The sequence below is a fragment of the Micromys minutus genome, assembly GCF_963924665.1.
Source record: "Micromys minutus genome assembly, chromosome: 2".
NCBI lineage: Eukaryota > Metazoa > Chordata > Mammalia > Rodentia > Muridae > Micromys > Micromys minutus.
The window spans coordinates 58,999,491-59,143,669 of record NC_137971.1 but is presented as its reverse complement, the minus strand read 5'-3'; the positions used below and the strand labels follow the sequence as shown (position 1 = coordinate 59,143,669).

Sequence of the window (144,179 nt, the reverse complement as noted above, 5' to 3'; positions counted from 1 at the left end):
GTATTTTATCTAATAATATATGTGCGTTTATAACATGTGATGTGTATATCATAGAGCGACAGATGGGTTGATTAATACATTAGTCATTATCTCTGCTAAATTTAGTCCACAGTCCTCAGCCTGTGAGTGTGCCACTCACCATACAGGTGAGCTGCAAACAGCCTGTTAAATGGAACAGGAAGGGCACTGTGTCAGTCTCTTTGTACATGAAGAGGAAGATGGAGGAGGGAGCAAGACAGAGCTCATGCGTAGAGGGAACTGGGTGCCCAGCTAGAGGAAGCTGTAAGATCAAGGGCAATCCTGATTTGACTACAGTGCTGACGCTGTTTTACAGTGGTCAGAGTTCACCACATCACACACCCCACAGAGTGACTCTTATCACATGCCAATAATATATTAATAAGAAATGGAATGGCGTAAAGATGCCATTGCAATAACAGAAGATAAAATCCTGTTTCCCCTAAAGGCCATAGGCTACTTGGCCACATCCTGGTAGCTCTGGTCTCACTGGTGGTAGAGTTGGCTGCTATCCACAATAGTCTTTCTCTTTCTTGCTCTTCAGGTTATTTGTGTCGCTGGATCTACCCAGCCTGCCTGTCTCTTCTCATGGTGTGGTTGGGGTCTACACAAACGGCAAGAGGACAACTTTGCAAGTGACAAATGGAAACATTCTCAGCTCTGAGCCTCTCCTTGAGGCTCATCTGTGGACTTCCTGTTGGTCAGGAACATGTTATCCCTGTACACAGAATCTGGTGGGAGGCGACTCAAAGTTTAGAGACCCAAGAAAGCAGGTCTTGGGTCATGTGACGGATCATAGTGGAGGCTGATGAGGACACTTAGAAGCAGAGGCTGAACTGTGACCCCTGCAGTGCCACTTCAAGGACTGGTGAGCTGGAACCATTGCTGCTGTGGCCTTTCAGAAATGTTCAGTCTTCAGCTAAGAATTATGAGCGGTGTCAGACTCACAGCCAAGAGGCCCCTTAGGTGGCAGGATGTGAGCCCCATTATAGACCGGCAGATCCAAACACCCCGTGTGGCCACCTCACTCCTGGATCACTCATTTTCTTGTAAGAAATACGTGTTCTTTCGAAACCTAGCATGCTTTCGAATAACAGGAAAAGACAAGTTGTACGCCAGCATCTCAACCCTTCTGCAGACTGATTTCACACAGATCGTACTTGGACGGTGGACTTTCTGGTGGCTTGATCTGTGGGATTTGCCTCTTACATGCCCGTGGTTCCTCTGAATTGATGCTGGTATCATCCTTCCTTTACACGTGGGGCGTGGAAGCCAGACACAGGAAGTGCTGTCTGAGCTGTACAACCACGATTAAGTTGTCAGAGTTGAATGACAACAGTCCAGGCAGGCCATCTTCCACATGGCCCTTACCAGATGTTGGGAACACCATGACTGCTCGGCACTCCGTCGTAACTTTCATGTGCATGACATTCACCTTAAGGTCACCGAGGTCACTGTTATTCTATAGATCAGGAAGAGGCTCCATGCAACTATGGAGGGAATGGTAGCATAAGAACATGAAGTGAAAACAGCTTTTGTCAAGTGTCTCTTGCACATCAGTCACCCCAGTATTATTTAACCCTCACAGTGCCCATACCTGCCCTTAGCCCTGGCATCAACACAGTGGGCAGGAGTTGTTGCTGTTGTTGGTGCCAAGACAGCAGAGGCTTCTCCCACGTGAGGCACGGGATGGAGTCAGTTATTGCTGTTTCCAGGGCAGGGATGGTTTGGTTACTGTCTCTGTGCAGTTGAACATGGTGCTCTACCTCGGGGTGTCTCTTCAGTAGTTGAAAGTGCATCTTCAAACAAAGCATTTAGAGTTCACCAGTAGGTACACTGGGGGCCCTTTTATAATAATATGATTGATTCTCCCATGTGGAGGGATCTGGAAGATCCAATGGCAGCCACAAAAGCCCATCTTCCTGAAGGCCTGGAAAGTTTCCAGTTAGTGTACAAGAGAGAGAAGTCCCAACAGGGAAGCCTAAAACCTGGGGCAGCTTTTCCCCTGGAGGTGACTGCCGAGTGCCAGAGACAAGTGAGAAGGGTGGAAACTTGGCTTTAGAGCCCGAGATTACCCAGGAGTTGGTCTTGACAATAAGGGATTATGCATCTAGAGAGAGAGGAAGCTGGGATTAGATCAGCCCTTTGGGAGGGCTGGCACTGGGCTGCCTCAGCTGCTGAAAGTCCTTGGGGATTTGGGCTTTGTTAGTGATCGTCATAGTCACTGTCCAGGGACCAGAGCCTCAAACGATCTAAAAAATGCATATTGTCTGTGATATTAGAGGGAACGTGCCAGCTGGAGAGAGACCACTGTAAGACTCCCTCAGTTTTAAATTATATGTCGACCCGTAGGCAAGCCAGTCATTGCGTTGTTGCTCACAAAAGGTTTGTTGGAGACCAAGAAACATTTTCTGATTTTTTTTTTTTTTTTTTTTTTTTTTTGGTTAAGACTGGCAAGCATTTATGGAGACATTGCTAGCTAAATCCACGATGTGTCAGTTTAATCAAGAATATTCTGAAATAAATGCATCACGCAATTGAAATGTGATACCTTATATTTGAAAAATTTCTGCCTCTTTAAATAAACATGTTATAAGGTGAGTCATGTCATGGTTTAAAGACTGCATATAATTTTCTGTATGCCCTTTCAGAAACTAAGCATTTTGATTATGATTGATTTTTAGAAGATTTTTAAGCTGGGGTTTGTCTATGTTATCAAGAACAAAGCATATGTATATGTGTATTCCTATGTAAATTTATTTGCATATTTATGTATTTATGTATATATATCTGTATATGCGAGTATATGTATATATAAAATATATATATACTGTATTTTCAATTTTCAAACAGAAATTTCCCATACATTTATCAAATAATATTTGTTTTGCTATGTGGTCTATTAAAAGTATGTAAGTCATGCCCAACACTGTCAGAATAAAAAAAAGTAAAGAAGACACACCTGAAACTAAGAAAATTAAAACCCACCATGAGCTGTGGAGGGTTCAGAGGGGAATTGGAAAGCTTGGCAGAGCACTGGAAACAAACCCAAAAATCAAAAAAGAAAGACTTCACACCTTTGGAAATCATAGAACTGAAAACCTCAGAAGCTGAAATAAAGAGTGAAATGGATACATTTGATAGAGACCGAAACTGAGCATTGGATCGGGGAAGAGGACCATGGACGAAAGGAAGGTAGGAGCACAGAGAGATGCAATGACAGGTATCACCAAGAGGGTCCCTGAGATGGCTTGGCAGGTAAAGCGGCATGCCATCAAGTCTAATGGCCTGAGTTTGATTCCTGGAACAAGGGAAGAACCTATCTCTGCAGGTTGTCTTCCAACTTCAGTGTGTATACTGACCCAGTCTTCCCCAATCCCCGGAGTGAGAATTTTAGTTTCTTTTTTTTAAAAAGGATTTATTTATTTAATGTATGTGTGTACACTGTCACTGACTTCAGACACACCTGAAGGGGGCATCAGATCCCATGTGGTGGCTGGGAATTGAACTCTGGAAGAACAGTCAGTGTTCTTAACCACTGAGCCATCTCTCCAGCCCTTTAGTTTCTTTATAGAACACAAAAAATATTATGGGAATATTTATCCCAGGAGTAGGAATATGGGGCGGGTTCAGATTGTCCATGGCAACCGACTATGATTTATTTGCCTTGTGCTCTAGCAGAGGTGGGATTTTCCCACCTGCAGATAGTTTCTGTGATTCTATGGCATTTGGAATTCTGGGGACTTTTCAGAGGGTATATAAATGCTAGAGCCCCAAGAGGTGGATGGGTTGTTTGTTGATGGTCAGTATCAAGCACAAAGAAGCAACAAGAAGACATTAGGTATACTAATGGCAAAGATCAAACTGAACTTGATGCCCTTTATCAACAGGACGTAGTCTAATGATAACCTCGTCCTTTCCCCTCTATCCTTTTCTCTCTCTTCCTATTGTTAGAGAGTTAAAGGGTGGAGAATGGTGGGGGAAAAAATCTACAGAGTAGCCAAAAACAAGCTCTAGTCTCCAAATAAAATGTAGTAAACAGAAAAGTAAATGGGAAAGGAAACAGTGTAGCCATCACTGGCCAGCTCCAAACACATTCCTTTCCTCTTTTATATTTATCCATCTACCTGTCTTCTCCTGTAATCTCTGCCTGGTTTTATGTTTTACACATCTGTATTCTTTCTTTCTGCCTGGCAAACCGCCTCCAAGTGTATATAGACTCACAGCAAGAACATCTGATTATTTCTCTGGATTCTGTAGGATGTTTCCTAGGTTACCCTCCCCTGGCTTCCTCTCTAATGTGGCCTCTGGGCATAGGCTGGGGTAGAGGCAGCTGAGCTTCCCACAGAGCCTTTCACTTGGACACTTTTGTGTTCTCAAAGTCTTCCTGGAGCAACAGCTCCTAACTAGAGCCACCCAGTGCCATGTCATAGCATGTCCAAGTCCAGCCCAGAATCCAGTGTGTAGAATCAGATTTCAGCTCTGGGTGTATGAGAATGTTTCTTCACAGAGGAGTTATGTGTGGTGGACCATATCTGGAACTGCAAAGCACTTCCATTTAGGCAGCAGTAGCCACTGTGGTCAGAGCTGCTTGTTCCCAGGCTCTTGTGGGTCAAAGCGTATCTGTGCTATGTAGTGTCCTTCCCCCAGGGCTAGGCCTGTGGGGTTGAGCTCCCAGGTGTCACTGTTCTTGAGTCAGTTTCCCAGCCCCTCATTGATACAATGTATATATTTACTGACACTTGGACTGTTTCAGGTTTGGCTGCTCAGGTGCTGGGACTGAGTTCCGTGTGCTTGGTGCCTGAGGCTGCAGAGATAGATGGCCTCTTGCTGTGGAGCCCTTCAGGACAAGGGCTATGCTTGCCCATGTTTACAGAACACAACCACTTCCTGAAGATCACTGGCTACACCTCTGTGTCTGAGAGGAACTGTCCTTGTCACTCTATATCCCCCCCCCACTTTGCATTTTTGGTCTTTTAACCTTTGCTGGTCACAGTATCTTTTCATAGTTTCATTCCTAATTCCTTGACTGTCAATGTCCCCAAGGACCTTGTGAGGTAGTTGACATCTGGCCATTACCTGTGAATTGCCATTTTCTAACGGATCCCCTCTGTTGATTTGCAGAGGTAGTTGTATCTTCCTAAGCCCTAGATTTTTGTCAGTTACACGTTGTCTCCAGCTTTGTACCTTGCTTTTAGTCTTTGATGATATTTGTGGAAATAGAGATGCTTGTAACTCTATTTTTGATTATCTAATTTCCTTTAAGGTGAGTGTAGTTTCTTTTTAAAATCCCAATACCAACTTTTAAAAAATATTTATTAATTTGTTTTATGTGTATGAGTACAGTACACTGTTGGCTGTCTTCAGACATAACAGAAGAGGGCATAGGATCCCATTATAGGTGGTTGTGAGCCACCATGTGGTTGCTGGGAATTGGATTCAGGACCTCTGATAGAGCAGTCAGTGCTCTTAACCTCTGCCTGAGTGCAGCAGCCCCCACCAAAGATCTTTTTCTATCTTTTTTATTCAACAAGATTCACTGTGCCCATGGCTAAGCTCTGGCGTTGGAAAGAGTTAATTTCCCCTCTGCTCTCAAATGCAATCCCCTTCAAACATGAGGCTTACAGCATCAGGTTTCTGCATCCTGGCAGCTCCGCATTCTAAATGAGATTCTGTTCTTTCTGTGGAGGACCCAATGCCTCTAGGAATCTATAAACTTGTCTTGCATCTGCCTTTTCATCCACTGTGAAACATTTCTACATTTCAGGACAAAGCTTTCCTGGAGAAGGTCTGTCAGATACTATCTATTTTCAGCTTTGGATGTCTCTGCAGGGTGTTCCTTTCTACCACAGGATGGACACTCAAAGGGTTTTACCATCTGCCTTTTCATCTGGCTGCTTCTTTGTGGTTATTTGAGTTTTTAAATAAAAATGGAACTGTAAATGACAGTGCAAACTACATATAATGTAAGTCCCACCAGTGACACTGTCATCAAAATTATGATGATGAGACGCGTATGCCCTGGCTGGAGTGATGGGTCCTCAGCCTTCCTGAGTGCTCCACCCATTCAAGGCTCCACAAAGGGCTCAGGGTGCAGACTTTGCTTATGCAGCCCCTTTATGGGGGACGTCTGAGTTTTCTCCAGTCTTTGGTTACTCTAAGTGAAGCTGCTATGGACAGACACCCATCTTTACAAGGTCATACGTTTTCATGTTTCTTATGAGAAAAATGGCTGTACAATATCATAGATGTATGTTAAAGACTTAGAAACTCCTGCTCATTTTCCAAAGGGTTGTTCTGTTTGTATTCTTACAGACATCCTGTGAGACCCGGGTCTTCCAGATCCTCACTCATCCTTGAGTGGCCAGGCTGAAATCTAAGCCATTGTGCCAGGTGTGTAGTGGTTTCTCATTGTGGTTTTAACTTGTGGTTCCTTAACGACCAGAGATGTTCATCATATTGTCTTGTGCTCATATCTCTATGTTCTTTGTAAAATGCTCATTCAAACTGTACATTTAAAAATGCCTGGATTATTTGTGTTATGATTTGGCTTTGCTTAACTGGAGGTAGAATCTTTGTTCGTACATATTTTCTGTTGGAAGTTTAGACTTTACATCTAGGTATATGATTATATTTAAAAAAATTAAAAGGATTTAAAAACATATGTGTATGTATATGTGTCCACAGGGCTAGAAGGTAGAGTTATAGGTGATTGTGAGTCACCTGACATCGGTGCTTGGAATTGAACTTGGGTCCTGCTGAGCTATTTCTTCAATTTCCTTCTCCTACCCTTCCCTGCTTGGAAACAAGGTCTTATGATGTAATTCAGACTGGCCTATACAGCCCAAGCTGGCCTTAAACTAACAGTATTCCTCCTGCCTCAGCTTCCCAAAGTGCTGAGGTTAAAGGCACTAGACATCAGGAGCTATCATAACTTTAATGCCTGCTGACTCTTTGGGGATACTTTATGACAAAGCTGCACTCCCAATCTTGTGATCTATTTTGAATTTACCTCTGTAGATAATGTGAAATGCCAAAGCCCATTAAAAAAGATTTATTTATTTTATATGTCTGAGTACACTGTTACAGTCAGATCCCATTACAGATGGTTGTGAGCCACCATGTGGCTGCTGGGAATTGAACTCAGGACCTCTGGAAGAACAGTCAGTGCTCTTAACTGCTGAGCCATCTCTCCAGCCCAAATATACTTATTTTATTGTCTATTTTACCTGAATGTATAAAACCCACTTGCTGCCTATGTGCCCAGGGGATATGAAGTTATAGGTGGCTATAAACTGCCATGTGGGTGCTGGGAATTGAACTCAGGACTTCTGGAAGAGCAATCAGTGCTCTTAACCACTAAGCAATCTCTCTAGCCCTTCAAAGCCTCCTTTTTTTTTTAAAAATCTGGGTATTTGTTGATTTTTTTCTCCAGCATAATTTGTTGGAAAAAGAAGCTCCCTTGTATACTGAATGCCTCTGAGGCTCTGTCTAAGCTTTTGACTTTGTTGGTGGGATCTGTGTACGGTCTTTGCATGGCTGAGATTCATTTGTTTTCCATTAGCCAGCCTCCCTACCTTGGTCATCGGCTTCCTAATAAATCTCAGAATACTTATAAAGGTCGTTGGACTTTGTAGCTGCTTTTTAGGTGTTTGCAACAGCACACGTTCTCTGCTTTCCATGAGAACATTTTTTTTGAGAGAAGTTTGGTAGGATTTTAATTGATGTTGTGGTTATGCCAGAAATAATATGATAATCAGGTTATGAGAATTTTGATGAATGCAGCTCATTCCCCATCCCTGCAGCTCTTTTCTGTCTTTCTCAGCAAATTAAATAAACACGTGAAGTTAAATTTCACAAATCAACCAGAAATTACAAACAAATTGATATATGAAATAGGTTTTATTATAGTTTTCAAATGTCTTTGGTAAGATTTAAACTTAGCTATTTTGTGATTTTGATTCTACCCCCCAATAGTTAAAAATTTCCTATTGCATGTTGGTAGCTTGTAGTCACATTTGAATTTTGAGCATCTGCCTTGTATTCTGCAAACTTGCTCAACAGTCTGTTACCTCTTGTAGCTTATTTTAGATTCTGTTAGAGTTTCTGCATCACACCAGCCATGAGCAGTCCTTTTCCTGCCTCATTGGACTGTCAGCTGTCAGCGCAGTGCTGAGGTTCATGGGGCGCACAACACTGAACTGCTCTTGACTATGATGAACATGTTCTGACTCTCTTCTCAAGTGTGGAGTCAGCCAGGTTTCCTGTAAGAAGAGCACCTTGTGCACAAGGACCCCGATGAAAAAGCCAGAGACAGGACTGAAGGAGCTGAAAGGGTCTGCAACCCCATGTGAAGAACAAAATGATCAGCTAACCAAACCCACCACAGCTCCCAGGGACTAAAACACCAACCAATGAGCTCTCATGGAAAGACCCATGGCCCAGGTGCATATGCAGCAGAGGATAGCACTGTCTGGCATCAATGGGAGGAGAGGTCTTTAGTCCAGTGAAGGCTTGTTTTCCCAGTGTAGGGGAAAGCCAAGGGGCTGAGGTGAGAGAGGGTGGTGGGAGAGGGAGAACCTTCATGGAGGCAATGGGAGGGCGAGGGGAATGGAATTGGGGGAAGGGATAACATCTGAAATGTAAATGCAGAGAATATCCAATAAAAATAAAATAAAATAAAAAGAAGAGCACCCTGTGATCTTACTTTGCACAGTTATTTTATTTAGGCACGGATGTTATATTTTTCTCTGTTTTTATGCACCTAATGAGACAATCAAAGCATTCATCTTTTGAAATATATTACACTGGTGAATTGTATTGATTAGTTCTCAGATTTAAACAGTTTTAAACTATGTGTCCGTGTGCAGGCATGTGTGAGTACAGATACCCATGGAAGCCAAACGAGGAAGCTCACTCTGGAATCCCTGAAGCTGGAGCACCTATTGTGGGTGCTGGGAGCTGAACTACAGTACTTTGCAAGAACAGTGTAAGTGCTCTTAACCAATGAGTCTTCTCTCTAGTTCCCAAGGCCTAACTGTGGTGTTTGACACAGGAAACCAGTCCTGGCCGGCCTGGAACTAACTATGTAGAACTTGAACTTACAGAGATCTGCCTGCCTCTTCTTCCCAAGTGCTGAATGATTTTTAAGTGTTCATCCAACCTTGCATGCCTAGTACAAATTTTACCTGGTCAGAGCGTGTTATGTTTTGTTTCTGCCCATGGGGTTTTACAGACTAAAAATTACCTAGAAATCTTGCATCTGTAGTCACAACAAATATGGCTTATAGTTTATTTCTCAGTGCTTTTGAATAAAAGTAAGACTTCCTCAGGAAGACCAGAGAAGCATCTCTTTCAAGCCTCTCAAAGTGGGCGCTTTCACTTGCAGGAATGTGTGCACCACGTACATGCATTACCCATGGAAGCCAGAAGAGGGTGCCAGATCTCCTGGAACTGGAGTTTGTGACCTGCCATGCGTGTGCTAGAATTGAACCAGGGTCCTTTGGAAGAGCAGCGAGCTTGTGTGTTATTATTTTTTCTTAGGTGCTTTGTAGTAAAGCTATCTCTCCCGAGGCATTTTTTTTGAGGGAGAAATTTACTTGCTTACAAATTTAAGAGATTTAGATTTTATATTTGTGTCTTAAAGCAGCTTGCCTACTTAATCTAAGTTGTCAGTTTATTGGCATAAAAACAATTATAGTATTTCCTCAGTGACCCTCTAACGTACATGGGATTTCTGATGACGTCACTATTCCAACCTCACCCCCAGTAATTCGTGTGATCTCATATGATTTTTTTGATCATTATCAATGATCATGTTGTTGATCTTAACTGACTTGATATGTTCTCATTTGTGTTTTGTGTTTAACGGAAAACACAACTCCTTCAACTGCTAGCACTTTATTTTTCTCATTGCGTGTTTGTTATATTTTGTATGGTGGAGGCCGAGCACATTGATTTAAGGTGTCTTTGCTTTTCCAACATAGGCATTAGGAATCTTCCTTTAGATAATGCCTCTGTAGCATCTTCTTAATTTAAATGTTTAAAGGTTCACTAATGTTTACTTTATGTGTAGGGACTCTTGCCTGTGTGCACGTCTCATGTATTACTGGTGGAGGCCAGAAGAGGGCGTCCTATGGCTTGGAACCTGAGTTATAGATGGTTATGAGACTGGCATGTGAATGCTGGAATTGAACCAGAGTCCTCTCATCCGCTGAGCCTTCTCATCAGTCCCACATCTCATTACCTTTATGTTCTTTAAATCATAACCTCAAACTATGTTCTAGTTTCTTCTCTCCTTAAAAGCATATTGTTTCTGAATATTTAGAAATTTTCTAGACAGATTTCTCTTTCATTGATTAAAAAAAAAATGATTTTGTGGTGGTCAGACTGGTACCCAGTAGGTGGTGTAAGCCACGTAGGGAACCCAAGGGAAGGGCTGGAATATACTAGTCTTGATAATTGTGGGGTTCATCCTATGCACAGCCTGAGGCCTAATGGTACATGGCGGTCCAGGTTGTGGGGATGAATAAGCTGGTGAGGAGCAGGACTTTCAACCCAGAAGTGATCTGGGCAGAAGGTGATGGGGATGTGGGTGGTAGGAGTCTGTGATGTTCCTCAGAGGGGCCCAGAGTATGGAGTGTCACTAATTGAGGGGGAACAGAAGTTGTGGGAACCAGGGAGGGTGTCGGTGTGTCTGAGATCAGCGGATGCTGGTGATTGTCAGCTGCCTGGTTCTGTAGCTGATGAGCTCTAGGATGGGATAGAGGTAGAGCAGCCCCCGGGTCTGGCTCCAGGGTGAGCCAGAATAACAGGTCTGAGTTAGGAATGATTTGTTCTTTCCAGGGGTCCCTGGCTTCATAGGGCCTGCTCTGTGCCTGTCCTTACACCTTCAGACTCTCTGAATCACCAGGGAATGAGTGAACATCACCGTCTCCCCGACCAGGGCTCCCACCACTGACTCCCCCACCAAGGCTTCCACACCCTTCACAGAGTCACTTCTCTCATCTATTTTTTTAAAATTAGATACCGTCTGTATTTACATTTGAAATGTTATCCCCTTTCCCCACCCCACTCCTATTCCCCCTCCCCCTCCACTTGTCTCCACAAAGGTGCATTCCCTCCAGATCACCCTCCCCACCTCAGTGCCTTGGCATTCCCCTATATTGGGAAAACATGCCTTCTCTGGACCAAAGACCTCTTCTTACACTGATGCCAGACACTGCTATCTTCTGCTACATATGCAACTGGAGCCATAGGTCTCTCAATGTGTGCTCATTGGTTGGTGTTTTAGTTCATGGGAATTGTGGAGGGGCTCCTCTCGTCCTTGGTGTGCATTTGTAGAACTTTATTCTTAGTTGTTGAGATAAGGTCTCACTGTGTATTCCTAGCTGGTCTGCAAACAGCTTTGTAGATCAGCCTGGCCTCCAACTGATAGAGACCCATCTGCCGCTGCCTCCTGGGTGCTGGAATTAAAGTGTGCATCATGCCTGGGACATAGATTTTAATTTTTACTCCTCTCAAAACCAGTGCTGAATGCTGCTGGTTTTGTGTCTTCTGACTGTCTTCAGTTCTGTCTTCCTTCCACGCTTGCTCTCTTATCTCTTGCCTCCTCTCCCCTCGCCTTCCCTCCCCTTCCTCCTCTCCTCTCCTTTTCTCTCCCCTCCCCTCCTCTCCTTTCCTGGGAGGTTTTGTAGAATAAAAACGTGACCACGCCCCTGCTCTGCTCAGAGTGATTTGGCGACTGTATCCAGTGAGAGGTTAGATCAGCCCTGGGGAACCCAAAGCTTTGGTCAGCCTGTGCCCTAGGCCTTTTGACTCTGCGATTGGCCTTGTCTCCTCCATGGACCTGTCGGCCTCTATACTCAATTGTGCTAATGCACAGACACCTGTCCATCCCTGATAACACACGTCCCAACCAGGGTCCTGGCACATGGCCAGTTCTGCTGAAGGCTGGCACCAGTCCTTGGCTTTCAGTGTTGGAGCCAAGCTGTGGGCTGCCCAATTCTTTGGCCTCTGTGGGGTTGGGCAGCACATAGACAGGGCTGATATTTTATATAATGATAAGTCAGCAGCTGGTTTCCATTCTGCACGTTTAGAGCACACGTTTCTGGGTGTTTGGAGAGGGCATGCTTGTGAATTTTGATTTAGAGGCACCTATCCTTGCATGCCTGATCTTTTATCAGTTGGTAGGGCAAGCTACCTGTTCCTGGATATGTAGGGACAGGGATATGGCTTCTCTCTTGTAAATACAGAGATGTGTCTTTCACCAGCCATTTTGTGAGCTGCAGAACACTTTGGGTCAATGTTTGCTCAGAGCTCCTAATTTGCCTGGTTTTGCTCCTCTCTCCTTCTCTTGTTCAAATCTCCTCTGTAGACAAATAGCCCGGACCCTCAGGCCATGTACCAACACCCAGCGGTTGGGAACACCCTCGAGGCACTTTAGGAAATTGGAGGACTCTGTCTTCATTTGCTCACACCCTTGCTCTAGGACAAGGGCTGTGGCTTGCAAGCTTTGGTTTGTTTGTTATTCAGCATGATGCCTACTCTACACAGTAAAGCACAGTATCTACCTGTCAACTGAGGCTTCAATATGTCTTGTGTGCTTTATAATGGTCTCGAGAGTGACACAGAAGACTTCCAAGTGTCTATAGTTCAGGTGGAACTTCTAGGTTCCTAAGGCTTTGCTACCACTACTGGGAATCAGAGTCAAACACACACACACACACACACACACACACACACACACACACACACACGATGCCACACAATTCCTGGCCCACATACAGCTAGGTTGAGGGCTGAGGTAAGTGTGTCATGAGTTCTCAACCCACCTAGAGTTCCTTCTAGGAACATGATGAATTAAAATGTACACATTGCCTGGAGTCCCTGCACATTTGATGGAAATCCAGAGCTATAGGGCAGATGTGGTCTGGAGTCCTCACTGTCTCTAGCCCTCAAGAAGAAAAGACCAAGGCTCCTCCAGTGGTGCTGGAATCCCTGGTCAGCCTCTTGAGCCAGGTCTGTAGTTAGCAAGGACACTAATGGCTGGGCCCTGGTGGGGGTAAGGCTCATCTGAAGACACCTGCACTGTAGCAGGCAGCTCAGCAGTTTCAGGGCAGTGTGCCATGGCCTGTTATGCTGTAGGCTCTAGAAACTGGTCTGAAGGTCTCTGAAGTACAACCTCTGTGAGAAGGCTATCTCTCCCAACTTCAGACTTTTACCTGTGTCTAGATGTGTGAGACCCAGATCCCCTTCCTATCCTGGCTTCAGTTTTTACCCCACAGGCTCCTGGAAGGGATGGAGGCTGGCTAGTGCCTATCAGTGGGCCGAGAGGCTGCCTCTGCTTAGCAGCATTTTCAGTCTCGCCAGCTCTACCTACCTCATCTTCTTTACCCAAGCCGTTTGTCCTTTCTCTTACTAACCTCTGGAAGACAAACCTCCCAGCAGAAGCCACTGAAATTGGGTTGAGAGGGTTGACAAGGTCGTTGCTGGTCATTGTAGCTAGATCTGTATGTGCAGACATTTCGGTTTGCTATGGTTTTCTCTGCTCCCCTCAGGTGAGAAGAGCTGCAGGTATAGGTCGACTATGGTTAGATGAAAAGAACTCTCCCGTAAGCCCAGACTTAGCATGGGTCCAGGCAAGGGCTTCTGAGAGGGCTCAGGCCTCGGACCTGGGAGCCATGATGTTGTTGCTGACTGTGTAGTCAGTCGTAAGTAGAATCAGGGGCTGGTGGGAGGGTGTGCCAATATGTCTGTTTATCCAACTCAGGCCTGGTGAACTGGTAAGCAGGTTCAGGGTTCGGGAGGCATGGTTCCTGCTAGGAGGAGACTCCTAGAACCTGGGCTGCTCGCTGCAGTACCTTATGCAGAGCCTGCTTGACCTCTTGGTTTCGAAGGCAGTAGATGATGGGGTTAATTAGGGGTGTGAGCACTGTGTAGACAACGGACACAAGCTTGTTGTAGTCAAAGGAGTAGAGAGCACGGGGCCGGGCATAGATAAAGAGAGAGGCTGAATAGAAGATGACCACCACAGCCAGGTGCGAGGCACAGGTAGAGAAGGCCTTCTGCCTGCCACCAGCGGATGGCATGCGTAACACAGTGCTGAGGATGGCTGTGTAGGAGAAGACAGTTAACAGCAGTGGCCCCAGCAGGATGAGCAGTGCCAGGAGGAAGTCCACGAGCTCTGCGACTGACATGTCGGAGCAGGCAAGGTTGAGTAGTGGGGACACATCACAGAAGAAGTGATTCATGATGTTGGGGCCACAGTAACCTAGACGAGAAATGAAGAAGACCTTCCCCAGGGAAATGATGAAGCCAGACAACCAAGAGCTGCCAGCCAGGAGGCTGCAGAGACCAGGGCTCATGATGACTGGGTAGCGAAGGGGGTTGCAGACTGCCACATAGCGGTCGTAGGCCATGACACCCAAGAGCGCGCACTCGGTGCAGGCCAGTGCCAAGAAGAAGTACAGTTGGGCCATGCAGCCTGTGAAGGAGATGTGCTGGAACTTGGGCGAGACCAGGCTAAGTAACATCTTGGGCACAGTGACAGAGATGTACCATATCTCCAGGAAGGACAGGTTGCTGAGGAAGAGGTACATAGGCTTGTGCAGTGAGGGGCTAGCACGAATGACTGTGATGATGACCAAGTTCTCTGTGACGGTCAGCATGTAAGCCAGCAGGAACACTCCTAGAAGGCTTAGATGGAGCCCCAGGGAGCCTGAGAATCCTAAGAGGATGAACTCAGTCACTTCTGAGATATTCCTCCTGGCAGACATGGTGGCCACGACTCTACCTGAGGGAGCAAAGGGAGAAGAATTAGGTATGGGAGAGGCCACCAGCCCCCTGAACTGAGTTCTTTTGGTTACAGAAAAGACCTCATCCTCATATGACACAACTCCCTATCCCTATTGCCTGCACCTTGGATTACATTGGTGTGGTACCCAGGCTTATTTCTTAGGGCTTGCAATCTATCTCAGTACATATCAGACAAATGCTGTCCATCCTGAAGTACATCCTGGCACTGTGAGACCATCTGAAGCCTTCTGTGCAGCAAATAACACTTGGGATGGCAGCCAGGGACACTTTCCAGCTCCAGATTGACTTTTCTAGGCTCAGGCCACATCCCCTGAGTTAGGGACAGGCCATGACTATGGTCACCTTAGGCCCAGGATTGGGTGAACAGGGCCATCAGTATCAGAAGAGGTTCAGGCTGTCTTAGAGCAAGTGGCCAGGCCTGAGGAAAGGTAACAAGGTAGGAATCCCGAAGTCATGAGAGGGGATATATTGTCAGTGGGAAGGTCCAATCTGGCCAGAATGATGGTGGCTTAGCACGATTTGTCCCATGGGATTCATTTCGGCTTTCAGCACGGCTGGCACCCAGAGACCCTGCAGAGGATAGAATTGCTAGAAAGACAATGACACAGAAGGTAGAAGTTGGTTGTTTGTCTACTTTGCAGAGAAGCTGGGATTTCCTTCTTTGTGGGTTCAAGTGCTTCTCAAAATAGGCCTTCTGAAATGCACTTAGTCAGGACCTTTTCACTTACTTAAAAATAAATATATTTGGCCCAGGGAGAGGGCTCGGTGGGTAAAGTGCTTGTTGCATGAGCATGGGAATCTGAGTTAGGATCCCAGGGACCCATGTAAAGCTAGATATAGTAACATGTACCTGTAATCCCAACATTCTTGTGGAGAGATGGGAGGCAGAGATAGGAGAATCCCTGACCACTCACGGATCAGCTAGTCTGGTATACATAGTAGTGAACAGGAAACCCTGTCTCAATTAAAGTGGAAGGAGACTAACATGTGAGCCTGTCCTCTGATGTTTACATATGTGCCACAGCCTGTGTGAGCCTGCACTCACGAGAACATGTACACACTAGGGTTAAAATACAAATACATAAATAAAACTCTCCACTTGGAGTGGCTGGAAAACTTTCTACTTGTTTCCATAGCTAGTGTCTTGGCTGTCTTTGATGCATCCCCGCAGGACTGCCAAGGAAAGTCCAGCTAGCTTGCTGGATATATTGGCTTATTTCACAGAGAAAATATCTGACCAGGTGTAGCTGAGGATCTACCTCCAGACTTGTCTCCATTTTGGTCCTGTCTCCAGAGTGCTGGTAATAAACACAGGCAGTGACCAGCAGAGGACCCAGCCGCCACCCACTGTGTAGTCCCCAGGTGTCCTGGGAAGGTATTTCCAGACTAGGGCTGAAGCTAAACCTCAGGACTGAACCTGGATTAGAGGCGACACTGCTGCAGGGCCCTCGGACACTAACTCAGGGCAGCTACTCTGTTCTGCATCCCTTAAAGTGGCCCTTGGAGCAAGACTGCAAGAAGGGCTCCTGGGCAGGTGGCTTTTTAGCCATGCCTCGGCTTCCCGGGTACCCTCTCTTCTGCCTCAAGAATTTTGGGCCTCCAGTCTATCCCAGCATGCTGCTCAGTGCCTGAGCAAGACGGGGCATTGGCATGCAGTTCTCCTTCTAGAGACCACAGATGTAGCAGTCCTACAACAGGAACTGAGCTTACAGCCCACCCTTTTCTTGGAATCTAACTTTGAACAGGACACCACCTACCCACAAGCCCCAGACTCTTCTGTCAACCAGGTTTATGGCAGGACTCCCACTGGCTACCTGGACAAGCCATAGCAGACACTGTCCCTGCTTCATATACTCACAGATTGGGTGGAAGGCATGCTCTAAGAACAGGAAACCTGACAGGTTACCTGCCCTGATGGCTCCATGGAGCAGAGGTTTATGTCTCTGTAGGTTCCAGTGTTGAGCTGGTTGGAAAGGACAAGTTCACTGCCAGCAGAGGGACAAAGGGTCTGGGTAGGTCTAAGCAGGGCGTGGCGTGGCCAGGTTGTCTGGAAAGATCTTGGAAGATCAGGAATGGTGGTCTGGGCAGGTCTTATGAGACCAGGCCTACGGTACAGAGACCCTTCCTTTGCACAGCTAGGAAAATCCAGGCCGTTCCCTAATGCAGCCCCCGTGACCCACAACTGCCTTCTGCTTAGATCTATTGCCCAGCAGCTGAATGCAGGGGACAAATAACCTCTTTTCCAGCTGCTTTTTTCTCTGAAAGAAGGTGTAACTGTTGCTCTATGTAATGGGAACATGGCCTAAGCACCTGACGCTGACAGGTGGAGACAAGCAGCTGGTGCTGGGGACCAGGGCTGCTGAACAGGAGCAGTGGCGCTTCCTGTCCTGGTCTTGACACGGTGGGCAGGTACTCAGAGTTCACATGTAGCACACATGCTCCTTTGGACCTAATCCCTAATCACAAATCTCCTGTTTAAACTTAGGTTCACTTACAGGGCATCTGGGCTTGCCTTCATGACACAGGTACACACCCAGAACATAGGGTTTCACAAAGATAGCAGATTCCTGACACATAGACAGATAGGCCCCCAGGCAATTCTGCCTCTGTCACACACAGATAGCCCAGGAGACAAACACCAACCTCCCAGCCTCAATAGCCCCCACCCCATTCCCATAGCCTGTGGACAATCACAGCTCTCAAACAGCAATGATCTCGAAAACACATACATGTCGCCCCTTGATATGGACATCTGCCCAGGAGAACACACCCGCCAGAAATCAGTTCCAGGCTTACTGCTCAGCTAGGCTGCAGCCCAGGTTCGTACAGACGTGTGAAGGTATGCCTGGATACACGCTCCCCTCCCCCACAGGTACACAACCAGGATTCGGCATGTGCAAATGCATGAGGCTTTTGTACAGGCTCGTAAAGATGTACACACAGACACATGCAGGTGTACGTATAAGGTGAAACATAGAAAGATACACATAGGCACACACACAGATTCTCACAGACACATGCAGGCACACAGACAGGTGCACACTCAGTGCAGACACATACACACAGCAATATTCATGCATATCCAGACTCAGAGACACACTCATGTACATTCACAGGGATTCACATAGACACAATCATGAACACATGTACTTGCATCCCCTCCCAAGCTCTCACCTGAGTGGGTGCTAACGAAGTCTTTAGGTGGTGGGTCTGGGGGTTTGAGTCTGTTCTGACTGCTAGCCCACTAAGAAGGCACCAAAGGCTTCATGGCTTTGTTCAGGATTTCCTGGAATCAGTGTTGCTTCTGGGACCTTAACCTTGAAGATGCAGAGGAACTCAGCGTGAGAAACAGTGGCTCCTGGTTCTGGAGGGAGATGATGACCAGGACTTGGGTAGAGATGACTGGGCATCTGACTATAGGCTCTCAGGATTCCCTGAACCTCAGCTGAAACCAGCCCAGGCACTGTATTCCAGGAGAAGGAGGTAGGTTTTGCCCTTGGATGATGCTCGTATTCTTGGTGACTGTTGCAACAAGATTAGAACATGGAGAACACAAACCTAGAGTTTGGCTGCATAAGTGACCCACTCAGTAAAAGTGACCCCTCACAGCAGAGACAAATATCAAAGGCCAGACATGAAGCAGGAGTTCCTCCGGCATCCTGTCACTCCACATGGGTGGGACTTGGGATTCTGTGTTCTCAGGTCCCACCTCACCCTACACCTCAGCACGGGGAAGTCAGCTGTGAGCTGGGAAGCTGCAGGTCTTGTCCCATCCTGCCTCAGCCCAGAGTGTTTGACTGGGCATGTGTATGGGAAACTCTCCTGGCTCCTGGCAGAGCAGCTAACAGAAAAGGTCTTGCCTAGGTGGAGCTTTGCAAAAGGCTGGGGCCAGGAGGAGGGAGTAGAGGCCACTCCCTGCATCTGTCCCTGGGTGATTTCTGGTTGGTTCCTTTCATCTTATCCTCATGTGGTCCCCTGAGACCATGCTTGTCAGCCAGACTGGCTGAACCAGGAGAAGATGGACATATTCCTAAGCCAAAGACCTCAGGGGACAGGAGGCACGACATGAGCAAACAGACCCCTTAACAACTACTGGGGTCCTAAGGAGCAAGCCAGCTGGGGGTCCTGAGCCCCTTGCTCCTCTGTTCCACTTCAGGCTCATGGCCATGGGTATAGGCTCTCCCTACCTGCCTGCTCCGAGCTGTTCTGTTCATCACCACTTTCCTGATCCCCGAATAGTCTGTTTTCAGGATTGCAGGGTGGGATGAGTTATTAAAGGAGACACAATACCCTCTGCCTTGGCACTGTTACCCTGGGAAGACCACATTCATGACTCTGCCTATGCTGAGGGCTGCGGTGCACTATCTCTGCCCCTTGACCATGGCAGATACACCAGGTATCTTTCCAAGTATGCCCCATGGCTAGCTTTGACTTGAAGGTCCATGGTGATATTGCATATGATCTAAGAGACTAGAGGGCAGTGAGTAGTGAGGGAGGTGGTGTCTGGGTCTGACAAGGAGGCTTCCGCCCCAGCATGTACTGGCAGAAGAGAGGGCATTTCAATCACAGAGGCTGTGGACCAGCTTCCTGTGGCTAGGGCTTATCATATAGTCTTGGACATGATTGCTGATATAGTTCAACTCTTAGGGACTGCCTGGGACTAGCATCTTCGGCTCCATAATGCTGGCATCAAATTAACTTTTACAAGTGTTAGTTACTCATTTGTTCTTCAGCCATATCTATGATCCCAAATCCACCACAACCTTGGTTTCTGTGGGGGTCTCAGGTGTGAGGATGAGATATCAGAAGTATTGACCATGAGTAGCCTGGGGGGTGGTGGTGGCTTGTGTAGTGGGAGCTCTTTGGAACGAGACTTGAATGTGCAGAGAATACGTTCCTGTCTAATCCTCAGCTACTGCTCCACAATGGCGCCCCTTCCCACCGAGAACCCAAGAGTGGAGGTACAGCTTCCAGCGCTGCTGCCCCGTTTCCACTGTTGCCTTAGCCTCTAGTCCTCTACCCATTTTCTAACAACATGCCTTCTCATTCTTAGCCAACCTCATTTCTCAGAAGGAAGCCACAAGGTGGAGAACAACTTCCTGTTTCCAGTGACCTTATCTGTGCCCACAGGCATCCTGATCCCCACCCCCCGAATCTTTGCATGGTGTTCTGGTCCTTTCCATATCTCTCTAGTGATCAGTCTCCCTCTGCTCTTCTTGGCCTCTCATATCAGCACTGAAGCAGCCCCATTCTTCTATCTGAGGGTCAGAAATGCTGAAGCCCCAGCTCTAAGACTTGCCTTCTTTCTGCCTTTGTCCCTTCCTAGAGCACAGCTGCATGTTCTTCTTCATGCCCATGCTGGAGGAACTCCCAGGAAGGCAAGAAAAGGCCCACTCTCTCTATCCCCTGCCCTCTTTACTTCTGGGAAGACCTCAGTGAACACACCAAATCTCAAATGTGTTTCTACACAATTTAGGCAGGGACAGGATTCCTACACATGTAAAACTTCAATAATATTGTAGGTCAGTTTATGGAGTTCTGTGCTCCCATAATTCTACATTGTGTGCACTGAGGCTTCCAGCTTGTCAACTTGATGTATTTCCACATTTATTTACATTTCCTTTAGTGTCTCGAGGCTTTCTGGATAAGGTTGTCCCATATATTTTTCATGGGGCCACTTCTCACATACTGGATATTTTTGCTTCTTCTACAAGCAGACCCATCATTAGAACTCATTTTCCAATCCATATGTGGTGCCTGTGGAGATGCATAGCTCACTCCTGTTGTTTGATCTCCAGTAAGCTGGACTCTGCTGTGACATCTAGCTTTTCTGATTTCTACTTCAGTGACATTATCTAGTTATGGCTCATTGTCTAACCCTCTGGTATGTGTTTTGCTCATCTTCCTATTCAGGTTCCAGCTCTTGACAGAGTTGGTCAGATCTGTAAGAGCAAGAAGCAGGATGTTCGTTCAGTGTGAGTGGGTAGTCCCTCTTGCCTCTGGTTTGCAAGCACTTGGCTGTGTTTATTTATGACCATAAACAGCCATTGAATTTTATTTATTTTTGCATGACAGTGAGATGATTTTCCTGTGTTGGTTTTTCCAATGTGACAAATTAACAGAGACCGGCTACTAGTGTCAGCTCTTCACAGATGTTGGTCAGAGGAAGCTGCAGGGACATGGCTGCTTTGTGGTTCTGTGTCTGGAGTTTCCTTTGGGTGGGACTTTTTATTTCTTTAAGGAGGTTGGTTGATGTTTGATAACCACAAACAGTTACACAGTTTAGTGATTTTGACTCAAGAGCACACCCATGAAACCCTCACTGCAATCAAGATAGTAAATATCTCAGGGCTGCACACCTCCCTTCTTTTACCCAAGGAGACCACTGGTGCTTCCTGGTACTAAAGCCTACTTTTCATTTCCCAGAACTGCAAATTTAGTAATAATGAATAACCAGTCTGAAGCTTTGGTTATTCATGTCGCACATGTGTGGCACATTGAAATAATTTGTGACCATTTTTTCATCGTAACTTATGGCCAATGAGCTCCCAGTGAGAATACAATGGAGAAGTTTCAGGTTTTGGCAGTTAGGAGCAATTTTGTCATGAACATTGGTATAGTCTTATTATTATATCTCCAATGTTTTATTTTCTTTTACATTGGTAACCCAGTGTTTCAATTTATTTTAAATAAACACATAAAGGAAAAATGCTTAGGCTCATGGAAGGTGTATGTTTAGCTTATGAGATTCTCAGGCTGTCTTCCCTTAGGGTACTCAGTCTGGAGATGCAGCTAATGCAATGCCTAGAGGGAAAGTCATAGCTTTGGGGTGGTCCTTTGAATGGAAGAAAAACATAAAAGTCAGAGTTTCTTTTCTTAAGAAACTGAAAAAAGAAGAGCAGATCAAATCCAACCCACAGGAAGAAAGAAATAACAAATAAATATGTGGAAGTAAAATATGGATTATCAACAAGCCAGGAGGTCAATTGGATAAAATGTTAATAAAGCAAATTCCATCCTATTAAAACTAGTTAAGATAAAAGAGAAGTCCCATAAATTATCAGTAGAGGTTGAGAGATTGAAGAGGGGTATCCTATGGATTTCATTAATGGCTAAAGGTAATATAATAAATTTGCAAATAGTTTCATCACAATAAATTTGTCAATGAAAATTAACTTTACAAATTCAGAAGCACTGATTTAATCATGAACAGATTATTTGAATATCCTTGTATTTATCAAAGAGATTAAATTTATAATGAAAACTTCCCGCTATGGAGGTTGCCTTTCTAAAAGGCAAAAGGAGAACATACATGTGACCCAGCTACACTGCTCCTGGGAATCTGTGGGACCCATATACATCGCTCCTGGGCATCTGTAGGACCCAGTCACACTGCTCCTACACTGTTCCCAGGCTCATGTGGGACCTGGCTACTCCATTCCTGAGTACTCACACAGAGGCCCCAGAGTTGATATTTCACAGAAATACTTGCACATCAGTTTTCTGCAGCAGGGCTCAAGTGGTCAATCTCTGGAGTTAGCCCAGGGATAAAGACACGAAACATTCACAAAATAAAGCTTTATCTAGCTATAAAGAACAAAATTAAGTTCCGTGTAGAAAAATGGATGCAGCTAGAGACCATCATATGACATAAAGTAAAACCAGACTCAGACAGACACACAAAAAGAAAAGTGGTTTTTTTTTTCACTTGTGGATTCTAGATTGTATATGGACAAATTATTCATAAATATAAGACATGGAGGAAGATGTAAAGCTGGGGAATGATGGCGACTAGCAAGTAGAGAATGGAGAAAATGGGGAGAATGAGGGTAAATATGACCAAAGTATATGGTTTAGTTATATGAACCTATCTTCACTAAACCTAGTAATATGTGCAACAAATATGTCAAAAATATTTTAAAGACTTTCCACATGTATTTCACACTAGAAAACATTGAGCATGAATATGGGGGGTTAGTGGAGATCAAAGAGTCTAAACAGGGCAGGATGAGAGGATGTAGAAGAACAAGAGCAAGAGGAAGGGGTATTCAGAGCTGAGGATGCTGGGATGGAGAGATTGCTCAGCTTTTAAGAGCAGTTGCAGCTGCTTTTTCAGAGAACCCGGATTTCTCAGCACCCATATTGGGAGGTTCACATCCACTTGTAACTTGTTCTATAGGGTCTGATATCCTATCTGGCCTGTGCACACACCTGCACACAGATATCGTCTTCCTTACACAATTAAAATTAAATCAAATCTTAAAAGAAATCATAAGACTATATTAGGGGGTATGTGAGATAGCTTGGTTAAGAAATCTTGCTGCTCTTGCAGAAGACCAAGAGTTTGGTTCTTGGCACCTATGTCAGGTGGTGCAACTGCCTATAACTCCAGCCTCAGGGGATCCAAATGCCCTCTTCTGGTCTCCATGGGTAGCACCCACTCCCTGCGAAGCGAATATGTGCAAGTGTGTGTGCACACACACACACACAAAATCTTGAAAAACTAAGGATGTGTGAAAAGGTCACATGGAAACCCATGATTTTATAAGAATGTTAAAAACTATAATTTTCAAAAAGGAGTTTGAATAGAGACACTCCCTATGGATAGCTAATGCTTTTCCCAGAAGCCATGTGTTATTAAATGAAAATTCCAGTACCATGAAAGAGGGCCAAGAGAGTCCCTCCCCAAACAGTACAGGGTACTGTCATTACACTTGGCTGTCCACTGGAACTTGGTGATAGATCCTTTAGCTGAAGATATCACATGCTCATAGACCAAGTATGCCTGCTGGCAGCATGAATGTTATGGGTGTGACCGACCATCTTCTGGTTGGATCTGAGATGAAAACACATGCCTGCTTCTATATACGTGGTCAAGAGTCTGTGGCTATTGTTTTGCTGTATGGCTGTATTGTTGAAATGCCTTCTGAATACCTTGCCCATAGGTTAGTGCTGCATCTAGTCATCATCAGAGGAGCCTCTTACCCTGAAAGTAGGTGGTTAATGCACAGACACATAGCTGGCCAAAGGGCTAAAAGTAAGCAATTGTGGAGTGTTTAGTGGAAGGGACAGCTGTATCATATCTCTAATACTTAAGGGACATTAACGAGGGGGGGCAGAAAGAATGTAAGACCAAGAGGATGGGAGGTACCCAGCAAAAAGATGTCTTCTGGAACCACATAACCATGCCTACATGAACTCAATGCAGGGGAAGTTATCTACAAAGACTCTTACAAGACTAAGTCTCTCAACATTTCATCACAGGTGGGAGAGACCCATGAAGCCTATCCCTCTTTGAAGGACTACTGACAATAAATGGTTTGAATATGTGTCATCTCCTTCTGTGTGCCCTTGTTCCAGTAGATAACCCCTCTCCCAGAGAACTCTAGTCAAATTCTGTGGCCACAACACAAAAGGGAGACATGAAAGCCTGAGGGTAGTTTGCTGAGGGGTGCTCCAGACAAAGAGAGGGAGGGAGAGGAAGTGAGAGGGGATGTGGAGTGCATGTGTGAACAGGACTAGAATTCATTATATTAAAGTTTAAAAAGCAACAGACATTTAAGAACTTTGCACCCAAGGAAAGTCCAAGTCCAAAGGACTTTACTGGCAAAATGTATTAAAAGGTGTGTCCCAGATCTTTCGTGACGATCCTGATATTAATCTGTGGTAAAAATAGATTTATGGAACATTATCCCCTGTGAACAGAGGATTTCTAATAACATTTTAGCAATTTATAAAAGGATAACACATTAGAAGTCTCATTTCTTCCAAGAATGAGATAAGCTTGGGATAATTAAAAAAATGACCTCAGCTGATATCAGCACTCAGCCTGATCTCCTGCTGGGTTAGATTCTTGGAGCCCATAATGTAAGGGGAAAACAAATTTCTGGTTTGTCCTCTGACCTCTATGTACTCCATGATGTGTTTGTGTGTGTATACTATTTTCTTTTCCCTTTTAACTCTTCATATTCCAACTTTTTATTTATTTCCTTTTTATTGGATATTTTATGTATTTATATTTCAAATGGCATCACCTTTTTCCCCTCTCCATTTCTCTCCCCCCACCCCCGCTTCTATGAAGATCCCACCCACCCACTCTCACCTCATTGGCCTGACATTCCCCTACACTGGGGAAATGAGCTTTAACAGAACCAAGGGCTTCTTCTCCTATTGAGTCCAGACAATGCCATCCTCTGCTAAATATGCAGCTGAAGCCATGGGTCTCTCCATGTGTGCTCATTGGTTGGTGTTTTAGTCCCTGGGAGCTCTGGGGATTTGGTTAGTTTATATTGTTGTTCTTCCTATGGGGTTGCAAACCCTTTCAGCTCCTTCAATCCTTTCTCTATCTCCTCCTTTGGGGTCCCCATGCTCACTCTTATGGTTACCTGCAAGCATCCTCTTCTGTATGTATCAGTAAGGCTCTGACAGAGCTTCTCAGGAGACATTCATATCAGGCTCCTGTCAGAAAGCACTTCTTGGCATCAGCAATAGTGCCTGGGTTTGGTGGCTGCATATGGGATGGATCCCCAGGTGAGGCAGTCTCTGGACGACCTTTCCTTCAGTCCCTGCTCCACTCTTTGTCCCTGTATTTTCTCCTGTGAGTATTTCATTCTTCCTTCTAAGAAGGACTGAAGTAGCCACATTTTGGTCTTCCTTCTTTTTGAGCTTCATATGGTCTGTGAATTGTTTCTTGAGTGTTCCGAGCTTTTGGGCTAGTATCCACTTACCAGTAAGTGCATACTGTGTGTGTTTATTACTTTCAATAAATCAAATAAAATAAAATCCCCCATGGACATACTTCATCATTACTTGATGAACACATGTTTCTGTAGCTGATGTAGAAGGTAGGCGAAGGGAATGTACTTTAGGGCCATTGTCACCACCTGGGTTCCACAGGCACTGACATTAACCTTCTGCCTGGACTATCTGTATTCCCCATTTCACGTCTGTTTAAAGTGCTACAGGATGTGGCTCTGCTCACTCAGAGGCATCAGCTGGGTTTGGGGAAGTCCAGGTAGAGAGTGTGGATGTAAGAGACCTGCCGGCTGAATTCTGGGGACCTGAAAAAGCACTGTCCCACTTCTAAATTCAAAGGGCAAAGAGATAAGGAAGGCAAACAGAATCCAGCTGATATATTGTATGATGCACTAAATATATACAATTACAAAATATAGTAATTATTTAATATTTATTTTTTCAGTATTTGGATTTAAACCTAGGTCCTCACACATGGTAGACAAATGCTGTTCTATTGAGCCACAGCCTGAACAATCCAGTACTTAATTATTCGGAATTTCTATGATTTTCATGGACATGAAAAGGACCCAGAGAAGCCATGGTAGAGTGTTGAAAAAGAACGAAATGTCAAGATTCAGACTCTTTTTTTATTTTTGGATTTTTGAGATAGGGTTTCTCTGTGTAGCCCTGGCTGCCCTGGAACTCACTCTGTAGACCAGGCTGGCCTCATCTGTCAGTGCCTCCTGAGTGCTGGGATTAAAGGTGTGCACAACCACCACCCAGCTAAGATGTGGACTGTTTTGTCTTACTACTTAGAGATGCAATATGAATAGTAGTGAGGCACTGGTACAAGGACAGGGAAGCAGATAAATAGAACACAAAGGGACTCCAGAAATACATCTACATACTCCACCGATGGAGCCAAAGGGCAAAGAAAATCTTATCCAGGGAACAGCAAAGACAGCAGTGTTAACATCCACTTGAGAAAACCAAAAGGCCCACTGTCTATTTTGTGCCATCTGTAGAATGAATTTGGGATGGAGCTGGAACCCCGACAGACAGGTAGAAGCTACAGAGCATCCCAACAAAACCAAACAAACCTTGGAGATATTTTACAATCCGAGCAGGGAGTGTTCTGAAAGAAACAGGGAAGCAAGGACAGCGTGGGCCCAGCAGTATCTTTGGCTGCATCCCCTTGTTCTGCACTGTCTGAAGTCCCACATTCCCAGGCAGGAATGTCTGACGTCACAGACTTCCAAGCAGGAACGCCTCTCATCTTTCTACTTCACGTCTCCCTGGATCTCCCTGCAGCCAAATGTTCTCTCCTGCATGAACTTAAGGCTGAAGATTAATGAGTTTGGGGCTCTGGGCCTGCAGGAGTCTGATGTGGTGGGTGCATGGATGCCTGCATAGTTGACAGCAGATGTGTTTGCAGCTGCCAGTTGTACTGACCACAACGACTCTTTGCAGTTTTGTTAGCCTTGTTCAAATGTTTTGATCTGCTCAGTGATTTTGCTCTGTGATTGCGGTATAACTTGCTGACAGATATGTCAGAATCTCTTACCAGCTGCACTTCCGTCAGTTTGGAGCACCCACACATTTTTTTTAGGTCATTTCTTTGTGTGCTTGAGAAATTAAAATTCTTGGAGAATTAGACCTTTTTACAATGATAACACGATTCAATCGGTGTCCAGTAATGCTTTTAAAAATGATTTGGCATGATATTAATATTTGTTCAAGATAACAACTACTCAAGTTATATCAGTCAGAGCATCTAGTAGGTCAGCTTCACCCTGATCTATACCAGGTTGGCTGGAGAGTCTCTGCTTGCTCTGGGTTTCTCTTGCTTCACAGTGACAATCCACTTACTGCCCAATCCTGATGCATGGGCTGGTTCTTGCACTTTATAATCTCATACTTAAATTCTCTGGGTGTTTGAAACCCCATGATACACAAAGGTAATTTTCTCTTGTTATTCTTCACTTACTTGTAACCTACAAAAGTGGGAAAACTGAATATAAAAGTTCACTGCCTCAAATGGGGCACCGTTGAGTCATCAGAGCAAGTGCCCGCAGAAAGCCTAGAGGTGGTGGCCTTGGTCTTTCTATAGTCTTTAAGTTCTTGCTCCTGTGTCTGCTCCCAAGGCCTGAGGGACTCTGTTCCTGGGCTACCAGCCTGGGCCTCTGTGCCTGTGACTTATCTTTTTTTATTTACAGGAGTGTGTTCTTTGTAGAGCTAAATTTTGGAATTGTTAGTTTTTTTTTTTTTTTTTTTTTTGAGGGGTGAGTGATATCAAGTTTTTTACTTGAAATATAATTTTGTCAATAAAGCTGCATTAAACATGGTTGAGGCCAGTGTCCATGTGGTAAGATAGAGCCTTCTTTGGGTATATGCCAAAGAGTGGCATAGCTGGAACTTTAGGTAGATTGATTCCCAACTTTCCGAGAAACTGCCCTATTGATTTCCATAGTGGCTGAACAAGTTTTAGTTCCACCAGCAATGGGGGCGTGTTCCCCTTGTTTCACGTCCTCACCAGCAGGAATCTCAACCATTCAAGATTCATCTAAGATTTTCTGTTTATATCTGTGCCCTATTTTAAATCAGATTATTTGATTAAATTTGCTATCAAAAAGCAAATTAAATTGTTCAATTTTCGACTTGGTGTAGACTCTGAATTTATATTAAAGCATTTCATTTTCCAAGCACTATCATAGCTCAAAAACATCTTAATTACATGCTTATAACATAAGAGACTCAGCTATTCACTTTTTATCTCTAGTGTAGCTATGCATATCTTGTCTAAATTTGCTGTAGTTTTTTTTCTTAAAGCTTTCCTTTCTTTTCATTTATTCATTTAAACCTTTAAAATCTATTCTTTGTGAATCTCACATCCTGCACCCCAGTCCCATTTGTCTTTCCATTCCTTCATACCTGCCTCTGCTTTTGCAATCTCTCCCCGAAAAGAAAAAACACAACAACAATAAAATAAACCTCTCATGGAAGCTGCAGTGTGTCTTGGTGTATCATACAGTACACCCTTTGTTCAGACATCTTTACTTGCAAATGTTCATTGCAATAAGCATTGGTTTCTTAAAGTTCTCTTGATGGCTTTCTTTCATTACTGTGTGTTCATTATGGAAATGATAGATTATTTTATCATAGTCTTCTGTAAACGTATAATCAATCTACTTTCGCCTTATTTTCCCTCCATCACCCTCTCATGTGCCTTTTCCTTCTCAGTGATCCCCTCTTCTTCCAAGTGGTCCCTTTCTACTATTATGATATAGATGTATATTTGCATGTATATGCATATTCAAACACGAGAATGTATTTTTAAATATGTGTGTGCACCTATATTTGTGTGCATGCATGTGGTGGCCCAAGGTTAATATGAGACATCTTTTTTGATCAAGTTCCACTTTATGCATTGAGGTGGGACTTCTCAATTGAACCCAGAGCTCTTTGACATGGCTACTCTAGCTAGCTTGCACAGGGACCCTTTGTCTCTGCCTTCTGAAGGCTGTCATTATATAGGTAATTTTAATATGGTCCACCCAACATTTATGCAGGTTTCCAAGATCTGATTCTTGTGCAGTGAGCACTTTATTCACCGAATCATGTTCTCAGTTCCTTAACCACGTATATTTTAAAATACAGACGCATTTTAAATGCGCATGATAGAAGACATAATACTTGCTTTCCAAAGCCTAGCTCATTTTGTTTACATGTTGTTTCAACTTATATTCATATTTTTGTAGATGACCTGACTTTGTTCTTTTTTTATGGAATAATACCTCCTGCATTTGTATACATCACATTGATGCATTCCTCAATGGACAGCTGTCTAGACTGGTTTCTTATTTTGGTTATTATAAATAGTACAGCAATAAGCAAGTCTCTTTGTGATGTGACTCAGGGTCATTCAGTTGCACTCCTAGACGTGATAGAACTAGGACCTATGGTAATTTCATTTCTTACTTTTTGAGAGATCTCCATGTTGACTTCCACAGAGGCTGTACTAGTTCATAGTCCCACCAGCAGTACATACAAGTTCTTGCCTCATTGTTACCTTTTGATGAGAGCCATTCGGACTTGGGTGAAGTGGGAATCTCAGCATCATTTTGATGTGTGTTTTTCTGGAGGCTAATGACATTGAACATTTTTTTCCCATGAATAAAATGTGACAAGCAGAATGTGCAGCTTTCTCGTCTACTGTGTTTTCTTTCCTGTTTAGAGAGCTTTCTCCAGCAAGGGCAGGAATGCTAATCTTTTCACTCCTTTCACCCAGGTGGACACATTTTATCAAGTGCAGGATTTGAGTTGGCTGACGGTTGCACACTTTCTATGAGCTTCTGTGTCAGATGAGATTCCCTGTCATTCAGTGGTTCTCAACAGCAGCAGTTCTCAATGCGTGGGTTGCAACCTCTTTGAAGATTGAATGACCCTTTCACAGGGCTCATATAAAATATCCTGAACACCAGACATTTATGTCATGATTCATAACAGTATCAAAATTATAGCTATGAATTAGCAAAGAAATGGTTTATGGTTGTGTACCAACACAACATGATGTATTAAACGGTCCCAGCACTAGGAAGGTTGAGAACCACTGCTTTACAGGTAACACACTCTATGTGCAGCTCTTTTTGGTGAGGTTTCCCAAGAGTTTTAAAAATGACAGCGTGTGTCTTTTGGATTTATTCCATTGAGGATCTGTTTATTGAATCTGTAAACTTGTGCCTTTCAGGTTCAGAGGAAACTCCTTTAGGGAATTTTCAGCCATCAATCTTCTTCAGTGCCTCTGCAGACCCACGGTCTATCTTTCCTTTCTGGACAATCATTCAAAACAAGCAGCAGATCTCCGGGCCCACTGATGCTGGAGATTCAGTTTCTTTCTGTTGTTTAAACTGAGTACATTTTGGTGACCTTCAGGTTCACGGAGGCCATCCAGCCGATCTGTCACTGAATTCTCTCACTCTGTTTTTGGCTACTTTACTTTTACTTTGATGATATCTATCTGCTGTTTCAAGTAATAGCTTTACTGAGCTACAACTCTTATATAGCAATCATGCTATATCTGTATATGTGCACTCTTCCAAGTACACAGTGTGGTAGCCCTAATAACTACCTGCAGCAACTCATTTTAGTATACTGTTGCATTTCAGGAGGAAACTTTGTGCCTTTGGTGATCATTTTTCATCACATCCTCCTGTGGCCCATTAGCAATCCAACTGACTGTCTGTTGTGCTGGTGGATTTGCCCATTCTGGAAATTTTAGATAAAGCAATCATACACATTCTTATGATTTCTTTATCTGAAATGTCCAGAGAAGAATTCCTGAGCACTGTTTGTTTAACTTTTACAGAACTAACCTCATAGGATATATATATATATATATATATATATATATATATATATATATATATATATATATATATATATATATATTGGCTGAGATTTTTTTTACAACTTTATTTTAAAGAACAAAGATAAATGTACAGATTTTAAGCATTTTTTGCATAAAAGTATATAATACATTTTTGTCAGTACTTGTTTTTTTTTTTTAAAGGTTTGATAGTGTGATCAAGATCCCACCAGTTACAATGAGCAAAAAGTACATGTAAAACAAGATGCAACCTGGAAATAGTCAAAGTTTTCTTGGTGTGTAAAGATTTTTTTTTTTAACAATGAGCAGACAGAACATGTAATACAGGGTACAACCCGAAATTTGTCAGTGCGTTCTTGGTGGGTAAGGATTGAGCATGACTATTTTTTTTTTTTGTTTTGTTTTCTTTTTTTCTTGAACTTCATACAGTCTGTGAGTTGTTTCTGGGGCAGTGCAAGCCTCTGGGGTTAGCTTCCCACTATCAGTGACTGCATATTATGTCTGTTCTTTTGTGACTGGGTTATCTCACTCAGGATGATATTTTCTAGATGCTGGCTGAGATTTTTTATTTGTTTTCATTTGTTTTGAGAGAATTGGCAGTTGCAGAAGTATTTTTAAGGTTTTCAGGTCTGTTTCAGGTCCTTGCAGATGGTCCTGCCATTTAACATTGCATTGTGAGTTTCCTGGTTTTTCATAGGTTGGGTGGTTCTCTGCAGATCTCAGACAGTTTGGTTTTCTGCTACGAGACTCTTGGATCCCTTGCGTCTTCTGAATAGGTTAGTCTCTGTCAGGCTCCGTGTGCTATGCTTCCCTTCCTGTGAACTTTATATACCAATGACAGCTCTTACAGAATTACCTGGTCTGCCTCATTCTTCTGTTCCAGTCGGAACTCCACAAATCCTCAAGGATGCCACATGCATGGCAGGAAATGCTTCTCTGGGCACACTTACTGTGCTGGTGACGGTTTTGGGTGGGGTACATAGATAATAGGTCTTCGCTCCACTCTGCTAAAGTCAGACAGGCCACCTGTCTGGTGGTGGGGTCTGGATGAGGTTCTCCTTTAGTGGTTATCAGTATGGGAGGAAACCACCCCAGCCCCTTGCTCATGTCTGGTCGTGCTCAGGACCAGCGAGGTCATTGGCTGCTCCGCTACAGACAGAGATGTAGAGTTGCTGATGTGCTAGGGAGAGGCTCTTGCTGTACCTATCAGACACAGGCTAATGGTTCTCTTACATCGATACAATTGGCTGTAGGACAAGATCTCCTTTATTGCTACGGCTCTGGACTCTGTGCAGCGATGAGGACAACACTTTGGACTCTGAGTTTGGGGTCACTTCTCACTCTCAGGGCAGCTCTCCTGGGTGAGTATCTTTGTTTTGCATATTTGTACATATGACATTGAGCAAGCAGTAGACATTGGGTGTCCAGGCATGTGGCATGAGACTCTAGCTATAACCAGCTTTTCCACTCAGCTTGAGGAAGGTTAGACTTCCCAGGGCCAGAGAGTCCTGAGATGCAAAGACCCTCCATGGTCTTCCTCTAATATCAAAAGTGCAAGTTCAGCCCAAGCATGTGTTCAGAGCCCAGATGCACGGCTAAGCCTAAACCTGGTCATGGGGAATGCAACCCAAATGCCATGGATCTATAGGTCCTGCAGAGGCGTCTTTGTCCGGTGTCTCTTTGAGCTGTGTGGAGCCTGGTGAGAAAGCCTGGTAATTGAGCAATATTGACTCTTACAGAGCTGCCATTCTAGGGTAGAGAATATGGAGGGAGGTGACTGAAGGGTTGGTGTGAGAGGTAGCAGTAAATTCAGGCTGTGTGTGTGTGTGTGTGTGTGTGTGTGGTTGTGTGGTTGTGTGTGTGTGTGTGCATGCGTGTGTGTGACAGTGAGAGCGAGAGGGAGGGGCAGGGGAGAAAAGCAGATTGTGGGCCCTTGAAACTGGCTGAGCAGACTGTTCACTCCCTGGTTGTCCAGGGGTACAAGAAAGGAGGTGACCATGGTGCTGAACTGAAGTCACCCAGTAGTAATGGGGGCATCTGCAGAGAGTGAGGCAAGCTGGGACCTGAAGAAGACATCTGCACGTGGGGTTTCCGAGTCCTAATGACTTGTCTTTATGCAAGAGGCAAGGCCAGAGCATACTACATCCAGGGAGGAGCAGGGCAAGGGAGATGAAAAGGCTGGGGGTAGGGGGTGGGGACGATAGTGATGGACAACCCAGAGGGAGGCCCAAGCTTTCCTCAGGTGGGAGAGAAATGTAAGAGGTCCCATCTTTCTTCTCCCACTGTCATAGAAGACCCTTTAACAGTGCCTGGAGATGTCTCCTTTTCCCAGGCTGACACCGTATAGCTTCGGTCCTGAGGAAGTGTCTCTTCTGCACTAGCAGGGGTTAGTGTGGGTGGCAAGGGTGAAGCTTGCAGAAGCCTGGAAGCAAATGCTGGGATGGGGACAGGGATGGGTAGTGGTGTGCTGGCTGACCCAACCAGAGGCGGCACAGTGGAGACAGGAACCAATAATAAAGTGGCAGCGTGCAGGGATTAACCAGGTGGACACTGCACATGATACGCTGGGTAACTATGTGGGTGGGGTTGGCTGAGACTTGTGGGGGCCTTGGAGGGCAGGGTCTCCAATGGAAGTGGGCCTATGATATTTGGGGGCAGCATCGGGTACGAGTCATTCCAGCAGGACAAAGATACTTTATTTTCTTTCGGGATATCATCACAGCTTTTGGGATTCAGAGCTACTGGCAGTAAGAAGTGTGTGGGGAGTTGTGAAACAATGTTTTGGTCTTTGTGTGAGCCCTGCCTGTCACCTTTCCAGAAAGGGCTGCTTTGCATTTGAGGACTTAAAGCAAGGCTTTAGAAACGAGCCAGGGTGAACGCAGTTTGTGGCTTCTGTCTCCAAGATCATGGTTGGTTCTGTTCCCACCAGGCACGACTTCTGAAAGTGGCCAAGGCAATCTGAGGCTGGCACACAGGCAGAGCACGTGTGATGGAGTGGTGCTGGTTCAACACCAAGGGGAGTGGGGCCATGTGTGCAACCTGGAGTGGACACTGTCAGAGGCCTCTGTGGTGTGTAGACAGCTGGGCTGTGGTCCTGCCGTGGGTGCTCCCAAATATGTACCCCTGCCTGGAGAGATGGTCCGGCCCTGGCTGCACAATGTATCCTGTTGGGGCAATGAGTCCTCTCTCTGGGAGTGTAGCCTTGGGGCATGGAGTCAGCGGGCCTGCCCCCATGAGTGGGTGGTGGTGGCTCTCTGTGCAAGTAAGTGGAGCTGGGGGCTGGAGATGCTGGTGAGAGGCAGGGAATGAGAAAGCACTTATCCTGGGGCTCTGTGGCAGAGGTTCCGGATGGGAGCACTCTGTTGGATGTTACCATCTCTCCTCCTTGGATCCCTCTAATTCTTTCAACAAATGCTTAGATGACAAGCACTGTTCTAGGGGCTGGTGACTTAGCTATGAACAAACCCGACAAAACTTGCTTGGTGGAGCACGTGCTTCTAGGGGGAGGCACAAAGAACAGGGAGATTAAAGTGCAGGTTTTGGGTGGTTCCCACTGATCTTGCTGTTGGCTCCAGGAGCACAGTAAGCATGCACTCAAGTTTACAATTAAATGACCGAGAGGAAGATGCTTTCCCTTGGAAGCTGACTTTTAGAACCATCTGCCCTCTCTGTGAGTTCATTTGGACAGGTGTCCTGTGGCTGGAGTAGGACCCCATGTTATTTTGGGGCTTAGCACCAAACTGTTGTAGGCCTTATTAAAAATGCTTTAGCTGGATGGTGATCACACACTGTTAGAATTCCAGTGCTTGGGAGGCAGAGGCATGTGGATCTCTGATTTTGGGGCCAACCTGGTCTACAGAGTGAGTTCCAGGACAGCCAGGGCTACACAGAGAAAAACAAAACAAAATAAAATGCTCTCGGGGATGGAGAGATGGCTCAGCAGTTAGGAGCAAGCACCGTTCTTGCAGAGGATGTGGATTTGAATCCCAGAATCCACAGAGAGAAGCTGACAGCTGCCTGTAAATCCAGCTCTAGGGGATCCAATGCCTCTGATACCCACAGACACTTATACATTACACCTACATGCAGGCACAAACACACAACTGAGATGATAAAAACACACCTTAATATTCATTTGATTTGGACTTTTAAGAGGGTGACCACAGTCACTGGCCTGAATGAAGCCTAGTGCCAGGTCCTTGTTCCCTGAAGATGGAGAAGGGTAACCTGGTTTCAGTTGTCATTCCTTATAGGCTTCTGGGCCTATAGTATGTGGCTGGGAAAATGAGTATTGCCCACACAGACAGATTCCATGTGGCTGTGTGACTGATAGGTCCTTACCTTCTGTAACTTGGGCTTGTGCACCATAGATGGCACCTTCCGGGAGATCCGGCTGGTGAAGGGCCACAGTCCCTGTGCAGGACTCCCCGAGATCAGGAACATGAATGGCGTGGACCGCCTCTGTGGCCTGCATGTGGAGGAGGCCACAGTGTTCTGCCGTGAGCTGGAGTGTGGTCATGTGCTCCAGGCCCCCCGTCAAGATGTGGGTGTCAGTAAGTACATGACCTGCAAGGGCACTGAGCCCACCATCCGCAACTGCAGACTCAACAACAAGCTGCGTGGTGGCTGCAACCTGCTGCTGGATGCAGAAGTAGTATGCTCAGGTAAGATGCTTGAGGCACCCAGAATGATGCCTGGATACCAAACAGCCCAGGCGTGGGCCTTGCCTCTCATGGATGGTTCTCACGTAGCTTGCTGCCTCAGAATAGATTAGGCTGAGAAGTTGAAGGAAAATTTATAGTTTTGGGCTCTGCATTGAAAGCTCTGGCACTACCCGTGAGCTGGCAGGAGGCAGTGTGACCAGGGTCTGATGTATCACTTCAACAGGGTGGGGTTGGGCCAGTGTGATACCCTAGCTATGACCATTGGGAAGGGATTCCTGACAGGATGGGCCTAAGGTATTTCATCTGTGATTGCTTCATGGCCAATCCATGTTGGTGAGGGTTGGGTACCAGTCTCCCCTAGTCCTAAAGTACACATGCATGACATGGCTGTCACGGCTGCTTGATTGTGTTCTAAGTAAGAGGTGGACAAGGCACCCATCATGGTGCCCACAAAAGGGTACACACATAGCTTGGAGGCTTGGTATTGCCTATAAGGGTGAGGGTGCCATTGTCTCGGACTGGCAGAGGTTGGGACAAGTGTGATTGGCAGAACAGGTGAGTCTGAACCCTGATCTCTGGATGCATGTTTCTGCTGGTGTCAAAACACTGCTTGGGCAGAGGAATTTCCCTGCCTGCTGGTTCTTGTGGTGTAAGACGACAGACAGCTCAGGGCTATTGACTCAAGGGCACTGTTCTGAGGGGATGTCTGCCCTCACAGGACATGTGGAGGCCCGGCTAGTGGGTGGAGAGCATTCCTGTGCCGGACGCCTGGAGGTTCTTCGGGGACTGACGTGGGGTACCGTCTGCCATGCTGATCTGGACTTGCCCACAGCCCATGTGGTGTGTCGGGAGTTAGGGTGTGGTATGGCTGTGTCTAGACTTGGGGGTGCTCAGTTCGGCCAGGGCTCAGGGCCTGTGTGGCTAGAAGCCTTCCACTGCGTGGGGAATGAATCGCTGCTGTTCCACTGCCCTCGGGAGCCTGGTCACCACTGTGGTCACAACCAGGATGTTGTACTCACCTGCTCAGGTGAGTACCCGTGTGGCTTCTGCAGGCAAAGTCCTCGCCTCTTCCGAATACCACCCTCCATGGCCCACATTAGATGGCTTTAAGCGGAGCCCGTTCAGGTATTTCTGGCCAGGAGAATGGCCATCTTCCCGATGAACTTGATTATGCTGGTTCAGGTAGCAGAGAAGTGATGGGAAGGGTTCTTATTGCATAGGAATTTCTAGCCTGCTTTGGCTCCTCTGCAGCTGGGCAGAAGCAGAAGATAATGGGGGTGGGTGGGGGGGTGAGGATCTTCAGGGAGAAGGGCTTTATCATGTCACACAGAGAAGAAAAAGTTCCACAGAAGTAGGATTCTGAGCTGGGTCTGTGGGGTGGGGCGGTTTTGACATTGCCTCTTCTACAGAGTTCCGGTTGGTCAATGGCAGCAGCGACTGTGAAGGCCGCGTGGAACTCCAAGTGCAAGGGACCTGGGCGCCCCTCTGTGCTGCCACCTGGGACCTAGCAGACGCCATGGTCCTCTGTCGCCAACTCAACTGTGGCAATGCAGTATCCATACCTCCAGGAGGACATTTTGGTGATGGGGATAACCCCATCTGGCCAGATGTATTTCATTGTGTGGGGACAGAGCCTCATTTGTTTCACTGTCCGGCAAGCACCCTGGGGGCCCGTGGTTGCGTCCTGGGAAATACAGCTTCCGCCATCTGTTCAGGTGAATGCAGGGAACAGGTCAGCAGGGGTGGTGGGCAGTGGCTGAGAGAGGGTAGGGTAGCCTGGCGTGGTAGTCTTCTTAAGCCATTTCCTGCTAGGACTCCAAGACATCCTGCGGCTGAGAGATGGACAGAGCCACTGTGATGGCCGTGTAGAGATTTCCCTGGATGGCTCATGGGGCCGCGTATTGGACGATGCCTGGGACCTGCATGGGGCCAGCGTGGTGTGCAGACAGCTCGGGTGTGGAGAGGCGCAGAGAGCCTATGATGCTCCAGCTCCTGGCTTCAGGACAGCCCCTGTAGGGCTGAGCCAGGCGCGCTGCCTGGGCTCTGAGACCCACCTGACGCAGTGCAATGTTTCTACGTCTCTGCTGGTGCCTGCTGAAACCTTGCGTGACGCAGGAGTGGTGTGCTCCGGTGAGTGTGTAGCTCCCACTCCCACAGTCTCCCTCGTGATATTCAGTTATGTGTGACCCAGTCTCTCTACAGGGAGCCTGCGCATGAGGCTGGCTGCGGGCCCAGGTCGATGTGCTGGGCGCGTGGAGATCTTCTATCAGGGCTCATGGGGCACTGTGTGTGATGATGCATGGGACCTTCAGGACGCGCATGTGGTCTGTAGGCAGCTGGACTGTGGCCATGCCCTCAGTGCTCCCGGGAATGCTCACTTTGGGGCAGGGACTGGGCACATCTGGATGGATGAGCTGCACTGCTTGGGAAATGAGTCTTCATTGTGGAAGTGCCAGTCAGGAAGCTGGGGCCAACATGACTGCAGACACAAGGAGGATGCTGGAGTGTTCTGCTCAGGTGGGTGCTGCCTCTGGATTAGCAGCTGAGCATCAGATGCATGGCTTAGTGTCCATGGTTACCTTTCCAGCTCAAGAGAGAGCTCTTTCTACGTTCCTACTCCATGGAAACACAGACAGACACCCACAAACAGATACCACACACACACACACACACACACCCTTAGTGTTATGTGTCTCTCCTTTCCCCGTTTCCCTATGTATGACCCCTCCCTTTTCTTAACTAAGCCTCCCCATGTCCCCCCCCCCGTGTCCCATCCTTCTCTAGAAGAATTCTCTCTGCCCCCCCACAATCCCTTTCTACTCTCCTGGCATTTGGTTCCTTCAGGTTATATTTTTCCAATCTAAAGATTTGGAGCTGTGATCCATAAAGAGGAGAACATGTGACCTTTGCCTTTCTGGGTTTGAGTTTCACTCAGCAAAGCATTTCCACTTCCGGTCATTGACCTGTGCATTTCATGACTTCATTTTCCTTCACAGCTGATAGAACTCACTGTGCATAGCAATGGACTTTCAGTATCCACACAGCAGCTGAAGGACATCTAATCAGGGTGGGCCATTCTCTAAAGGCTAAACATATACCTACCCTGTAGTTAGCAATACTATTCCTTGGAAATGAAGACAGCTGATACAACTCCATCTTTTTTTGAAAAGACTGGATCTTTGTCATCCTGGCTGTTGGAACTCTCTGTGTAGACCAGGTTGGCCTTGAACTCACAAGAATCCTCTTGCCTGGCCTCTGCTTCCCGAGTGTTGGAATTAAAGTCATGTGCCACCATACCCAACTGATACCTCCAGTTCTTAATTTTGATTTTTGTCTCACTGTGTCCTGGAGAACACAGTTTTTTTTTTTTTTTTTTCAGAACACCTTTGAGGCTGTTGTGCTGTTCACTTCATGTCTGGAGCCATCATTCTTGAGTCGAGTACTTGCTACTGCTATTAGGAGAGGCACCAGACATTTCTGGCGGGTTTTTATATATATATCCAACAGAGAAGGCAGCCTTCAGGTTCACTTATGATGCTATGAATTGCAGAATTTCTTTTTTAAGTTTCATTGTGTGTATATATGTGGGTGTCTTTGTGCATGTATGTGCACCATGTATGTACCCTGGGGCCTGGGAAGCCAGAGCTAGAGTTACAGACGGTTGCCAGCCACCATGTGAATCCTGGGAACTGGACATTGGTTCATTATGAAAGCAGTAACATTCTTAACTTTCGGGCTATCTCTTCAGCCCCTTGCTATCTCTTTAGAAGGCTGGATGGGAATATTCTTTTCTATCTCTGTGTCTCTTGTGCATATCTACAGTTTTATCTATCATGAATCTACACAAAGCATCTGTAACTCATTTGTCACTGGGCACATCTGTCATTTCCGTGGCCTGGTTACTTCAGTCTGCTGTAATCCAGAGCCTGGGTCTCTCCTTGACTCACAGATTTAATTTGCCTTGGTAATGTATAAGTCACATTTTTTTTTTAAATCACTGTGACAAAATACATAGAACATTTTAAAAGGACAGAGTGATGTAGGCACATGGTTTCATGGTTGGTTTCTGGGTGATGTTTGGGTATAAAGAAAGCAAAGACACTCACAGTGGAAGCAGACAGACACGGACAGGGGCCCACCCCCACTATCTGCCTCCTCTGTTTGGAACCCACCACTTCAAGTCTCTAGAATCTCCCCTAATACTGCCACCACCTGGGAACAAAGCCCTCAACAACTGTGTTGGTGTCATTTAATATTCAAATTGAAAGAGAACCCAGAAGTGGGGCTGCTGGGTTGTATAGTTCTACTTTTGAACTTCCAAGGAACCTCTGTTCTGCTTTCTATAGATGGTGGAAACTAGAAAAACCCATATGCAAGTGATGTCAGGCCATAATTGGGTCAAATGCCATTATGTGTCTGTGACATTCTTGGATTGGCCTGTTCCTTCTGAGACTGTCAGAGGAGCCTGAAGGAAGGTCTCCCTGTGCCTTCTACAGAATCCGTGGCTCTGAGACTGCGAGGTGGAACCAGTGGCTGTGTTGGATGGCTGGACGTGCTCTACAATGGGTCCTGGGGTGCTGTGTGCAGCAACGCACTCAGAGACATCTCCTTGAGCATCATCTGCAGACAGCTGGGATGTGGGGACCAGGGCTGGCTGGAGAACAGGCCTTCTCCTGGGCCTGGCTTGGGAATCTCCTGGGTGGATAATATCAATTGTCGAAAGCTACACAATGCCACCCTGTGGCAATGCCCTTCAGCCCCATGGAACCCACACTCGTGTACTCAGGAGGAGGAGGTCTGGATTAACTGTGAAGGTGTGTGCTGATAGCTCAAGGGTGGGCCCCAGTAATAGCTTCTGTGTTCTGACAAACCACCAAAAGTGCCTGCCATTGAACTTCATGGCTGGAGGCTGAGTTCATCAACATTTTCATCTCAAGCCTCACAGGGCAATGTATACCAATGGCTGTGTTTGTTTTATAGGACTGGCACAGATAGTTCCCCAGGACCCTGCAGACACCCCAAACTGCTCTTCTCCACTTGGTTGCTTAGGTATGCATCTACAAGCCTCCTGCCCACCTGCCCATTCAAGGGACAACACTGTGACCTCTGTCTCCTTTCCAGAGGACAGTGTACTGCGTGTGCGCGGGGGTGAGGATGGCTGTTCCGGGCGTGTGGAGCTCTGGCATGCAGGCTCATGGGGCACAGTGTGTGACGACTCCTGGGGCCTGGCTGACGCTGAAGTTGTGTGCCGGCAGCTGGGCTGCGGCCAGGCCTTGGCTGCTTTGGGAGAGGCCGCCTTTGGCCCTGGTGTGGGGCCTGTGTGGCTGGATGAGGTGGAGTGCCTTGGCAGTGAGGTGACCCTGGAGGCCTGCCGGGCTGAGCTCTGGGGACATGGAGACTGCACGCACAAGGAAGATGCAGGTGTTCGCTGTGCGGGTGAGTTGGTGGCAGGCAGAAGTAGGGACAGGCTTGATACACTGGTTTCTTTAGCTGCCCTTCATGCTCAGGTTCATAAGTAGGTACTGAGCTCTGAGATGTAGGGTTCTACTGGGAACGCCTTATGACCCTACGTGACCCAGGCTAAGCTGGTAGTTGGTAGATGCTACTTTTTAGGTGTGAGCATATCTGTTCTGCTGAGGCTTCTCCATCTCATATTTTTCTTGCAGGTGTCTCCACAACCACTGCATTGTGTAAGTGTCTCTTTCTCTACCCAGCCACCCCACCACCATCAACCAGAGGGCTAGCGGTGGAGCTCAATTCTGATTGGTCCACTTTGGAAACTCATGCTTTTATGTCACATTACCAGTATTGGATCTAGGCTATATCATCATTCTGTGATGGACACTTCTCTCCACTGCACTGCCTGCTGTGTGGGAAATGGAGGAGCAGCAGAGGTCACGAGTCCTCAAGTTTTAGGGCCTTTAACTTGGGGACTATGTTTTGTGGCTTGGGTATGCCATGTTGTCTTGGATAGTTTTTGCCCAGTGCAAGGTAGAGAGTAAGGCAGGGAGCCCTGCCCTAAGCCCTGCCCCGTGCTCACATCTGTGTCTTGTCCTTCCCCCATTCCCTGCCTGGTTCCTCACCCTTGAACATTCTTATTGTATTTCCCAATGGCGTCTCTACAGTCATCTCTATGGGCTTTTTTACTTCCTCTAATCAGGGACTGGGCATCTGGGATCTTCTTTTTGGGTAGTTTGTCCTATAAACCTTTAGACCATTTCCCATGAGCAGCAACCTGCTCTCAGGTATTCTGGAGATCCAGCTGTCCTGGGTGTCCCAACCCCTTTCGGCAAGGCTGAGGTCATTTAAGCCTTAGGTTAGATGATTCCATACAGCGAAGGTACAGCTATCTCTATACCCCACAGCTCCTTCCCTGACCACTCCACCTGTTGCTGAGGTCTGGAGCCTGCCTGAGATTGCCTGCTTGGTGCTTGGGTGCCTCCTGGGCATCGTCTTCCTGGTTGTGATTGCTCAGTGGCGCCACATCAGAGATGCTCGAATGGGTATGTCATGTGCTGGTATGGTGTTCAGGGAAAGTACGACAGGAAATTGGGGGATGCTCTATGAGATCCTGACCCCAGCAGGCATATCTTGCTTTTGGCACTGCCCTGCAATTTGACAGGTCTCTTGTAGCCACTGCTGAGTTAGATCCTGGGGAACCCTAAGATGTGGTCTAGAAAATGCTGGGTTCTTTTTTTCTATGCTACTGAGCTGGCTGGATATGATATTCTGCATACTCAGGACTTCTCCATGTCTCCCTCAATCTCTTGTGCTGTCTTGCGGTGAGATGCCAGACCTTTGAGTGAGGGGTTGATCTCAGTGAGCAGTCACATCACACACAGGAGACTGCAGGTCCCAGAAGGGTGGGCTTAAATTAGAAGAATGCTTGTTCTGGAACATTCTGGGATGGTCTCCACAGGTTCTGGCATGTTGGGGCATCTACAGTCAGATGGTGTCTATGAGGACATTGATGTTGTCCCTGTGCCAAAGAAAGAGGAGAAGAACACAGTATTCAGGCTCCAGATGCTGGAAGAAGGTTATGATGATGTGGAAGAGCCTGAGGATCAGCCCACAGAGAATAAGGGGGAGTAGAATGGGCACTGCTGAGCTTGGTAGGTATGTCCCTTTGTGCTCAGAGATCTATCACACTCCTGCTTCACTGGTCCTGATGGTGGCTGTGCTTGCATTTAAAGGATGAACAGCTACTTCTCAGTGTCTCTGACCCCTTTTCCTACATTGGTCCTGGACACTGGGCTATGCCTCCATCCTTTCAAGGCTAGTCCACAGAGTCCTCTACTGAATAGGCACAAGGTCCAAGTAGTCATTGCTGTTCCTTTGGCTCCTTTTATGAGCTTTACACAATGACCTTTTATAACCCTGTGGATAGTAGCTTGTAGGAGGGACTCTGGACAAACAGTGAGGGAGGAGGGGTGGATGATGTGAGTATCAAGCTGTCTCCTGAGTCATTGTGTCATCACCTACTCCCCATGGTTCATCCCTTTGTGGCTTTGATCTTCAGTGGAAAATCTAGAGTGAATGATGCCTGTGAAATGCTTGAATATTACAGTGATTGTTTCTTCTCCTAAACAGGCAGGAGTCTGCAGCTCAATGCTGAGGCTGGGAAGAAAGACTATGGTAGTTCCTATCCCAGCACCTGATGTCTTTGCTGACCTTAGGGGTCACAAGACTGTCCTATTTCTGGGAGATAAAGGACTAGCCCTCTTTTATTAAGCAAATGTTATTAAACTTTGAATTCACAGTTGAATTGTCAGTCCTTCTAGAGACTGTTACCAGATTCTGCCATGGCTCTCATTATAGTTTGGGCTCTATTATTTTTCTCCTGACTACTGTCCATTACTCTTTGTTCTGGGTGCTTTTCAGGAATTTTACCCACCATTCCCACAGTTCTCTTGAGAGGGAGATGGCTTCCTAGTGAAGCATGGCCTTGACTCTACTGTCACCTGAAGGCATGCCTGTCTTCTCTCTGTGAGAGGTTAGTGCACATGACACTACAGCTGTCCTGTCTTGGTCTCAGCATACTCTGGGAACATGAGGGCTGTTGTGTGACAAAACTTACTGGGCAAATGCAACACACATGCCTGCTCACCTCAGATAGGGATCACATGCTAGAACAAAGTACAGACACTACCAAAGTCCAATTTGGTGAGCCAATGAGTTTTACTGGGGCTACTTTCAGGAATATGAGTAAAGGGTTACTTACAGAAACAGAAATGACTCAAAGACAGGTGTTTCACCAAAGCTCATCCCAGCATGGGTGACAGCTCACAAAGTTAGGAATCTGGAGCACACTGCCTAGCCTACAGGCAGCTCAACAGGTTAGTGTCCTTTCTAGGTGCCTCAGTTGACATAAATTTCTTTCAGAAAGCTAGCTGGTTTCTGCTTTTTCTAGGCAGGTCTGGTCTGAGGGGTTTCTTTGCAGATCAGCTTTACTACACTGAGAGGAACTCTCAGCTATAATTATTTATTTTGACAGGGAGGGGGCTAGTGAATTTGATCACTTTCAGGGACTTCCTGACTCTGTTTTGAATTGTTTACCTTCCTAATTAAGGAACTTCCCTTCAAAAGGGAATGTTTCAATCTCCGAAGAAATTGTTATATAACAAGGTAAAACAAAAACTTACATGACCACACCCTCAGGACTAACACTGACCACCTTTTTATTCAGGACTACAACCTCCAAGTCCAGTCTGATCTGGGGCCTCTTTTCTCACCAAAGCAGCCCATGATTACATTCCCCTAGCTACCTCCATCCATTGCCTATCTACTAATGGCCACTGTTTTTGACCTTCTCTACAGATGAAACTCCTCTGGGAATATATACTTCCATATATTCTCTACATTACCACAGTCTCCCTGGGAACCTGTTTTATTGTGTCTGCTTCCCTCTTTCATGTAGATGGCTTGTGTGTGCTAAGAGCTATCATGTGATAAGAGTAGACCATCATGAGGTTCTTATGAACACTAATGTCTTCTAGTGTCCTACTGTGCCATTATGGTAGAAAGCAAACTGCTGGTATGCCTCGGAGGATGAATTCTCTTGTCTCTTCTGTTGTCATGGTAGAGTCAGCCCCTGGGATCCTGATGGATTTTGGACATACAGAGTGGGAAAAATATTAAAAATGTTAGTTTTGATCTCAGGAAATTCTGTGGATGATCCAGGCCCTGAGGGTGTGAGCTTGGGAAAGCTGGTTGTCTGCCCTGATGTGCACCAGCTTAGAGGTGATTCATCCCCACCCCTTGCCTCTCAGCATCTGCAACAGAGCTGGTTGCAAAGTCATAAGAGTGGGAGAACTGGCCCTGCCCCCTCGCTGGGCTGTAGCTTGAATGAGGAGGCCCTGTACCTTCCCTGGACAGCACTGGCTCTGGTGGTAGGTAGGGGTGTGGGTGAGCCAGCCCCAAGGGTATGAGAGCTGGAGAGATGACCCTGTCCCTGTTGGCAGCAGCTTTGGGTGGGCTAGCCAAGGGCAGTGCTGGAGAGCTTGCTCTGGTGATGTAGATGTGAAAGACCTGACCAGCCCAGCTATCACCCAGGCCCAGATCCAGGGTGTTGAGTTGGCCCACAAAATCTACACCATCTCTAAACTGTTGGGGTGCATTAAAGGGCAAGTCCTGCCGGTCCAAAGCTTCAGCAGCTCCACAACTCAGGCCTACAATAGGATAACCTGGAGGAGTCTTGGTGAGGATCCAATATTGATGGTGTGCCAGAACCCAGAGGCTTTGAAGCAGACCATTTGCAAGTGAAGATGTGTGGATGAAGGGTACACTGGGGGACACACTGTGACACACTACAGCTTCCACAATGAAATGCTTTCTATGCTTTGGTTTTCATCCTGTTTCGTTTGTTTTTAAAATTTTCTTTAAAGGGAGAGTTTGCAAGGGCAGAGGGTAATACGAGGAGATGGGGAGATGAGTGGGACTGGGGTTCATTATGTGAATCTCACAAATAATCAATTTTAAAAGTTGGAAAAGAAAGCCCCAGAGCCTATTGAAGCTTCCCAGGGAGAGAAGTTCTGGATCTTGACTGCCTTGTGTCCCCTCTAGCTGCACCCTGGACTCCTGGCTGTGGGCTCACTTTTCCTCCCTCTCTTTCCTTCTCCATGCTGACTTGTGGTCTTCACTGAAAGCTCTAGAATCCCTCTGAGCATCCTCAATAGCAATGTTTCCAACTCCTGCACCAATAAAGTTGAAAAATATGAAAATTCCTTTCAGTTGTTTCTTTAATATGTGGAAAATTCTATTTATATCTGGTGGAGTAACCTGGTAAAAGTCCATATAGGGGAGACTTTTATTTTCTGGGGCCTGATTCAGTATGTATGGTCTGGGCAAAGGGTGAGGTCAGCAAACCTGAGGGCTATTGTGGTCATGGGTGTAATGAGGTAATTTCTATATTACCAGAACCTCTTCCTGTTTATGGAACCTGGTCCATGTCTGTTGTCAGATCTCTGTACTACATCTTCACAGTGGCTGGCATCCAGGTAAACTCATGCTGGCACCAGGATATGCCCAGAGCATCCCAATGTAGCTTTGCACTTGTGCTGCTATTGCCATTTTTATTTTGTATTTTTAAAAAATATATAGCAAATTTAGTCTTTTGTTCAGCTGGGACTACACTCAGGTATTTGAGAACCAAGGGTAAAATTGAGTGTTTAGAGTGAGGGTTTTTAAAGGCAAAACCACATCCTGGTATCTCATATTTTACACAGCAAGCAGTTTAACAGAAGCTAAAATAAGCTGTTAGTTAGAGGAAGAGGTCTATTTAACAAGCAGTTTAACAGAAGCCAAGATAACTTAGCTGGGGCATCTTGACCTTGGCTCCATAGAATAGAGTTTGATAATGTTCCATGGGGTTATCATTAAGAAGATCAAATTCTAGCTAAACATGATATGGCCTTGACAAAAATACAAGATGGAGGAACCTCTGTACTGCCTTGCCTTGTCACAATGGCGCTATACTATCAGGTCAAGTTGACCAAGATTCAGATGTCAACATATCATTTGGTGTTAGGAATATAGTTTGGTGGCTTAGCACTTACCTAGTATACTAGAGATCCTTAGTGTACTCTCCAGCAGAGCACAAATAAATAAAAATAAAATCTAAATAGCAAAAAGAAATTATCACTTGTTTAAAGTTATTTTAGGTGTGTATGTCACTTGAATCCTTCCTTCCTACCTACCTTCCTTCCTTCCTTCCTTCCTTTCTTCCTTCCTTCCTTCCTTCCGTTCTTCCTTCCTTCCTTTCTATTCCAAACGCTGCCCTCTTCCACATCCCCACACACAGAGTTTCTTCTCCCATTCCTCTTCTCCTTTGCCTCTGAGACAGCAGCCTCCTGTAGCTCCTTCACCCTGATGCATCGTCTCTGGAGAATTAGGCATATCCTCTCCCACTGAAGCCATACATAGCACCCCTCTGCTACATATGTTCCAGGGGAGCCTTGAACCAGGTTCTTTGGTTGGTGGCTCTGTCATTGGGACCTCCCAGGGGTCTAGTTAGTTGACACTTTTGCTCTTCCTGTGGGGTTGCTATTTCCCTGAAGACCTTCAATCATCCCCCAACTCTTCCAAAGGGCTCTCCAACCTCCATCTAATGTTTGCAAATATTTGCATCTGACTCAGTCAGCTTCTGGGTAGAGCCTCTCTGAGGGCTGCTCTGTGAGACTCCAGTCTGCAAGCACAACATAGCATCATTAATAGTATAAGGAATAGGTATCTGGTCATTATGAGATTGCTCTCATAATGGCTGGCTGTAGATAGCCATTCCTTTAGTCAATGCTCCATCTTTGTCCCTGCATTTCTTTTAGACAGGACCAATTTTGGGTCAAGAATTTGTAGGTGGGTTGGTGTCCCCATTCTTCCACTGAGGGTCCTGTCTGGCTAGTGGAGGTGGTCTCTTCAGTTTTCATCTTCCTATTATTGGGCACTTCCAATAAGGTCACTTGCACTGACTCCTGGGAGACTCCCTCCTTCCAGGTCTCTGGTTAAAGTCTTACATGGGAAGGTACTTTACAGAAAATTTTATTTTTCTTGTTTTAAACATTTATTTATCTTTGTGTGTGTTTGTATACATGTCATGAGGTACATATGGGGAGGCCAGAGGACAAATTGTACCAGTTGGTACTCTCTCAAGTTGTCAGGCTTGGCAGCAAGCCCCTGTACTTGCTGGCCACCTCCATATCTTTGTTCTTTAAGAATAGATAAATATATCGGACCTGATATGGTGGCATTCATAGTGATCCACATGTAGGAGATATTGATGAGAGGATTAGGACTACAAAGTCATCCTCAACTGCATAGTAAATTTGAGTTCAGCCTGGGTTAGGAGCCCTTATCTCAACAAACCAGAAGAAAAAAATTACTGCTTTTATTAGTAAACACAAGGCTCTATGTAATATATCAGCATAAACTTTGGATATTTTATATTCAAAGAACACAATCCACATCTTTAGCTTATGTACCCATGAAAAACATACACAGCACAATCTGAAATTTGCAGATTTTAGAAGAACACAGAAACAGTCACCATTAATATTTTATATGCAATAATCCCAAACTATATAGGTGTATGTGCATCTGGTGAGCTTATATTATGCACAGTTGTGTATTAAACTCTTTTTAATTCAACAATATGGTGTGAAGATTGAGATTTTTGAAAACATGACGTTTAATTTCTGCAACAGCATTATTCTTTTTTTCAAAACAAATTATTCTTTGAGAAGTTTATATATGTATACAATATATTTTGGCCATATTCACTTTCTGCCCCTCCAACAACCTCCAGACTCTCCAAAATTCCCCTCTCTACTGATTTCATGCTTTCTTTTCTTTTATTTTAACCCCTTGAGTCTAGTTAGGGCTGCCACTATGTCCATAGATCGAAGCTACCAGCAGGAGTGTGAACAGCCTGTCGGTGGCCATACCTACAAAGAGAAAAATTAATCACTCTTCCAGCAGTGATCAAGCTCACACAGTCCCTTAGGCAGGGGTGTGGCCTGGTGAGCTCCTCCTCTACCATGTCATCCTTAATAAGTTTACACTGAAAATCCTTGAATTTCTATTTTCTTCTGAACCCTGTACATTTTGTGGTGGGTCTACATCTTTATTTATTGAGACTGTTTTGTTTACACAATTGATGTTAATTTTAGAATCTGGCCTACTTTTTTTTTTTTCTGAAGAAAAAAGAAAGAGGAGTGGGTCTGGGGAGGATGGAGGTGGAGACTGGGAGGAGTGGAGGGAGGTGGAGACTGGGAGGAGTGGAGGGAGGTGGAGACTGGGAGGAGTGGAGGGAGGTGGAGACTGGGAGGAGTGGAGGGAGGTGGAGACTGGGAGGAGTGGAGGGAGGGTGGAGACTGGGAGGAGTGGAGAAAGGTGGAGACTGGGAGGAGTGGAGGGAGGGGAACATGTGGTCGGGGTGCGATGTATGAAAGAAGAATAAAAAGAAAGAATCTATGTAGGTGGACAAGGCATGAAAAGAAACTAAAATTTATCCCACACTGTACCCCTTCCAGATGAACTCTTGAAACGGTGTGGTGTCGTCCACTGAGAACCTTGCTGGCAGTAACGCATACTTGTGCCCAATGAGTGAAGCTGGCCAGCATGCATTGCATATTTTCCATTTGTCAATCAGCTAGTCATAAAAGCTTCTCAATAAGTAGACACTTGAACGGTGGTGACATGTCTTCCTGTCTACACGTTCTTTAGTTTGTCCATTACCCTGGTAATGTGAACCTGCTCTTGTGACCAGTAGTTAGGCTTGTCTCCTCAGAGAGACATGCACTCTTCCTACGGCTGGGCCAAGGGCAAACATGTTGAAAGCATTGACATTAAATTGCCAACTCTGTCTATTGGCAATAAAGATCTTGGAAGAATTTTCGTCGCTAGCCAGATTTTTGTTTGAGGAAGAAGGTCTTTGATGTCTTTTCTGACACTGACATTGACAGCTACAGCCATACAGGCCTTTCTGGGAGGAGACTCCTTGCTCTCCACACAGCTGGTACTGTTTTGGGCACCAGCTGCAGGAAGCTCCACTGTGCTGGCACTGTCTGGGCTCTGGCATGGTGGGTGAGTGCTTGCTTTGGGTGAGAGATGACAGCTCTCATGTGGGGGAGGAGCCTATGGTGCTGAAGGGCTCTGGCTCCAAAATATTGTCACCCCGAGTTGGAGTTCACTTTCTTCTTGAAGGCGGAGACAGGTACTTGTTCTGAGGCCATCAGCCTGGGGAACTGTACTTACAAGGAGACCTGTTATGGCACCGTCTTCTCTCAGGCTGTGTCCTCTACTGCTGCTGGCCTGCTGGACTCTCCTTCCTGGTGAGTGTGTGCTGCTCTGTGCAGGCCTTGGGTATCAGGGACACAGGTGTATAGTATGTAGGTGACTGTGCTCAGGGTGGTACAGTACTGGTGATGTCTGATGCCTCACTTTGTACGTGTGTTTTCTTCTGCTAACTTGGACGTCATCAAAGCAACCATTTGGATTCTGTATTTACTATATAGTATTTACTGTTGAGAAATCTTAAAAAAAAAAGGAGAGATTGGGATAATAGTAAAAATGAAATTTCTTCTTCTTCCTCCTCCTCCATTTTCTTGACAAGGTTTCTCTGTGTAGCCATGGTTGTCCTGGAACTTGCTCTGTAGACCAGGTTGGCTTTGAACTAAGAGATTTGTGACTGCCTCCACCTCCTGAATACTGGGATTACAGGCATGTGGCACCATGCCTAGCTGAAGACGAGCTGTCTAATTGTGAAGCATTTCAAGTGAAATATAGAGCGTCATCCCTATGTTTATTTTGTTGTTGTTGTTCTGTTGTGTTTTTATTCCTGAAGATCTGGCTCTCGAGAACTTCGTGAATTTCCTGGGTGGTGATAACAAATGCGAAGGCCAAGTGCACTTGCAATATGATGGGAAGTGGAGCCTTATGTGTGCAGACGGCCTGGGCATGCAGGAGGCCTCAGTGATCTGCAGAGAGCTCGGCTGTGGCTCTGTGAAGTCTATGCCTCGGTATATTTTGACACCCGAAGAGATGAAGCAACCTTGGCTGTATGATGCCCAGTGCCGCGGTGATGAAGCCACCTTCTTCGAGTGCCTCTTGGGGTCCTGGGGGCCCGTCAGTGGCTGTAAATGCCAGTGTGTGGCTGTGATTTTCTGCTCTGGTAGGTTAGATGGAGACCCTGAGCTCCTGAGTCCCTGGGACTTCTTTCTCTGTCTTGGTCATGGATGTAATGAGGCAAATGTCTAGGCAAGGGTCTGGCCTGTATGAACATACATTATGCCTGGAGTCTTAGGAGAGCTGAGTTTTCATCTTCTATAGATACGCTCCTAGTAACTTTAAATAATATCTTTAAGTTTTAAAAAAGTTAGCTACTTTCCTTCTTAATAGTGACTACTTGAGAAAATGTTCCTATTTTCAGAATGCATAAGGTCAAGGAGTTAGCCACATGGTGTAGGAGGAGTGTCTTGGCCCATTCCGCCTGGAAAGATGGGATTTGTTACCTTGGAAAACTAGCAAAGGGTGGGAACACCTTCAGGAGCACCTTGGATAATGACTCAATGTGGGGTAGTCAGTGCCTATCCCTGTGTTTGCCCTAGGGACAGTATACCAAGACTCAGTTTCTCTTCTATGCCACCAGGTGGTACCACATGGGAAATGGGCCTAGTAGGTGGTGGCAGTCCTTGTGCTGGGATTCCACAGGCCACTGGGATTTCTGACTTTCCCCTGAGATGTGACTTGCACGAGAAGGAGGCCGGCGTTGCATGCAGACAGCTGGAATGTGGCGCTGCCCTGCAATGGTCCAGAGCCCACCATGGAACTAAGGGGAGCGAGGAACAGAAGTACCTTACATGCCAAGGAACAGAGCCTGACATTTTACAGTGCCTGATCAATGTGAACTTCCTCGAACAATGTGACCTTCTGACCTATACCCAGGTTGTATGCACAGGTAGGAGCACCCACAATGAATCTTTAAGCCTTCATATTATGTATGAAACAATCCACTTTGCCACCAAGAGGTAGTTATGGGAAACTCTGATGTGTCCCCTGAAAGTTGTGCTTATTACCCTTTCTAGGATACTGATGGTTGTGATTCCCTAGAAACCAGATGACCAGAAGCTGTGTTTGTGCTCAGAATCCACATGGAGTCTGAGGCCTAACAGAGGACAGAACAGGGGATCAAGGTCATTGGCCCATAGACTCTAGAACTTACTCTGTGGTTTTCTGTGTCAGGACTAATGAAGGTGGTCCTGTATCCATCCACACCATTTCTTTCTGGGGACCAAGTAGCAGCTGTCAGGTAGCACTACCCAGTACCTGCATGGAGCCTTCCATGACCTCAGTCACTTCAATCAAGCTTTTGTCCAAAGGACACATGGAGGTCTAGCTGGTGGGTGGTGGTGAGCACCTCTGTGAGGGTTCTCTGGAGGTTCAGTGAGGACTGACCTGGGGCACCGTCTGCAGGCTCGCCTGGTTTGCTCACAGTTCATATGGCTTTTCAGGAGCTTGTGTGTGGTGGTGTTGTATCCACAGCTGGGGCCCGAGTAGTGCAGGCCTTCCACTGTGTGGCAACGAGTCACTGATCTCCCATTCTTCATAAGATCCTGAACATTGCTGTGGTTATGACCAGGATGCTTCACTAATTTTTCAGGGGAAAGTGAGTCAGGTTATGGATTGGCAGCATGTAATGTGATGTGGTCAGGGTCTAGGTTCTGGTGTCTGTTCTGTGATGACCATCGACAGCTGGACCCATCTCCTCTGACTTCTAGGTTCCTTGACCTCCTTCTCACCATCTCTAGTCTTTTAGATTTGTTCACCCTTGTTCACCTTTGGATGAATGTCTGCTCAACTCTCTTATGGATTTCAGAAGTAGGAGGCCTGTGTGTTTTGAGTGGTGTCGATGGTTCTGCACATTCGTACATTAGACTCTTGTTGACACATGTTCCATAACTCCATCCTGTGTGTTGTTTCCCCTGTGATGAGATTTCTTTTGTATACACCGCTTTAAGTTTTCTTTGTCTCAACCTGTTTTCTGCTTTGTGCTTGTGCTTTGGTTTCGCATCTAGCATCTGATATCACAAGTTCAAAGCCCCGTGGCTTCACTGCCTGCATTCTACTGTTCCTTAGCACTATGTCCAGGGCTTTGACGGGTCTTGAGTCACTTTGTTTCTAGAGTGAGGAGGTAATGATCCATACCTTCTGCATGGCTATTCAGTTTCTCCAGAACCTGGTTTACAACATTGTTCTGTTTACACGAATGATCATAGCCCTTTAAGAAATTTGATGACTATAAGTGTGTGTCACGTAGCTCTGCTGTTAAGTTTTGAAATGAGGAAGCATGCATCTAGCTGCTCTATGGTTGTAGGTCTTTGGAAATCCTCATCTCTACAAGACTACTAGGATTAACTTCCTAACTTCCCAAGAACCTGCTCAGGTTTTGATACGGATGGCATTGCATCTGCAGAATGCTTTGGGCGATGTTGTCATAGTCTTAGAGCATGTCCTAAGCTCTCGATATGAGGCCTATTCCCCTCTGTATAGATCTTGTGCAATTATCTTCCTGATAAACTTAATTTATTATAAATGAAACAATGCCAATATCATTAGACATGTTAATGAGAAAGGAGAAAATTTCATGGTGTTCCACCTCTAGAGAAAGAACTACTGGCCACTAATAACTGCAGAGGGAGGGAGAATTAGACTTTCCCAGGGGTAAGTTCTCTAACTAGTTATCTAATAAAACTAACTGGTCAGCATTAAAACCATATATACATCACCAACAAAAGCCGCGTTCATTAGGGTATGTATGTATGTATGCATACATGCATGTATGTATGTACACACAAGCACACATATATACATGTAACAACAATAAAGGAAAGGGGCTCTCAGTTTTAAAGCTGGGGGTATGGGCAGGAAAGGGTTAGATGATATAGTTCTATTTTAAGTAAAACATATTAAAAAGATTAATATCACCATGATTATTAGTTTTAGGGGTTTCCCAACTTTTCGAGTTTCTGTTTAGAGCTTTGGTATTAGCAGACGCATATGCCTCTTACTGCAGTTGGCATGTCCCCTTATATCTTTTAATATTGTTAGGTTATTGTCTTTGGGTTTCTAACGTGATTTGGAAAAGCTCTTCTTCTGTTCATATCTATTGGGCTTATAAATGTCTCCCACGTTTGGACATTTGTCCCTTTTCCTACATAAAGGAATTTTCTGCTGTTGTGTGTCATTATTTAATTTAAATTATTTTAAATCTCAATTCCTTCTATCTCATGAATTCTTAGGCTTAGTTTCTTGACCACATCTCTTTCGAAACTGTGCCCATGTTCATTTATTGAAGTAGGGGTGTGCCCTTGAAGTTTTCAGTGGTCTTCCTTCTGCGTGGCATAATTGTTTGGTGAGTCTCTTCACTGTTTCATTATGTGCTTCACTCGATTCCCATCTCCAATATTTCTATTTATTTTTTCAAAATACTAGTTTTCCTTTTGAATTTGGGTTTCTCATTGGTGTTTTGATGTTTCATCTGATGCTGATTTTCTCACTCACCATGCTGACTTTCTTGTCTGTCTCTTTCTTCTCCAGGTCTCTTCCTTCTCTTACCTTATTACTCTGGATTTTAAGCTTAGCTTTTATCTCAATAGTTGAGGAAAAACAGTGCTTTGGTTATTTTGCCTTTCTATTACATTTTTCTATATCTCTGTATCACAATTTGTGCACCTACTGGTTTAGATTTCTCTTCCAGTTTTATTGGGAATCTTCTAATAAAGCCGACCACTATTGAGGACTCAATTCCTACTGTTCTTCAAGGAGAAAAAAAACTTGGTGTGATAGAAACCACACCAAATTGAACAAGATATAAACATACATTGAAAACACACAAACTCACCAACCATAACCAAGAATGAGAACATGGCAAATGCTGCAAACTTAAAATGAAGTTCAGTGTGGGAATGAGCATCAGTGAGATGTGAGAGGGAGACACAGGGGAGGGGGAGGAGGGGGAGGCGAGAACCAGGGTCAGAGAAACAGAACTGACATCGAATATTTGGGAACAATGTTAGAAAGACAAGGAGAAAGAGGAAGACATTAATTGATTTTTTTTTGAGACAAAGTCACATACTGTTGACTTGGCCGGTCTGGAAATCATAGAGATCTATCTGCCTCTGCCCCCTGAGTGCTGGAATTAAAGGCATGAGCTACATGCCCAGCTAAAAGTTTATATGAAAATTAAAAAAATGAGAACTGGAGAGATAGATGATTTTGCCATTAGGTGTTAGAACCCATATCCAGAAGCTCATGAACTCCTCAGCTCTGGCTCCAGGAAAGCTGACACACGCCTCTGGTTTCCTTGGGTACCACTGCTGATGTGTGTGTTCCCAGATATAGCCATGCACACAATGTACTTAATAAAAAGTAGAAATCTGTTCTAACATGAAGTAAACACAGTATTAAAATATAGTAAAAGATAAATTCAAGGATAAGAATATAAAACTACAAACAACTTTTAAGAATATGTTAAAAATGTACTAAAATATGTTTAAAAAAACCAAACCAACCAAACCAAACCAAACCAACGACAAGCATACTGGCTAGTTTCACGTCAGCTTGACAAAATCTAGAGTCACTTAGAAAACTCAGTTGAGAAAACAGTCCCACCAGATTCACCTGTGGACAAGCCCATGGTACATTTTTTGACGAATGATTTATGATATGGGCGTGCCCATCTCACTGAGGGTGGTGCCACCCCTGGACTGGCGGTCCTGGATGCCATAAGAAAGCAGGCTGACTAAGCCATTGAGAGCAAGTTAGTAAGTTGCACTTCTCCATGGCTTCTGCCTTAGTTCCTGTTTTCAGGTTCCTACCCCTGACTTCTCTCGGTGATGGCCCGACATATAATTGTAAACAAAAACAAACACTTTCCTCTCCATGTTGCCTTTGCTCATGGTATTTTATTACAGCAATAGAAACCCTAATCAAAGCATCCAGCACTGTGGCACGCACCTGCCACATTCAGCTGTTTTTAGCTGGGCTCTGGGAGACTCAGGGTCTGGTTTTCACGGTTAGTGTTGCAGGCCGTTATAGACTGTTATCATCTTAGCTCAGAATTATTATTTGTTATTTTTCTTATGATAATTTGAATATGTTTTTTTATTTCTGTCTTTTGATGAGAAATAGCAGCTTCTCATATTTGTATTTCCAACTATGGCAATAGCCACTCTGTCTTTTGAAGTCTGATCACAATGTAGGCTTTTTAAAAATTAAAATATAATCACATCACGTATCCCCCCCTTTCTTCTTTCCTTACTCTAACCCCTCCCATTGCCCACTTCATTGCCCCCATGATATTTCTACAGTGTAGCTCCCCAAACCAGACCTAAACAGCAGCACTTGATAGATAGGTACTCTTCTTTTGAATTTCTTGTTAGGTTAGCATTTTTAATGTAGTAGTAAATTTTGTTACTATTGATCCAATTGACCTAATATAGATTAAAGGTATATGACATGCTTTGATATATACACATTGTGTAAAATCTAAGTCAGGTAATTGATATATTCATTAAGTTACATAATTGTCATTTATTTTTAGTGAGAGCAGTTGAAATTTACCTCTAGTGTAATGATACTGTGTTGCACAATGGAGTCCTTAATCTTACCTTGTAATTAAACTGCTGTGCCCTTTGACCAACATCCCTTCCATCTATGCAATGATCTTCCCAATCCCAAGACATCTGGTAACAAAATGCTGCTTAGCTTCTATGAGTGACAGTGTGGTCATGTAATTACCTTATGTCCCTGACCTCTTAACATTACACTACGTCCTTCAGATTCATCCAAATTCAAGATGACAAAAATTTCTATTTAGAGAGTAGAACACCACAGTGTGCACAAAAACCTGTTTCTTATTTACTTATTCTTGAAATACACACAGGTTATTTATTGTAAACAACACAGGGATGAATGTTGGAGTATAGATGTTTCCAAACAAATCGATCATCTTTCCTTAGGATATATGGCTATACTGCATTTCTTATACATCTCTGTGTTCTCATGCCAGCCCCCCTCTATTAATGAAAACATTTCATATCTTTTGATTATATTTTCCCTTCTCCAACTCCTCTCAGACTCTCCTCACCTCCCTGCCTACCCAACTTTATGCTTTCTCTTTCTTAAAGAAAAAAAAACCCCACAAAATAGAAACAACACAAAAATGTCCCCAAAAAAAATAGAAAAGACTGTCCCCTCCCAAGTTTATAAAGTTTCTTTTGTGTTTACTCCTGAGTATAGGTCCTGGCTGGAGTGTAGTTGATGATACTCAATGACTCTCCATTGGAGAGACCCTATTTCCCCCTTTTCATCACTAGCTTGCTTCATGGTTGGGATGGGACACTGTAGCCACTTCCCCTTCAACTTCCCCCAGGCTTGAACCTATGCATGTCTGTGTATGCTGTCATAGTTTCTGTGAGTTAATATATGTGTTAGACCTATTGTATCTGACACTATTTCCTTGCTGTCATCTGTTACCTCTACCTTTTACATAGATCCCCAAGCCTTGAGGTGAGGGGTTTGGTAAAAGCATCCCATTTAGGAACGAATGCTCCAAAGTCTCTCTTTCTTTGGTTTGTCCAGTTCTGGGTGGGGTTCTAAATTAATTACCATTACAACAATAAGAAGCTCCTCTGATAAGGGTTGAGTAATGCACTGATTTTTGGGATTTGCAAATGCCATTAAGAGATGTTTTATTGCTACATTTCTTTAGCATAACAATAGCAGTAAGGTTTTTTTTTTTTTTTTTTTTTTTTTTACCAAGTTCTTGACCTATTTATTTATCAGGTATAGAATGCATTGTATTTATTAATGATGATGATGATATTGTAAAAGAAATTGTTGCCTTGATGTCTTTTTTTTAGTCAGTCAGTTATTTGTACATAGGAAAGCTACTGATTTTTGGATGTTAATTTTGTGTCCTGCTAATTTATTGAAACTGTTAATTAGCTTAAAACTTTCCCAGTGGACTCTTAGTGTCTTTTATGTGTAAAATCATATAATCTCAAATAAAGAGTTTTTAATTCTTCCCTTTCTGTTTGTATTCCCTTGATCTCCTTTATCTGTCTTATTGTTCTATTGAATAGGTATGATGACAAGGGACATCTTTGTCTTTTTAAGCTAAATTTAGTTTAGATTCTTTGAGTTTAATCTCTGCTTAGATTGATGTTGGCTGTGAGCTTTCTATAAATTGCCTTTATTATGTTGTACCTTGTATCTCTAGTCTCCTTAGGACTTTTATCATGAAGAGATGTTGACATTTGATAATGACATTGTTTTGCATTTAATAAGATGATTATGTGGTTTGTCTTTCAGTTTATTTATGTGGTAGTTTATGTTTATGTTGATTCATGTTTGAAAAACCATCCTTACATCTCTGGGATGAAGCCTACTTGATCTTGGTGAATAATTTTGTTGATGTATTTTTGAATTTTCTTTGCAAGTATTTTATTGAGAAATCCTGCTTCTGTGCTCATAAGGGATATTGGTGTATAATTTTTTTTGTTACATCCTTGTGTAGTGTTGGCATCAGGATAATATTGGGTTCATACAATTAGAAAATGTTCTTTCAATTTCTATTTTGTGGAATCATTTGAGGAGTATTGGCATTTGCTCTTCTTTGAATGTTTGGTAGAATTATGAGCTAAGTGCATCTGGCCATAGGTTCTTCCTTCCTTCCTTCTTTTCTTTCTTTATTTCTTTCTTTTGTCTTTCTTTCTCTTTTCTTTCTTTCTTATTTCTTTATCTTCCTTACTTTCCTTCTTTGATTTTTACAGACCTAAAGATACCAGACCAATGGCCAAAATGCATCTCAGTATAAATTTCACATGTCTACCTTGACAAAAATAGCTTGTAGTGGGTCATCAGCATGTAGACAGATGAACTGTGATCTTAATGGTGGTGTGTTCTCTTGTCTACACATTTGTTAGTGTATCTTCCAATCTCATGATATTAACATACTTGTGTGGTCATTTCTTAGGTAAGCATGTTACCACAAGGAGACATACTCCTTTGGCATCTGGGATTAGGAAAACCGTGTTTTCCAGTTCTGTGATCAAATTGTCAAGCCTGTCTATAGACAATAAACTGATCTAGAAAGGACTCAGTTCTTCATCCAGATCTGTTTGAGACAGAGAAAGACCCTTGATGTTTCTTTTGATGCTGGCCATGTGTGTTCTTTTGTGACTGAGTTACCTCACTCAGGATGATGCTTTCTAGATCCATCCATTTGCCAGAAGGAGTCATTCTTAAAGAGTTATGTTGGGATCAAAGACAATGAGCAGCACATGTTCTCTCTCACATATAGATATTGGTTTTGAGTCTTTAGACATGTTTAAATGGGACTACTCACAGAAAACAGGACACCAGTGAGGGACCAAAAAGTGAGGCTTTTAATAAAAAGATATAGAATTCAGATGGTAATCAGGGGAAAGGGGAGTAATGGAGTTATCCTACTACAGGGAGATAATGTCTCATCCAGACATTATTGCCTATCAAAGAAAAAGCCTTGTCCTAGATGTAGGATGCCACATTTCTAGTTACTGATTCCTAGGGTCCTATAGGCCCATCCAAACATTATAGTCTATTGCTACTGTTCTTGGTTACCCTCTAGACCTTGAGAATAAGACCCTATTTCTGAAGGCATCGCATATGGGTCATAGAACATGGAAAAGTCAGGCTGGTATCATTTCTTCTGGCTAGCTTTCATAGACCTTAAGTGTTTTTAAACTTTTAACAATGCTATTTCCCTTACAGTGATAACAGAGTACAATATTTATTCAACTAATTATGTTTTGCTCTTTATTATTTATTTATTTATTATTATTTTTTTGACTAACTGTGGATATGGCTTATTCCTGCTTTTATAGATCCTTGAGTTACATCCTTAGGTTATTTGAGATTTCTTGCTGTAAGGCTTTCTTGTTAGACTGCTTTCAATCCACTGGCATTGCTATTTCCTTTTCTGTTTTAAAGAGTTATTTATTTTACCTTATGTGCATGAATGTTTTGCTTGTATAAGTGTATGTGTACTGTATGCATGCCTGATGCCCATGAGTTCAGAAGAGGGTGATAAGTCCCTGGAACAGATGTGTGTGAACCATCACGTGGGTTCTGGGAACAGATCCTGTGTTGAAAGATCTGAAAGAGCAACAAGTGATCTTTACTAATAACCTCCCCCCCCCAACCCAGTACTTACTTTCTATTTCTGTTTTGAAGAGAGGTTAAAATTCAGGGCCTTAAGCTAAAAACATACCCTAACCCTGAGCTATATCCTAGCCCACCACAGGTGGCTTACTTCATGTATTTTTAGGATTTGTACAGTGTGTTACGCTGTTGGTTTCTAGTTTTAATCCACAGAGTCCACTGAAGAGATTAGTAAATATTTTCACCGTTAGGATTTGTGGTCTCAACCCCAGTCATCTTTCCTGCAGTCTACCCTGGACTACATCTTGTGTATGACAAGAAGAAATGCTTTGTGATGTTGTTGGATAAATTTGTCAATAAATGCACAATAGTACCATTGATCTATCTTATATATACATATACATATACATATACATATACATATACATATACATATACATATACATATACATATACATATACATATACATATACATATACATATACATATACATATACATATACATATACATATACATATACATATACATATACATATACATATACATATACATATACATATACATATACATATACATATACATATACATATACATATACATATATATATGCTTCCTGTGATATCCGAATTATCTGTTTTCTCATAAAAGTAGAATACTGACATTCATGTTACAATTGTACTTTACTCAGTTCCTGCCATTAGATTTTGTAATGGCCCCTTTTTAGAGTCAGGTCATCTTGTATTGGATGTACACACATTTGCAATCCTTAGAACTTGTTGTTGGACATTTTATTCATAATTTTTGTTTTATTTTCATGATTTTGGTTTAAAGCCTACTTTATTCAGTATAAATTCAGTGATGACTGCCCATTTTTGTTAATTTTCTTTAAAACTGTTCCCCTGAATTCTTTGTCAGGGAGTTTACAGGTTTTCACATTAGGATAGTAGTGTTTCCTTGGTGACATCATGTTGGTTAGCGTTTTGTGCGCTTGTGATAGTATTTCTGCATCTGCATCTTTACCGTCTTTATTGGGTGTTTTCAGAGTAAGCAAGATGTTGTCCTGGCAGAGTTTCCTGTTTCAGTTAAGGTTAAGGTATACTGGCTGTGGGTGGGTACTTTAACTCATTGTTGATGTCCAGTGTCGATGGGTGTAAAACGGCAGTGTTTGGGAATTACAACTACGGTGTGACTCCCTCGGGTGGATTTGGTTCTTGGGGTGGTACATCTGCCCGAGACTCTTCAATTTTCAGACTTTCTGAAGCTTTTGAGAAAATGGACATTTCTATGAGGTAGTTGGTTGTGGCATAATACATCCAGTTGTGGATGGAGATTGCTGTCAAGTTTGATGGTTTAGGTTTTAGGCTTCACTGATTGTTTCTAAATGGGGCATCTGTTAGATACTGAGGACTGCACCTGCTCGTTGCTGCAGTCTCAAGGTGAGGCACCCCCAGAAGCTCGTGTTTGAATACTTAGTACTCAACTAGCAACACTGCTGTAGATTGTGTAGAAGATGAGCTTGTGTGGATAAGGGACTACTAGGGGAAGGGGGATCTTGAGGTTTTAGAGCCCAGGCCCACATCCTGTCTTTTATCTGCTTCCTTCTATTTTAGAATGCCAAGAGATTACCTGCCTTACCTTCCTGCCACCATGCCGTCTCCTCTATGGTCGACTGTATCTCCTTGAACTTATACCCAAATAAATCCTTTCTCCCTTTACCTTCCTCAGAGACTTGGTCACAGCAAGAAGGGAAATGATGAACAGTCACACAGTGCTGAAGATTGGCTGGGTGTACATGGATGTTTGCTTTTCAGGCTCTGTGAGAAAGGATTCTAAAAATGGGGCCTCCAGCGCCTCTTATCACAGGCTTCCTTCCCAGGAACCTGTGGGCCAAGACACCTAGAAAGTCTGTTGTGTCTCATGGTGTCACAGGTGTCCCATGGTTTGCTTCTTCCTTCCTTCCTTCCTTCCTTCCTTCCTTCCTTCCTTCCTTCCTTCCTTCTTTCTTTCTTTCTTTCTTTCTTTCTTTCTTTCTTTCTTTCTTTCTTTCTTTCTTTCTTGAGTTAGTCTCTTGGGCAGGGCTTCTTAAGCTAAATTTTCTGTCTGGGCTCTAGATTTATTTAATTTTATAAAGCAAAGTTCAATTCTTTTTGTATCTTCTCCATATTTGGTTTCAATGTATTGCTAGATTTTAAATACCTAATAGAGTTTTCAGTTTCATTTTCAACTGCTTAGTGGTAGCATACAATTGTTATCCAAATAATTCACATGTTTGGGTTTCTGCATATCCTGCAACCTCATAAGGTAGTGTGTTACCTCTGTTACTTTCTTTTCGAAGGCTTTTATACATATGAAACAACTTCTCCAATGTTGTTGAGACTATTGCATTAGTACTTTTAGAATGCTAATCTGTAATTTCTTATCATCGTGATGTCTTTGTCTGGCTTTTCTAGCAGGGTGATGCTGATGCATAGACAGAGCTAGAGAGCTATTTCTCATGCATTTTCTTTTAAAGTTTGTAAATTGTTGACATTAATTTTCCCCTAAGTGCTCAGCAGAATTCAACCACGAAATCATCCTGCTTTTGCTTGTCTTTGTTGGGAGAGTTTAGAGTCAATCTCTCCACCAATGACAAGTCTTTTCACACTTTAATTCCCTATTGGGTGAGTTTTTATCATTTCTCTCTCTCTCTCTCTCTCTCTCTCTCTCTCTCTCTCTCTCTCTCTCTCTCTCTCTCTGTGTGTGTGTTTGAATTGTGGTTTTCATTTACTTAATCTCCTTTCTTAGTAAAATGCTCTTTAAAATAGCTTCACATAATTATTATTATTATTTTTAACAATACCATTCTCTGCTATTTAGTGGCCTTAAAGTTTAATTAGACATCTGTTGGTTATCCAGACACCAAGTGCCTTAGTTTCACCATTTGGCTGTCTTCCAGGGCTGTTCAGTTTGTAGTTCACAGGCTTTACAGCTTGGTAAGACTACTGTTTGCTTTTGTCTCTTGGCAGCTTAAAGAGCACCTTCTGATACTATTGGAGCCAGTTCTCCAGGAAGGGGATTCTGGGTCAAATCCAGCTCAGTTCCTCTGTGTCTGAAGTATGTAATGCTTTTAGCAAGAGGGTCTTATTTTCAATTTCTGGGAGTCAGCCAAGGCCAACAGCAATAGCTTATATTGTTTGGGAAGTTGCTTGGTAGATAGTCTATGGCTCTCAAGGGAGAAATTGTCACACCATAATATATAAATAGATTATATGTGTGTATGTAGATGTGTGTGTGTGTGTGTGTGTGTGTGTGTGTGTGTCTGTGTGTGTATTATCCACTTTTAATTTTAATAGTGAGGGCTTTTAGCTGTATTTTATATTAGTCTAACTAAAGTATCAGTGTAAATGCTTTTGATATTAAAAAAAAACTATTGTTTTCATCAGTTCTGTGATTATTTTGGTCTCTATATTATTTATTTCATCCACAATTCTTTGTTTTAGGAAGACAAAAATGCTTTATTTTAAAACATCAAAAGAACAAATGCCTGTTATCTTGGAAACGTTAAATGTGAAAACTGTGTTCCATGGTACACACTCCCAGATAGCTAAATATTGTAAATTGTCCTATCATTTTCTCTAATATCAATGCTTGATAAAGTTAGAGATATACCAAGGCTCTGCTAATCATTACTCAAAGTCATCATCTTTGGATTCAACTCATTTACACAAGTGAAAGTTCTGTCCAAGCTGTTCCTGACACACGAGGCTTCCAGTTGAATTTCAGAAATGTTAAAAGCATCTTCCTTTTTGCCTGTGAATGTTTGCGTATTGCTGTACTGTTGGCTTATATCCACTATAGATGGTTCTAGGCCAGCTCAAGGGTCTCCAAGCATTGAAGGCTTCAATAACTTTTCAACTCACTAGGCATTCTTTTTTCTCTATCATGCCCTGATGCAAAAGGCGTAGATGTCCTTGGAGAACCCTGGGGGTAGGTCTGCTGCCGTCCTGGGGAGTAGCCAAACTGATGCTTCATCCACAATTCTTTTTTGTTACTAGTAGCTTTGGGTTTAGTTTTTTCTTTACTCTAGTTTTTTTTTTTTTTTTTTGCATTTAGTAATGGTGTTTATTTATTAAATGATTTTATTTATTTATGTTCCAAATGTTGCCTCCCTTCCTGGTCCCCTCTCCCAGAGTTATTTGCCCCAAACCCCCTTTGCCTCTGAGAGGGTGCTCCCCCACCCTTTCATACCTCCCTACCTCACACCCCCAGCATCTCCGTTCCCTGGGGCATCAAGGCTCCACAGGTCTAAGTGCGTCCTCTCTCACTGAGGGCAGACAATGAATCCTTTCCTACATATGTGCCGGGGCCACAGGTCAGCCCACATATGCTCTTTGGCTTGTGGCTTAGTCTCTGAGCTCTGAGGGATACTGTTGGAATTCCTATGGTGTTGACGTCCCCTTCAGTTCCTTCAATTCTTCCCCTAATTCTTCCACAGGCTCCCTGAGCTCAGTTCAGTGGTTGTCTGTGAGCATCTTTATCTGTCTCAGCTGCTGCTAGAGCCTCTCAGAGGACAGCCATGCTAACCCCCTGTCTGCAAGCATAACATGGCATCAGTAATAGTGTCAGGGTTTGGTACCTTCACATGGGATGGATCCTAAGTTGCACTGGTCACTGGACTGCCTTTCTTTCAGTCTTTGCTCCATTTTTGTCCCTGCATTTCTTTTAGACAGGAACAATTCTGGGTCAAAAAATTTGAAGATGGGTGGGTGGTCCCTTATTTCCACTGGGGACCTAGTCTATCTGATGGAGGTGTCTCTTCAGGCTCCATCTCTCCACTGTTGGGTATTTTGGCTAAGGTCATCCCCATTGAGTCCTGGGAGCCTCTCACACCCTGTGTCTCTGGGACATTCTGGAGGTTCCCCCACCCTGGCCCCCACAGCTGTGCATTTTCATTCATTCTCCTGGCCCTCTGGGCTTCTCTCCTGTCTTTCCCTATACCTGATCCCACCCCCATTCCCTCCTCTCTCCTCTCCCATCTAGGTCTCTCCCTCTGCCTTACTAGTATAAAGTTTAGCCATTAGTTTGAAAACATTTTTTAAATTTTTTTTGTTTATTTAATCACCTGATTGTTGCCTCTCCTCTCAATTTCCAGTCATACAGTCCGTCCCCTAGTCCCCCTTTCCTCTGAGAATGTGGAGACAACTCTCTGCAGGGCTAGGCTCATCTCCTCTCACTGATGCCAGATAAGGCAGCCCAGTTAGGAGAATGGGATCCACAGACAGGCAACAGCTTTAGAGACAGCCCGTGCTTCAGTTGTTGTGGGACCCACATGGAGACTGAGCTGCACGTCTGCTACACGTGTGTGGAAGCCCCAGGTCCAGCCTGTGTATGTTTTTTTCTCCCCAAACGTTCAGGTTAATTGACTCTGTTGGTCTTTCTGTGGAGTTCCTACCCCATCCGGGGCCCCCAATCCTTCTCTCTTCCACAAGATTCCCCCAGCTCTGCCCAATATTTGCCTTGTATATACTTTGTCTCATGTATCTTTGTACTATCAATTCCCTTTTTCATTATGTTTAACATAGGTAGTATCTATTGAAACCAGACTTTATTCACGTACGTTATGTAGTCTAGCATGTGATCCATGCTGGCAAGTTTCCTGTATGTCAATCTAAAATTGTTGCCGCCATACTCTGCCTCCTGATCATGTTGCCTGCAGCTGTTCTGTCCACCGTTCTAGTAGCTTTCTAAGTCTGAACCCACTGTCGCAGAACTGCACGTACCTCTTATTTTTCCTAACAAATCCTGTCTGTTTCCCAAAGTTCTGCTGTTCATGTGCCTAATGATGTCATTCATTATGGGTGAACTGACACCTCGATCAGTTCTAATGGTTCTTTTGGTCTCATGCCACAGTGTTTTCCTTACAGTCTTTCTGGTCTGGTGTCACTCACTACTCACTGTGAACTCTGTCCGTTCACTGTCAACCTGTTTGTATGTGAAGATAAAGCGAATCTGCTGTAAGTAATATATGGTATTTTTGTAACATTCCAGGATTCTTTTCCTCTGATTATAAATTTAATTCATTTTCATCCAAATTAGCTGTTCACTAGGCATTGATATGTCTGACATTTTGCTGTCTATTTCTGTGTGTTAAGTTTTAAACCCTTTTTATTTCTTCCACAATTGAGTTGTGCATTTATTGATTTTTTGCATGCTACATAGTTTTAGAAATTTGGTTTTTATCATAAGCCATTTAAAATATTTTAGTATTTAAAAGTTATTTCATTGATGATCAACATTATATGTATTTTTTGGTATACAATGTAGTTTTGAAAATACATATATATGTGTTGCTATGTTCAAATTTGGTAATCATACATATATATATATATATATATATATATATAATCAGAAACATCATTTTCTTTTGGTGAATTAATCAAAATATTGTTCCTATGGCTTCTTTGGAAATATATGATACATTATATATGGTCTCCTTATTGTCCAGTAGAATAGCATTATTTTTTTCCCGTTAAATATAACTTAGTGCCCACTGATCAACTTTTCTACATCTATTCTTCTCTCCCGCCCTTTCCAGCCTTTGGAACACACAATGCTAGCATAAAGCTCTGTGAGATATTTTCTCGTACTCTGTGTGTGAATTATATCACCAGTGTTTGTCGTCCTCTGCATATTTTCTTCACTTAGCACAATGACCACCGGTCCCTGACATGCTGTTGAAAATGACAGAGTTCCATGATCTCATGGCAGAGTAGTGTGTGTATACATTTTTGAAATCTATTTATCAGATGATAGATGGTTGGTTAACTAGCTTGGATCTTACTAATAAACAATCAAGTAAAGATTCAATAAATCTCAAAATCGTTTTTCTAGAGTTACTTTGCTACTACAGTTTATGCTTTTAACTTATAATGATACACTCTGAGTTAACATAAACTTGACTTTCATAATTTTATGATATATATGTTTTATTTATATACATATCATATCCTGTTACTGTATTATTTGTTTCCCATTTTAAGCAATTTCCATAAATCATAACTTCATATTTTGTATATTTAAATTAGGGTTTATTCATTAATCTTTTATATCATATAGGAGAAAAAAGAGTTGTATTTTAAAAATCACAGGAATAATAGCACCCATTCTTTCTTATGTACATATATGCTAGTGTTCCTTTTTCTTTAAATAACTTCAGGATGATCCTCAGGACCCTTTACTTGGAATAAAAATATTGATAGACATAAAAAAAGAAAATGGTTGTTTGACTTTTCCAGTTCTTTGGACTGTCCTACTTCTGGTTTTTTTCTTCCTCATTTTGATGAGACATTGGCTGTTAGTCTAACTGTGAATCTACAATACATGAATAGGAACTTCTCTGCTGCTCTGTCAGGATTTTTTATTTTTCAACAGCTTAATTTTGTGTTTTTAAAGTTTTTTTTGGATATTTTATTTATTTACATTTAAAATGTTATCCTCTTTCCCTGTTTTTCCTTCAGAAACTCCCATCCCATCTTCCCTCCTCCTGCTTCTATAAGTGTGCTCCCACACCCACTCACCCACTCCTGCCTTCCTGCCCTGGCATTCCCCTAACTGGGGTATCGAGCCTTTACAGGACCAAGGGCCTCTCCTCCCATTGATATATGTATGACAAGGCCATCCTCTGATAAATATGTGACTAGAACCATGGGTTCCTCCATGTGTACTCTTTGGTTGGTGGCTTAGTCCCTGGGACTCTGGAGGGGTCTGGTTGACTGATATTGTTGTTCTTTTGATGGGGATGCAAACCCCTTTAGCTCACTCAGTTCTTTCTCTAACTCATCTATTGAGGACCCCATGCTTAGTCCAATGGTTGACTGCAAACATTCACCACTGTATTGGTCAGGCTCTGGCACAGCTTCTCAGGAGACAGCTATATCAGGTTCCTGTCAGCAGGCACTTCTTTGCATCTGCAATAGTGTCTGGGTTTGGTGTCTGTATATGAGATGGGTCCCCAGGTGGGGCAGCCTCAGTATGGCCTTTCCTTCATTCTCTGCTCCACACTTTGTATCCGTATTTTCTCCCTTGAGTATTTTGTTCTTCCTTCTAAGATGAACTGAAGCACCCAGACTTTGCTATTTCTTTTTCTTGAGCTTCATGTGGTTTGTGAATTGTAACTTGGGTATTCTGATCTTTTGGACTAATATCCACTTCTCAGTGAGTGCATACCATGTGTGATTGGGTTACCCCACTCAGGATGATATTTTCTAGTTCCATCCATTTGCCTAAGAATTTCATGAAGTCATTGTTTTGAAAAGCTGAGTAGTACTTTATTGTGTAAATATACCACATTTTCAGTATTCATTCCTTCATTGAGGATGTTTGGGTTCTTTCCGGCTTCTGGTTATTATAAATATGGCTGCTATAAATATAGTGGAGCATGTTTCTTTGTTATATGTTGGAGCATCTTTGGGGTATATGCCTAGGAGTGATATAGTAGTACTATGTCCAATTTTCTGAGGAACAGCCAGACTGATTCCCAGAGTGGTTGTACCAGATTGCAACCCACTAGCAATGGAGTATTCCTCTCTCTCTACATCCTCGCTAGCATCTACTGTCACCTAAGTTTTTTTCTTAGCCTTTCTGACTGGTGTGAGGTAAAATCTCAGGGTTGTTTTGATTTGCATTTCCCTGATGACTAAAGATGTTGAACATTTCTTTAGGTGTTTCTCAGCCATTTAATGATCTTCAGCTGGAAATTCTTTGTTTAGCTCTGTACCCCATTTTTTAAATACGATTATTTGGTTCTCTGGAGTTTAACTTCTTGAGTTCTTTGTATATATTAAATACTAGCCCTCTATCAGATGTAGGATTAGTAAAGATCTTTTAATCTGTTGGTTGCCATTTTGTCCTATTGACAATGTCTTTTGCTATAGAAGCTTTGCAATTTTATGATGTCCCATTTGTCTATTCTTGATCTTAGAGCATAAGCCATTGGGGTTCTGTTCAGGAAATTTCCCCCTGTGCCCATGTGTTCGAGGGTCTTCCCCACTTTCTCTTCTATTAGTTTCAGTGTACCTGATTTTACGTGGAGATCCTTGCTCTACTTGGACTTGAGCTTTGTACAAAGAGATAAGAATAGATTGATTTGCATTCTTCTGCATGCTGACCTCCAGTTGAACCAGCACCATTTGCTGAAAATGCTGTCTTTTTTCCACTGGGTGGTTTTAGCTCCTTTTTCAAAGATCAAGTGACCATAGGTGTGTGGGTTCATTTCTGGGTCTTCAATTTTATTTCATTGATTTTTTTTTTGTTGTTGAGAGACTTTTAATGAATGCTTCTATTTCTATAGGGGCTATGGGATAATTTAGATAATTAATATGATCTTGATTTTACCTTGGTACCTGGCATCTGTCTAGAAAATTTTTCATTTCATTTAGATTTTCTAGTTTCATGGAGTATAGGCTTTTGTTGTAGAATCTGATGATTTATTTGAATTTCCTCAGTTTCTTTTGTTATGTCTTCCTTTTCATTTCTGATTTTGTTAATTTGGATACTGTCTCTGTGCTCTCTGGTTAGTCTGCATAAAGGTTTATGTATCATGTAGATTTTCTTAAAGAACCAACTCCTGATTTTGTTGATTCTTTGTATAGTTCTTTTTGTTTCTACTTATTGATTTCAGACCTGAGTTTGATAATTTCCTGCCTTTTACCCCTTTTGGGTGTATTTGTTTCTTTTTGTTGTATTTGATTCTCTTTGTTCTAAATCTTTCAGCTGTGCTGTCAAGCTGCTATTGTATGCTCCTCCAGTTTCTTTTTGGAGGCACTCCGAGTTATGAGTTTTCCTCTTAGCACTGCTTTCATTGTGTCCCATAAGTTTGGGTATGTTGTGCCTTCATTTTCATTAAATTCTAAAAAGTCCTTAATTTCTTCCTATATTTCTTCCCTGATGCAGTTTTCATTGAGTAGAGCATTGTTTAGCTTCCATGTGTATGTGGGATTTCTTTTGTTTTTGTTGTTATTGAAGACAAGCCTTAGCCCAGGGTGATCTGATAGGATGCATGGGGTTATTTCAGTCTTCTTGTATCTGTTGAGGCCTGTTTTGTGACCAATTGTATGGTCAGTTTTGGAGAAGGTACCATGAGGTGCTTGGAAGAAGTTTTATACACACAAACACACACCCACACACACACACCCACACACACCCACACACACATGTTTTAGAATGAAAAATTCTATAGACATCTGTTAAACCCATTTTCTTCATAACTTCTTTGAGTCTCACTGTGTCTCTGTTCAGTTTCTGTTTACATGATTTGTCCATTAATGAGTGTGGGGTGTTGAATTATTCCACTACTGTTGTGTGAGATGCACGTGTGCTTTAAGGTTCAGTAAAGTTTTTTTTTTTTTTTTTTTTTTTTTTTAATGAATGTGGGTGCCCTTGCATTTGAAACATAGATGTTCAGAATTGAGAGTTCATCTTGGTAGATTTTTCCTTTGATGAGTTTAAAGTATATTTCATTATCTTTTTTGGTAACTTTTGTTTGAAAGTCTATTTTGTTGTATATTAGAATGGCTTCTCCAGCTTGTTTCTTGGGACCATTTGCTTGAAAACATTTTTTCCAGCCTTTTACTTCTAGGTAGTGTCTGTTTTTGTCACAGAAGTTCGTTTCCTGTATTCAGCAAAATTCTGGGTCTTAAGTATCCACTCTGTTAACCTATGACTTTTGATTGTAAAATTGAGTTCAATGAGGTTAGGAGATATTAAGGAAGAGAGATTGTTACTTCCTGTTATTTTTGTTGTTAGAGGTAAAGTTATGTTTGTGTTAGAGTTGGAATTATGTTCACAATTCTTTTAGTTTCTTATTTTTAAAGGCTTTTATTGTTAGTCCATTTCAGAAACTCTTGATTCCACCATAGCCCTTGTTCTATTCCTGACCTGGAACGGTTTCACTCATTTATGAGCAAGGTTTTCCACACATCTCTTTGCATGGTCCCTTCGTGAGCCTTAGCTGACTCCTAATGAGGCATAGTATTGATCTTGTTTTCCTCAGGCATGGCTTTTCTCAGCTAAGTGGCCTGTTGATGCACTTGACACTTTGTCATTTATGCCTACCTTGTCTTTTGCCTAGCACACACTGGAAAATTAATGGTAACCAATTGATCAAACATCTTCAGATCAATTGTGATCATATTTACTCAAGATCACATTCTCCATGTTCAGAGTAGTTTTGGACCAAATTCTCATGAGATTCACCCATGGTAATATTGTGTCTTTATGTCTCCATAAACTTCCTACTGATCACCAGTGTATGTGATCTTCTTATTGAATGAAAACTTTATGAAAAATATATCTACCTTTTCCCCCAACACAATCATATCCTCTCTGGGAAGTATGTTTCCTGGTGTCCTCTCCCTGTGCTTTGTGGGTCTGGTTGCACATTTGTGTTAGTATCTCTTGTCTTAGAAGCATGGGCCCACAAGAAGTTCTGACAATCTTTGTACTCCACTGGTGTTCAGCTGTAACAGTGACCCTCATAGTGTCACAGTAGCAAACAGAAAATTTTGTGTTTTGTGTGAATAGACTGTCTGGCTCTTCCAAGTATCTTGGTCCCAATTTTTACAAACTGTTAGTCACTGTTTAATGTGATATTAGGACAATGGCCATATAGCATGGGAGCTGGTGACCATGATATGGCAGCTCAGCCTAAACCATCAGGTTTCACTGAGAATTCCCAGTTAGAAGTGGATGTGCCTTCACTATCTGTCTTCACCATGGCTGGGTCCCCTCCTCTTCCTGGGGCTGGATAGCCGACTCACCTCTCTGACTTGTCTCCCTGGCCATACTTCTCATTCTTTCCCACCGAGAAGCCCCACAACCTCTCTGAACACCTTATTGGGAGGGGCTCCAACTTCCAGTTGGAAAGCTTAAAAATATCTGTCTTTTGTTAGCTGTATTTGTGGGAATTTCTGTGGACTTCTGGTGGGGTGAACTGTCAGGAAGCTCCCAGAAAAGAATAAAAAGCTGAAATGATAAAAAAAATTTAAGTTTATTTACTAATGACTAACAAATCATAGAAAGACCCTGGTCCTTATCGAGATATTTAATTCAAGGTAAAGAAGAGTAATTAGTGTCATGTTTTACTCTGATTTCATGAGGCACAACCATTGAAGACTTGCTTCATGGCTTCTTCTTGTCTTCCTTACACCTGGGGTTGCACTGGGTACCAACTGCAGGAAGTTCCACACCACGGATGCTTTCTGGGCTCTGGCACAGTGAGTGAAAGCCCTTTTGAGTTACAGATGACAGGTCAGATGTAGGGGAGGCTCCCAGGATGCTTATAGGCACTGCCCCTAGTACAGTAACACTTTACATTAGAGCCCGCCTTTTGCCTAGAGTCAGAACAATTTTTCTGAACTGAGACTATCAGTTTGCAGAGCTGATGCTGCAGATCCAGTATGACACTATCCTCTCTGTCTCTGTGGCTTCTACTGTTGGCCTGTTGGACCCTCCCTTCTGGTGAGTGTACCTGGCTGTTTACAGATTCTGTATGTGAGGGATGCAGGTGTGCAAAATCTTGCCAACCAAGGTCAGTGACAGAATAGTACTACTGACGTCTGATGCCTCATTCCTCTGTGCATGTTTCTGCTAACTAAGATTTCTCTAACGCAACTGTTTTGATTCTGTGACAATTCAGAATATTTATAGTGAGAGAATCTGAGAAAAAGGAGTAAGTAACCATGATCGTCAGCAACGACAAGCTTTCTCACTAAGAAGCATTTTGAATGAAATTCTCAGTATCTTCTTCATCTAACTCATGTCTCATCTCAGAAGGACTGGTTGGGGAGGATTCCCTGAATCTCATAGATGGTGCAGACCAATGTGATGGCCGTCTGCAGATAGAGCACAGTGGGCAGCAAGGCCTTGTGTGTGGTGACCGCTGGGGCATGCAGGAAGCTTCAGTGACCTGCAGACATCTTGGCTGTAGCCAGGCACGTTCAACCTTACAGTATATTTTGAGGCCTGAAGAAATGAATTCACCCTGGCTGCTTGGCACCAACTGCAGTGGTGAGGAGGCCACCCTCTGGGAGTGTTCTCTCGGGGGCTGGGGCCCCCTCAGTCACTGCAAGTGCCAGTGTGTGGTGTCAATTATCTGCTCAGGTGAGTCACATGAGGGTTGCTCAAATCCCTGCCTCCCCATTTTTCTTTTTTTGCCTTGGAAGTAGAGGCATTGAGACAAGTGTCTAGAGAAGGAAGGGGGTATGGTCAGGTGTGAGCACCTTGTTTCCAAAGTGAGAGACCATGGGGGATGTTTACCTTCTCTGTTCTAAAGAAAATTAGCTCTCACTCTCTTTATTCTTCTAACTTATCATATATATATATATATATATATATATATATATATATATATATATATATATATATATATATATATATATATATATATGTTAGCCATTAGATCTCTATGCCACTGTTTTACTTAGATCATCTCAGGGAACACCTTGAGGTCCCCACACACTGCCACTGTGTCAAGGAGACTTGACACATTACTTTTTGAGGAGCCCTGTCCCAAGTGATCCTGTGAGTTGCTGGCTTTGCTGTGCACACAGTCCATGGGAGCATTCTGGAAGAATGGGCTCCACTTGCCTGTTATTTCAGGGTGTTACTAAAGGCTGGCGACCCTGCCAGGGATCCTGTGCATATTGTTTCAGACTACAAAGTCACTCTGCATACTCTTACCATGTATCCTTGGCAGAAGCTTCTAGGAGTTGGTTTTTTTCCTGTGCCATCAGGTGATAACTTTCAACAAGTCAAACTGGTCGGAGGTGCCAGTCCTTGTGCTGGCTCTGCTGAGTTGTTAAGTGGGTCTTCCACAATTCTGAAGTGTGAGCTACAGAAGGAAGAGGCAAGTGTCCTGTGCAGAGAGCTGGAGTGTGGCACCGCTCTACAGTGGTCCAAAACTCACCATGGAAGTCAAGAACAGAAATTTGTGTCTTGCCAAGGAACAGAGGCTGACATTTTCTTCTGCAAGATCAATGTGAACTTTTTAGAGCAGTGTGACCTTCCATCCTACACCCAGGTGGTGTGTACAGGTAGGAATGCCCTATGATGAGTATGTTAGTGTGGATATTGGATATCTGATTATTAAGAGAGGAGATCAGACCTCTGCTCCACAGTACAAGGTCAATAGAATCTTCTGTTTATTATGGTTGATGCATGCTAGTGGTGTACTGGGTTCCACACTGCTGCGGAGAGCCATTGAGATCTCTCTGCCAGTCAAATCTGTAGATGGTTCTGCTCTGCCCAGTGTTACTTTCCAGTCTAGACATTGAAGTCAAGGGGCTTTGAGACCAGTGTTCATTTACTCTGCCTACATTTCTTCCTTGAAGTAAAGAGAGAACATTTGTGGTCAGGATCTGAACTGTGTCTACCCATAACTTGAAGGATGGCAAGAGGAAGGAGGGATCCTTGGTCTGTAGACCAGGTACTTTTTATGTTTTGGTCCCTGTGCCAGGCCTGGCCAGATTGTCCTGTGCCCTACATCACTCCCCTCTGGGGACTGGAATATAGGAACGCTACTGATTTGTTTGAGTTAATTTTATATCCAGCCACTTTGCTGAACTTATTTATCAGCTGTAGGAGTTCTCTGGTAGAATTTGTGGGGCCACTTAAGTACACTATCATGTCATCTGAAAATAGTAATGTTTTTACTTCTTCCTTTCCAATTTGTATCCCTTTGATTTCCTTTTGCTGTCTAATTGCTCTGGCCAGGACTTCCAGTACTATTTTGAATAGGTAGGGGGAGAGTGGGCAGCCTTGTCGAGTCCCTGATTTTAGTGGGATTGCTTCAAGTTTCCGATAAGTTTGATGTTGGCTGTTGGTTTGCTGTATATTGCTTTTATTATGTTTAGGTATGGACCTTGGATTCCTGTTCTTTCCAAGACTTTTAACATGAAGGAGTGTTGAATTTTGTCAAATGCTTTCTCAGCATCTATTGAGACTACCATGTGGTTTTTTCTTTGAGTTTGTTTATATGGTGGATTTCATTGATGGATTTCCGTATGTTAAACCATCCCTTCATCCCAGGGATGAAGCCTACTTGATCATGGTGAATGATTGTTTTGATGTGTTCTTGGGTTCCGTTTGCAAGGATTTTGTTGAGTATTTTTGCATCAATGTTCATAAGTGAGATTGGTCTAAGGTTTTCTTTCCTTGTAGGGTCTCTGTGTGGTTTAGGAACGAGGGTTATTGTAGCCTCAAAAAATAAGTTAGGTAGTATTTCATCAGATTCTATTTTGTGGAATAGTTTGGAGAGTATTGGTATTATGTTGTCAATAAATGTCTGATAAAATTCTGCACTGAACCCAATCTGGACCTAGGCTTTTTTTTTTTTTTTGGTTGGGAGGCTTTTGATGACTGCCTCTATTTCTTTAGGTGTTATGGGATTATTTAGATGGTTTACCTGGTCCTGATTTAACTTTAGCATCTTGTATCTGTCTAGGAATTCATCTATTTCCTCCAGGTTTTCCAGCTTTGTTGAGTATAGGCTTTTGTAGTAGGATCTGATAATTTCCTGAATTTCCTCAGTTTCAGTTGCTATTTCTCCACTTTCCTTTCTGATTTTGTTAATTTGTATACTCTCTCTTTGCCCTCTAGTTAGTCTGGCTAAGTGTTTATCAATCTTGTTAATTTTCTCAAAGAACCAGCTCTTGGTTTTGTTGATTCTTTCAATGGATCTTTTTGTTTCTATTTGGTCTATTTCTGCCCTAAGTTTGATTATTTCTTGCCGTCTACTCCTCTTGGGTGTATCTGCTTCCTTTTGTTTTAGAGCTTTCAGCTGTGCTGTCAAGTTGCTGAAGTATGCTCTCTCCAGTTTCTTTTTGGAAGCACTCAGAGCTATGAGTTTTCCTCTCAGTACTGCTTTCATTGCATCCCACAGGTTTGGGTATGTTGTGTTTTCGTTTTCATTGAATTCTAGAAAATCCTTAATTTCTTTCTTTATTTTTTCTTTCACCCTGCTATCGTTTAATAGAGCATTGTTTAGTTTCCATGTGTATGTGGGATTTTTGTTGTCTTTGTTGTTATTAAAGACCAGCCTTAGACCATGGTGATCTGAAAGGATGCAGGGGAGTATTTTAATCTTCTTATATCTATTGAGGCTCATTTTGTGACCGATTATGTGGTCAATTTTCGAGAAGGTGCTGTTTGGTGTGAGAAGAAGGTGTATTCTTTTGTTTTAGGATGATATGTTCTGTAGATATCTATTAATTCCAGTTGGTTCATAACCTCTGCTACTTTTACAGTGTCCTTGTTCAGTTTCTGTTTCCATGATCTGTCTATTGGTGAGAGTGGGGTATTGAGGTTTCCCACTATTATTGTGTGGGGCGCAATGTATTTTTTGAGCTTTAGTAGGGTTTCTTTTATGAATATCGGTGCTTTTGTAATTGGAGCATATATGTTAATGATTGAGAATTCCTCCTGACAAATTCCCCTGTAATGAGTAAAAACTGTCCTTCCTTATCTTTTTTGATAACTTTTGGTTGAAAATCTACTTTATTTGATATTAGAATGACCACTCCTGCTTGCTTCTTGGGGCCATTTGCTTAGAAGTTTTTTTCCCAACCTTTTACTCTGAGATAGTGTCTGTCTTTGTCTCTGAGATGAGTTTCCTGTATGCAGCAAATTGCTGAGTTTTGTTTATGTATCCAGTCTGATAGCCTATGTCTTTTTATTGGGGAATTGAGTCCATTTATGTTAACAGATATCAAGGAATAGTGGTTGCTGTTTCCTGCTATTTTTGCTTTTGGAGGTTGAATTGTCCCTGTATGTCTTTCTTCTTTTGGCTTTCTTGCTTAGGTGTTTTCTTGTTTTTATTAGGATGTAGTTCCTCTTGTTGTATTGGATTTTCCCCCTATAATTCATTGTAGTGCTGGGTTTGTTGTCAGACATTGTGTAAATTTAGTTTTGCTTGGAATATCTTAGTCTCTCCATCTATGGTGATTGAGAGTTTTGCTGGGTATAGCAGCTTTGGCTGGCACCTGTGCCCTCTTAGGGTCTGTATGATGTCTGTCCAGGCTGTTCTAGCTTTCATAGTCTCTGTTGAGAAATCGGGTGTGATTCTGATTGGTCTGCCTTTATATGTTTCCTGGCCTTTTTCTACAGTCTCAGGACGGACATTTGCAGGGTGCTTGGTAGGTTGGGTAGATTGTTCTTTCTTCTGTATTTATAACCTGTGCATTGTAAAGATTGACTTCAAAGCACTCAGTCATGCAAAACACTTAAGCAGAGAAGTTCCCTGAAGCAGGGTCTATGCTGTACACAGGCGGGCCAACTACTAAGAAAACGTGCTGTGGTTTGCACTCAACTCCTGAGAGGCAGGTGAGCTCATGGAAAGGAAGTCAGCTGGGGTGATGCAAATGGAAAATGTATCCAAAGGGAAGTTAAAGGGGACATTGGTATTTGGGGACAAACAATAGCTTGCTGTGAAGTGGCTTCACAAACATCTTTCAAATGCTTGAAAAGAAAAGAGCTGTGTCATTCCTAACTACTTAAAATGCACATCATCAGTTACTGCAAATGTCTTCCAATCTTTTGAGTGTGGGTTCAGAGCTTAATGACTGTGGTAGAAAAATTACTGCCATTTTGGACAAAGCTTCTCATCTCCATGGGGTAGTAAGATGGGCCTTCAGACTGACCAGGGGCTAGGACCTGGCATTAAGCTCTGTTTCAGCCAAGCACTCCGGAACCAGGCTTCGGGCATGAATGATGCCCCGTTTTAGCCTCTCCATGGTGTTCTTGCTCCCTGAGTACGTGGGTCTGATCTCTTTCCCCAATTCTTCAATGATGGTTAACAGCTCTGCATATTTACTCTGAGGCACCTGGCTATTTCCAGTTCCCCGGGTGTAACCTAGCGATGGAGGCCCATAGTCACTCAGCAGCTGACGATATTGGGAGGAGGTCGCCATGCTAGTAGATGGCTGGCATTGAGGGCGGCGGCGGGCATGTGCGTGGTTAAGTTCGGCTTGTAAGACATCCCCGCGGGCGGCGGGCGCGCCGGGCAGAGCCGGGCCAGGCCGCGAGCGCGAGGGCGGCGGCGAGGCCGAGGACCCGGCCGGACGGCCCCGCGTCCCCGCACCCATCCGAGCGCCTGCTGGGAGCAGCGCACTTTTTGTTGTCGCCGGCTCTTGCCGCGCCGGCAAATATGGACGTCTCTCACCCTGCAGTCTCTCACCCTGCAGCCGCCGCAGTATATCACCCATACATCGGGCGCGCAGGGGCCGCCGCAAACTTTGAGCCCAGCCGGTGCTCCGCTGCCTGCTTTCTGTTAAGGCTGTTATCCTCCATCACCGAGTCCAGGGCTATTATAGGTCTCAGGTTCGCATTTGTTTTTGATGTGTGGCATACGGACTCCACGAAACCGATATGGATGTCCTGTTTCCCCAACACTTTGAGACATTCTTCCTCCATGAGTAGCCACTGCCTCTTTCCAGAAACGTATAAGCCTGTGAGATGGTTTATACCCCTTTGACTGTATTCCATTGATCTCAACATCTAGCCTCATACCATAGCACAGTGCTTTGGTTTATGTAGCGCTGCTTTAAGTTTTGAAACAAGGAAGCAAGTGTCTAGCTGCTCATATGGTTGTGGGTCTTTGGGAATCCTCATATCTATGAGAATGCTAGTTTAGTTTCTAACTTTCCAAGCTCCTGTTCAGGTTTTGATCAGGATGGCATTGCATATGCAGACTTTTAAGATCATGTCCTCAACTCTTGATATGAGACCTGTACCCCTCTATGTAGGTTTTGTGTGCTTTTCTTCTAAGAAGTGTATTCTGCAAAATAATGAACATATATTGAACATTTTTATTTAAGGGATACAGTCTAGCATGGCAGTTTAATGTGCGCTGGTCAGGTCATGGTAACTGGCATATCTGTCACCTCAAATACCACTTCTTTGTTCAGAACGCTTATCACCTTATCCACTAGGTATTTTGAAGTCTTCAGTTTGTGGTCAATTATGGTTGTCCTACTCTTTTAGTGAATTTTATGTCATTCTTCTGTCCATCTGTTCCCTGATGTCTTTAACCATTTATTCATTTGTACAATCTTCCCCCTTGGCTCTGGCAGTTACTATGTAATCCTATTCTGCTGTTTGAGCCACAATTCAGCTTTCTCATGTAAATAACTTTATATTCTGTTTCTCAGTGACTGACATACTCTAATTCATTAGCTTCACGCATATTACATCAAATGACAGAATTTTAATCTTTCAATTTTAATCTCCCACCCTACCACTCTAATATCCAGACTCACTGGGGGCATCAAGCCTTCACAGGACCAAATGCTTCCCCTCCCACTGATGCCAGATGAAGCAGTCTTCTGCTACATATTTAGCAGGCCCATGTATACTCTTTGGTTGGTGGTTTAGTCCGTGGGGGGCTCTGAGGAGTTAATTGAAACAGTAGTTCTTCCTTTGGGGTTGCAAGCCCCTTCAGATCCTTCAGCCCTTCACCTACCTCTTCCACTGGGGTCTCCAGGACTCAGTTCAATAGTTGGTTGGTTGTGAGTATCTACATCTATCTTAGTCAGGTGCTGATAGAGTCTCTCAGAGGACAGCCATACCAGGCTCCTCTCTGAAAGAGTATCTTGACATCAGCAATAGTGTTGGGGTTTGGTGTCTGAAGATGGGATGGATTTCACAGTGGGAAGGTCTCTGGATGGCCTTTCCTTCTGCCTCTGCTCCATGTTTATTTCTGCATTTTCTTCAGACAGGGGCAATTCTGGGTTAAAATTTTTGAGATGTGTGGGTGGCCCTTTTCTTTCACTGGGGCCCATGTCTATCTAATGGGGGTGGTTTCTTCAGGTTTTATCTCCCCACTGTTGGGTATTTTGGCTAATGTCATCCCTATCGTGTTCTGAGAGCCTCTCACATCCCTGGCATCTGGGAGTTTCTAGTGATTCTCCCAGTTCCATATCCCCACTGGTACTTCTTTCTATTTGTACTCCTGGCCTTCTAGGCTTCTCTCCTGTCTCTTCCCATACCTGGTACTGCCCTGCACTTTATCCCCTTCATCCCTTTTCCCATCCAGTTCCCTCCCTTCATCTGCCTCCCATGATTCATTTGTTCCCCCTTCTAAGTGGGTTTGAAGCATCCACACTTTGGCCTTCCTACTTGTCCTTTTTCCCTTACTGCTTTCAATATTCTTTTTTTCCTGTGCATTTGTTAATTTAATTATTATGTGATGATAGGAATTTATTTTCTGGTCCCATGTGTTTTGTGTTGTGTAGGCTTCTTGTATGTTTATGGGCATTTCTTTCTTTAGGTCAGAAAAGTTTTCTTCTATAATTTTGTTGAAGATGTTTGCTGGCCCCTTGAGTTGGGAATCTTCATTCTCTTCTATACATATTATTCTCAGGTTTGCTCTTTTCATTTGCTTTTTGTATTTTCCTTGACTGTTGGGTCAATGTTCTCTATTCTAACTTCTGCAAATGAGATTCTCTCTTCTATCTTTTGTATTCTGTTGTGGATGCTTGCATTTAGGACTTCTGATCTCTTTCCTAGGTTTTCCATCTCCCTGATTGTCTCTATTTGAGTTTTATTTAATAATTCTCTTTTCAGTTTTAGATCTTGGATGGTTTTGTTTAATTCCTTCACCTGTTTTATTGTGTACTTCTGTATTTCTTTAAGGGATTTATGCATTTCTTCTCTAAGGATTTCTACTTGTTTACTTATTTACTTGTGTTTCCCTGTATTTCTTTAAAGGAGTTATTTATGTCCTATTTAAAATCCTCTATCATCTTTATGAGATGAGAGTTTAGATATGAATTTTGTTGCATAGTCGTGTTTGGGTATCCAGGACTTGCTGTGGTGGGAGAAGTGGGTTTTGATATTGTCAAGTCAAATTGGTTTCTGTTGCTTATGTTCTTGTGTTTGCCTTTTGCCATCTGGTTATCTCTGGTGTTATTTGGCCTCCCTATCTCTAAATGAAGCCTGTCTTTCCTGTGGAGCCTGTGATCCTGAAATCCTATTATCCTGTGAAGCTGGGTGTGTCAGAGTGCCTGAGGAGTTGAACTGCTATTGGGGTATGGGCTGTTTGGGATAGGGTGTGGTGCATGTGGTGGTGAGGTCTAGTCCCAGCACAGGTGGGAATTGGAAGGTGTGTGGGTTTTAAGCTGGGTGGGGATCTCTATTTTACAGATTCTTGAATTGCATCATTACCCTGTTTATTTGCACCCTTTCTGACTTCACTTTTTGGCTTTGGTTTTTAAAGACAGGGTCTTTCTAAATAGATCTGGCTGTTCAGAAACTCACTATGTAAAGTGCTGGAATTAAAGTGTACATTACTATGCCCTGCATCTGACTGATTTGTACTGTAGGTACTTTACGGCTATGCATTTCCCTCTTAGGACTCCTGAATCCCAGAAGTTTTGTTGTTATGTTTTTATTTTTACTTAGTTTCAAGAATATTTTCATTTCTTTTTGGACCATTCATCATCTAGAAATGTGTTGTTTAATCTACATGTGTTGATGCACCTACCAGCATTTCTTTTTTTGCTGTCAATTTATGTTTTATTATACAACGGTCAGATACCTCAAATTATTTCAGGCTTTTTTATTTGTTAACATTCATTTGTATCCCAGCATGTGGTCTGTTTTAGAGAAGTTTCTGTGTATTGTTGAGTATTATTTATTTTCTTTGGTGTTTGGGTGGAATATTTTGTTAATTTCTGTTACTTTCACTTGGTATAGAATGTTAGTTAATTCTGAGGTTTCTCTATTTTTTGTTCAGATGACTTATGTATTGGAAATCACCTGTTATTCAGTTTGTTTTAATCCATGTCTTTAATTTCATTAGTTTTTTTTTCTGACCCCAGACTTTGGTCTATGTATGTTTACCACTGTTTTTTAAATTTACAAAATGTATTAACTTTACACCTCCTCACTGCCCCCTTTCTGGTTACTCCCTTTCACAATTCTTCCCCTGTCACCTCTCCCTTTGTTCTCTGAGTAGGTGAGGCTCTCATAGATATCTCCCACCCTGGCACTTCAAGTCTTTGTTAGGCTAGGTACTTTCTTTCCCATTGGAGCTAGACAAGGCAGCCCAGATAGAAGAATATATCCCATGTTCAGGCAACAACTTTTGGATAGCCCTTGCTCTATGCATTCAGGGCCCACATAAAGACCAAGCTTCACATTTTCTACATATGTATGGGGAGACCTAGGTCCAGTCTATGTATGTTCTTGGGTTGGTGGTCCACACTCTGGGAACCTCAAGGGTCCAGGTGAGTTGATTCTGTTGGTCTTTCTGTAGAGTTCCTATCCCTTTCAGGTCCTACAATTTTTTCTCCATTCTTCCAAAAGAATCCCCAAACTCCATCCACCGTTTGGCTGTAGGTATCTCAGTCGGCTGTTGGGTAGAGCCTCTCAGAGGACAGTCATGCAAAACTCCTGTCTGCAAGCATAACAGAATATCATTAATAGTGTCAGGAATTGGTGCTTGCCCATGGGATGTGTTTAATGTTGGACTGGTTATTGGCTGGCAATTTCCCCAGTCTCTGCTCCATCCTCCATGCCCGCATTTCTTGTAGACAGAATAAATTTTGGGTTGAAAGTTTAGTGGGTGAGTTGGTGTCCCTATTGCTCTACTGAAGTTCTTTCCTGGCTACAAGAGATAGCCTCTTCAGGTTCCACATTCCCAGTGTAGTGAGTCACAGCTAAAGTCATCTCCATTGATTCTTGGGACTCTCCCTTATCCCAGGTCTCTGTCATTTCCTTGTGATGCCCCTCTTCCTCCTCACCCCATCAGTTGTAGATTTCCATTTATTTTTATGGCTATCTAGACATCTATCCTGTCCTTCCCCACACCTGATCCTAAACTCCCATCCCCATCTCTTTTCCCCCTCCATTCCAGTTCTCTCTCTAAAGCTGCCTTTTATGACTATTTTATTCCCCTTTCTAGGTGAGATTCAAATTTCCTCACTTGGGCCTTCCCTCTTGTTTAGCTTTTTTGGGTCTGTGGAATGTAATTTTATGGTTAATATCCACTTATAAGTGAGTACATACCATGCATATACTTTTGGAACTGGGTTTCCTCACTCAGGACAATATTCTCGAGTTGCATCCATTTGCCTGAAAAATTCATAGTATGTATAGTATTGTAATATTTTTTTTATTGAATGTCTTCTTTACTTTTTTCTCCAATAATGTATTTTTTTCAATGTTATTGGATATTCTCTGTATTTACATTTCAAATGTTATACACTCCCCCCCACTCAATCCCCTCCCCCTCCTCAACTTGCTTCCATGATGGTACTCCCTCTCCCAGTCACTCTCTCCACCTCAGTGCCTTGGCTATTGATGGTGTTGTTCTTCCCATGAGGGTGCAAACCCTTCAGCTCTTTTAGTCCTTTCTCTAGCTCTTTCATTGGGGTCCCTGTGTTCAGCCTGATGTTTAGCTGCAAGTATCCTCATCTGTGTCTATATGACTCTGGGAGAGCCTCTGAGGAAATATCCATGTCTGGTTCCTGCCAGTAAGCACATCTTGGCATTAGCAATAATGCCTGGGTTTGGTGACTGTATATGGGGTGGTTCTCCAGGTGAGTCAGTCTCTGTAGGTCTTTTCTTGAATCCCTACTTCTCTATTTGATGTTGAATTTCTTCCCCTGTTTTGTTCTCCCTTCTAAGAAGGACTGAGGCATCCACATTCTGGTCTTCCTTCTTTTTGAGCTTCATAAGTTCTGTGGATAGTTTTTTGGGTATTCTGAGATTTTTTTGGGTGTGTGTGTGGCTAGTATCCACTTATAAGTGAGTGCATACCATGAATGTTCTTTTGTGACTGGGTTACCTCACTCAGGGTGATATATTCTAGTTCCATCAATTTGCCTAGAAATTTCATGAACTCATTTTTAATAGCTGAGTAGCACTCCATTGTGTATATGTACCACAATTTCTGTATCCATTTCTCTGTTGAGGGACATCTGTGTTCTTTCCAGCAACAGCAGAAACTGAGGAAATTCAAGAAATCATCAGATCCTATTATAGAAGCCTATACTCAACAAAACTAGAAAATCTAGAGGAAATGGATGATTTTCTAGACAGATACCAGGTACTAATGTTAAATCAGGATTAGATAATCTATCTAAACAGCCCCATAATCCCTAAAAGAAATAAAAGCAGTCATCAAAAACCTCCCAAACAATAAAAGCCCAGGGTCTGATGGGTTTAGTGCAGAATTCTATCAGACCTTCATAGAAGACCTAATATCAATACTCTCCAAATTATTCCACAAAATGAAAATAGAGGGAATACTACCCAACTCATTCTATGAATCCACAATTATGCTCATTCCTAAACCACACAAAGACCCTACAAAGAAAGAGAACTTTAGACTAATTTCCCTCATGAACACTGATATAAAAATACTCGATAAAATTCTTGCAAACCGAATCCAAGAACACATCATCCATGACCAAGTAATTTTTTTATACACTTTACATTCTGATTATAGCCTCTCTCCTTCCTCTCGTCTCAGTCTCATTCCTACAAATCCTTTCTCTGACGTACCCCTTTCTTCTCAGAGAAGAAGCAACTCACATTTGGGTACCATCCCACACTGGAACATCTAGTCACAGCAGGACTAGGCACATCCTCTCCTGCGGAGGCCAGACCAGGCAGTCCAGGAAGGAGGAAGGGAACAGAGATCAAGACAGCACTGCTCCACTTGTTAGGGGTTGCACATGAAGGTCAAGCTGCGCATCTGTTACAAATATGTAGAAGGCCTATGTCCAGCACTTGTATGGTCCCTGGTTTGTGTTCTAGTCTCTTTGAGTCCCAGGTGCCCTGGTTTGGTTACTTCACTCTCTAGGTCTTTTTGTGGTGTCCTTGATCCTGCTGGTTTGCTCAGTTCTATTCCTCACTCTCAGTTGGTTGATATCCTGCTTAGAATGAAGTGACATTGGTTGTCTTTTCTGATTAGTTTTAAAGTCTAAACTAATATTTGTCAGATATTTATATTGAAACAAGAAAAAGAAGCATGGGAGTACATGCTTCCATCTTGATAGCATCTGGGTTGAATTTCTTCTCATCCTTTTACTTTAGTGTGGTGCTTAGCTTCAAAGCTGATACCGGTTTTGTTTCTTAATCATTTGCTAGTCTGTGTCTTCTGATTGGAGAGTTGAGGCCGTTAACATTCAAAGGTGTTGAAAGCTATGTATTGATTGTGGTTCTTCTGTTGTTGTTCTGCTGTTTGTATTCTTCACATGCTTTGTATTTAATTAATTATACTCCACTTGTCTTCTTTCTAGACTCTTGGTTGTGCCTATAACTCTTTTCAGTTTTAAGATTTACCTCCAGCATTTTGTTTAGCTATTTTTGCTGTTAGATACGAATTTTTAAAGGGACTTTGTTCCATGGAATGTTTGTTTTTTGTCCTTCAACTCTCACAGGTGCCAGCTGAACCAGCACCATCTGTTGAACAGGCTGTCTTTTTGCCATTGAATGTTTTTAGCTCCTTTGTCAAAGATCAAATGACCATAGGTGTGTGAATTCATTTCTGGGTCTCCAATTCTATTCTATTGGTCTACCTGCCTGTCTCTTTACCAGGCAGTTTTTATCACAATTGATCTGTAATATAACTTGAGGTCAGGGGTGTTGATTCCCCCACAAGTTTTTTTTTTTTTTTTTTTTTTTTTTTTTTGAGAATGGTTTTTGCTATTCTGTCTTTGTTGTTGTCGTTGTTCTAAATGAATTTGAAATTTGCTTTTTCTAACTCCATGAAAAAAACGAGCTGGAATTTTGATGGGGATTGCATTGAATTTGTAGATTGCCTTAGGCAAGATGGCCATTTTTACTATGCTGATTCTTCCAATCCATGAGCATGGGGGAACTTTCTGTCTTCTGAGGTCTCTTCAATTTCCTTCAGAGACTTGAAGTTCTTGTACAGATTCTTCACTTGCATGGTTAGGGTCACATCAAGGTATTTTATATTCTTTGTGACTATTGTGAAGGATGTGGATTTTCTAATTTCTTTCTCAGCATGTTTGTCTTTTGATTAGAGAAGGCTACTGATCTTTTTGAGTTAATTTTACATTCAGCCACTTTGCTGAATGTGTTTATCAGCTGTAAAATTTCTCTGGTGGAATTTTTGGAGTCACGTAAATATACTATCATATCATCTGCAAATAGTGTATTTTGACTTCTTCCTTTTTGTATCACTTTGACCTCTTTTTGTTGTCTTATTGCTCTGGCTAGTAATTCTATTATTATATTGAATAGGTATGGAGAGAGTGGACAGCCTTGTCTAGTCCCCGATTTTAGTGGGCTTACTTCAAGTTTTCTCACCCTTTAGTTTGATGTTGGCTACTGGTTTGCTGTATAATGCTTTTACTATGTTTAAGTATGAGCCTTGAATACCTGACATTTCCAAGATTTTTAACATGAAGGGGTATTGAATTTTGTCAGATGCTTTCTCAGAATCTAGATAGATAATAATGTGATTTTATTTGAGTTTGTTTATATAGTAGATAACATTGATAGACTTCCATATTATTGAACCATCCTTGCATCCCGGGGTTAAGCCTACTTGATTATGGTGAATGTTTGTTCTGATTTGTTCTTGGATTTGATTTGGTAGAATTTTATTGAGCATTTTTGCATCAATGTTCATGAGGAAATATGGTCTAAAGTTCTCTTTCTTTGTAGGGTCTTTATGAGGTTTAGGAATGAGTGTAATTGTGGCTTCAAAGAATGACTTGGCTAGTATTCCCTCTATTTCTATTTTGTGGAATAGTTTGGATATTGTTGGTATTAGGTCTTCTATGAAGGTCTGGTAGAATTCTGTGCTAAACCCATCAGGTCCTGGGCATTTTTTGTTTGGTTTTTGATGACGTCTTATATTTCTTTAGGAGTTATGGAGCTGTTTAGATGGTTGATCTGATCTTGATTTAACTTTGGTACCTGGTATCTGTCTAGAAAATCATCCATTTCCTCTAGATTTTCTAGTTTTGTTGAGTATAGGCTTTTGTAGTAGAATCTGATGATTTCCTGAATTTTCTTAGTTTCTTTTATTACGTCTTTCCTTTCATTTCTGATTTTGTCAATTTGGATACTCTCTCTGTACCCTCTGGTTAGTCTGGCTAAGGGTTTATCAATCTTGTTGATTTTTCCCAAAGAACCAGCTCTTGGTTTTGTTAATTCTTTGTATAGTTATTTTTGTCTCTATTTGGTTAATTTCAGCTCTGAGTTTGATTATTTCCTGCCATCTACTCCTCTTGAGTGTACCTGCTTCATTTTGTTCTAGAGCTTTCAGTTGTGCGCTTTCAAGTTGCTAGTGTATGTTCATTCCAGTTTCTTTTTGGAGGCACTCACAGCTGTGAGTTTTCCTCTTAGCACTGCTTTCAATGTATCCCTTACATTTGGGTATGTTGTGCTTTCATTTTCATTAAATTCTAAAAAGTGTTTAATTTCTTTATTTTATCTTTGACCCAGCTATCATTGAGTAGATCATTATTCAGCTTCTATGTGTATGTGGGCTTTTTGTTGTCTTTGTTATTATTGAAGACCAGCCTTAGTCCATGGTGATCTGATAGGATGCATGGGATCATTTGAATCTTTTTGTATTTGTTCAGGCCTGTTTTGTGACTAATTATATGGTCAATTTTGGAGAAGGTACTGTGTGGTGCTGATAATAAGGTATATTCTTGTGTTTTAGGATGAAATGTTCTATAGATGTCTATTAAATCTATTTGGTTCATAACTTCTTTTAGTTTCACTGTGTCTCTCTCCAGTTTGTTTACATAATCTGTCTATTGATGAGAGTGGAGCATTGAAGTCTCCCATCATTACTGTGTGTGGTGCAGTATATGCTTTGAGCCTTAATAAGTTTCTTTTATGAATGCAGGTGCCTTTCCATTTGGAGCATAGATGTTCATGATTGACAATTCATCTTGATAGATATTTCCTTTGATGTGCATGAAGTGTCTTTCCTTATTTTTTTATAATTTTTTGTTGAAAATCAACTTTATTTGATATAAGAATGGCTACTTCAGCTTGTTTCTTGGGACCATTTGCTTTGAAAATTTTCCCCCATTTTTTTACTTGAGGTATTGTCTGTCTTTGTTACTGAGATGAGTTTCCTGTATGCAGCAAAATGCTGGGTCCTGTTTATGTCTCTAATTCGTTAGTCTATGTCTTTTTATTGAGAAATTGAGTCCATTGATTTTAAGAGATATTAAGGAATAGTGATTGTTGTTTCCTGTTATTTTTTATTTTAGAGGTAGAACTATGCTTGTGTGGCTATCTTCTTTGGGTTTTTTGCAAGAAGATTATTTTCTTGCTTTTTCTAGGATGTAGTTTCTCTCCTTGTGTTGGAGTTTTTTTTTTTTTTATCTATTATCCTTTGTAAGAGTGGATTTGTAGAAAGATATTGTGTAAATTTGATTCTTTTCATGACATATTTTGTTTTCTCCATATATTTCAATTGAAAGCATTGATGGATATAGTAGCCTGAATTGGCATATTTCCTCTCTTAGGGTCTATATTTTATCTGTGTAGGATCTGCTAGCTTTGATAGTCTCTGTTGAAAAGTCTGGTGTTAATTTTTATAGGCCTCCCTTTGTATGTTACTTGACCTTTTCCCTTACTGTTTTTAATATTCTTTCTTTGTTTTGTGCATTTGTTGTTTTAACTGTTATGTGATAGGAGGAATTTCTTTTCTGGTTCAATCTATTTGGAGTTCTGTAGGCTTCTTGTATGTTCATGGACATCTATTTTTTTAGATTAGGTAAGTTTTCTTCTATAATTTTGTTGAAGATATTTACTAGGCATTTAAGTTGTGAATCTCTGTTCTCTTCCACACCTATTATGCTTAGCTTTGCTCCTTTTATTGTGTCCTGGATAGCCTGGATGCTTTGGCTTAGGAGCTCTTTGCTTTTTGCTTTTTGCATTTTCTTTGATTATCATGTCAATGTTTTCTATAGTATCTTCTGCACATGAGACTCTCTCTTCTATTTCTTGTATTCTTTTGGTGATACTTGCATCTATGACTCCTGATCTCTTTCCTTGGTATTTTATCTCTAGGGTTGTGTCTTTCTGTGATTTGATAAATTTTTTTCATTTCCATTTGTAGATCCTAGTTGATTCTGTCCAATCTCTTTACATGTTTGGTTGTGTTTTTCTGTAGCTCTTTAAGAATTTTTTTGTGTTTCCTCTTTAAATGCTTTGACTTGTTTACCTGTATTTTCCTGCATTTCTTTAAGGCAGTTATTCATACCCTTCTTAAAGTACTGTATCACCATCATGAGGTATGATTTTAAATCCAAATATTGTTTTTCTGTTGTGTTGGGATCTCCTACTCTCTGGTAGGAGAACTGGGTTCTGATGATGCCAGGTTGTCTTGGTTTCTGTTGCTTTGGTTCTTGTGCTTGCCTTTTACCATCTTGTTATCTGTGATGTTAGTTGGTTTTGCTGTCTCTAACTGGAGCTTATTTCTCCTGCGGGCCTGAGAGCCTTTGGGCTCAGGCAAAAGAGTGCTCCTGGGTGATCAACCCTCTGTGGGCAGGTTCTGGGTCCCAATGGCATTGAGACACATTTTGAGGTTTTCTCTGTTAGGTTGATGTTGCCTGTGTGCTTACTGTAAATTGCCTTCATTTTATTTAAGTATGTTTTTTGTATCCCTAGTTTCTCCAGGACTTTTATCATGAAAAGTGTTACATTTTTGCCAAAGGCCTTTTCTGCATCCAAAGGAATGATCATGCGATTTTTGTCATTCAGTCTTTTCATGTTATGGATTCTGTTTATGATTTATATATGTTGAACTATCCCTGCATCATGAAGATAAAACCAAGTTGGTAATTTTGTGTTCTTGAATCTGGTTTGCAAGTACTTTATGGGGAATATTTATCACAAGGGATATTGGTCTTTATTTTTCCTTTGTTTTTTGTTGAGTCTTGGTGTGGTATTGGTATCAGTGTAATAGCGACTTCAGAAAAAAAATTAGAGATGCTCCTTTAGTTTCTATCTTGTAGAATTATTTGAGTATTTGCATTAGTTCTTCAACAATCTGTTAATTTTTTTCCCTTGTTTTTTTGGTTGGGAGACTTAATTACTGCATTTGTTTCACTAGGAGTTGTGGGCATGTTTATTGATTTTGATTTAACTTTGGTGAGTCATATATTTCAAGAAATTAATCCATTTTTATTTTTTTATTTCAGTTTGGTTGAGCACAGAGTTTTTGAAGTATTCCCTTATGACTCTGAATTTCCTCAGTATTTATTGTAATGTTTTTCCTTTCATCTCTCATTTTATTAATTTGGATCTTCTCTGTTTCTTATATTTAATTCAGCTAGCAATTTGTCAATCTTACTCATTTTCTCAAAAAAAAAAAAAAAAAAACCAACTTTTTATTTCATTGATTCTTTGTAATGTTTTTGTTTGTTTCTATTTCATTCATTTCAGCCCTGAGTTTGGTTATTTCTTTCAATTTACTCTTTTTTGTGTGTTATTTCATCTTGTTCTTTTAGAGCTTGCGGATGTGTCGCTAAATTACTAACATGCAATTGCTCCACGTTTTCAATGCAGATACTAAGTACTATGAAATTTCTTTTTAGGACCATTTTCATTGTTTTCCACAGGCTTGAATATGTTGTATTTTCATTTTCATTTAATTCTAAAAAGTTTAAAATTTTCCTCTTAATTTCTGCCTTGATCCATTTTTCATTCAACATCAGGTTGTTCAATTTCCATAAGCTTGTAAACTTTCTTTTGTTGCTGATATTAAGTCTTGATCCATGGTGGTCAGATAGAATACAGAGTGCTATATTAATTTTTTTATATCTATTGAGACTTGCTTAGTATCCTACTATAAAGTAAATTTTGGAGAAAGGTCAATGGGCTACTGAGAAGAAGTATATTATTTTGTGTTTGGGTGACTGAGTGTCACTGGTGGACTGGGTGTCACTGGGATACTGAGTGTCTCTGGGTGAATGGGTGTCACTGGGAACTGGATGTCACTGGGGCACTGGGTGTCACTATGGGCTGGGTGTCACTGTGGACTAGGTGTTACTGGGGATTGGGTGGCAGCTATCAGATTATTTCTATCCAGTAGCCTGACCTCAGTTGCTTCACCCAGTGTCTGTCCTCAGGTCACGTGGAGGCCCGGCTACTAGGTGGTACACACCCCTGTGAAGGACGCTTGGAGGTTCTTCGAGGACTTACCTGGGGAACCATCTGCCATGATGACCTGGACCTGCCCATGGCCCACGTGGTTTGCCGGGAGCTGGGGTGTGGCACTGCTGTATCCATACTCGGGAATTCTGACTTTGGTTATGGATCAGGGCCTGTGTGGACAGAGGCCTTTCACTGTGTGGGCAATGAATCGCTGCTGTTCCATTGTCTGAGGGAGCCTGGACACCAGTGTGGCCATGATAGGGATGTTGCACTGATCTGCTCTGGGGAAAGTGAGTCGAGTCACAGCCTAGAAGGGTGTGTTGTTGTGTCCAGTAGTGATGGACTGTGATGACCATGGATGAACAGCTCTGTGTGAGTGCTCAAGACCCATGCTCTCTATTCCAGGAGTTTCGTGACCTCTTTGCGATGATTCTTTCCTCTTGTGTGTTTGCTTTTTACCCACCCTTGGGGAAAGAACTGCTCAGATGTCCCAGAGATTTCTTTAGACTTGGGCCCCATGCTTTCTTTTGTATTCATTTCCTCATCCCATCAGTTTGTTGAGATTTAGTTCTCAGGGACATTGCCCATTGTCCTGACATTTCTTAGTTTTTCTTATAGTTTCCATTAGCTCTAAACATACTAGAGATATCAAACTTAGGATCATAAAGACCCTTTTCGTGTGGCTTTTGGAATTTCTTTTTATAGATAAATGGTTACTTTTTCCATTTTTTTGATATTTTGTTTTTATATTTCAAATGTTATCTCCTTTCCCCCTCTCCCAACCCCTTTCCCTTCCATCTCTGCTTCTATTAAGATGCTCCCACTCCCACCCACACACTCTCAACTCAATGCCCTGGCATCCCCCTACACTGGGGAAATGAGCCTTCACAGGACCAAGGGCTTCTCCTCCTATTGATGCCAGACAATCCACCAGATGAATAGTTATTGATGTAACATAGAGAGATGTCCTTTAGTGACCAGAAAAGAAATTATAAAACATTTCTTTTGTATATTAATTCTATATTGTATTCCACTAACTAGAATCCAGGGCATTTAATTGCCTAGTTAGTGTTCATGCCTGCTTGTGTGTAGACAACATGGAAGGCATGCATCTCACCTGGGGTGTCCTGTATACAGTTCTAAAAGCATTTCCAGTTTCCCCAGCATGATCCCTGAGTCATGTGCGTGTGAGGATGTGAGAGTTTGGGGAGAAGAGATGGATTTATTTAGGCTAGGGCACTGGAGCTACCTAGCCTCGCTTTCAGTGCTTATACTGTGCAAAGCCACTGTCCTACTAGTTTGTGTTTGCCCAGCTTGCATCTGTCCTGTCTATAAGGAACTCACTCTGTGTGGGTGTCTGCAGCTCTGGGTTGTGGAGAGGGCTCTGATTCCAGCTCTCCCTTAGAGTTCCGACTGGTCAATGGCAGCAACCGCTGTGAGGGCCGCGTGGAGCTTTTGGTCCAGGATGACTGGCAACCCCTCTGTGCTGCTGACTGGGACTTAGCAGATGCCACGGTCCTCTGCCACCAGCTCAACTGTGGCTATGCAGTGGCCACACCCAAAGGAGGCCACTTTGGAAATGTAGAAGCTCCTATCAGGACAGATGTGTTTCACTGTGTTGGGACAGAGCCCCACTTACTGAGCTGCCCAACAAGCACCTTAGGGGCCCAGGCATGTGCCTTGGGGAATTCAGCCTCAACTCTCTGCTCAGGTGAGTGCAGGCGCTCCTGAGACTGAAGGAGAAGGTAAGCAGGCCTGGTGGGTAAAAGTGTGAGAGGTTCGGGAGGGTGAGGGTAGGTGGGGATGTTCCCTGCGATGGTCCTCTGCTCTTCAGAGTTTCTCCCTCTTAGGTCTCCAGGATGCCCTGCGGCTGAGAGATGGGCAGAGCCACTGTGATGGCCGTGTGGAGGTCTTCCTGAATGGCACGTGGGGACGTGTGCTGGACAATGCCTGGGACCTGCGTGATGCTGCTGTGGTGTGCAGACAGCTCGGGTGTGGAGAGGCGCAGCTTGCCTATGATGCTCCAGCACCGGGCCATAAGACAATTCCTGTGGGGCTGAGCCTGGTGCACTGCTTGGGCTCTGAGACCCACCTGACCCAGTGCAAAGTGTCTGTTTCTCTGCTGGTTCATGCAGGGTCGTTGCGGGATGCAGGCGTGGTATGCTCGGGTGAGTGTGGGTGTCCACTTGCCCCCCAGCCCTGCCTTGTTCATGTAGTCCAGTGTGCTCTAATCGGGTCTCTTTACAGGGAGCTTGCGCATACGGTTGGCAGCGGGGAAGAGCCGCTGTGCTGGGCGTGTTGAAGTCTTCTATCAGGGTGCATGGGGCACCGTATGTGATGATTCCTGGGACCTGCAGGACGCCCACGTTGTCTGCAGGCAACTAGGCTGTGGCCATGCCCTCAGTGCCCCCAGGGCTGCCCATTTTGGAGCAGGAACTGGACACATCTGGATGGATGAACTGGGCTGCCAGGGTGAGGAGGCTGCTCTATGGGAGTGCCCGTCAGCAGGCTGGGGCCAACAAGACTGTGGGCACAAGGAGGACGCAGGCGTGGTCTGTTCAGGTAGGTGCCACAGGTCCCGTTTGACATGACCAGCCCTCCTTAAGTGTGCCGGTCTGACTGGCCCCTCTGTCTGCAGAATTCACTGATGTGAGGTTGCAAGAGCACAGTCAGCCCTGCACAGGACGCCTGGAAGTTTTCTACAACGGGACCTGGGGTGGTGTCTGCCGGTCTTTGAATGCTACCTCCCTGAGGGTTCTGTGTGAGCACCTGGGCTGTGGGTCCCAAGGACAACTATTGGCCAGGCCAAGGACCTCGTCTACGATCGAGACTATCTGGTTAAAGTCCATTCAGTGCAGGGACAAGCATGACAGGTCCTTGTGGCAATGCCCCTCCGCACCCTGGAACAGGCATTCTTGCCTCAGAGGAGAGGAAGCTTGGTTGGCATGTGCAGGTGAGCTGTGCTGTGGGTTCCTCTGGGGCTCTGGGCTGGAAGCGGCTCCTATGGAACTACCTCACACTCAAGTAAAGGCTCAGGGAAGCAGTGTGGAACTTTCAGGTTTTGTGAATATCCTTTGAAACCTACATTCTCTTCCTTTAGTCATGGGGAGACAGAAAACACACGGGGAAGAAAAAAATGTCTTAGATTTTAGGTCTCTGAGCTTGTGGCATCGGTACAATTCTTAATTTTCCACACAGAAAAGACAGAAGTTTCTCAGCATATGCAGCAGATTACCAACTGCTCATCAACTCTTAGCTGCCCAGGTAATATTCTCTCTGTAAGTTTCCCAAGAACCTGTCATCCAGAAAGCACCACACACTGATTGTTGACTCCCTTTGCAGAAGAAGGCACGCTTCGTGTGTTTGGGGGTGAGGATGGCTGTTCCGGGCGTGTGGAGCTCTGGCATGCAGGCTCATGGGGCACAGTGTGTGACGACTCCTGGGACCTGGCTGACGCAGAAGTCGTGTGCCGGCAGCTGGGCTGCGGCCCAGCCACAGCTGCCTTGCAGAATGCCGCCTTTGGCCCTGGTTCCGGACCTGTATGGCTAGATGAAGTGGGATGCCGGGGCAGTGAGCTGTCTCTGGGAGCCTGCCAGGCAGAACCATGGGGATACGGAGACTGCACCCACAAGGAGGATGCTGGTGTGCGCTGCCTAGGTGAGCGAGGCAGCCAGCAGAGGTGGCAAAAGGGATGCTGGGTTGACTTTCCTATTTTTTCCACTATTTTTACCTTTGTTCTGCTCAGACAAATTCTTGGGCACAGGACCCTAGTGTTCAGGGTCCCACTGGTGTTCCAGGGACAGCTGCCACCCTCAGTCATGTTTAGCTCTTGCTGACCTATTGGCTCCCACCCACAATGGATGGGGTCATCTGTGCTGTTGAGGGTGGTTGACACTTCCCCAACCTGAATTTCTTTTGCAGGTATCCCTGGAACCATGGCATCGGGTAAATGGCTCTTTGTTAATACTTCCTGTCTCTTATCCATCATTACCTGGACAGGCTGTGGCACCACTCCTTTCTGACCTTTCCAGAGAACCTCTGAGACCACATGCCATGGTCACACCCTCTGGATCAGGTCTAATCCTGTGAGGTTGGACTTCTACTCTGTGATGAAAACTGCGGATCTCTCCTGTGTCTGCTAAATAGGAAAACACGGAAGACCAAGCTCCCAGATCATGAACAGCTGCTTCTAGGAGCCTTTAACTTGGGGATTGTACAATCATGCTTGAGTATGCTGTAACCTTTTGGAGAGCATTCCCAGAGCAGAGCAGAGCATAGAGAACACTGAACACACCAACATGGACTTTCTGGGCCTGAATACTTGGGCTCTCTCTCCTGGAGCATCTTGCCCAGTAAACACAGATAATCTCAGAGAAGCTACCCTCAGTGTAACAGATACCAACCAAGTTGCCTTCAGTAGCTCATGGGGGGAGTCTGATGTCTTCCAGGCTCAGAGTCAGCCTGTCCCAAGCAGCCCCAGTATATATTAGCTAATTCTCTATCTGTTTCTGTGCTCCACAGGCAACTCTTCAGCTCTCCCAACTGTTCCTGGGGTCTGGACCATGCCTGAGATTGCCTGTCTGGTCCTTGGCTGCCTCTTGAGCATAGTCCTTCTGGGTTTGGCTGCTCAGTGGTGTCACAGCAGAGCCATTGGTATGGGTAAGAAGCATGCTGGTTAATTAAGGTTCACAAAGGTGGTGGAGCAGGAGTCTGGGGGAAGCTTTGAGAGACTCTAGCCACTTCAGGCCCCCTCTGCTCTAACTATCATCTTGAATGCTGGCAGACATCTATGAGAGCCAAGGTTGCGTTAGTATCTGGAGACCCATGAGTTATTACAATCTGGAGGAGCCTGGGCTTGTCTACTGTGCCGAGGGCATTCTGCATATACAAGGCTCCATTGTGTCACCCAGCATCACTTGTGCTAAGCTGAAGTAGATCTTTCAGAGAAGTGTGGACCTAAGACCCACAAGCCCTACACCAGACCTTTAAGCATGTGTCCTGAGCAGTAGGGTCCCAGTAGGGGCACCGGTGCTCAGGGGCTTTTTCCTGTATGTGGGTCCTCAGCATTCATGAGAGCCACGGGACCCAGAGAGGGTGGGTGGCTGAGTTTATAGTTGTGCTTCTTTTGGAAAGTTCTGGTGTGATCTCTTCAGGTTCTGGATCAGTGGGGCAGCTGCCCTCAGATGCTATCTATGAATACATTGAAACCGTCCCTATGGATGAAAAAGAGGAACAAGCAGCATCCCAGAGTCCGGTGCAGGAGGAGGATTACGATGATGCAGAAGAGCCCAAGGACAGCCCCGGGGAAGATATGGAAGCTAGGCACAGTTGAGCCTGACTGGTGTGTACCTCTGTTCCCTGGGGTTCTGGGTACTCTTCTTGCTGTTTTGCTCTCATAAAGAGGTTCTGTTATGCTAGCATTCAAAGGAGCTGGACTCTAGTTTTCTGAGTCCTGGACCCTCACTTCTGCTTTGCTTTAGATTGCTGTTCTTTTAAGGATGGTCTTCAGAGCCTTCTGCTGAATAGACATGTAATTAGTTTGGGCTGTGCTCTTCTTTTGGGTCCTTTCTGAATTGTGCACAGTGTCCTTTTAGCACCTGACCTGACGTCTGCCAGAGAGGCGGGGCAGGGGGGGGAGAAATGGGGGTAGGACAAAAAGAGAGATCCTGATGTGGAGTGTAGATTTAATGTATGGATCAAATTTACTTCTGCGTGATGAATTTCTTGTTCACCCTATGGTGTCTGTATTCTGCAGCAGAGAATCAGGTGCTGAAGGTACATGGCACTTAGAATTAATTCCCAAGGCCACAAATGGGTGTCTCTCTCTTTCAATATAGAAGGAAATATTTGCTGCCTGAGTGCTGATGCTGATGCTGATGCTGAAATGGAAACCTGTGATGACCACTATCTACCAGATGACCTTGCACTGTCCTTGAGGTCATAAATCTGTCCAAAGTATGGTATAATCCTAAGAAACTATAGTCTTCCCTAACCCCATTTACCAAACAATGTCATTAAACTTCTTTAAACTTAAAATTAACTGTCAATTCTCTCTAGAACTGTTATCACATTAAACCATAAAACTTGCTCTCTTCTGAGCCTCTGTCACTGCCTGGCCTTGTGTTTCATTCATGTTAGCAAGCTTTCAGTGTTCCCCACCTCTTCTTTTATTAAAGTTCTTGTGAGCAACTGTCCTGATGAAGGACAGATGGTATTCTTCTGTTGCTGAAGACATTGCTTGCTCCCATCATATGCTGGATGAAATACTCATGCTGTGCCATAAGCCTTTGTGACCTTATTTTTATAGACAATGGCTTAGTGTTCTGTTATTATGAAGAGATGCCATGACCACATCAGATCTTATAAAAGGTCCAAATTAATAAGATGGGAGGTGAAAAGGAGAACAAAACAATAGATACCAGGGAAATCTAGTAGTCCATCAATCTGGATGAACTTTTTGATCTATACAACCTACCAAAGTTAAATTAAGTTCAAATAAACAGTTTAAACACCCAGATTACTTTACAACCCCTTTCAGCTCCATCAGTCTTTCCCCTAACTCTTCCATTTGGTTCATTGGGCTGAGTCCAATGGTTGGCTCCTGACATTTGCATCTGTCTTAGTGAGGGGCTGGAAGAGATTCTCAAAAGACAGCCATGTAAGGCTCCAGTCTGCAAGTACATCTTGGCATCTGCAATAGTGTTGGTATAGTGTGTCTGCAGATGGGTTGGACTGCACTGTGGGGCAGTTTCTGGATGGCCCTTCCTTCAGTCTTTGCTCTATTTTTTGTCCCTGCATTTCCTTTAGATAGGAACAATTCTGTGTTAAAATTTTTTGAGTTGTGTGAGTGGCCTCATTCCTCAACTGGGGTCCATGTCTATCTGCTGGAAGTGGGTTCTTCCAGGTTCTATCTCCCTGCTGTTGGGCATTTTGTCTAATGCCATACTGATTGGGTCTGGGGAGCCTCTCACAACCCTGGTGTCTGGGACTTTCTAGTGGTTCCCCCCTCTCCCCACTCCAAGCTGCTACATATTTCTATTCCTTCTCTTGGCCCTCTGGCACTCTCTTCTGTCTCCCCCATACCTTATCCTGCACCCAATTTTCCCTCCCTCTTCTCTCTGACACCAAGATCCTTCCCACTCTCAAAGCCCTTCCTACCTCTGCTTCCTATGATTATTTTGTTTCCTTTTCTAAGTGAGTTTGAAGCATCCATACTTTGTCCTTTCTTCTTGTTAAGTTTCATATTATCTGTGGGTTTTATCATGGGTACTCTGAGCTTTTTGGCTAATATCCATTTATCAGTAAATACATATTAATTTCCTTGTACAAAGCTCAAGTACAAGTGGATCAAAGACCTTCACATAAAACCAGCTACACTGAATCTAATGGAAGAGAAAGTAGGAAATAACCTCAAACGCATTGGCATAGGAGAAAACTTCGTGAACAAAACACTAATGGTTCAGTCTCTAAGATCAACAATTGACAAATGGAACCTTATGAAACTGAAAAGCTTCTGTAAGGCAAAGGACACTGTCAATTGGACAAATGGCAACCCACAGACTGGAAATGATCTTTAATAACCTTACATTCAATAAAGGGCTATTATCTAAAATATACAGAGAACTCAAGAAGGTAGACTCCAGAAAGCCAAATGACCCATTTGAAAATGGGTACAGAGCTAAACAGGGAGTTCTCAACTGAGAAATCTTGAACAGTCAAGAAACACCTAAAGAAATATTCAGCACCCAAGACCTGACACTATTACTAAGGTTACGGAGCTCTCATAAAAAGCTTCCTATCATGACTGCCCTCCAAAAGACCCAACAAGCAGATGAAAGAGTCAGATGTAGCTATTTGCACCCAACCAATGAACATAAAAGCTGCTGATCCCCGTGGTTCAATTAGGGATAAGCTGGAAGGAGCTGAGGAGGAAGGCGACCTTGTAAGAGGATGAGCAGTCTCAATTAACCTGGATTCCTGAAATCTCTAAGACACTGGATTACCAACTAGACAGCATACACCAACTGACATGAGTCCCTCAACAAATATGCAGCAGAAGTCTGGGTTCAGTCAGAGAACCCAACTCTCAAGAAACTAAAGGCTCCAGGGAGTTTAGAGGTCTGGTGGAGTGGTTAGATGGGCAAATCTGCATGGAGTGTGGAGGTGGGGAGTAGATATGACATGGGGAACAATCAAAAGGTAGACCGGGGGGGGGGGATAAAATCTGGAGTGTAAATACAAACAAACAAATAAATAAACAAAAAGAAAAATGTTCAACATCCTTAGTCATCAGGGAAATGCAAATCAAAATGAACCCTGAGTTTCCACCTCATACCAATCAGAATGGCTGAGATAAAAAACTCAGGGAATAGCAGATGCTGGTAAGGATGTGGAGAAAGAGGAACACTCCTTCATTGCTGGTGAGATTGCAAGGTGGTACAATCACTTTAGAAATCAATCTGGTGATTCCTCTGAAAATTGGAATTAATACTACCTGAGGACCCAACTATACTACTCCTGGGCATATACTCAAAAGATGCTCTACCATATCTTAAGGACAATTGCTCCACCATGTTCATAGCAGCCTAATTTATAATAGCCAGAAGGTAGAAACAACCCAGATGTCCCACAACAGAAGAATAGTTACAGAAAGTGTGGTACATTTACACAATAGAATGCAACTCAGCTGTTAAACAGGAAAACTTCATGAAATTTGCAGGCAAATGGATAGAGCTAGAAAACATCATCTTGAGTGAGGTAACTCAGACCCAAAAGGATATACATGGTATGTACTCACTGTTTATGTGAATATTAGTCAAAAAGTGTTGCAAGTCTTTAACAGTTCATCAGGTTATGGTGACCCCTGTCATAAAATTATTTCATTACTATTTAATAGTGTAATTTTTCTACTACCATGAATTATAGTATAAATATCTGATATGCAGCATATCTGATTTGTGACCCTTATGTGGGTGGCAACACACAGGTTGAATACCAATGATCCAAGAGACTCCTGGATGGTTCATCATACATAAATCAATAAACATAATCCACCAAAAATAGACTGAAAGATAAGAGACAATAGAACATCTCTTTGGATGAAGAAAATTCTTTTAATATAATTCAACAACCTTTCTTGGTAAAAGTCCTAGATAGACTAGGAATACCAGAGACATATCTTAACACAATAAAGGTAATTTACAGTAAGCACTCAGCCAACATTAACATAAATGGTGAGAAACACAAAGCAGTTTGACTAAAACCAGCAATAAGATAAGAATGTCAGTTTTTTCCAATATAGCACTTGAGGTCTTAGCTGGAGTATTAAGATAACTGTTGGAGATGAAGGGGGATACAAATAGGAAAGGCAGAAGTCAAAGCATCTTTATTTGCTAATAATATAGTTTTTAAAGTGTGGTTGACTTTCTTTCTTTCTTTTCATTATAAATTATTGCATTCATTTACTCCTAAAATAACATTCCACTTCCCAGTTACTCCTCCCCCAACCTCCATTCCACACTCCGTTTGCCTGTATGAAGGTGCTCCCACCCCTCCCATCCCACCCTACCACTCCAGCGTCCCCCTATGCTGGAGCATCAATCCTCAGTGGGACCAAGGGCCTCCCCTCCCATTCCTGTAAGGCAAGTCCATCCTCTGTTAGAGGATGTATCTGGAGCCATGGATCCCTCCCTGTACACTCCTTAGTTGGTAGTCTAGTCCTTGGGAGCACTAGGTGGTTCAGTCAGCTGATATTGTTCTTCCTATGGTGTTGGCATCTTCCTCTGCTCCTCGAGGCCTCTGCCAGCTCCCTTGCCAGATTCCCTGAGCTCAGTCTGATGGTTGGCTCCAAGAATCCACATGTGCATTGATCAGTTGCTGGCCAGACCTCCCAAAGAACCTCAAGACTGTTGACCAGGGCAACAGTGTCTGGTTTGGTGTCTGAAGACATCATGGATCCCCAAGTGGGGCAGTCCCTGGATGGACCTTCCTTCAGTCTCTCTTCCAGTTTTTGTCCCTGTTCTTCTCCTGAACAGAAAAATTTCTGGATTAAAAACTTTGAGATGGGAGGATGGCCCCCTCCCTCGAACATAGGTCATGACTATTTACTGGAGGTGGTCTCTAAAGGTTCTATCTATCTCCCCTTTCTCTGTCCATTTTGGTTAAAGTCATTCTCCTTGGGTCCTGGGAGTCTCATGTTTCTCTGGTGTCTGGGACTCTCCAGTGGCTATCCCTAGTTTTTCACCCCTCACCCTACACATTTTTGTTCAATTTCCTGACCCTCTGTACCTCTCTCATATTCCCTTCAGTCCCTGATACTGTCCCTTATTTTCCCCTTCCTTTCTCCCTCTCAGGTCCCCCACTCCCTCTACCCCCCACAATCATCCTGTTTCCCCATTAATACAGGACTGAAGCATCCACACCCTGGTCTTCCTTCCTTCTAAGCTCCATATGGTCTGTGGCTTGTATCATGAGCATTGTGAGCTTTTGGGCTAATATCCACTTATCAGTGAGTACATACCATGGATGTTCTTTGGTGTCTGGGTTACCTCACTCAGCATATTTTCTAGTTCCATCCATTTGCCTGCAAATTTCATGAATTTATTGGCTTTAATAGCTGAGTTGTACTCCATTGTGTAAATGTACCACATTTTCTGTATCCATTCGTCTGTTGAGGAACAGCTGGGAAGTTTCCAGTTTCTGGCTTTTATAAATATGGCGTCTAATGAAAACAGTAGAGCATGTGTCCTGATTACATGTTGGAGCATCTTTGGGGTATGTGCCCAGGAGTGGTACAGCTGGGTCCTCAGGTAAAACTATTTCCAGTTTTCTGAGGAACCACTGGACTGATTTCTAAGGTGGTTTTACCAGCTTGCAGTTGCACCAGCAATCGAGGAGTGTTCCTCTTTCCCCACATCCTCACCAACATCTGCATTTTTTATTAGATACCATGGCAAAGGGAGTTCATAACAGAGTCTCTTTAGGTTGACAGCTCCAGAAGGATGAGTCCATATATTCTTGATGCAGAGCATCAAGGAGCAGGCATGGTGGCAAGTTGCTGAAGCAGGAAGCAGAGAGAGAGTACATCGTCAACCATGAACACAGAGCAAAGAGAGGAAACTGGAGGCGTGGCAAGGCCATAAAACACCAGAGCTCACCTTCAGTGATGTAGTTCTTCCAGCAAGGCCACACATCCTCAATCTCCCCAAACAGTGGCATCACCTGGCAGCCAACTGTTCAAATACTTGAGCTTATGGAAGTCATTTGTTGTTCAAACTAATACACCACCTGTCCCTGCCTGATCCCCATGACAAGGAATATCTGCTTCCTCTAGGTTCCAAGGTTGCAATTGACACTTCTAGCCTTTAACTGGATGACTTGAAGTGACATTTGGGTTTTGTTTCCCAGAAAGCTCTACCAGAAACTTGGCTTCAGTGATGTAGATGAAGGAGTGAGGACTAGATATGTTTATTTATTTTGGACAAAATTCTACTGTTTTATTTTGTAACATTAACTATTTTAGAGCAGAATTATAGATACATGTCTTGTAGAGTTGGTTGCCAGTCTTGCCATCAGCATTGACTATCCTAAGTTCCGGGTCTTTCTCACAGAGCAACCCATCTTCTCACTGGGGTCTGAGTTCCCTTTGGAAAACAAGACAAATAGCTTCCCTCAGGACTCAAGAAAACAGAAGGTGAAGTATGCACATGCCCTTAATACTTTATTACCATAAAATAAATTTATCAATCCCACAGTATATCTCCCTGCAATTAGAAAAACCCTTATTGTATTTTTCATTATGTATATATGTATGTGTGTATGTGTGCATGTGTGTATGTATATATGTGTATATGTATATATATATGTGTATATATGTATATGTTTATACATACATATATATGTATTGCATATGCACATAAATATTATGTATATATTTACATATTTACATATGTATTTGTATATATTTTATGTACAAATACGTATGTACATACACACAGACACATACATATGTATTTGTTTCAATTGTCACAGACCAAGCATCACAACAGTGAGATTCCAGCACGGTGTATTGCAACCTCAGATTCGATTCCATGATAAATCTATATAGTAATTTTTCCTAAGGTGGAAGGCAGGATTCAAGACAGTTCTTTTTTTTTTTTTTTTTTTTGAGAGTTGGAAAAAGGTTCCAAACTCACACTCATGCCTTTATCAAGGGATAATGAGAACTCAGCCACTTTCCCGATACAGTTGAGCTGTCCTGATGCATGGACCTCACAATGAAATATTCTGATGGTCTCTGTGGCATTGGTGATGTAATCTGGATGCTCTTACTGGACACTTAGGCCAGTGAGGAGACGATACCAGGAAAAGTATAGTTCACAGGTGGGAAGCCATAAAAAGAATGAAGTATTTAGAGTAAATGTTTGTGTGAGCCAAACACACATTGCACAGAAACTAGTGATTTTGTAATACACTTACTTTTGTGATGTTTTTGTTAAAGATTTTTTTTAACTTCCAACCAATACAAACTTATGGATAAATCAGGTACTGGGGGCACACAAACAATCCAGCACTGTTAAGGATCTGGGGTTAAAGGCCAACTTGAACTACACAATAAGGCTCTGTCTCAATAAAAGAGAGGCAAACAAACAAACAAAAAAAGTACACAGCTAGAATCACAGAGAGTATATGGGGCTGAGCAGAGGCAAGACCTAGGATAAGAAACAAGGGCTTCCATGGAGAGGAATATTATGGGATAGAGCTCAGGATTTTGTCCATGTGTGACAGTCTCCCAGCCCAATGTGATTCAGGTTGACAAGCTACTGGAGTGGCACATAGTAAGTTTCCCTGCACCGGATGCCAAGCTTTAGATGCTCCAGTAAATTGTAAAATAGGATGGGCTCTGGAGACAGCCATGAATGGGTGTGGGGCTGCCTTTCTACTTTTCACGAGTGATTGTGATCCAGACCTGATACTTACCCCTCTGGAGCTCAAGAGTGAGTCTAGAACATATTACTCTGTATCTTTATAGGTGTGTGAAACTATTGACTATTGATATATTTGTCTTCAGAGATCATAATTAAATGTGACACCAGAAGTTTTTTATGTCCAAAATGCTGAATGAGACAGTCCCACTGCAAAGGGAATAAATTGGCCCCCAGTGACTGAGACCTGGCACTGAACAGCCCCATATGCATCAGTCCCTAGGCAGCACCAGGACAACAGCAAGTGGAGCTCCTCTGTACCACAAACAAAGGGATGAGCCCAAACTGGCCATTCCATCCTACTGAACAAGGTCACTTTCAAATCACCTCTAATTTAATTCTCATGAGAAGGCAGCCACTGAGATGTTCCAAGTACTGTTCCCTTTAGGCATAGCCTAGACAAGCCTACCTAACTCCATGATGGATTTTCATAGTTCCATGACCCACAGGGATGACCAGCAGGGGCTCCTACATTAATTACTACATCCAATGTTAGTCTTTTTAATGCACTGGGTGTGTTGTGGATAAGACTTGTTGTTGTGAGTTCGCAGGAGCCCATTGAATGCCATCAGATTTGTTTTCATAGAACCTTTATGACCAGCTTCCCCTAGCTTCCCTCTTCTGAGTCCTCTTTTTTGGGGTCAGGTAGGAGAGAGCTCTACAGTTGCCTCCTCCTAAATAAAAATGAAAAAAAATGTAGTTCACTGTGCATTCTGATCTTGAGTCAAAGTCTCCTGAATTCTGTGCTGTCTGTCATATCTGAGATGAAGTGGTGGTGGTGGGTACTGCTTCACGGAGCAGTACAGGCCAGTTGCAGGATTGTCCATGTCATTCAAGTTCTTGACCCTATAGCTCTTCTCTGTTGGTTAGCTGTTAAAGAGCTTCAGTGTATGTGGTCATTACAGCAGCCAAACCATCACATGTTTTTTTTCACTGTTAGAAGACAGAATCCTTACCAGCTCTATAAGCAGTTGTTAGGTCCTTGGCCACACTACCATATTTCATTGCTGCACTATGTGGGTACCCTGCTTGGTGGATGACTGTTGCTCCAGGTCAGTGAGGGGCAGGTAACCATCAGTTTCACATGAACTCTTTAGACCCAATTTTGAGGCTTATAGGCTATAAACATGGTGACTTATTTTGAGCCATGCATTATCCTTAAACTAGGTTTATAGCTTTTGATTACTTACTAGTTTTATAATTCAGTTTTGTTTCTTTATAGAGAATTGGCTAGAAAGATTCAGTATAATTAAAGATCTTATCTCATCTTAATGTGCTCTAGGGATTGTTCAAATCTTGAGTTGTGCTCAAGTGTTTTCGTTTGTTGTTCTGTTAAGAGGGAGAGATTGAGGATATGTATATTGACGGAGTTCAAGGACTTTAGTAGATTTGGAATGTAAATGGCCAGTGGTCATTTGGTTTGTGGAGTTATTTTAGCTCCTTTGGCTTTTGCAATGACTGATTCTGAATGGGTTTACGTTCTGTACTGTTCTATGACTGCATGAGGTGGTTCCCTTTTGCAGTGGGTCTTCTGGCTATACAGGGAAGCCAAAATGCTGCTACGGGCCCATGTCATAGAACATGGTGGAGCTCAAGTCCTGTACATAGGTGACCTTCACCTCCACAGTCTTCACACAATCTTTCCTCATGGGAAGTTTTGAAAACTGCAGTGAAAAGTTGCATCCATTCAGGGTCGACCTCAACCTACCACAGTGACTATGTACTTCACAGGCAATGCATGAGAGCGGCCCACACTTTCTGTCCCCAGGCAGTAATGAACTAACTTATCAGTGTTGGTTTATTGATAGAACTATGGCCATTAATGTTAATTAATGATGTAATAATGAAATGAGGTGAGAATAACCCATAGACTATGCTGGAGAACAGTTTGTTAATAAGAAATACATCTTCCAACAGGAATCAAGGGTACATGACACTCAGCCAAGCTGTCTTCAGGGCATCCCCAGGGTAGAAGTCCCCATAGTGGGTCAGTGTCCTAGAGCTGTGATATGAACTCAGGCATCTGCTTTCTCTAGGATCCTGGTGTCTCAGCTTGGGGACTCTGGCTATAGGGACTCTTGTTTACCTCACTGTGGGTAATTGCTCTCTAAGGGCCACTCCTTAGCAATCTAGTGTCCACCCCATGGGGAAGATCCCGTTTTAAGGTCAACAGCAAATGAAAGAGACACAGGGCTCTAACTCTGTTGCCACACTATATGTTCTCCATGACATGCAGACATCTGGGGGTTAGATGGGCAGCAATGGATAGTTTTACCTTCCATGTGAGTTGCTCCTTTCTCTATTCCCTTCTTCCTTTTGGACACCCATCTTTCCCCCTTTTCCATCTCTCTTTCTCTCTCGGTCTCTCTGTCTCTGTCTCTCTGTCTCTCTCTGTATGTCTCTGTCTCTGTCTCATTTTTCTGTATCTTCTGCAATGGAAGGATGATTCTCAAAAGAGATTTGGTTTTGCTATGAACTATTTTAGTATATAAAAATGAAAAAAGAAATTGTTACTGGAATCATTTTGATTCATAGTTTCAGTTTGAAACTTTAAATGCATGGCTTTATTGGTCTGTTTTATTACATATCTGGGCTGCTGATCAGTATGAATATAAATTTTTCTTGTGGCTTGGCTCTGGAGCAGATCTAGGTCTCTAGAGAGGCATGGTGGTTTCCTGTGGATTTGGTGCAGAGTTCAGGGCTCAGAGCCACCTGTGGCCTGAATAGTTAGAAGCAGACTAGTTAGAAGCAGACTAGTACTGAGGCTGAGATGTAGACAGAGAGAATTTGGAGTTCAGTTGAGAAGCCTTGCCTTCTGTATTAGGCCTTTGGTTATCTTCAGAGAATGCTAACAGATCAATCTTTGCTTTGTGGGGACAAGTATGGGCCCTGAAGGTTCTAAGGGTAGCTTAGCTCTTCTTTGGGAGGAGATGGGGTTATCAAAAGCTCAGGTCCTGATCTCAAATTCACCCTGTAGGAGAAAGGCCTTGATTTGTGCACTCACAGTGGAAGAATGTCTTCCATGTTCAGCAGCACATATCCTGTGTGAGTTCTTTACATAGTCACGAAAGTGTCCAGGATGGGTCTGTATCTGCTCAGGGGCAGAGCTCTTTCTCTATATGCATTCAGTCCACATTCTTCTCTGCCTGAGAGGCACGTATGCTTGGAAAGCTCTGGATGATTAGAGATAGATATGCGTATGAGGTGAAAAGAAAACAGACTTGAAGCAAGGTAGGAGTGATATTCTAAAAATTTCAAGCCATGCTCATGCCTTTCAGGTTGTTTCTAGTCCTGGCACAGCCTGACAATTCTCTGGCAGCACAAGCCTTCCCAAGGAAGTGAGTGATACCTGTGTCCTCAAGGTTTATTATCCTCAAAGGGATGATTTATAATGGCCATGCAGAAATAGACAGTTCTGGTGTTTACAAAAGAAATATTTCATTCCCCAAGACCAGGGCCATCTGTACCACCTGCATGCCATTTTGTAACAGCTCTGTGTTCTAAACCCATCCAGACCCGCAAGCATGCTCCCCTGAACTGTTCTTTTTATACCTGCCTCTAAGAAGCCTGTCCCCCCCCCCACCTTGATAAAGTTGGTCCTCTATAGGTTCAAAAAAAATCTTTTCTGGGGAAATGCTTAGAGGAGCTGCAGTTCTCAGGGCATCATAGAATATAGTCTATGTTAAAGCAAACAGAGGCTGTAGACAGATACTGCCCCTGGCAGGCAGGGGTTCCTTCTGGTCTGGGTCTACTGTGTGCAGAGTGGAGAGTTCATGCTCACACTGTCACACTGTGTTGATAGATGATGTCATCATTTCTGCAGCAACAGCACCCATGACAAGCACTCCTGCTTAAAGCTGGCAGGACCCAGTGAAAAATGATGGCTGCCACACACCCTGTGTCTCCTTGACCATCCCCAGCTGTGTCACAGTGACTTCTGGGACTCACACTCAAATGGCAATAGACAACTACACAACTGTTGTAGAGTTTGTCCTGCAGGGACTCTCTGAGGATCCTGGGCTCCAGGCTCTCTTCTTGGCCTTTTTCTTGCTTCTTTACATCCTGGCTCTTGCAGGAAACACCCTCATCATCATAGCCATCAGCCTCAACCCAAGTCTTCACACGCCCATGTATTTCTTCCTTGCAAACCTGGCCCTGCTGGACATCGTCTGTACATCCACTGTTCTTCCGAAGCTGCTGGAGGGTCTGGTGGGTAAGAGCAGCCACATCTCTTACAAGGGATGCATGACCCAACTCTTCTTCCTGACCTGGTTTCTAGGGGCTGAGCTGCTGTTGCTCACTGCCATGGCCTATGATCGCTATGTGGCCATCTGCCGCCCACTGCACTACAGCATGCTGATGAGCTGGCCCATCTGTGTCCTGCTTGCAGGCAGTGTGTGGGTGATCAGCGCAGCTAGCACATCTGTGCACACTGGCCTGATGGCGCGACTCAATTTCTGTGGCCCCAACCAAATCCGTCACTTTTTATGTGAAGTCCCATCACTGCTGCTTCTGTCTTGCAGCCCAACCACCCTCAACAACATCATGATTGTCGTCGCAGATGTGTACTTTGGTGTGGTCAACTTTCTGTTCACTATGGTATCCTACAGCTTCATCATTGCCAGTATCCTGCGCATCCGCTCCACAGAGGGCAAGAAGCGTGCCTTCTCCACGTGCTCTGCCCACCTGGTGGTGGTCATCCTGTATTACTCCACTGTCATCTACACCTATTTGCAACCTGGTTCTGGATCCTCTTTGGAGAATGGCAAGGTGGTTGCCTTATTGTACACAGCAGTCAGCCCTACACTGAACCCTGTCATTTATTCTCTGAGGAACAAGGATGTCAAAGTAGCCCTCAGGAAGGTGTTTCCCTATGTCCATTAAGGAGCCAGAAGGTCTGAGATGATAGGGATGCCTCATCTACATGTGGAAATGTTTGGAGAGTTGCCCTTATGTGACTGATGGTCACATTTTCGTAGGGGGCTGTAACTACATGACAGGGGCCTGGTGCTGGGACCAGGCTGAGCTCCTACTCTTCCTTTAGGGTCTCTAGGGCTTCATGCCTTGAGGTAACCCTTCCAGGCTTCCTCTCATGGTTCATGCCCCCCAGTAAGTGTTCTTTACTGGTGAATTACCTTCCCAGCTCAGAACAGTATTTTAAAGATTCATTTCTTCTCTTGTGCATGTTTAACATGTATTTTGTTCTTTTCTATTTTAGTGAGCACTAGTTCCTAAGGCTATAACACACTTTATTATGTAGATTCTACAGGTAATTGTACAAATTCTCTTCTATATTTTTATTTCTCCCTAGTGACTGTGAATGGCTTTGTGGAGTCTCAGAGAGTGGCTAGCTGAGTTTTGTGGTGAATGTGTCATTGGGGTTTTATCCTTCACTCTCTCAGCAACAGTGAACGGGGTTTCTGCTGGTATTTACCACCACCTACAGCCATTGACAGCAAGAATTATAACTGAAGTCTAATTATCCCCAATTCCTCCTCAGCTCCTGAGAGACTCCCTGCTGCTCCTGGATTGACACTGGTGCTGGGGATGGCCTGAAATTTTTTTTTTTTTTTTTCTGCAGAGGAACAGCCCTATCTCAACATCTGCTTCACACATCTGTTCTGCCCCCATGCTCATTAACACCCCTGTTGATTTATTTGATATGTTATTTATGAAGGCATTACTTAAATTCTAAATATATAGGCATTTCTCAGCCGGCACTGTTATTGATTGCAAGGGATCATGATTTTGGCGCGGTCTAGCTTCCTTAGTCTGTTGCTCCTGGAGAACCATGTGCCTTTCCGTTTCTGAGAAACTGAGGTATTCCTTCAGGCAGTCAAACATTCAGGCTGTGTTCCTTATAAGTCAGTGAAGCTTGATAGGGCAATTACTCTGAGACATTAATGCTGAATACTCTGTATAGCTTGCAAACACTGTATCCTGACAACTACAATTACATTCTTCCTGACAACTGCCATTATATCATCAGAAATATGCCATTTCTGATAGGAGTATACAAAATACGATTGTTTGAGTAAACCTGTCTCATCATCAGTCTTGCTGAGCCCCAATATCGTGGTCTGGTTTTCATTTTTCACTCATATCTCAACCAGGATGTTCTGGCTCAGTATGTAAGTACTGGTGCTTACAGTTGGCTTTAATTCTGCAACTTTCTGTCTCTGTCTCTCTCTCTGTCTCTCTGTCTTTGTCTCTTTCTCTGTCTTTGTCTCTCTCTCTCTGTGGCTCTCTTTCTCTGTCTCTGTCTCTCTCTGTCTCTCTGTCTCTCTCTCTGTCTCTCTCTCTCTCTCATTTGTCTATATTGTTTCATTTATACCCTTTTAATTGTGTTGAGTCTTGTTTTACGGCTGGGTAGGGGGTAGAAGTCCAGAGAGACCTCATAAAGTCCCTGTATCCTGTCATTGTTGTGTGTGGCGCTCATGCACTGGTCTGGATGTTGATAGCTCTTGCTGATGTCTGTCTTCTTGTTCTGTTCATTGCTGAGAGGACAGAGACACCCCTCTCTAATAAACCAGTTTACTTTGTCTTGTAATTATATCAATTTCTCTTCCTGTGTCTAGTAGACTCGTTGCTGGGGTAGAAGTATTATGGGTTCTTCTGTCACATTGACTGTTTCTAACTCCATGTTAATATGTTTCATCAAGAAATAAGTTCCTTTATTCACGCTACTAACTTCTGCTCTGAGATTAACATTGTTTGATATTAAAATGGTTAGTTGCTCTAGTTTTTCCTCCAACAGTTAGTGTGGTGGTTTTTAAAAATTATTTTACTTCCTCCCTAATTTATTTCTATATCTTAAGTATATTTTTGTAGGCATGATATAGTCTCGTTATGGTTTATTCTGCAACCTGAAAAACATACAATTGTTGACTTAGATATTTTGACAGTATTTACTGTGGTTATTTTATTTATAAAAGGTAACTTTGCTGTGTATAGAAATTTGAGTGACTGTTTTTACAAGACTCAAAAGTTGTTGCTCTTTTTCCTAATAAGAAACTGGTTTTTTTTTTTTTTTTCTGTAGTATAATCCTTTGTATTGTAATCTTTATTTGAAAGATTGAATTTTTTGGAAGTTCTGTATCCCAGTACAACTCATCTCCCCATCCCTTCCTGTCTATCCTCTACCCTTGCAGCTTCCCTCCTCCCCAATTAGGAAAAACAAGACAAAAAAAAAAAAAATCCTTGCTATGGAAACTGCAGTGTTCATTACCTTTATTTGCAAATGTTCATTACAATGAGTCATTGGTCTGCCCAAGACCTCTGGCTTCTGCTACACCACCAATACTAGATCCTCACTGGGATTTCTCTCAGAAACCCTGTTGCTGCCCTGTGTCATGGATCTGCAGGCCCAATCCACTTACATGCTCTAGTAGTTTATAGACGATGGAGTAGATGTTGAGGTGGGCCAACTCAAAGCCCTGGATCTGGGCCTGAGTGGTAGCTAAGTTGGGTTCTCTCACACCTATAACCACCAAGACCAGCTCTCCAGCACTGTTCTCCCTGGCTCACTCAGGAAGGGGCAGGGACATTTCTCCTGCTCTCATGATCTCAGGACCAGCTATCCTGTCTGTCAGAGGTGGCAAAGTGCTAAGGATTGGGAGGGTATCTTTCTCTCTCCCATACCACCTCACAGCAGACATCAGAAGGCATGGACAGCTCTCCCATGCTGGTGTACTCAGTGCTAGCTCATCTGTACCCCTGCCAGCAGGCAGAGCTAGCTGTACTAGGCTGCTCATGGGAGGTTGGGAAAGAAAAAGGAGAACTGCACTCTGGAGTGCTACGGCCAGTGGGGAGTGGACCAGGTTAGCATAGTCCTTGGACATGAATATGGTCCTAGGAAGCATCCCAGGTTAGGGACATCCCTATTGCCTTTTGGTGTAACATGTGTCACTGATATCAATATAGACCTCTTGCTCCTGCATGGCCACAGACCCAGGCATAAACTTCACCATGGCCTCAGGTGGCAAGGCCAACGATGCACACCAGACTCTTCTTCGCTACCCATTCATCTCTAGTTCCACCTCTCCTCATAGTGCATAAACTGTTCTGTTTCTCCCATCTCTCCACTACATACACAGTGTAGTGACTGCCACGGTGGGTGGGTCTCAGGGTGTCTTCCTGCATCATAACAATCTTAAAAGAAGCAGTTCATTGTCTCCAGTGGTGTTGCTCAGTATATACTTTCTCCCACATTGAGTACTAGCCAGGCATGATCATTTTAGCTTCTGTGACCAGACAAGTTTGAATGCATTCAGGGCACTGTGGTGGTCAACAGGTCTGAACAGATGCTACAACAGACGTGACATAACAGGAGGGAGTGTTAAAGCATCATCCACTCACTCTAAATACCCAAGGGGCTGGCAGACCAAAGAAGGATACTGTTAAGACAAGCTTGGTGAACAAATGGTTTTATGGGCAGCTGCATTAATCAAAAGTTCCACCCCTAGTTAATTTTGGTATTTGTACACCTTAGCATCTCTAAAATCTGTATAGATGGACAGAAAAGACTGGTGATTGGATTCCCAGGCGAGCACCCTGTGACTGTTCCTAGTGGAGCATGCCAACAATCCCATTACTGTTAGCACAGATCTAGCTCCATGCTCTACCACTCTGCTCAGTTCATTCCCGTTACTGTAGGCCAAGCTCTACTTTGGGGCCATTGAAGCCACTGAGCTTCAGGGTAGCAATAGATGTATGCAGCTATACAAGAGGAGGCCATATTGGTTTCTCTCACAGGGCATCTCCAGCTATAGCAACTGCGATGTGACTCAGAGGCTCAGTGATGGCTTTTACCATCGTACCAGGTTAGGTGAGGATTGTATTCAAGAAGCAAAGTATCTCTAGATAAATGAAGTGTCCAAGCAGAGGACATTGTGAGTTTGTGAGTGTTACTGTTCTTCAGGTTCTAAAGTGTATGAAAGGCTTGATGCCTTCCAGGGGTACAGCAATGGGCTCATTTTCTCCACTGACTCAATCATTAAAGGGCAAGAAAGAAGTGATACTAGGAATCATGGGGAGTCTGAGTAAAGGCATCATATAACATAGGGAAAGTTGGGGGTCCCTTTTTGGGTTCTAATTCTTATTAATATATTAACTTATTAATTACATTATATTTCATTTTATTTTATTTTTACACTCTAGATTTTATTCCCCTTTAGGGCCTTTCGTGAAACTTCTTTTCCGCAGGCTCTTCTCCATTTCCATCCCTGCAGGTTTTTTTTTCCCAGATAGGAACAATTATGGGTCAGAATTTTGACTATAGGATAGCAGCCCCATCCCTCACTTGATGCCCTGTCTTTCTGCTGGAGGTGAGCATTACAAGTTCCCTCTTCCCACTGTAGGGCATTTCATCTCAGATACCCCATTTGAGTCCTGAGGGTCATTTGCCTCACAGGTCTCTGGTACATTCTGGAGGGTCCTTCCAACATGCTGTCTCCCAAGGTTGCCAGTTTCCATTTTTTCCTGCTGGGCTTCAGGGCCTCCACCCAGATCATGTTCTCCTCCCCACGGTTCCCTTTCCCTCCCAGTTCGCTCCCTTTCTCCCTTCCACCTTGTCATTGCTTTCTTCCCTGTCCTAAGTGGGATTGAGGCATCCTCACTTGGGCCCTTCAGCTTGTCGACCTTTTTGAATTCTGTGGACTGTACCTTGTATATTCTGTACTTTTTTGCTAATATCCACATATTAAGAAGTACATACCATGCATGTCCTTTTGGGTCTGGATTACCTCACTCAAGATGATACTTTCTAGTTTTATCCATTTGCCTGCAAAACTCAGGATGTCCTCATTCTTAATGGCTGAGTAGTATTCCACTGTGTAAATGAACCACACTTTCTGTATCATTTCTTCTGTTGTGGGACATCTGGATTGTTTTTCAGCTTCTGGCTATCACAAATAAGGCTTCTATTAATACATTAACTTAATAAATAATTCACACAGAAGTACTATGGCAAATTATGACAGATGAAAGAAAAAGCTTTGGGTTCTGATGAGCTGTAAATATTGCAGCTTCCCTTAGTAAAAGAATGGAGAAGAGAAGTCAGAACAGGAAACATTCTGCTTGAAATAAAACAAGCAAGTAATTAAGTAATTAAGGCATGAATCTGATTACTGAAGCAAGGGGAGTTTATGTCAAGGTCCAGCTCCATCCTGCAGAGGTGCCCTGGCCAGAGCCCACGAGTCAGACAGGACCTGTAGTTTGCTGTGATCATAGAAGAACCAACTAGCCATGTTGCAACATAAAATGGTTTGTGTCCCTAAAGAGCCATAGCAGTCATGTGACCTTTCTGTGGTGAGAGCAGCTACCTGAACCCGGACCAGCCCTGGTCTAGCACCATTTGCTAAGGGCAAGTCATTCACTTCAGGTCTGGGATGGGATGTTATTGTGCTTAGGTGAAGTTTGTTCTTGCTCACTGGGTGAGGGAAGTGGACATGAAAGAGCAGAATTCTGACAGCTACATCAGCCCGAGGACAAGATGCCCTTAGAGGAGATGAAACTGTATGGTGACCTGTGACAGTCTGTGCCAGAGGACAGCAGTCAGGGCCGGGGAGAGAGCTCTGACCTTGGCGTCTCAAGTGTTTTTATCTAGAAGGAGGGGCTCTTTGAGGTTGGAAGATTGTGGTTTGGGGGGTTAATTGGTTCAGGGCACTAATGTCATCCCCTGATCTGCCCAAGGGCTCCCTCTGTCCTCTGCTGTCACTGGTGATAATTGGTAGACAGCAAGTCCCTAGCTAGCAAGACAGACAGCCTGCCCTTGGGTCACCAGTCCTACAAGTGTGTGTTGTGTTGCCTTAGGCTTGGTCACCTTGCCAGCCAGTCCTGCTCAGGAAGCCAATGAGGTTCCACCTAATTGGTCCCTCAGGGCCTGGTTCCTCCCTGTGAGCACTTATCTCTTCTATAATAGAGGATGCAGGGCTCCTGGTCCTCACACCAACATCCTAATATCCCCTTTGTACTTAGAAATGTCACGCATACTCTTTGAATGCTTTTAATGTAATCTGGTTCTAATGAAAGTTTGTGTGTGTGTGTGTGTGTGTGTGTGTGTGTGTGTGTGTGTGTGATAGGCTGAGAAGAAAATTTCTGGAGAGGACACCTAGGAAGATTCTTTCTGTAGGCTTACCATGTGAGTTACATATTGATTGTACTTGCACATGCATCTGAGTATTAATGACCATTTTTTTGTAATAGGTGTGGGTTATGAGATTATTTAAGCTGTCATTTTTAAGACAGTTCGGAAAGTAATAGAAAAAAAGAGAACTACTTGGACACATCATAGCATAATGCCTTCCCAGAGCCGTCTTGTTCTGTCTCTGTTTCTGCCACTTTCTCCAAAGTTTTTATTGTCTTTTTTGCTTTATTGGCACCCCTATGCCTTGATTCATTTCTATCTTTTTTATCTGTCTCTATATCTGCCCCCCTTCCCTTCCTCCCCAGCTTTGTGTGTGTGAGAGAGGAAATCTATTTTATTCTTTCATTTTGTTTGCCTCAGTGTCTTTCTGTCCCCATGTGTATGTCTCTTTCTAACTCTCTTTCCCTGTCTCTTCCTTTTTTCTTTTACCCCCTCTCAGATCTCATGTTGAAATGTATTGCATCTTCTGTGACAGGGAGCTCATTCCACAGGGGATGGGGTCTGGTGCCTTCTAGCCATCCCTACTATGACACAGCCTTGTAATATTCAGTTAAGTGTATCTACCTTCCAGACATTGCCAGAGGTAGGTATGAGAGTTGAGGTCTAAGCCCAGACCAGAAAATTGATTGACATAATGTTTGCTATATATAGATACAGGAAAATAATAACAATAATCTTAAAATGAATATAATATAGTGAACTATCTGCAAATGTAAACTCTGAACTACAGTGCTTTAAAATTTGAACAATGGTTCATATGAGAGTCTGCATAGTCTACTCTTGCAAGCCACCTCTTGGAGGTTGGCACTTACACATTCAAGCATACTCTGTTTAAGGCTTTTGAACTCAGCTGCAGAGTTTTAGCTCTGAGACAATATGTGGCTGCCATGATACATGGGTGAGACACAGATCAGTTCTGGCTGGAGTCCTACTTCAAAGTCTTGGATTCCCAGCTCTAGTGACACACATGGATGATTATGGTTTGTATAGGTGAGTGCATCAGTCACCCCCTGCTCAGGAAAGTCCTTGGTTGATGGTGTTTTACATAGCCAGGTGAGGGAAATTTTGTCATTTTACATGGCAAGATTGGGGACATTTTGTCATTTTCCATGACTAGGTGAAAAACATTTTGTCATCTTTCTTATCCTTCTCTGTTCCCACCCACTGCCTGAGAACTCTTGAAGAGAAGATAACCATTCCTCTCCCATGTTACCAGGACAGACTGATTTTCACCTTGAGGAATAATCCTGTTCCTGTTCCATAATCTCTAAAATCTGTGGAAAGAACACTCCCAAAGGAGATAGATCCTGCATCTCTAAGGCTTACGAGGGGCCACATCCATCTACTAGAAGTCCTGCATCTAGAATGAAGACTGCAGTCTTGGCTGGCACAGAGTTCTATTCTTACCCCATGTAATACTGAGGTTTGGGCTCTAGCTGGGTCTCACATATCTGGGTTGGGTCCTTAGCACAAACTGGAACTGGAGCATGTCTTTCGTCTCCAGATACTATCAGAGCTGCCACAGAAAACCCACTGCCCCTGGATCCTGAGGTCTCCCCAGCTCTGTGATGAATGGGACACTGGTCACGGAGTTCCTCATCCTGGGATTCTCAGAAATGCCTCACCTTCGGGTACCACTTCTCCTCAGCTTCCTCTGCCTATACATGGCTGCAATCTCAGGAAACCTGCTCATTATGGTGACAATCAGTGCCAGCCCAGCCCTGCACACCCCCATGTACTTCTTCCTGGTCAACTTGGCTGTGGTGGACATCCTCTGCACCTCTACTATCCTACCCAAGCTACTGGACAGCATGCTGGGGGGAAGGGCCATCTCTTATGGGGGCTGCATGGCCCAGCTCTTCTTCTTCACATGGTCGCTGGGGGCAGAGCTTCTGCTCTTCTCAGCTATGGCCTATGACCGCTTTGTGGCCATCTGCTGTCCCCTGCACTACAGTGCTTGGATGGGCCCCAGGGTGTGTGCATTCCTGGCTGGCATTGTCTGGGCTATCAGTCTGACTAACACCAGTGTGCACACAGGCCTGATGCTGCGTCTGCCATTCTGTAGCTCCAATGTGATAGAGCACTTCTTCTGCGAGATTCCCCCACTGTTGAAACTCTCCTGTGCTCCAACGCAATTGAACGAGGCCATGGCCTTTGCTGCAGATGTGTTCCTGGCTGTAGGAAATTTCTCTGTGACAATCCTTTCCTATGGCTTTATTGTGGCCAGTATCCTGAAGATACGCTCAGCTGAGGGCAAGCGACGGGCCTTTTCCACCTGTTCTGCACACCTCATCGTGGTCACCATGTATTACTCCACTGTCATCTACACCTATATTCGCCCTGCGTCCAGCTACTCACTGAACAAAGACAAGGTGGTGTCTGTCATCTACACCTCGGTGGCACCCACCTTGAACCCCCTCATCTACACTTTGAGGAACAAGGATGTCAAAGTTGCGCTCCGGAGACTTCTGTCCTGCTCCTGAGCCTGTGGCAGCCCCACTGCCTTCAGCCTTGATGGACTTGGGGATCAGAGGTTTGGTAGAGGTCTCTGTGCCTTTCCTGAGGACACATTTTGTTGAATTACAAGAGGCAAGTGTTTATCTGCTGCCCTTCATAGAGGAGAAACCCTGAAAAAGCACTTGATACCTTGTAGGGTCATGGGGTATCAAGGAGGTTTTGGATCTCAGTGGTTAAATGACTTCCCCAAAACATCGAATGTGGGTACAGCCGATTTCTAGCCTAGTCTTACAGCAGTCACATACCCAGGAGCTTTGGGTAAATACTGCTTTATATCTGTGTTCCCTTTTTACCCTCAAAGTTTATTCGGCCTTGGTTGTGCTGGCATGTATTAGGAAACCTGGGCTTGTAAAGAGTTTAGAACAACTGATATTATCATAAGTAAAATATCTGAAAAATTTTATTTCCTTTCACTTTCTAGCACCTGCTATGCTGTGGGCATTCTGTGGGCATTCTGTGACAGTGTGTGATGCGGCCTGCCTTTGCTTTTCATCCTGTCCAATATGAACCGCCACTGCTTCACAGCAGCCTCCCTGGCAAGACTGGCTTTTGGCCAAGATGGTGTCAGCAAAATTTTGCTAGATGTTCGAGAGTTCTTGGTGCCAGGGCCTTATAATTTTCACTCTGACATAATGCAGCCAGGGTGCTGTGTGCTTGGGAGCATGCTGTTTCAGAGGATGTGGCCAGAAAAGGAATTGTGAGAGAGAACACAGCTGTTGTTTTACAGGAGCTGTTGACTTCTTGAAACATTCAGAAACCTTTAATGTCTCATCCAAATCCTCACTTCTGCTATGGACTGTGTTAGGGTCATAGGCTACACTATGATGGCCTTTTGACCTCTTTGTCTCCTCCTGTTGACTCTTGTTCCCCTCAGCATTGGTTTCTTTTTCTCTTTGCAATATTCATTGAATTAACTAAGTAATTATTTTATTTAAATTATTTTTAATTTTACATATGTGTATAGTATTTTTATCATGTCTCTTCTCCTTTCAACCCTCTCTATAACCTCTTTCTTTCAATTGCATAGCTTCTTTTACTTTATCAGTGCACTTCTACATATACATGAATAAATATTTAAATACAACATGCTAAGTTCATTTAGAATTATTCATATTTATGTACATTTAGAGTTGACCACTTGGTACTAGATAACCAATGAGAGGGATAGTCTATGAGGAAGACTGATTCTCTTTGTCTGTAGTCATTACTTGTCTGTAACTACTCATATTTTCACCATCCATGTTAGCATGCCAACTGGAGTTGTCATTGTTCAAATTTGTTTAAGTGACCATATTATTGAAGTTTCATGGATAAAGGTTCCTCAACTTATGTTAGAGATACAGTGTTGCAGCAGACATTTTGGTCTTCTGGGTCATAATTTTACGAGTCATTTGATGCTCCTTATCACTTAGATATGGAGGTTGTATTGTGGAAAAATACATTAGGGCTAAACAACTCACAGTCAGTTGATCACTTTATTTTGATAAGTTGTGGCTTTCTGCATTGGTCTCTGTCTGATGCAAAAAGAATTCTCCTTGATGAAGAGTGAGAGCTACACCTATCTGTGTGTATAAGGATGTTATGACAACTACAGTAAGAGATTATATTGGTTTGGGAAAGTAACATTAGTAGGTTCTTCTCTATGTCTGTGACCTGTAACCAGAGGTAGTTGTCTAGATTACCAGGCATTTTGTTCTATTGAGTATACCTTAAGTCCAGTTATGCAGATGTTAGTTATGACCGAGATATAAGTGCTACTGTTGTATCTTTAAGAATATCTTATTATGCTGTTACGTGCTGTGGTTCACATGTATCACAGTGGCAAAGATATTGATTGCTTTTCTTTTTTGGCAGCCTCTATATCACCTGCAAAAAAAGAAGTTTCTTTGATGAGAGTTAAAGGATGCTCTAATCTATGCATATAAAACTAAGAATTTAGAGAACAGATTATTACTGTGTATATTTAGTAAAATAATACTAAATTCTCCCCTAAGACAGGGCTTTGGTCCAGTTGACTGTGTCAGCTTTGAGTTTCATTCTGTGAAGCAGGTCTTAAATCCAGTCCTAAAGTGACTGGTTACTCCTATAACATTCATGCCATTTTTTTAAACCAGTGGATGTCTTGCCTGGACATTCATTATTTAGCTCACAGGAAGCCCTTTGATTAAGTGCTAACAGTATTATAGCACTTTCTAGCATCATGAAAGCTACCCAGCAGAAATAAAGTTTCTAGGTCAGCACCATATTGATTTGTTCATGCCCAGTGACTCAAATATATTGTATCTTTGGTAATAAGGTTCACCAAGTTTTTGATGATAAGCAAGAACAGTATCAATATCCTATAGTATGAGAAGTTATATGACCCCATTGACCAACAACTCAAATAGAGGTTATTTATGCTTGGCACTGGACTTTTTTATTTTAAAAGCTATGGTATCTGGGAAAAGCACTGCCTCTCTATTATAGAGTAACTCCATTTGAGTATCTTTGATGTGTGTATATATTCATATTTTAGGGAATTTCTGAATATGATTTTTCATATGTCTTTTCATATGATTTTTCAAATGTCTTTATTATAAGATATCTGTCCCTACTGTAGGCTGAGAGTTTTCAAAGCTTATTTTAATTATGGTTCTTTAATGCTTCAACCTCTCTTCTAGCCCACCACCCATAAGAGGTAGGGGAATAGAAAGGAAATAGGGGTTGTGAACCTATTTAGAAATAGTTCTATGGGAAGTTTCAAATCTTTGTTGTCAGCAGTCCAGTCTACTAGCAAAACACCAAATACATTAGTAGTGGCAGTTCAGTCTATTCAACGAACACCAAACACGAATCAGTAGCTTGCTCTAGAAGAAACCACGAGGCTCAGTCAATTGGATAAGTCTGCAGAAGTGACAGAAAGCAGTCAGAATAATGCTCGATGTTCTTTGGTGTGTTTCTCTCTACAAGCAAAGATCAGTGAAGAAAGCAAGGTGAACCAATACAAGAACATCCTCAGCAATGACCAGCCTCAGAGAATCCTAATGAAGACTAGCAATGATTTGCAAGGTGAACCAATGCAAGAGGGTTGTCCACTGTTTGTTGTGTTATACTTATACTCTTTCCAAATATCACATGTTCTCTCAAGCATCTGTTTCAGCAAAATGTCACATGCTTTTCACCAGGCAGCTTCCAGAAAATCTCTACATATTCGTTCTAAGCAAAAGATCCTTTCACATGTCTCCTTCAGCAAAACATCCTCTCATAGACAGTTTCCAGAAAAACATCACATGATACAGCTTGGTCTCCTATGAAGCCAGAAATTTCCACTTTACCCTATATTCCTTCTACTACTTGGTCCTCTCATATCGCATTCTGTTTAAGCTTCTTCCATTATTTATCTCCCTTTTCATATTATCACATTTTTATACTCCCTTTTTGTGAGATCCTTTTCATGGCCTCTAACTGATTCCATGACTATTTTGAGTATTTCAATTTAAGAAAAATCTATGTGTACACACACACATGTGCACATGCACGCACACACACATATACACATATGAGAGGGAACATGTGGTAGTCATATTTATGGGTCTTTATCATCTTAGCCAAAATTATTATTGTCAGTCCACATTTTTATTTGCAAACTTTGTAATTTTCTTTCTATTTCTATTTTAATAATATTTCATTGTATATATGTATATATTTTTTTCACTATTTATTGGCCAATTGATAGATACCTGAGATGTTTGAATATCTTGGCCATTTGTATTTTTTCATTTGAGAACTCATAATTTAGTTACATACCCTACTTGTTTTATTATTAGTATTAAACATAATTACAACATTTCTTCCTTTCTTTTCCTCCCTGCAGACACTACCTCATACCCTCCTACTCCCCTTCAAATTTATGGCCTCTTGGAGTTGACTAAAACAGCAGTTTCCATGAGTGCCACAATGTACAAGAATAAGAAAGAGCTGGTCAGGAGAAGTGACAGACTGGGGTCACTCTGAAAATCCCTGTAGCAGGAACTCAGTTATCTGTGTCTGGGCAGAACTCAACATCAATATGAATTGTACCCAATTACAAGAATCTGAGAAAAGATCACAGGTCACAGTTTTTTTTTTTTTTTTTGTGTGTGTGTGCATATGAGTATACTGTAGCTGTCTTCAGACATACCAGAAGAGGGCATTGGATCCTATTAGAGTTAGTTGTGAGCCACCATGTGGTTGCTGGGAATTGAACTCAGGACCTCTGGAAGAACAGACAGTGCTCTTAACCACTGAACCATCTCTTCAGCCCCAAGTTATAATTTCAAAGTTTGTTTTTCATACCTAATCACTTTGAAATTCTTGGTGTCAGAAAATACAAGGAGTGCATGTGTGTCTCTCACTGGAGATTATTTATTGGTAAAGTCTGCACCACATCATTTTGACAACTACAAATACTTAATATAGTTTCCTTTTTCTTGCCTAAACCTTTCATTCCATAGATTTAGGTTATGAGAGACATGTTTCTCATATTTCCCTCCCTCATATCCTCTCAGATGCTCCTGACCTCCCTCCCAGGAATATGTTTTGGCCGTGAGTGGCCTGCTATTGAGTTGCTACCAGGTCTGGCCACTGGGGGTCATGAGTAGAGTATGTTTATGGGTATTAGGGACAAAAAGGAAGAAATAGGGATGGGGTAGAGAAGAGGGATGAAAGAGTCCAATGGGAGGAGTAAGGCTTGGTCTACTGTGAAATTTGGTGCAGTACCTAGGGAGCTCAGTCTGAGAGGGAAGGTGGAACTCAGCAAGTGGTCTGCTACAGGGCCAAGGAGGAAACTGAGGAATTTGCAAAGGAGTGCAGTAAGGAATGAGAAGATCATCTACCTGATTCCCAGGCCAGTGTGGCCAGTGACTTTGCAGTTTCAGGGAGCCTCCATGAATTGGAGGCTGACACAAAGGGATGGTGTAAGAAACAAAGGCTGGGTCTCCCTCAAGATCTTCAGAGTCTCCAGGAAATAGAGGCAGAGAGGGTGGACAAGGTCCTGTAAGTGGTTCTTAGGTAAGGGCGTTGAGTTTCATTTCTATTATTGGTATCTCCACATGGTCAGCTCACTTAGCACATCTATGTCTGCATATAGGGTGATTTTTGATATAACAATTTGCTCATGGACTTGACACAATGTCAAACCATGTTTAAAGACTATTTTTATGGGTATATTCCTAACACTCTGGCAATCTGTTATAATCTGGCTCCTTTTTATTCTCTGGCTTCCCCTGCCTTTGCTGACCTGCACTGAACTGCATGAACTCAGCTGCATTCAATGGAACTACACCAAGGTGCCCTGAATTGAACTCAACTGAATTCCACTGTATTGTTTGAACTCAGATGAACTGCACTTACTGAACTGTCCTCCACCTAGATGTCTTTGTTTGGGATTAAAGGGATATACTAAAGGCATGTCTACATTCCAGTCAAAAGAATTAAAGGTGTATGGCATCTCAGCTGAATCACACAGGCCTAGAAGCACTTTGGGTGTGATTCTTCCTTGCCAGAGCAAGCATGTTGCTGGATTAAAATTTCTCTACTTGAACCAAACCCAACTGCTAATGAATTCTGGAGTGTACATTATTTAGTGAGCCATGATTAAATTTCTTGAACATGTATCCAAACAGACACTATGATATTGTTATAGAAATGAAAAATCTCTACTCTCAGTGCATGCCTCTTGTAGGTTCTTGCAGCCCTTGTTTGATTCTTAACTTCTTTCCTATTATCATTTCATTACATTATTTAAAGCACAGCTTGTAGTTCAGGTTAAAGGAAGTGCACCATTACCCAAGAGTAGATAAGAGTAGGAGATTGGGCTTGACAACCTCTGCTGCCTACTGAACTTCTCCTGATTTCAACATACAAAGAGGTCATACCGGAGCCAGATACCAGCAAAGTAGCCCTTTTCTAGATGCAGTGCCATGTCAGAGACCTGGCTGGTCACAATTCTGACTTAGGCCTCAGTGTCTATTGTGTTCTGTGTGACCTGACTTCTCCTGGAATATTGTGTTCCAGTAGTAAATGTTAATATGACATAAGGCATGCTCCATCAAAGAATCCCCAAATATTGTATTTATGAGATGTGTTTGTGTGATTATCTATTGTCCTATAGCTTAAATATCAGTCGTGAGACTAATAACGGAAGAAATGGCATATAATATGACTTAAAGATGAAGGAAACAATGTGAAAGGAACTAACAGGCAAAACACGTTAGGCCAATGAGTTACAGTTGTTAATCTTTATTATCATTATAACTGAATGCAGAGCTACTTAGGAGATCACTGGGGGACACTTCTGTCCATGCAGTTGACAATTTTTTTTTTTTCTGAAATAATTCACTCTCCATGTAGGCAGCTCCATCCCAGGACTGAGGACTGAAAATCATGGCTAAGGGGAAAAGAAGAAAGTCACTTGAGCACAGGTATTTTTCTTCTGTGTGTTCTGGGCTGCCATGATGAGAGGCATGTAGGCTTCCTCTACCACATAAGCCCACAGCTTTGCAGTCCTGTCTGACCGTAGGCCAAGACAAAGAATTTAATGGACTGTGAGACAAAAAATGTTTTGGAAAATTATTTTAGTCACAAGAATGGAGAGAGAGAAAAAGAGTGGGGGAGGGAGGAAGAAGAAGAAGAAGAAGAAGAAGAAGAAGAAGAAGAAGAAGAAGAAGAAGAAGAAGAAGAAGAAGAAGAAGAAGAAGAAGAAGAAGAAGAAGAAGAAGAAGAAAGGGAGGAAGGAGGAAGGGCAGGAGTTGGGGAAAGGGCAACAAATATGATTAACATATGTTGTATGAATAAAAGTTTAGCATTTGCATCTCATGATCATTGTTGATTTTTATTTATGGCATGTTGGCAGCATCCACTCCAGGCTTTGTGTGTAATCATTTATCTACTTCTTTATAAACTATTAAAATAATTAGTCTTTCCCATCAATTTGTCTCCTTCTTGTGAAAAAAATCATCAGGATTAATATATGTGAGTTCATTTTTAAAACTTAGGCTTCATCTCCGCTCCATCCATTGGCTCTCTCTCCATGCCAATAACACCAGTTTTGACTGCCATAGCTCAGAAAAAGTAATCCCATTTCTTTCAAAATTGGTTTCTCCAAGACACTGCGGCCATGCTGGCTCATCAAGCTTCCTTATTAAGTTTACTTTCATTAGCTGTAGTTCTGAGACAAGTTTCACTGATGTTTATAGGCAGGCACTGGATTAAAGGGCCTTTAGTGACAAATATTATTGTCACACACTGAAAATCTTCTAGTTCAGGAAGATGGGATCCCCATTTAGATACATTTTATTACTTTTTAAATGATGTTCATTTATCAGGAAATAAAGTTCGAGTGTTTGTTGACATTGCCTCTAAGAATTCTGCTGTTTTGGAGGTTACAGTAAGTGGAACTGTCTAGTTTGCACTTCAGAGAAAGGTTTTCTGAAGCAGCAATAGGTACACTTTCCTCCATGTGGCTTCTCTCAGTAAAGCATGTTTAGAGAACAGCCCAGGTCAAGAGAACAGCCTGCATATCTCTACTTAGTGTGAGAAAGAGGACAATATTCTGCCCAGGGCGAGCTTGACATCCTTGTTCCTCAGTGTGTAGATGAGGGGGTTGAGGGTTGGGCTGAGGAGTGAGTACAGCACTGAGGTAACTTTGCTTCTTTCTGGGCTGTAGCTGGAAGCAGGGCTGACGTAAGCACAGAACACAGATGAATAGTACACAGAGACCACAACGAGGTGGGATGAGCAGGTAGAAAAGGCCTTCCTCTTGCCCTCAGCAGAACGCATGCGCAGGATGCTGGCAATGATGCAGCCATAGGATAACAGGGTTAGCATGAAGTTGATGCCTCCATAAAAGACGTCTGCTATAAGAGTCATTATGCTATTCACATATGTGGGGCTACAGGAGAGCAGGAGGAGTGGGGGGATCTCACAGAAGAAGTGGGTGATGACATTGGGACCACAGAAGGACAGCCTTGTCATCAGACCTGTGTTGATAGATGCATTCAGTGCACAGATGGTCCACACACTCATGGCCAGAGCCCCACACAGCTGTGGACTCATCCTAGAACTGTAGTGCAGGGGAAAGCAGATGGCCACATAACGGTCATAGGCCATGACTGTGAGCAGCAGCAGCTCTGAAGACAAGGACCACACAAGGAAGAAGAGCTGGGCCATGCATCCTCTGAAGGAGATGGTGTTTGCCTCAGACACTAATCCAACCAGTGCTTTAGGCAGCACAGAAGAAGTGCAGATAATGTCCATGGTAGCCAGGTTGCATAAGAAGAAGTACATGGGACTGTGGAGCCCAGGGCTGAAGGTGACTAAGGCAATGATAACAATGTTGCCCATTAGAGCCATTGTATAGAGGGACAGGAAGCAGCCGGTCAGGAACAGTTTTAGACCAGGGTGCTCTGAGAACCCTTGCAGTACAAACTCTGTTACTACTGTCTGGTTGGGCCTTGACAACATGATGGAACGTGTCAGCTCCACTGCTGTGTTCATCAGCTTCTGAGAAATATCACAGTTTATCAGTACAACATCTGATTTTCATATTTGACCATCTCAAAATTCTCTGCTGTCAGAAAGAAAAGGAGTAAATGTATTTCCTTCAGGAATTTTTTTTGTCCTGCATTTTTTTTGTACCACACTTTTTAGAAACCACATGTATTTCATTTACTTTTAATTTTCTACCTAAAATCTCTCGCTCTACTGATTTGGATCCAACAGGATATCTTGTCTTTCCTTGTCTTCTTGAACATGTGGAAGGGATGGAGCACGGGTCACTTAGGGCCTGCCTGTGCCTTTCTTCTCCATCACCACCATGAACCCTGATCATCTACAGTGATTGAAGGCACAGCTACTTACTCCTTGCCTCCACAGCAGCTATTCTCCACACGATAGCATCATTTGTATGGATAAGCACTGACACGGTTCTTATACCATGTTTTTTACCTGGCCTCCTGACTTCTCAGTCATGTTGCTTTCTCTGATCTTTGGAGTGGAGGCTCCACTACCCACCTCAACATTATATTTGGCATCCCCAATAGCCAAGTAGCCATGCATTTTCTGAATTTAAATTACTGTGATCTGTGACTTCTTTTGCTGTTGATACTGTCCTGACTCTAACTCACCTCATATCTATTGCCCCAGAGATCATTTGCCAAAACCCAACCCTGTACATTCAAAGTACTTCTGTGGCTTTTATGTCTCCATAAATCACAGTCCTATCAAAGTCATCATTCCAACTGCTGAATTTTTTGCTCTTCTCCACAGCTTTTCCTTGGTGGTGTTAATGGCCTTTCAAGGAAGATCACCCTCCGCTGTCTAATGTTTCTAGACATGTGTTCTATGGACCACAGCTCCATCTCCCCGACTCACTGTCTAACATTAAACCTAAGCACTTGGTAGATAGTTAGAAGATTCTTGATCTACAAACCAAGAATGATGTTCTGCATCCTCTTACCTGTCTCACCCAACTGGTCCTCAAAGCCTGCAACTATAGATTCCAGAACATTACAAGTCATGTTCCTCGTGTCTTTAATTGTTGCCCAGTTTGTGGCTCCTTGTCATTTCCAACATTTTCAGTTTCTACCTCCATCTTTTAAGGAGTACAGAGTGTGAACATTAAGTTATCTGTCCCTTTTTCCTCTGAATCCAAATCTACCATGATTTTCCCAATTCTTCATCTTGCCAAGCTCTATAGCTTGACACAGAAGACTCATCAGACATCACCCACTTATTGTATCTGTAGGTTTCTCTGTAAGTTCATGTATGAACACATTATACCACTGTACATAGCCTGTATATGGCAATCTTATGCAGTGCTATTCATGTGAAAATATTCTTTGCTTTGCAACTCTCCTTCAGTGGCCAAGTTTAAAAAAGAGAGATTGTACCCAATACAGCATTGCACACCATTTTCCCACTTTTTCCTACACCAGGATCATAACTCTTCCTTTTCTGTGACAGTAATACATCAGACCAGCCTACAGAATGGGCAAAAGTCTTTTCCAATTATACATCTGAAAGAGGATTAATATCTAGAATACAGAAATTTTAAAATTAAAAAATAAGAAGACAAACAACCCAACAAAAATGAGGAATGTAACTAGAGTATTTTCAAAAAATGAAACAAAAATAAAAAAATCCCATTTCATTAAATATTTAAAATCCTAGCCAGCCAAGAAATAGAAATGAAATCTACTTTTTGATTTGATCTTTCCCTAATCAGAATGGCCAAGATAAAGAAAAACAAAGCAAAGCAAAACCAACAATGAAAGCAGATGCTGGCAAAAGTACAGGGAAGGGGGACAGTTGCTCACTGATTGTGGGGGTGTAAACTGATACAACCACTTTTAAAATTATCATGGAGTTTCATAAAAATATGGAACTAGATCCACCACATGACCCGACATTCTTAGACATTTACCCAAAAGACTATATATCTTCCTAAATGATACTTGCTGTTTCATGAATATTGCTGATCTATTCACAACAGCTGGGAAATGGAAACAAGATAAATGTCCACAAAATGATGAAAAAGTGAAACTGTGGTCCTTATGTAATGGAACATACTTGGTTTTTAAGGAGAATGAAGTTATGTTTTGCAGGAAAATAGGGCTGAAAGCAATTATCCTGAATGAAGTAACCCGGACTTCAAAAGACAAACATCACTGAATTCTCTCACATGTAGATACTATCCTTTTAGCAATAGTTACATGCATTTCCTTTAAGATGCATATAGAAGTGACAATCTAGTAAGGCACCACAGGGGAGAAGGGATCTTTTAAGCAAGAGAAGATGTAATACAATGTATAAATAGGAAAAGGAGAAATTTAAATAAGAATTATAAAATGGGCTGGAGGGTTGGAGGACAAGTAGAGGAAGGAATATAGGGAGGGATAAGTAGCATTACAATTCTTTTTTGAAAAATTCACATAGATACCTACTACAGTAGAATATATGTATGTGTATATATATATATATATATATATATATATATATATATATATATATATCATGCCATTGCACTGCTTTTGGTTATTCTCTGGTAAGATTCTATTGCTGGAGACAACACCTACTTGAACAACCAACATGGGAAATCAAGGGGATACTGATCTGAAGATGTTTTGCACATTACTTAAAGAGAAAAAAAATTCATCATAAATCTCATCCAGGTCTAGTCTAGACCTTATGGGTTACAACAGCCTGCCTGGCACGAGATGCTTTCTGATTTGATAGTGGTCAAAATGTTATGGGGCAGCCAACCACATTATGACTAAATTTAAGGCCCACTCCACAAGATAGAACCCACACTTGTCACCGTTAACAAGGCAGAAAGGTGGGAATGGGAGGGAGGGTGTGGAAGCACCTTCTTAGTGTCAAAGGGGAGGAGAGATGGGGTAGGGGCTGGTGGAGTGGGAACATGGAAGGGGGACAACATTTGAAATGTTAATAAATAAAATAAGAAAAAGAAAGAAAGGAGGAAGGAAATGGGTGGGAAGAATTAATATTGTTAAAATGTATGTATTATCCAAATTATTTTTAGTGTCAATGCAATAATATTCATTATAACACTAGAAAACTTCAATCTGAAAATTCATATGAAAACATGGAAGACTTGAAGTCAGGGTTTAATGTAGCAGTCTTGAGTAAAATAACAATGTATGAGCATTTCTATGCATGGCTTCAACACACCTACCCTGTTGTCCTGACCAAGAGAGCTTGATCTCAGCATGAAAGAGAGAGAAGACCATGGGAAAGATCAGAGAACCAAGAAATGAGCTCAGGAACCTGCCACCAGCCACTTTTTACATAGGTACCATGAACATACAGGAGAGAAGGAATGGCCTCTTCAATATGTATGCTGGCAAAACTGGAGGTTCACATGCCAAAGAATGAAACAAGATCTTTCCCTTGCTCTCTTCAAGAACCAATCCAAAATGGATCAGAGATCAAAGCTAATGCCTGAAAGAAAAGAAGAAACATTTTAAATCATCTAAATAAGCAACATTCTTTCAGATAAGATTCCCAAAGCACAACAGAAGCAAAAATAGACAAGTAAGATTATATCAGCCTAAGAAATGTCAACATAGCAAATAAAAATTAGCAAATATTTTCAAAGTAATCATCTGATAAGCGATTAATATCCAGAATAAAGACTTCAAAGTAAAAAATGACAATTCAGTTTAATAAGAGAACACATAATCTAATTTTATATTTCTAAAAATTACAGTCTTTTACATAATATATGAAAATAGGTTCAGTAGCCACCGGTGGAATTCCAGTCAAACAACAGGAGATGCCATCTTCCTCAGCACAGTGGCCATTAGGATAACAAAGGCAGCAAATGTTAGCAGAGCTATTGGGGAACTGTATGACTGTCCCGTAAAAAACTAGATTTAAAGTTTGCATACTGACCAGAACTTCACTGCTGGGTGTGTAACTGAAAGAAATAAAATCAGCACAGGAGAAAGACACCAACATTCCCTGTGGAGAAGTGGTCAGAATAACAAATGATAGGCATCAGTATCCATCCGGTGATGAGAGATAAAGAAAAGGCAGTGAACGCATGCAGTGGAATGTTATTCAACCATGAAAGCATGGCCCCTGTTCATGTATAGAAAAATAGACCATATTCATCACTCACATGTGAAAACCAGAAAACTCTATTTTAATAGCAGAATCATTAATAGACGTGGTAATGGCAAAGGTAAGGAAGTGTTAAAGGGGACAGAACAATAAGAACTAAGCACATTAAAACAGAAAAATAAGTTCTAGGGCTCTGCATAGTGGAGTGACTACACTCTACAATCATCTTAGGTATTACCAAATAGCAAGAAGTGAGGGGCTCAAAGCTTGAAAAGACAGAGATGACAAAGTCACAGAAACATAGATATTTACTTTGAATATGTGTAAACATATTGGAATATCAGCTGATGCCCCATCAACATACGTAGTGACCTTCTGTTACAAATAACAGCATAAACTGATGCATTCATGGCACATTTCTTCACATAGCTATTCAGAAAAATATACCACAGGGGGGGGGGGGAACAAATGTAAACAGACAATCAAAGACGTGCAGAGTAGGAAAGAAAAAAAAAGAAAAAGCCAAAACCCCAAAACACCTACCACGTCCAATTCGTGTTGCTCATGAACTCACTGAAGCATGGTCAAACTCCTGGTGGCCAGCCCCTTAAAGAAAACTCAGTCCTTTCCCACCCCCGACCTCTCCCCTGCAGATAGAATCTATCAACTGTGAAGAGCTACAATTTTGGGGGGAGGGGCAAGGGTGGCAGGGTGGACCTGGGAGGAATGAGTAGCAAGTGTGATCAGGCACACTGTATAAAATTCCCATATAATTAATAAAAATAATTATGTTAGGGGAGAAAGATGTGCAAAATAACTTCACAATGGAGTTATGTGCTTTCACATGGAAGAAAACGCACCCAAACCCATGTCTGTAGCAGAAAACACCCAACTATGCTACCTCTTAATTATTGAGACCTAACAAGACAGGGATTATGAGACAATTCATGGATCATGAAAACTTTCTACATCTTCATGAAATTGGACTACCAGAAAGAAAACATTCTGCAAAACTACAAAATGATTTTAAAAACTGTAATTCGCTTCCTTGAGTGTACCTTTAAAACTATAAAGGAAGATTGCTTTCACTTGCTAAGTTTATTTTGATCAAAGCTCTCAAAATGTTGTGTGTTAGAGCAGATGGGAATGATACTAAGGATAATGGGGACTCATGTCTTAAAGTGGAGAGGAGTCACCCATGAGGAAGAGGAGTGTGACCTCTGATGAGCAGGATTATTACTAGAGAGGTCTGATGGAGCCATGTCTGTTGACCAGCATAACTCTGTATCTTTGCAAATGGTGCAACCCCATGTTCATGTCTATACTCATTCATTCATATTATATCAGAAAGAGAGAGAGAGAGAGAGAGAGAGAGAGAGAGAGAGAGAGACAGACAGAGAGAGAGAGAGAGAGACAGAGAGAGAGCACACCACAGGTGACAGGTCTGTGCTGAACACAAGAAAACACTAATGATTCCATAGCATGTGTGCTGAATTTTCTGATCAGAGCTAAAGAACCACATTGACAACTAACACATTCCACTGGTGTCCACCGAGAACACTTAGATATAAAAACAGAACAGTTACAACAAACAGATGAAGCCATGATAAATGGGGGCTTCAGGTAAAGGGATTAGGTTTGGACAGGCCAAGGGATGGCCGTGTGGGGAACCTGAAAGATCCTGCCATGCTGTGATAAAAGGAAGAACTGACTAAGAAGCAGGTGTCACTATGAAGGGCTCCTGTTTGTGACCTTGAAGTACCTAGAACAGGAACTGCTGATGACACGAGACAGGTGGGATTCTGGGATTCCCCATTGCCTAGTGAACCGGAGGAGGCTTTGTTCTTGAAGAATAGTGTAAAAGAGATCAGATCAGCAAAACCATGAATCTATGGATGGGAAAAGTCTGGATTAGACACAAGACTTTCAGATAGCCTCGGCTCCCCACAGAATATGCACTGTCTTCATAGGAAAAGTACTAACTTGATCCTGTATCAGTTGTGGCTTCTCATATGGATCAAGCTAGGCATCCTCTGTAGAGAATCTTGAAGGAGCTTCAATATAATTTGTCCCACCATAGAAGATAAACTACATAGAAAAGAGGTCTATGAGACTTTGGTGGACAACTGACTGCCGTTTTGCCTAGACTGGCCACTTGGGACATGCCATACACTGGTGCATCCAACAGTAAAATGCAGAGGTTTCTGTGGGATATTTTTCATGCATGACAGAGAGGAGAATGGCACTTGCGGAAAACTATAAATGAATGGTCTTTTCATACTCACTAGGTTTATCAAGCCACATTTCGATGCCTGTCATTCCTATAGGCACGTGAGATAGTAGTATTACTGAGATGCGATACTCCTGAACAGAGGGGAAAGTTATCAGTGTTTCCCAACTGCTCAGCTCTTCATACTGTGAAGCAGAGAGATGACCTATGTCCACCCAAGTCCTCCATCTGGATCTTTTGGGAATTTAATTTTGATTGGTGGTGTTTCCTTTTGTGCCTAAGAGGACACTGGAGAAACTGGTGTCTTGGTGGAGAGTTTGAGGGGAGTAAATTCTCAACAACCATGCGTGGCTTCATGTAACCCAGATCTCAGCAAATCTCAATTGAAAACCTTCAGAAGCTCAGCCTCAATCATGAGTACAGCAGAGGATTTGCACCAAGGTCACGAACAGACACCATGTCTGCAGTGTCTGCAGACACCATGGTTTGTCAAAAAAGGAAAACAAAAATGATAAAGTACCTACCCCTCCATTCCTGTTATCACATTCCTCTTCCTCTTTATTTGGCTATCTCCATGATACTTAAAGTCAGACAGCAGACATTGTTTCTCTAGGTGATTCCCAGTCATCCCAGGTCACATCTGCAGCAGATGGGGCATGGTTAAAACCAGCAGGGCTTGGCTGATCATTTTTGTTGTTGTTTGTTTTCACTAGAGTTTTCCCTCCCTCTGATCCTCCCACCAGCCCCCAGTCTCTCTTCTCTGCCAGACCCACTGATCCTCTATTTCCCTTCAGGAAAGAACAGACCTCCCAGGGATATCCAGTGCACATGACATAGCAAGATACAATAAGACTAGACACAAGCTTTCATATCTAGGTTGGGCAAAGCAATCCTTAGGAAGAAAAACATCCCAAGAACATCCAAAAGAGTCAGACACCCTCACTCCTTCTATAGGAGTTCCACAGGAACACACAACCCTAACATATATGAAGAGGACCTAGTGCAGACCCACACAGGTCCTGTAATGTATGCTTCAGTCTCTGTGAGCTCCTGGGTACCCTGCTCACTTGATCCTGGTGGCTGTGTTCTCTTGGTGTTTTCTACACCTATGGAAGGTGAAATTCATATTCTGCCCCTTAACAGTGGGACAACAGGGGAGTAGACTTTCTTCTGTAGTGCTTTCTCCCCATTCTCTGTAGGTACCACAGCCCAACAAGGCAACATTCAAATCCTATCTAGTCATAAATATAGATTGTGGATTAACCCATATCTGTTTTCATTTTGAAATTCATGTGAGTACTGTAGGTGATGAATGAAGAAGTCAGGTTTTCAACATAGGGGGGAAACCCTAGAAGATAGACAGTCTGCTGTTTATACAATAGAGCATGAGACCAAATCTTTCTATCATAATTTGTTCTCTGACCCATTGACCTTCCTCAATCTCAGGTCTCATTGAGAGCATAACTATGTTCTTTCCATCTCGGTGGTGGCATTCAAACAGTAGGACAAAGGTCAATTTATAGTGAGACTTTTGAGTTGGAGCTCCCTTGTTAGCCAGAATTGTCACATAGTAGAAAATTAGCTTTTACTCACCTTTACATGTCACAGAGAAATTAGGTGACAGATGGCTTCTGCAGAACTGTGCACTGTACTGAGCATAACTCTTATTTCCTGCAAGCAGCACATTTTTAGTGTTCCTCTGAAGCTCTGTCTTCTTTCATGTAGAGGCCACTGACCTTCAGAAATGCATGTCATTTTTGTATCAATGGGGCAGGCACTTGTCCTGGTGCCTCCTGGGATAAAAATCCAAGGAGAAAGCTCTTAGGATCAATTAACAAGAACTCACAGCTTCATGACCCAAGCTCCTCGTAGATTTTGTGTAAAACAATGGTCCAGGGAGTCACATACTGTGTGTGAAAGCAGTTATGGACTTATGGCCTGCTCCCACCAACGCTGCACCATATCACTGGGATTCTCATGTCCTGTGTGAAAGGTCTCACCATGGTATACAATGACTCTTCTGTGTTTTTCTGAGAGGACTTCATCTGAAGTCTTTGTTATTAGGGGCTTGGCTGGAATGGAGATTGCACAAAGGTCAAATGATAGCATGTGGGCATTTTGCCTCTCACCTTCCCAGGATTATGTCAGGCAAGGCCAGCTATGAACTGGCACCAGGGCCTCTGGGACTGTAGTCTGGGAACTGGCCCTTGACACCATCCCCTTTTGGATGTGGTTGAATGTTCTTGACCCTGAAAAATGAAATGCTTTGTTTGCCATCCCATAATCTACCTTGGTAAGGAGAACTTGAGATGTCTTAGCTCTCTATAATTCTACTGTCTGATGCTTTTCACTGACTTGCTTTCTGCCCCTCCCCACCAGGGCTATACTGAAGTGCACTGCTCATAAACTTCCTGGTCTGGGTCATTAGCTGCTGTACTCCTCCTGACCCAGCCTTTGACTCTTTCCTTTCTTATCTCTTTATCTATTTTTTCCCTTTCCCTCTCCCTTGGTACCCTGTTGGGAACACTGATGTGGCTGGTATAGGTCCCTTAATTTTTCAAGTTCTTTATAAGTTCTGGACATTACTCCTCTTTACCTGGATGATTCTTTGGCTGTACAAAAGCATGTTAGTTTTATGAAATCTCTCTTGTCATTTGTTGACCTCAGGTCTTGGGCAGATGGAGTTGTCTTCAGAAGCTCCTTTCATACCATACATCTCTATTACATGCAGTACTGCCTGTGTTTTCTCCTAGCAGTTTATGTTTTCGGGTCTAGGTCTTTGATCCTCTTGGAGTTCATTTTTGTGCAGGGTGAGAGACACAGGAGAAATTTTACTCTCCTGTGTGTGGACATGGCTTCCCAAGCATCATTTGTTGAAATTTCTTCATTTCTACAGCTTATGATTTGGCATTTTTGTCAAATATCAGATGGCTGAAGACACATGTGCTCATGTTTGGATATAGATTTTGCTCTACTGGTCAACTTGTCTGTTTCTGTGTTTAGACCACATTCTTTTTATTACTATGGAACTGCAATATATTTTAATATATAGAATGGTAATCTGGTATGTTGGGTGTGCATCTAGATGGCTGCATCCCCACGGCACACACCACAAAGGCTATATCCTACACTCTTACAAAGTTCCTATGTAGCTCAGGTTCCCCTCCAGACCCTTTGCACTGGAGGCCCTCCTGAAGAAGATGCTCTATCCTCACTTCCCCTTTCCCCTTATGAGAAAGAACCTTGGAAATACCTGGATTTAGAAGAATACTAGAACCGCCATGGCTCTCACCCTGTTTGGGCTGATTACGACTACAACCATGAAAGTGGTGTGCCACCACAGCAGACCCGAAAGACATGTATTTGTTTTTTTTTTTTTGTTTGTTTGTTTTAACAACTTTATTTTACAAAACAAAGATAAATGTACAGATTTTAAGCATTGTTTGCATAAAATTATACAATACATTTTTGTCAGTACTTTTTTTCAGATTTTAAAATAATTTTTACATAAAACTATATGAATATATTTTTTTTAGTCAGTACTTGATTTTTTTTAAAGGTTTGATAGTATGCATTGAAAACTTAATAGTTACAATGAGCATAAAGTACATGTAAAACTAAATGTAACATGGAAATAGTCAAAGTTTTCTTGTTGTGTAAAGATTTTTTTTTGTTTTGTTTTCTTTATTTCTTGGACTTCATACAGTCTGTGAGTTGTTTCTGGGGCAGTGTGAGCCTCTGGGGTTAGCATCCCACTATCAGTGACTGCATATTATGTCTGTTCTTTTGTGACTGGGTTATCTCACTCAGAATGATATTCTCTAGATGCAGCCATTTTCTTAAGAATTTGGTCAAGTCATTGTTTCTGGTGGCTGAGTAGTATTCCATTGTGTAAATGTACCACAATTTTTGTATCTATTCATCTTCTGAAGGACATCTGGGTTCTTTCCAGCTTCTGGCTATTATGAATAGAGCTTCTATGAACATTGTGGTGCATATAAGACATGTATTTGTAACAATAAAGTTGCTGGGAATCCTTGCCCCATCTACTGAGATCACAAGTTGCACGTTGACTTTAGGAATGTGAAGCTCTCAGAACAGTTCATTTGTGCCCACACAGGAATCTTCTTCCAAGTCCCATACACTAGGCATCTGTATGAAGCAGCACAAGAAGCTGACCCAGGCCACCCAGAAAGCTAGGTAGTGTGGTATTCTCAGTTACTACGTTCCTCCAGCTTGAGCCTTGAGATGTTGACTTGTCTAGTGTACGTGGAGCTGTCAGTGTGACTCCACCAGCCCACATTGTTGTCAGGCGAACCTTGGTACTCGTGATACAGCTGGTAACAGCCACTGGAGAGAGAGCTATCTCACCTTCACCAGCTCTATCAAGAAAATTTCCTAGAAAAAGGTGAGCCCCCCACTTGAGTCAATGCTTGAGATGCTCACTACAGCATCAGCAGAAGCCTCCACTGAGCAGACCGGCTCCTGAAATGCTTAGAACTCATGACCTGGGGAAGTCAGACTGAGGGAGTGGTGTCTAGGGCTATGTGGTGGCATGTGTTTTGGAAAGAATTCTGTTTTGTGACAGTGGCAGACCCTAAGAGAAAATGACTGCTATGAAGAGGACAAGCACATTTGAAGTTGAGAAGAGATCTAGGTGTATGTGGGTAACTCTGGAGAGGGCTTACACACAGACTAGAGACTTGTGTATGCGTGTGCTTGATAGTATGTCCCTATTTTAAACTGCCTGGCCCAGCTTCTATACAATAAAGCTGTGTCTCCTCATCTGAAAAAAAGAGAAAGAATGGTAATCCCTTCAGCATTTTTTCTTTTTGCTCAGAAAAGTTTTGACTATCCCAGATCTTTTATTGTTCTACATGAATTTTAAATTTTAGTGTAGTTTTTTTCTATTTATGTGAATATTGTGATGGAGATTTTGATTGGAATTACAGTGAATCTGAAATAGATTTTGGTGAAGTGGTCCTTTACACAACGTTTATCCTACCAATCCATAGACATGAGATACCTTTTAGTTTTCAAGTGTCTTTCTCTCTCTTTCTTCAGATGTTTGAACATTTCATTGTAGAGGCCCTACATATTTTGTTAGGTTCACTGTAAGTATTCTATTTTCTTTGAGACTACTGTGACTAGGCATGCTCAAGAGCTCCTTCTATGTTTGCTGTTCATGTACAGAAAAGCTATTGATTTCTGCAAGGTGATTCTGTTTCTTGCCACATTTCTGAATTGGTTTATCATTTCTTTTTTTTTAATTAAACAACTTTATTTTAAAAAACAGAGATAAATGTAAATATTTTAAAAGCATTTTTTCAGAAAACTATATGAATATATTTTTGTCAGTACTTGATTTTTTTAAACGTTTGATAGTGTGTATTGGAAACTTACTACTTACCATAAGCATAAAGTATGTGTAAAACAAAATGTAACATGGAAATAGTCAAAGTTTTCTTTGTATGTAAAGATTAGACATAATTATTTTTAAATACCAAGGATTACCATAAGGCTGCATCCTTAGCTCTTGAATTATAATGATTTAAGGTCTAGGTGTACCTCACTCTGAGAGGGTGCTATACACTTATTATTTTTTTTTTCTAAGAAGAACTGAGGCATCCACATTTTTGCCTTCCTTCTTTTTGAGTTTCATATGGTCTGAGAGCTGTTTCTTGGATATTCAGAGCTTTGTGGGGCTAGTATCCAATTATCAATGACTGCATATCATGTGTGTTCTTTTGTGACTGGGTTACCTCACTCAGGATGATATTCTCTAGATACATCTATTTTCCTAGGAATTTCATAAAGTCATTGTTTCTGATAGCTGAGTAGTACTCCATTGTGTAAATGTATCACAATTTCTGTATCCATTCCTCTACTGAAGGACATCTGGGTTCTTTCCAACATCTGGCTATTATAAATAAGGCTGCTATGAACGTGGTGGAGCATGTGTAGTTGCTATATTTTGGAGTGTCTCTTGGGTATATGCCCAGAGTAGTATAGCTAAGTCCTCAGGTAGTACTATGTTCAATTTTCTGAAAAACTACAAGACTGATTTCCAAAGTGGTTGTACCAGCATGCAATCTCACCAACAATGGAGGAGTGTTCCTCTTTCTCCACATCCTCACCAGCATCTGCTGTCACCTGAGATTTTGATCTTAGCTGTTCTGAATATGTGAGGTAGAATCTCAGGGTTGTTTTAATTTGTATTTCCCTGATGACTAGGGATGCTAAACATTTTTAGGTGCTTCTCAGCCATTTGGTATTCCTCAATTGAGAATTCTTTGTTTAACTCTGTGCTTCATTTTTAATAGGATTTTTTGATTCTCATGAGTCTAACTTCTTTAGTTCTCTGTATATATTGAATAATAGTTCTCTATCAGATGTAGGATTGGTAAAGATCCTTTCCCAATCTGTTGGTTGCCATTTGGTCCTCTTGGCAGTGTCCTTAGCCTTACTGAAACGTTACAATTTCATGAGGTCCCATTTGCCAATTCTAGATCTTAGAGCATAAGCCATTGGTGCTCTGTTCAGGAAAATTTACTTTGTGCCTATATTTTCTAAGCTCTTCCCCACTTTCTTCTCTATTAGTTTCGCTGTACCTAGCTTTATGTGGAGGTCTTTTATCCACTTGGACTTGAGCTTTCTACGAAAAGATATGAATGGATCCATTTGCATTCTTCTGCATGCTGACTGCCAGTTGAACCAGTACAATTTGTTGAAGATGCTTTTCTTATTTCGTTGAATGTTTTTGGCTCCTTTGTCAAAGATCAAGTCACTGTAGGAGTGTGGGATCATTTCAGGGTCTTCAGTTGTTTCGTTGATCTACCTGCCTGTCTCCGTACCAACACCATGAGGTTTTTATTGTGATTAACCTGTAATAGAGAAAAGGACAGGGCTGGCGATTTCCCTCGAAGTTTTTTTATTCTTGAGAATAGTTTTCACTATCCTGTTTTTTTGTTTTTGTTTTTGTTATTCCAAATAAATTTGCACATTGCTCTTTCTAACTCTATGAAGAATTGAGTTGGAATTTTGATGGAAATTGCATTAAATCTGTAGATTGCTTTTGGCAAAATGGTCATTTTTACTATGTTGATTCTTCCTATACATGAGCATGGGAGATCTTTCCATCTTCTGAGATCCATCTCCAGAGATTTAAAATTCTTGTCATACAGATCTTTCACTTGCTTGGTTAGTGTCACACCAAGGTATTTTATATTGTGTGTGATTATTGTGATGGGTGTCATTTCACTAATTTCTTTCTCAGCCTGTTTATCCTTTGAGTAGAGAAAGGCTACTGATTTTTTAAAGTTAATTTTTTATCCTGCCACTTTGCTGAAGTTGTGTATCAGCTGTAGGGGTTCTCTGGTGGAATTTTTGGGGTCACTTATGTACACTATCATATCATCTGCAAATACTTATATTTTCACTTCTTCCTTCTCAATTTGAATCCCTTTGACTTACTTTTGCTGTCTAATTAATTGCTCTGGCCAGGACTTCCAGTACTATATTGAATAGATAGGAGAAGAGTAGCCAACCTTGTCTAGTCTCTGATTTTAGTGAAATTGCTTCGAGTTTCTCACCGTTTAGTTAGATTTTTTTTTTTATATTGCTTTTACTATGCTTAGGTATGGGCCTTGAATTCCTGATCTTTCCAAGACTTTTACCATGAAGGGGTGTAGAATTTTTTCAAATGCTTTTTAGCATCTGATGCGATGGTGGCTTGTGGGCTCAGGAGGGATAGCCTTTCTGTGGTGTGGGGCGCCGCCTGCACATTCTCCATTACAAGATGGCGCTGACATCCGGCTGGAGTTAGCAGTAAACAAGTCATGTGCGCACGTGCTGGGTAACTTTCCACTCCTTGAGCTCTGCCTCTCCCATGGCGTCATAAGGCCTGATGAGTTTCAACCAATCAGGGGGCTCCACGTCCAAGGCAAGGACTGATCCCTTTATAAGGGGACGGGCTAGATAGTTCGGTTTCTTCTTCTTCGTCTTCTTCGTCGTCTTCTTCGTCTTCTTCGTCTTCTTCGTCTTCTTCGTCACGTGTAGCAAGTGCTGGCTCTCGAGAGCATTAAAGTTTACCGCAGAAGAATCCTATTTCGTGTGCCGCGTCGTTCTTGCAGGCGAGACGGTTGCGCGGGACACTGTGGCTCCTCTGGTTGCCCATCAAGTCATTTGCTCAGGAGGGAGAGCACTGCTTCCTCTGGTTTCTCAGCAATCTTTGGGCAGGCCAAGAGTCCTGATAGCAGTGGGCCAGCCCAAATGAGGTATTTCTAATCTTTCAGACCAAAATGATATTTTGAATATATAAAGAAAGTAGAAAGTAGAAAGCATCCACACCAAAATGTATACAAGGAATAACACACACACACACACACACACACACACACACACACGACTTATTTCATCGAATACCTGACCCCATCGCTCATATAGAGTGAAGGCTGTGGAAGAGGCCCATCAGCTTGCCATGACATGACTCCCCTTCCCATTAGGAGAACACAGCTCTTTGTCTGCTTCAGCCAGGCCAGAGTTCCACAGATCTCTGTGGACATTGTCAAGTACACAGACCAGTACACATGGTCATGGTTATAGTCTATGATCTCTTCACAGCTAGTTGATTTCTTTTGCTCTATGTATAGCTCTAAGATAAATCTACATATATGTAGAGATCTGGCTATAGGCATGTGATCCCTCTGTGCACAAATGTGAATATACATCATGGTGTGATGACATGGTAGCTGTCATTCTGTGGTTTCAAGGTCATCACCCACTGCTTATATGAGATTGAGATCCTTCTGTTACTGCTGTTCCTCTGAAGCCCCTTAACTGTGAACAGCATCATGACTGTCATGTGGATGACTATTGCAGAGCCATCAGCTTCCTGCTTCTCTGCTGTCCTATGGCTGTATTGGCAGCAGCATTCAGCATATATGCTGAGCTCAGGGGAAGCAGAAGGCCTTCACCTACGCATCCCACCTTATTGGGCTCTGTATTATGCATCCAAATTCTGTACCTGTTTCCAGCTACATCCACAGAGAAATTAGTTGTACTAGGTTCTGAGATACATCCTGGACCCCCTTACCTACAAACAGAGAAACAAGAATGTCTGAAGAGACTCCTATACCCTTCCCAATTTTAGGTGAAAATACGCAGGCCATTCTGACAGTGTAAATTCAAATTCCACCTGCCTTGCCTAGAACGTCTTCACGGCCTTGTGCTTTGGCTTTGGCCATTATAGAAAAGTGCCTTCAAACTTAGAACTTGCATCATGTGCTGTTTGTTCTGTGTTGGTTGTTTTGCTTAGTCCATGCTTATCTATGTGCACCAAATAAAAGCTCAATCCACATCACCACTATCCCAGGTTCTGACAGGTGCTCTTCTTTTAAAGAGAAAGTTATGCTTGCTTCCCAAAGGGACACAAAAAAGCCTTGAATCTCTCACTTAGGTTCTTGCTTAAATTAGCTACTACTTCCTGTGTGATATATCACTATCTCAATATGAACATTGGTAAATAAATGATGTTTCTCAGTGCATCCTCCCTACTTTACAATGCCCAAGTGCTATTCTTCAGTTGTCCGTATGCTATCCCTTATTCCTCCCTTTACTAGTCAAAAGTGACATGTTGGTATGGAATCCTTGGATGCAGAACCTCATAGCAGTAGAATGTGTGGTGGAGAATCTTCTTTCCATTGTAGCAGCTAAGAACAGAGACATTTAAACTGCTTTTTCTATTCACTCATCCTGTGATTTCTTGTCCCCAGCACATGTGGGGGTACAACCCACATTAAAGACAAGGCACAGCTGCTCAGTAAATACTCATTGGAAAGAGTTTACAGATAATCATGGAGGGATCTCTTAGCAGTTTCCTAGGAGATCTTAATTCAGTTAAAGTAACCACAAACATTAGTCATCACAGCCATGAATCTTTGACATGGTTCTGTCTCACCTGCTGTTTTCAACCATCCTGATTACTTACTCTATTATGGTTTTTGCCATCTCTTCTGTATAAGTCACATGACATTATGTAATCTTAGAGCTGATAATCACCCAAACACTACAGCATGTAAAATGATTAAGGTATGCTCACACCAACATGAATGCATCTTATAAGCTCTTTATTTCTGAGTTTTTGTCACAGTGGAACTGAACTCATGTCAGGTTAACATTACATACAACATTCAGGTTGCATAATAGGTCATACAAAACTCATCCAGGCAGGAGATATGTTGAGATAGAAGTTAGAGTTATGATTTAGCAAACCTCTGCAATGACATGGGTTTGAGAAGAGGTCACCATGCCAGTGTCTAGCTCTGGTCTCACATCTTTGGATTCTGGAATCAGGGAAGGTTTCATAGGAGTTAGAGGTTCCTAGACTCAGCCCCTAACTTAGGTCATCTATGAGAAGTTTCTACCTTGAAACTGGTGGATGAACTAAGTAGCAGGGGAAACTATGGGATAAGAATAAGACAGATAAAAGCAGTCAAATAAGGTCCTCAAGGTCTACATCAAGTGTGGGCAGGGTCCACTATTCTTTATCTCTGTAACCATTTGCTCTTGGACTTTGCTTTAGAGGCTCAAAATTTTTTAAAGAGGGTTCACTAAAAGAACTACACTTAAGATTTAAGTAGACTTGATTCAGTGAGTCATAGAAATATTTTAACATTTAATAGCATTATTATTATTATTATTATTATTATTATTATTATTATTATTATTATTATTATTATTGAGATACAGAAAAAGTAAAAGTTTAAGGCATGGTCCAAAATGTAACAGGTTTGGATAGGAAACCTACCTTTTTTTTTCTTTTTACATTTTATTTATTTATTTATTTATTATTAGATATCCTTTGCATTTACATTTGAAATGTAACCCCCTTCCCCCACCCTGATCTATCCCCCTACCCATCCCCCTCCACTTGTCTTCATGAAGGTGTACTTGCTCCTAATCACCCTCTCCACCCCATTGTCTAGGCATTCCCCTTCACTGGAAAAACATGCCCTCCCTGGACCAAAGGTTTCTTCTCACATTAATTCCAGACACTGATATCTTCAGCTACATATTCAACTGGAGCAATAGGTCTCTCAATGTGTGCTCAGTGGTTGGTGTATTAGTCCATGGGAGTTCTATGTATGATATATGAATGGTTAAAGCTATCTCAAATATTCAAAAAGAGTAGAAGACTGCTATTATTTAGTAGACAATTTGATTTTCCTCATATAAACTTTGAACACCCAGCCCATGGTATAACTTAGCCTATGTCTTTTAGAATTAGAAGATACAAAAAGAAGGCTTGAGCAATCTTTTTAGGCCCTTTCCCACTGCTTCCAGAGTTATCCTTTAAGCTCACAGTCATCAATGGGAAATAAGAGTTTTTTAAAGGATGTCTTTAATTTCTTGTTTCTCAGGATATAGATAAGAGAGTTCAGAGATGGGGTCATAGCTACCCCTAAATGTGCTAGCCATATACCTTCAAATGGACTCATCTCACCAATTTAAGTTCTCACACTTGTTTTGTTTTGAGAAAGCCACCAGAGATGACCACTCAAACACAGTGTATAGTCAATTGGAAGTCTTTATTCCAGCTGACTACGACTACATTCAGGTGTTTGGAACCCAAGTGTAGCATAGAGTGTTCAGGATAAGGGTACTCAAAGGCAAAAACCACATCCTGCTATCTCACTCAGCAGCTATGGGGGAGGGGCAGAGGGAGGAGGAAGGGGTGTTGC

General features: G+C 42.7%; 5 protein-coding genes and 2 pseudogenes across 7 annotated transcripts; 4 read left to right on the top strand and 3 right to left on the bottom strand.

Moving 5' to 3' along the window:
* Positions 1-13,838: 13,838 nt before the first annotated feature.
* LOC308416736 (olfactory receptor 226-like) lies at positions 13,839-14,795 on the bottom strand (the record flags this gene model as incomplete). Its single annotated transcript, XM_080911790.1, has 1 exon — positions 13,839-14,795. The coding sequence occupies one exon, from the start codon at positions 14,793-14,795 to the stop codon at positions 13,839-13,841; it is 957 nt and encodes a 318-aa protein (XP_080767916.1).
* Positions 14,796-32,255: 17,460 nt separating this feature from the next.
* On the top strand, positions 32,256-96,291 carry SCART1 (scavenger receptor family member expressed on T cells 1; the record flags this gene model as incomplete). The annotated part of the gene is made up of 26 exons (XM_080912980.1): positions 32,256-32,319; positions 33,888-34,220; positions 35,329-35,622; positions 36,341-36,649; positions 37,032-37,337; positions 37,435-37,752; positions 37,825-38,139; positions 40,119-40,436; positions 40,603-40,671; positions 40,744-41,058; positions 41,289-41,312; positions 41,988-42,125; positions 42,542-42,710; positions 49,819-49,946; positions 50,459-50,785; positions 51,263-51,571; positions 90,935-91,249; positions 92,365-92,670; positions 92,810-93,127; positions 93,207-93,521; positions 93,598-93,912; positions 94,158-94,223; positions 94,302-94,616; positions 94,881-94,904; positions 95,481-95,618; positions 96,113-96,291. The coding sequence occupies 26 exons, from the start codon at positions 32,256-32,258 to the stop codon at positions 96,289-96,291; spliced, it is 6,027 nt and encodes a 2,008-aa protein (XP_080769106.1).
* LOC308415923 (cyclin-dependent kinase 2-associated protein 1-like) lies at positions 77,498-77,829 on the bottom strand (annotated as a pseudogene). Its single transcript has one exon. The product of its transcript is annotated as a cyclin-dependent kinase 2-associated protein 1-like (transcript).
* An 11,605-nt stretch (positions 96,292-107,896) lies between the features above and the next one.
* Positions 107,897-108,826, top strand: LOC308417624 (olfactory receptor 13A1-like; the record flags this gene model as incomplete). Its single annotated transcript, XM_080912979.1, has 1 exon — positions 107,897-108,826. The coding sequence occupies one exon, from the start codon at positions 107,897-107,899 to the stop codon at positions 108,824-108,826; it is 930 nt and encodes a 309-aa protein (XP_080769105.1).
* A 7,830-nt stretch (positions 108,827-116,656) lies between these two features.
* Positions 116,657-117,571, top strand: LOC308417242 (olfactory receptor 13G1-like; the record flags this gene model as incomplete). The annotated part of the gene is made up of 1 exon (XM_080912406.1): positions 116,657-117,571. One exon carries the CDS (start codon positions 116,657-116,659, stop codon positions 117,569-117,571), a length of 915 nt encoding a protein of 304 aa, XP_080768532.1.
* Positions 117,572-125,150: 7,579 nt separating this feature from the next.
* LOC308417238 (olfactory receptor 13A1-like) lies at positions 125,151-126,086 on the bottom strand (the record flags this gene model as incomplete). The annotated part of the gene is made up of 1 exon (XM_080912402.1): positions 125,151-126,086. The coding sequence occupies one exon, from the start codon at positions 126,084-126,086 to the stop codon at positions 125,151-125,153; it is 936 nt and encodes a 311-aa protein (XP_080768528.1).
* A 9,437-nt stretch (positions 126,087-135,523) lies between these two features.
* Positions 135,524-136,927, top strand: LOC308417244 (small ribosomal subunit protein mS40-like; annotated as a pseudogene). The gene is made up of 3 exons: positions 135,524-135,793; positions 136,441-136,585; positions 136,751-136,927. The product of its transcript is annotated as a small ribosomal subunit protein mS40-like (transcript).
* Positions 136,928-144,179: the final 7,252 nt, after the last annotated feature.